General features: G+C 44.4%; 1 protein-coding gene across 1 annotated transcript; it reads right to left on the reverse strand.

The window, feature by feature from the left end:
• Positions 1–18339: 18339 nt before the first annotated feature.
• Positions 18340–116695, reverse strand: VIPR1 (vasoactive intestinal peptide receptor 1). Its single transcript, XM_033071699.1, has 13 exons — positions 116495–116695; positions 78681–78777; positions 64207–64314; positions 56376–56479; positions 52279–52379; positions 49015–49147; positions 36658–36811; positions 34422–34482; positions 31456–31525; positions 27536–27627; positions 21536–21665; positions 20875–20916; positions 18340–18957 (listed from the first exon to the last, which is right to left on the reverse strand). Exons 1-13 carry the CDS (start codon positions 116585–116587, stop codon positions 18766–18768), a joined length of 1377 nt encoding a protein of 458 aa, XP_032927590.1. The 5' UTR covers positions 116588–116695; the 3' UTR covers positions 18340–18765.
• Positions 116696–144179: the final 27484 nt, after the last annotated feature.

The raw sequence follows: 144179 nt of genomic DNA on the forward strand, positions 1-144179 counted from the left end.
GTGCATCCCCAGCCTGCAGGGAATGCAAAGCTGCAGCACACACAGCACACAGCAGAAAATGTGTTTGCTGCTTCTGCCTGGCAAGGAAATCCTCCAGGTGCCACTTCTGCAGCTGGAAAATGGCCCAGCCTGGTTCTTACCTGTGTCTCACCTGCCAGGGCTGCAGCACAGATGTGGCACCTGGGCTGGCACTGCAGGAGTTCAGGTCATGGTGCTTGGTAGATGAATACTTTAGGTAAAAGGCAAAGATTGTTTGAGGTTGTTTGCTAAATCAGAGGTTCCCTCCACTTGGGATTTATCTCCTTCTCTGATTCCAAAGTTCACTCTGGAAAAGCCATGGGCAGTTTGGCTGTGCAGTCTGTCCTTGTGCTAAACAAGATTAAGCTGAGCTCAACCAACAAGCAAATCCTCTCCTGTACCAGGGAATTTCATTTCAGGGTAGAACAGAGTCCTTCAGTCCCAAGGCACTCTCAGGATTGTGTGCAGTGACTCCAGCATCCCCAGATCCCACCTGACCATCCCAGACATGGATTCCAGAATGGCTGGGGTTGGAAAGGACCTTAAGGGTCACTCAGTTCCAGCCCCCTGCCCATGAAAGGGTTGGAATTAGATGATCTTTAAGGTCTTTTCCAACCCAAACCATTCTGTGACTCTATAGGAAACCACAATGACATTGATACATTGACCTGTGACCCTGCTGGTGTGAAATCAGGTTTGCAGATTGGATTTAACCCCCTGGACTGCCCTGTGAACAATTGAAATTATGTTCACAAAGTGCCAGGGAGCATTCCCACACACTCAAATTGATCACCCATGTAGTGAAATTGTTATAATAATTATTATTGGTGTTTCTTGGGTTTGTTTTTCTGCTGCTACTGCTGCCTGCATTAAAATGTGGTCACAAAAGTAAAATAAATGAGCCTGATCAGACCCCTGATCAGCCTGAGAAATTTCTCTCACTGCTACACCAAGTAAATCAAAGGAATTTTTGGACAAGAAAAATTCAGGAGTGAGTTTAAAGGCCTTTAGATAGCAGTGGCAATACTCTTACATGGTATGGACTGGGCATCTTTTCTCCTTAATTTCCCTGTTGGAATCCTTCCAAATGGCTTATCACTGATGATCTTTAATCAAAACAGACAGTTCACCGAGGTCAGCTGCAGGGGTGGCACTGACTGGAGCTCTGAGCTTGGCAGTGATGGCACTGGCAGCTCTAAAGAACATTTTGGCCAAGGGGAAGCTTGGAAGCTCTCAGCAGAATCCTCATTCTTGGTTTGGATCCAGGAAGGGTCACGGTGGGGAAGCTTGACAAAATATTAACCAGAGCCCTGTCTGGATGGAGAGGTGGCAGCAGGCAGAGAGATATCCCTGGTGGGACCCACACAGGGAGAGGTGGAGATCTCCATCCAAGGCCAAATTCCTCCTCTCCAACACACAGAAAACTGCCATCCCTGGCAGTGCCCAAGGCTTGGAGCAGCTGGGATGGTGGGAGCTCTCCCTGCCCATGGCAGGGGTGCAATGGATGATTTTTGGGGTCCCTTCCAACCCAAACCATTCTGGGATTCTGGGATTCTCAGAGTGAGTCTGTGTGGCCAACATCATCCTTCAGCATATTTTGGTGAATCTTTGTGGTGCTGCAAAGTCCTCCTCAGGCATTTTGTCTTGGCTGCACCCCTAATTCCAGCTCTCATCTTGCTCAATTAGCACAAGTCACTCCCTGGAAGATAATTCTGTGATTCTGTGGCAGGATTTCTTGCAACAGAGGTTCTCCTTTATTTGTCAAGCTCTTCTTTCTCCACTTTAATTCACCTTCTAGGCAGACAAAAAATTCACTGTTGAATGCTTTTATTTCAACAAAGCTTATCCATTTATCCCATTTTAGTGACTGTAAAAGGATGGCTTTGCCTTTTTCCATGTGCTGAGATCATCCCAGTGCCCATGGATCAGGAGGCTTCATTATTTAAAGATGTAAATGACTTAATAAAAAAGCCTTCAAATGGACATTTGTGACTGTTCCAGGGTAAGAGTGCAGCGTTTCCCAAAGTAAACCAGGTATGGCAGAGAACTCAGGAAAATTAAAAACATGCACACAAAACCAAACCTCCCCTAGGAAAAGCTGCCTGATATCTTTTCACATGAGGTCTTATTAACCAAGCTGCCATGATTTAGACAAATGGTCTTGAAACACTAATCTTAAAGAAATTAGGATTTTAGTTAAGAGTTAGAAGAAACTGGGCTTGAGATAGTTCCCTGAACCTTCAGTAATTGATTGCCTGTCAATTTGTGTTTGCTGAGCTGTGCTTGCAATGGGAAAGGATGAAACTGGTAGGTAGGTCCAAAGAACACAAACAATTGCAACCAGAAACTCATTCTTTGCAAAACTGGAGTTGTCCCAAAAGCCATTTGTATTGTCATTGATAGAAAAGGTCAGGTGAGGAAGACTCACCTTACTTCCTCCTTTTCAGACCCCTCCCCACAAAAACGACCCCAGACTTAATTCAAGAAGCCGACCACGCTGCTTAATTGCCATTCCAGCTAATTACCATGGGAAGCAGGGATGGGAGGGGCTGGTATTATGAATATGAATTTGTTTGAACCTTTTGTCAATAAATAGACTCTGTGCCCACCTGTGATTTTGCAGTGTGTATTAGGGGGCTACCCCACACTGCTGCCCAGCAGTGAATAAACATTCACTTTGTAACTTTAAATTGTTAGAGAGTCTTTTGTCCTCCACAGTTGAGTATCGGTGTTAGACCAATACTCATATTTTGGTAAATCAGTCTCACTTGTTCCGATTTTGTACAGAAAACAACCTTGGTCTGGCCTGTGAGCAGAAATGTTCCTCCATGCTGGGGTCTGGAACAGGGAAAATAAAAACAGCTTTTTCCTCAAACACAGACCCACTCATGGCTGTTTTGGGGGTGAATGGAGATCTGTGAATGCCTCTTCAACATCCTTGTTTCTCTGTGGATTTTGCTTGGCTGACAAATATCAAGCATTCCCAAAAGATGCTCCTCCTGGTTGAGGAGATATAATTGTAGCAAGAGAACAGGGTCAGGGGATGAGTGAGAACAGGGATAAAAAGAGGTGAAACATGTTTGGCCTTTTAAATTTTGATTGCAATTTTGCTCTGTGCCTGGAGTGTCTTTGTAATCCTTTTTTTACATTGGATTTCAAGCTTAGCTCTACCAGCAGCTGTGAGTCAGCCACTGCTTCCTACCCCTGGCTCAAGACTTTAACAGCACTCCTTGAATTTCTGCATGATCTAGAATCTGCTCTAAATCCCACCAGAAACTGAAATTTAGGAAAACTAAATCTCAGTAGCCTGACTTCCAGCAGGGTTTCATGGAGTGCTTGTGAAAACGCTTTTGGAAGCCAGTATGGAAAATGTGATGTTTTCCTCCAGAGTCACAAAGTTTATCTGTGAGGACACAAGCTGTCCTAAGCCACTTGTCCTAGGGCCAGGGAGAATGAGTCCTTCACCCTTCTAGTCAGAGCACTGCTGAGGTTGTTCAGTCAGCTTCTTCCTCAGCAAGACCCCCTTTTACTCCCCTCTTTGACATCCTACACCTTGCAGTTGCTGTGATGTATTTTTGGAGCCCAGAGCTAATTTGGAGAAGCATCATCAGCACCAACACAGGCTGCTGTGGGGAGAAGCAGCAGCAGGGAAAGGATTCCAGCCATTTTTATAAATCCAAAGACACTGAGGTGGATGACCCTTTTGCATATCATATTCCTAGATGGTATGAGGAGCTGAGCCAGGACAAAAACTCCCAGCAGCAAACCCTTCTTCCTGCAGGAAGTTCTTGGTGTTTGGATGACTCGTGTTTGCAAGGTCACCCTGTCTGGGAGCCAGTGACATAACGTGCAAAAGCGTTCACATCCTCCTGGAGAGCAAGAAACTGGAAATAAAACGTGGGAAAAATGCAATTCCTGAATTCCTGCTCGGCCACTGAAGTGCTTTGATAAAAATAAGCAAGGATATCAGATAAATGCATTCCTAAATTACCAGGCAGGGATGAGGCACTCTGAAAACCACATGGAAAATGCAAGTGGGCAGTGGATAAACATTCCCCATGATATCCAGTGCTTACCCTTTCCACTGATGCCAGCTGCCTTTTCCAGACTTTCAGAAAGTGCAGGGAAACAGTTTTGAACCTTTCTCCAGGAGCTGAAAGCAGGCTCTTCATGTCCAGGAAGGTGGAGGCAGTGGAGAAAGTGGAGGAACATCCTGAAAGTCAAAGATCTTGGCTCCATCTTCAGCTACAGCCCCGTTTCTCCCACAGTGGCAGCTTTTTCCAGAGTTTGATGCAATTTTTTTTTTTTTTCTGTTTGGGATCTTGGAAATCAGAATTTTGCCCTTGGACTCTACTGGCTTGTCCAAAACTGTCCCAAACAATAAATTAAAATTCAGATCAATAGATTTTGTACTCAAAGTAAAAAAAAAGCTCCTTGTTTTGTAGCACTTAAAGTAAAAAAGAAAAAAAAATTAAAATCACAATATGCAGCAGTGGGTGAATTGTCCTGGCCAGGCACCAGACACTGCCACTGCTGACATCTCCAGCTGGGACAGTCCCTGGAATCCTTTATCCAGGGAAAGAAATGGGCACTTTGGGTGAGGTTTTCAACTGCCCAAAACCAGGCTGGGAGAGTCAGAGCAGATGCTGTGGGACTTGAAAAGAGAGTAGGTCCAGGTTGGATGTCATGAATAAATCCTTCCCTGTGAGGGTGGGAACCTGGCACAGCTGTGGCTGCCCCTGGATCCCTGGAAATGTCCAAGGCCAGGTTGGATGGAGCTTGGATACCCCTGGGACAGTGGAAATGTCCCTACCATGGCAGGGATGGAATTGGATGAGCTTTGAGGTCCCTTCCAACCCAAACCATTCCATGATTCCCTGGTACTGACCAAGTCTCCCAAGATTATAAAGAGATGCACTGCAAAAACACAACATAGGAAATGAAAACATTTTTTCAACCTCAATAGATTTGTGACAAATTTGAAAACTGGGCCTGAGACTCTCCAGGCACAGAGCAAATTTGCAATCAGATTTTAAAAAGGCCAAACACGTTTCACCTCTTTTTATCCCTGTTCTCACTCATCCCCCTGACCTTGTTCTCTTGCTGCAATCACATCTCCTCTACCCCAGGATACCTTCTCACAGTATCTTTTGGGAATTCTTGATATTTGTCAGCATCTTTTGTGAATTCTTGATATTTTTCAGCCAAGCAAAAACCACAAACAAAGATGTTGAAGAGGAATTCACAGATCTCCTTTGGCACTGACCAACTCTGCCGTGATTTTAAAGAGATTCACTGTAAAAATGTCACTCTAAAAACGCAACCCAGGAAGTGAAAATATTTGTTCAACCTCAACAGATTCACACCAAAGTTGAAAACTGGGCCTGAGGAGTTTGTCTGAGCTGGTTTCATGGACGCTGAGCTGCTTTTTTCGCAGCCACAAAATCAACTTGTGGAAAAACTCGGCGATAAAACCGCGGGTTTGGGAAGAGCAGAGCGAGCAGAGAGCAGCACAACCTCCTGTCACTGAGGACAGATGGGACCAGCACAGGTCTGAGCTGTTCCTGCTCCCATCTGGAGGGTAAACCTGACATTTCTATCTGCCAGCAGCAGCTCCTTGTGAAGCAGAGCTGCGGGGAAGGTTTCCTCACGCTAAATCAGCGAGCAGAAGAAATGAACCTTGTGTTACAACCAAATGAGAGGCTTAATCACAGCCCACATGTCTGGCTGCATAAATAATTCAAATACATGCAGCTGCAATTTCAGTGTATTAAACCCAAACCTCCCAAACAGCCCTGTGAAAAACAAAAATTAATATTCCATTAGGAAAGAAACGGAATAAACTGAAGTTCAGGTTTGTTCTCATTTTGTCTTTGGGGAAGAAAAAAAAAACTTTTTACAACCCACAGGGAAAATAACTGTATTAATGATCATCTGGGGGTTGTTCTATGCCAGTTAATCCCTCTTTGCTGGATCCACAGTCAAATTCTCTCTGGTGAACCCACAGTGCCCCAGAAAAATTATTCCTGTCACTGATCCAAGGTCATGAGTTTTAGGTGCATTGCTGGAGGTAGAAAATGTTTTTTTCTACTTTTCTTGAAAACTCTGAATTTATATTTTTTTCTTACAAATGGGAGCATTCACTAAGTGCTAATGTAGCAAAGATAATTATGTTCTTAACAACAGCAGTGTCCTTTTGGTCACAAGTATTTTTAATACTGTCATATTCAAAGTTTCCATACGCATTGCTCACTCACCAAAAAATTCTTATTATAAGAATGTGATTTCAATATTAACATAGAGCAGAAGCAAACCCCAATTATTTCTATAAGGAGACAGCACTGGACACCCTGTGTGCAGTTATTTCAAGCAAAACTATAATTGTTGCCACTTTTCTGCCCCGGCTTTGGAGTGAAATGGGTTTGTTTAACATCTTCTTCATCACCTTTTTACTGGTGTTGTTTCCCATGATGCACACCTTGCTTCACAAGAATTTATCAATTTTTGTGTTCACTAATCTGAGAAGGTCAAGCACAGCTGTGGGTGGTGATCCATCCCTCCTGGTGTCCAGGTTCTCCTGTTCATCTCTGCAGTCATCACCTCAGACCTTTTCAGAGGAGATCACATCCCCCAGGACTCCCTAATTCTCCTTCACGGTTTCCATGCAATGCATTCAGCGAGAAGAGCACTTTGTGTGGTGCCCCTTTCAAAGAGAAAAACTGGGAATTTCAGTGTCTTCTCTCTCTTTTAGTTTCCAAAGTCCTAAATCAGACAACCTGGGCTTATTTAGGTATATTTAAGTTGAGTATAAATGTATCTGCTGCACCTGCACAGATGAATTTCCCCTAAACTGAATTAACTACATTGACAAGAACTCTCTAGGAAGGAGTTCCAGTGAGTGGCTCTGGCATTAACAGCTGCTTAATTGACACCTAAAACCAGGTGAGAGGATTTTCCCCTAGAGAGTCAATACTACAATAACAATTCTCTTCGTTTCTACAAAGCTGGCAATAGTTTTTCACACCCTGTCCCACCTAGCAGAGGGAAATCAGTGTTGCTTTGTGTGCTGTGAAAGGCAGTTTTTCAGCTTCTCTCTATAGAGACAATTTTGGGTTTTTGGGGGTTTTTTTTGTGTTTTTTTTTTTTTCTGTAAGGTTTGTGCACATTTTAAGGCTGAATTCGGCCTGTGGGATCTATTCCTGACTTGAGGAATTTGTACTCACCCTGTTAAGATTAGGTGAGGAAAACAAACCTATTCAGCTGAAGTGCTACCACCTGGAGAAGGTCAGAAGAGCTTAAAATCAGGGTTCAGAATTAACAGGAGCTCAGAATAAAGGGAATTCTCATTGTCCACCTCACCAAGCTGTGCTGTGTTCGTTTAATTTGGTCTTTTTTTGGTTCCTGAAATGTAAAAGCTTTGGTAATGAGTTTCTGCAGCCAGGTGACAACAGTGAGGGCTCTCATTTATCTTCATTGCTGAAGTGCCTCAAACCTGTGTGGCAGCCTGCACTTCTCCAGCCCTTGGCTTCCCAAGGACTTGTTCATCTCCTGACCAGAGGAGTGTGTGGGACCCCATCCCAAAATTCCCTGGACATTTCTCTCTTGCTGGAGCACTTGTCCTAGTTTGGAGGACAGGTGTCTGCTAAGAAAGGCAGGAGCTTCTCTTTGAAATGGAGAATGGAAACCCCCTCCCTCCAAATTATTATAATTTTGAAATCAAGGGGCTCTCAGGCAAAGATATGGGAATTAGGAATAACAGTTCTTTACTAGGGGAATTAAAATAGAAATACAGCACTACAAAGAACAAAGCCCAAACCCTGACACAGTCAGAGTACAACCTGACACCCGTCAGGCAGGGTGTTGGCAGCAGTCCCATTCCATGGTGGCTGCATCCTCCTGCAGTGACAGATGTGGCTCAGCTGGAGCAGTGCTCCTGTACAAGGTGCAGTTTCCCTCCGGAGCTCCAGTGGTGATGTGGAGAAATCCGGTTTTCCTCTGGAGTCCAGTGGAGAAAGGGGCTCCCTTAGTGTCCCAAACCCTCTGTTTTTATCTTGGTAAGAAATGTTGGGCTCTTCCCCCTGGCTGGAGCAACTCCCAATGGGATGCAGTAATTTTATCAGTCCCACAGTGGGACTCAATGGCCATGAGCAGAAAATGACTGGCTGGAGGAAGGATGGGTTGTGAAAAGATAAAGAACAATGCCCTGCCTGGTTTCAATGGATGGCCCATTAGCAGAATATCTCCCAGGGAGATCAGGATCACTGCCCCACCCTCAACAGATGGTGATAGAACAGATACCTTTTATCACACCCTGTATTGTAACCCAAGACAAGCAACTGCTGCTTTAAACTTTGCCTAAATAACACCTAAAATGCTTTTCCCATAGCACTTGGTGTTGAATCTGAAGAATTTCACTCTTGTTCAAGGGCAACTTCCAGAGCTGGCATATTACTATGGATGTGAGCAGCTCTGCAAAGAATGTTGCATTAATTTACATTTTGCACTGTAATTAGATTGGATTTGAATGATGAGAGTTGCTGGATTCTAGACATCTTTTGTTGGTGTTGGAAAAGGTGCTTGTTGACTCTTGGCACTCCTGAGCTCCACAGAACAACCCTGGTGTTTCTTATCTGCCACAAGAATGATGTGTATTATAACTACAGACAAATAAATCATCGTGGTCATAGAAGGAATGAACTGATGCAGTTGGATATTAAATCCCAGAATGGTTTGGGTTGGAAGAGGTCTTAAAAATCACCTTGTTCCACCCCCCTGTCATGGGCAGGGACACTTTCCACTAGAGCAGGTGTTCCAAAGCAAGGACTCAGTCTTGATGTGAATTGTTGCTCTCACTTTATTTAGTTGCTCTGACTAAGATGAGTCAGTGGGAGGGAGGCAGTGACGTCCTCCTCTTTTGCAAACCCTTCTGAGTTTACCTTGACTTTTTCTCTTTTCTTTTATTTCCTTTTTTTTTTTTTCTTTTTAAGTATTTTCAAATGGCTGAAGGGAAATGTTCAATTTCATGTCGCAGCAAAATCTTTTTTCAAATGATATTTTTATGACTCTCTTTTCAGGGGAAAAAATGCTCCATAGCATGTCTGTTTTAACATTTTGTTCAAAATAAAGCACAGTTGGTTATGTCTGGGTTTCTTTCCCTTTCCCTTTCCTTTTCCATCACACAAGCCCTAATCAACTGATGAATTCCAAATATTTCCTTGGAGATGGGGGAGCTGTTGAGAGCCCAGAATTGAGTTGTACTCTATAATTTTGATTCCAAGCTTTATCCTTGCCCAGTTCTGGCCAAAATTACAGCAATTGTCTCAGAAACTGAGGGTTCCTGGCCAGTAATGGAAGCAGGGGAGGATAAAACCATTCAGTGTTCTCCAAGTTAGGAAATTTGTAGAGAGATCCTTGGAAATGTGACCATGATGAGCTGGGAAAGGGCTGAACTCACTCAGCCAAAAGTGGACCAACATGTTTGGAATTTTCTCAAAAGCCAGAAAATTCCTGGAACCCCCTGTTTAGACTCCTACCTGTGAACTAAACAGGACAGGAGGAGAGCTGGAATTCAGTGCCCAACTCGATCAAACTTGATGGGATGGAATGAGAACCTGCATGCATTCCTACCCAAAAATTGCATTACACACATAAATCTATGACCTGTAATGAATTCCTTCAGCGCTGCCAGCTGAGGCCATATTTCTACCAGATCCCCATATTTTTTTTAGCTGGGAGCAGATAGGGCATAATGAAATATTATGGATTTTAATGGCTTTATGCCAAAGAGCTCAGAGTTAAGTGGCTGATAAGAAACAGCATTGAATTAGGTTTCCCAGAGCAATAAATCTGTAAGAGCTGGGGGAGGCAGATTCTTGGCAGCAGTGCCCAATTCAGTACTGGGGTCTTGCTGCTGGTGTTCTACTTCATTTGTAAAATAAGTCTCACAAGTGGATTCAGGTAAAAAATGACAATGGGCTGCAGACGTTTTTCAGGAGGGAAAGACAAATATGTGGGTGTTGTTCAAACCTAGTTTATTTAATATAAATATTGGCATCCTTGTGCTTTAAAAGCCACTTCCTTGGTTTGGAGCTGATATTAAATGACAGAACTCCTGTTTGTCACCCAGGACACCTAATCATCAAGGTATTGAAGTTCTGAGTTGAATTAATTGTCCCATTCCTGGAAATGTTCATGGCCAGGTTGGATGGGGCTTGGAGCAACTTGGTGCATGGGAAGTGTCCCTGCCCATTGCAGAGAGTGGAACAAAATGTGCTTTGGGGTCTCTTCCACCCCAAACCAGTCTGGGATTTTATGATTCCTCTTAAGGTCTGGACAACAAAATGTGATTTAGAATGTCCTGTCATCCCCAACAAGCATCACAGGCCTACAAGCCAAATGTTTTCCTTACTTTTTCTCCCTCTATCTCAGCCATTGTACAATAATTATGTAGATTTGCTCTCCAAACCAGAGGCAGGGGTGATACTGGCTGGTTTCAGCATTCCAAATTACTTCAGGGTGTTGATCTAGCCTGGTAGGAGTGGAGAGGTTCCCAAGGGGAGAGATTTAATTAGAATTGATGGGTGGGGATGGATCTAGGAGAGGGGTTCTCCTCAGAGCCATAGAAAGGGATTCGGTGCCATGTGCAGGAAATTTCTGCCTCTTTGTCTATGAATGCAAAGCCAGTTTAGTTCTGAGCTTTCCACACCTCTACCTGGTGGAGTGGCCACCCCTGGGGGTGTCCAAGGAAGGGCTGGGGACAAGGTGGGGATCAATCACTGAGAGCTCTGGGGGGGCTTTCCCAGCCTCAGGGATCCTGGGATTCTGTGACTGGGACATGGCAATTTTAGGGTGACACTGCCACTCCATAAGGGATCCATAAGGGGTTCTGCAGTAGGGATGATTTTTCTGTGGGCACTGTCAGGGTCAGAAGAGGTTTTTGGGCTTTCAGAAAGTGCAGTGTTCCAGCTGTGACACTGTGCCCAGGCTCTTTGTGCCACATGTCCTTGGGATCCTCGGACAGCCCAGTATCTCTCTGAGCTGAGGGCTGCCAAATTCTCTCTGAGGATTGCACTGAGTCACAGATCAGGCTTTATATCCTAATGTGAGGGTGTAGATTCAACCTATGGCAACCACTAGGATTGATCCACTACATGGGAAATTTCTTTAATGTCGTGGAGGTCACAAAATTCCTCATCCTGATATTTTGCCATGGAAACCACGGGGGATCAGAGGATGGCATTTACCATCTTTAAACATGATTCTTTCTAATACAGAAAGATGCTTTGCAGTCATGAAGACTGAACTTACACGGAGAAGCTCTAAAAGCCAAGCTCAAAACCTTCCAGAAGTTATGATTCCATGTTCCATCCAATCCAGAATGATGATGTATGCCTAAACAAAGCCATGGAAGGGCACAGAGGACACATAGCTGGGACCAAAGAGGGTTGGGCTGGTTTTGTGTTTTATTTTTGCAGACTTCTCAGGCAACCTGCATCAAACCACATTCACTTCTGAGCAGTGATTGGAGCTCCTCATGTGAAGATGTTTTTTGGTGGGATGGGATTATCCTCACCTCTGCAGACTCAGAATAAATGCAGTTAGCTGGTTTTCCCTTTCCCAGCCCTCACAACCTGTTTTCCTGATTTCTGGCTTAACCCACAGAGAGATTCAGTGGAAATCAGTACAAACAGAATGGCCCAGAGCATCAGACCCCTTGTTTTTAAATTAAAATGGTTAATCCATGCAAAAAGAGGGACAAATACAGCCAAAACCTGTCATTCCAAGCTGTAGGTTTGGCTTTTATCAGCAGTGTGAACACTGGGTGTAAATCAGTTTTAGAAGGGGTGAGTGGCCAGACTGGCCCTGTGGACATGGAAAAACTCACTGACCTCTTGTTGAGATCTATTTTCACTCCCTGATACCTTTGTTCATTAAATAATGTGTTTTTGAGATGAATAATTGTTCACTTGTGGTTGCCTGCCTGGTTTTTCTCCAGCACAGAGGAAGGCTCAATCTTTGTTCTGTGCTATGAAGACATTTTTTATAACGTCAGTAAGATATCTGTTGGACAATAAAGATGTTTTTGGAGGATATTCCAGTAGCAGTCAGCACATCTGTATTTGTGTGCTGGGTTGTAGGTTTCTGTAAAAGCAGGAATCACTCCACACTGGTGGATGGGGACAAAACAATGTGTTTGTGATTTCATTGTCACCTCCATTCACCAGTCCTGCCTCCAGAGGACTCCCACGCACCCAGCTGTGCAGTGGTGGAGATTTGGGGTCATTTATGTTGGATTTGGTAGTGGTTCTTCTGATGTTCTCAAAGAAGTTCTCAGAACTCCCACTGAAGATGTCCCTGCTCCCTGCAAGGAATAAATGACCTTTAAAGATCTCTTCCAACCCAAATCTTTCTGTGATTTTCTGGCTTTAAGAGTGATTTGGTCTATCTGGTTAACCTTTCAAAGTATGAGGTTGTTCTGCTTAACTCCAAGCAAGAACCTCCCCAGCTCACATCTTCCTTCTTATTTTTCCTTCTCTGTGTCTTCTCCAGGACTGTGAGGAATAAATTAAAATATCAGGTGCAGCACCTCAGACACAATGTCTTCACAATGGTTTTATTGCTTTTTTTCAGCAGTGTCAACCACAGAGAAGAACCCCCTCTGAAGCAAGGAGGTGAACCAAATACAAAGGGAAAAAAAAAAAAATAAAAATAGCCATTTCATTGCATATGTACAGTCAGACCAAAAATAAATAACATCAGGCAAAAGGCCATGAAACAAGGCAGAGATTTCACCTGTGCTGAGCAAGCAGGCCTGTTCTTGCTGGCATGGAGGATACATCACAAGCACCTGGAAGAGGGAAATGCACAGAGGCAGAGATTCTCTGCTCACAGCCAGTCCCCATCACCCTCTGCTGTGCAGGAGGGCAGGGCAGGGTGATAACAGGGTGAGAAGGGTCAGCTGGCACCAGCTGTGATCCACAGCTTGAGGTGTTGGAAACAGGCTCTGAAAAATGCACTTTTGTGTTCAAAAACACCTTTTCAAACTCGATTTATCATCATCATCATCATCATCATATCAAATTTTTTTTTTTTTAATTTTGAATTTGCTCTTCAGATTTCCTCTATGTACAAATGTACAATATCCAGAAAACTTGGGTAGAAAACACTGGTGCTGCCAATATGTGTGTGCCCCCAAAACACACGTGGGCATTATTTTCCTTACATGTAGCCTCCAGCCCCAAGGTTTGTTTTCTCCCCTGTGATTTCACAGAATTCTAAAAATAACCAGAATTTCAAACCCAGGGCTCTTCAGGATACAGCACAATTTAAAGCAGATCAGGACACTCAGGAAGAGGTGGAAAAGATGGTTTGTGCTCCCAAGAAGCTCCTGATTAAAATCCAGAGTTTAAATCTGCACAGATCTTCAGGAGAAATAACAAGGTCAGTCCCTAATTATTCCTGATATGCAAATAGTGGGATGGAAAGCTGAAAGAAAATGGATGAATTCCACATTTTGGGATATCTGACTCCACATGGCAGTCAGGGACTGGAATCTTTTCCTCATTAGAGCAGATTTGTGCTGGAGGGATGCCAGCAGAGTCATTCTGGGTGGGTGGGACCCCTGCCCTTCCAGGCTCCTCTGCAGTGAGGAACCTTTGTGGTGCTGGCCCCATCAGCATTGGGGTAGGAAAAGGGCAAATTCACATTGTGAGCCAGGGAATCCAGGGCTGCAATCCCTGTCCCCAGGAGTTTGGCACGTTCATGGGTGCAGAGATGCCATGGGAGGGAGCTGGGCTGTGCCAAACACCTGAAAGCAAGAGCTGGGAACAGCAGGAGCAATGTTCTACATGTTCCAGAGAAGGGACATTGCTTCTGACCCACCTGTGTTCCCACAGCCCATTTATGTGTGCCTGTGTGGTCAGAATAAAATAAACTTCATGAGACCCCCATTGATATTTCCCAGTTTTAGTCTGAAATGAATTTATATTTCTTTTCCCTGTGTTTACACCCTGGGGTGAAGCTGGAAGGAATGGACATGAAGGAATGCCACCAATCCCTGCCATGGAGCCAAGTGATGCTCATTCACTCCTGAGCTTTCTTTGGAACTTCATTTTGCTTTGGAAAAGCTGCCAGCAATCTTTCACTAGTGCATTTCTGTCTGAAAGCATTTCCAGCAGATTGGAGCAGAGATTTGGGGTTAATCCCTCTGCCCACAGAGCCCTGTGGCACAGACATGACCCTCACTGCTTTTGAGCTGAATGGGAACCCAGTGGGATAGAAAGAAAGAAATCTGATGATTAGTTCATGTATAAAATATCTTTTCTCCAGCAACACCTTCCTGGAGAAAAATATAACTTGTTTCCTAGCAAAAACACCCCAAACAAACAAAAAATAAACCAAAATGCTCAGATCTTTCATTTCCTGGCCTTTCCCCCTTTTCATTCCCTAACTGCAGGAATGCTGCTGCACACATAACTCTGATTTTAAAAACTTGTTTGATTTTAATGCCCCTAAAATTCTGCAACAGAATTTCTTTTCTGAACCCTAAACGTGGTCATGTTCTCACTTCTTGCTGTTTGTGAGAGGGACACAAAGCAACACAGGTCCCAGTTGAACAGGAATATCTGCAATCTAATGTAACACTGAACCTGCTGCCTCTAGACCTTGAGAAAATAATTTATTGTTTATATTCTAATTGTTCTATACTTATTAATATTTTTTAATAATTCAGTCACTGAAGTATAGAACAGGAGGGGCTTATTGTATCCCTGATGTAAAAAGGGAGTAAACAGCTCCAGAATGAAGAAAAAGGAATTATTTTGAAGGCAAATCCCAGTTTAATGCTGGTGTAATTCAGGAGTCACTGAACTGCAAGCAGGATCAGAATTGGTCTTTATTTCTGTAAAGACTTTTGGAGCCCAAATGCATGATCCTCAAACATCCCTGTGCCTTTTAACAGAGGCAGGAGTTGTTGTAATACATTTTAAGAGCCCCAGCTCTGCAAGTGGGTGCAGCTCCCTGCTGGGGTCAGTTCTGTGCTGCCTGGGGCAGGGGTCAGGCTGGAGCTGGGGGGCAGCAGCAGGGCTGAGCTCTGAGCTCAGAGTGGGGCCAGGACAGCTCTCTCCACGCTGTCATCTCCAGCAAAGCCTTCAATTCCATTTTATTGATGAGTTGGATGAAAAAATGAGCAGGCAAGGCCAAGACATGGAGCCAAATCCCTGCACTGAGGCAGTTAAACATAATCCCAATGTCATCACTCCATTGATTGCTCACATCCCCAGGGGAAAAAGCTCTGATTTCACCCCCAGCTCCTCTGCTTTCCTGGAACACGAGGCCAGGCAGCTGGGCTGGCAGCTCTGCAAGGCTGGCACTGCCATGCCTGTCACAGCAGGTACCTCCAGACCTTCATTTAATCCCTCAAACACCCCTGAGAGCAGAAAGGCAACGTGGCTGGATGTTCAGGAATGAAATAATGGTGGGTAGGGTGCACAGTTCTGGCATGCTGATGTGCTCCACACTTTTTGAAGGAGCCCCTCAGCCTAGGGAACATCTCATCTTCAGAATAGCCTGGTGGGGAATCTGACAGCCTGTGGTGAGGGTAAATAACCAGCTGGGTTTTTTCCCTGACACATTCTCCAAAAGGCAAACCTTTCCTGGCTGCCTTTGCCATATGGCTGGGACACCAGAGAAGCTGTAAACACCCAGCAGAAAGCCCTGCAAATGGAGAGGAGCAGGGAGGACAAAGGGGAGCTGAAGACCAGAGGGAAAATGCTCAGTGTGTCTCAGTGTGATGGCTCTTCCCCCAGCCAGGCTGCCTGGAACAGATGGGAAGGGATTCCCTGACATCCTGCTGGCAGTGGTGCTGCACTTCTGCTCTGCTCTGTGCTCCAGCTCCTCTGCTGCTTGTCTGGGACCTGAAATTCCAGTTCCCACCTCAGTGGATGCATCCTCAAAAATGGACACTGCCCATTGAAGCCCATCAGTTTTGTTAGGTGTAAATATTTACCATATTTACCATGACAGGAGAACAGGGGGGATGGCTTTGCAGCCTAATGAATCCAATCTTTCCCAGACTGGCATTGCTTCAAAACTCTGAACCAGTGAGACAGTTTTGCTCCAAGTGGAACAACTTGGAAGCTGAGACAGAATTTTTCCTTGCTTCTTCTGGGCTTCCTTGAAGTTAGTGATTCACCTGGAAAAATGCAGGTCAAGCCCTTGCTTTGAACCAGACCCAGGAGAAGAATTGGTGGCGCTGGTGGGATTTCTGCAATATTTCCTGGGTGAGTCCTAATCCAGGTCTGAAAATGCTCAGCAGAGCCACACAAGCACCAAACACAAAGAGAATCACAGAATATCCTGAGTTAGAAGGGAACCACAAGGATCATTGAGTTCAACTCCTGATCCTGCACAAGACAACCCCAAAAATCACACCAAGTGCCTGAGAGCATTGTCCAAACTCTCCTTGAACTCTGACCATGATTTAAAAGGTGCTTCCCTCTGAGAACCTTGTGGATTTAAATGGGATATTGTTTGAGGGTGTCAAGGCACATGGGGTTCAATGTAAGAAAAGTGGGAAATTTTGAGCATCCTCTTGTTTTCTCTGCATTTTGGGAATCAGGGAGCTGCATTTTGATGATCTCACAGCACATCAGAGCTGGATCCTCACTGTTAATGTGGGCTCAGTGTAAAAGCTGGCTCACACCTGGCCAGCCTGGGGTCACCAGCACTGTAATTCCAGGAATTTTCACATCTTCCTGTCCTCTACAGGCTGGGTCTACACTGTGACAGGATCTGAGCTGGCTCCCTGCAAACTCAAGTTTGCCCTTGGTGTATCAGAGTTTCTCAACCCCTTCACTGACCCCAGCCCCCCACGCTGTTCTCAGTCCCACACCTGGAGAAATATTTTGGGAGCATCCAGCTCAGCTGATAGCAGGCTGGGAATGGCTGTGGCATGGACTCAGAAAGGAGCTGGATCTGCAATTCTCCTGGGCTCAGTGTGGTTTGTTGGCATCCTGTGCTCGAGGCAAACAGCCCCCAGTGCCCCCAGGCTGCAGTGCAGAAATCAAAGTGGTGAGCTCAGATCTCTGAGCTCTTTAAAGAGGAACCCACCTCCCTCTGCAGGTGTTGGTGACCCAGACACTCCTTCACAAGGACATGATTTAGTGGGATGGCAGCAGCCCATCACTGAGGGTGCACATGGTCTGGGAAGGGATTTCCCACCCTCAGCATGAATCTTTTTCAACCCCACTCGATGCAGTTGAGTGGGACACAAACATGAGCGTCTGTATCTGTGCATTTTCTGTCTTCTGACTGAGTTTGGGACTCTGGGGTTGCCTCAAATGAGCAGGACTGGGCTTTATCATTTCTCCTTTGCCTCTCCACCATAAAAACAAGAATTAAAAAAACCCTACTGCCTTGGTTTTTATGGGATCCATGTGGATTCTTCAAGTGGAATTACCCCTGTGTGGAAGCTAACAAGGCATTCAGAAAAGAGGTAAAATGCACACAATGCACACACACATCTTAAACACCTAACAATGCCTTCAAATTGGATGAAATCTCCCCACAAAAGCTGAAGAAGAAATCCATTTAATAGCTCCTTCACTCCTTCCTCCCTCCTGGAGTGCCAGTTGTGTGCAGACACAACCTTGTTCTGATGAAAGCAATTTTACCTGCTGCTGTGGCACTAATTTTTTTTTTTTTTTTCATCTGGAGAGTGGCTCCTTATGGCAGCTCTGATTCAATTAAGGATTACAGGGCCCTATATTTCCCTTTCCTGACAGTGTGTGCTAAGCAAGTGCAAATGAATTACAGCCCAATTATTTTCCCCTGATCCCTAATGATCCTGGGTGCATCCATGCATCGAGATCTATGGGAGAACTTAAAGAGAATGAAAAAAACCAACAAAAAAACACAACAGTGCTCTGCTTTTGGCACCTGGCCCTGGTTTTTATACATGCAAATCGAGTTTCCTGTTCATGGAACACAACCAAGCAAAGCACCATGTCACCAACACGTGTCCTCAGGCTGACCCTTCTCAGGGATTGCTCTTCCAAGGGTGCCTGGAAATCTTCTGCTCCCAAGGAATTAGCAGAACACACTGGGGCATCCTCCAAGGGGCTTTCCTGGTGCTGCAGCTTCGTCTCCACCTGTGTAAAATGTGGGGGCCATGTGCTGGCCTCTACCTGCTGTCCCCAGCACTGTCTTTGGTGCTGCATCATCACCTCTTGTCCACAGGAATTTTGGCACATTCATATGTTTGGTTTTTTTTTTCCCCCCACTGTTTCCTGCCTCTGTCTCTCCTTTACTGGCTCATTAAAAAAAAAAAAAAAAAGAGAAAAAAGAGAAAAAAATTAAAAAGTGCAATTTGCCTGTTTCAGAGATGCCAGTTCTGGTAAAGCCACCGAGGACTGCGGCTCTCCCTCCCTTACCCCCAGCACATCATTTGTGACACATCAGCATCTCCCAGGCTGTCCTCAAGCAACTTGGACAATTCCTCAGAGTCACCAACCCCTGAGGGCTTGAAACTGAGGAGTGAAAGGCCTGAAAAGAGGGAGAGCAAGAGTGTCCCTCTGCCTCTTGGCTTGTCCCATCTCATCCTGGCTGCCAGCGGCTTTTCCAGTTGTGTGTCCTCTGTTGGCTCATGTGGAGCAGGTCATTTCACAGGGGTTTCTCATGGCACCACTGACTCCTGGGGCTCCTCATGTCTCAGTTTTGGATGCTCAGTGCCTGGGCAGCCTGTCCCCATCACACCAGAGAGAACTCAGCCTGGAAGCCGGAGCAGCGGCGCGTCTTGGGCGAGCACTTGGTCAGCATGGAGATCTGGGTGCTGAAGTTGGTGCCGTTGCTGCCCAGGGAAGGGTGGTGGTACTTCATGTCCGAGCCCAGGAACCTCTCCAGGTGCCACCTCCGCCACTTCCTCTTGAGCTCAGCTTGCACCTGGGCGTGGGGGAGACAGAAAAGGCATCAGGGCATCACTTGGTGTTGTTCTGTTTGTGTGACTCACCCACCACTAAATGTGGCTGTTGGGAAGGAGAAGGATTTGGCAGAAGGTCTCACAGATATGTGTGTGTAACAGAAAGATCTTGGAATGTAGAATCTGAAGAAGGGATAGAAATGATAGCCAGTTTTGCTGTAGAGGAACCTTTTCCTCTCTTTGCTGAGCCAGTCTTACTGGGTAGCTAAGAAAGCAAAGAGCAATGAGCTGGAAGGGGCTTTTGTGACTCTGAGCAAAGGATAAATCCACCTCAAACCAAAGATGTTTTTACCAAGCAAAACAATTTTCACAAACAAAAATGCCATGTTGCAAGTAGAGAAAAAAATCTCAGAATTTTCCACTGCAAGAAAACTGAAAAACAACTTCTAGCTTAAACTGTAACATACTAACCTTTTGTAATTAAAACATAGTAGCATCATTATGATAACATTAGTAGTTGTGATAAGCTATAAGTAACAGTAAAAGTATTGATTGGTTGTCATGCATTAAAATGATCTACAATCAAAAGTATATCATGTATTGTAACCAAAACTAAAGAAAGCTTTCAAGTGAACCCACAGCTGTGGATAACAAGGCTGTGGGCTGAACTCTTGTCACCCACAGCCCATGAATTGCTGCATCATTTGAATATAATAAACAGCATTTAAAAAAGCCTGTCTGGAGCTCTGCATCCCTTGTTTTGAGCTCTTACACTTGGCTTGGCCAGAACTTTTAACCACACAAAGGGGACACTCCAGTGGGTAAATCACTGGAGCAGAAATCCCTGGGCTCCATCAGACAAGAATTTATTATCAGTACAGTCAAGGTGCCAGACAACTTCAATGACAACACTTGGTGAGTGTAATTAAGATGCTTTCTTTTTCAGTGCCCTGTTTTTGGTCCAAATAGAAATGACTTAACTACAGCTTGTTTGTAGAGCTGTCAATACAGCTGTGCTTCTTTTTTTTTTTTTTTTACAGAAGCTGCTTGCTGCTGCTCAGAGAGTTTACAGAAATAACCTGGTTTGCACTGTCCCAGTTTAAATACTGAATCAACCTGGCCACTGTCCTTGTCCCCTCCTGCAGCCCTCCAGTGCAGATTTTTAGGTAACAGCATGCATTAGATAAAACAGCTGTGTCTGAAGGGCTCTGGGATAACCAAACATGGGAACAGCACAATGCCAGGATGAGAATGCCAGGACTAAAATGTGGGACAGTCAAGATTACAGTAATTTCATGATTATAAGCCGCACTGACTATAAGCCGCACTTCCAGGTGCCAGCAACTTTTCATTCTTTGTCCATATATAAGCCACACCTGATTATAAGCTGCACTTTGGGTTCGGACCAAAATTTTAGTCAAAATGGTGCGGCTTATAATTGTGAAATTACTGTATTCCTGCCAGGCAGAAACACGTTCACCTGCACTGCTCTGTGCTTAGCAAATCCCGCCAATGCCTGAGCTGGTTTGGCAGTGAGTGTGATCCTGGGGAGGATTCCTGGAGGCACCAGGCATGAACAGGGCTTAGATTGGATTTATCCTGCCCTGCTGAAGGTGGTCCCTTGGGATCAGGGATTGTGCAAGTTCGCACAAGAGTTCTCTTGATGCTGTTTAGTGAGGGAAGGATGGGCTCAGCAGCAATGCTGCAGTGCACACACAAGTCCTGATGTGTTTGTTGGTTGTTTTTTATTGTGTTGAAAAGTGTCAGGCAAATGGTTGAATTGTTTTCCTGGAGAGAGAGATGAGATTTGGATGCTTCCTTCCCCCCAATATTGTAACATCAGGATCAGGAATGGGACACCTCTCAATCCACTCTCCACATGCATCCATTTTTTCCTAGCTGCAAACATTAACCAAAACACACTGAGGGTCTGGTCTTACCTCTCCATTGAGAAAGCAGTACAGAACTGCCACCACAAATCCCTGGGGAAAGGAGAAAACAGGATTTTAGCACTGCAGACAAGGAGAGAGTGTAGATCCATTCAGCTCTCAAAGGAGAGATCACACAGTCACAGAATTGTTCAGGTTGGAAAAGACCTCAAAGGTGATGAAGCCCAACCTTTCCCCCAGCACAGCCAAGTCCACCACTAACCCATGTCCCCAAGTGCCACATCTGCACAGTTTCTGAGCACTTCCAGGTGCCAGATGTGCAGTGATGAAGGTGTAGACAGGGATGTTAATCATTCACCACTGAATGAAACTTGCTGCTCCAAGCCCCAACCACCCTGGCCTTGGACACATCAAAAATACAAAAACTGAACTGAGGTGCTTGTTTTTCTCCCTTAAGCATGAAAAAACCACAGATTCCAATGTACAGAGGAACATTTTCTTTTCATTTCTTAAAAGCAGGGAAGAGAATCTCATTCTGGAAGGCAAAATATAAATTTATCTTTCATCCTGGCCAGGCTGGAGTGAATAGATTTTCCACAAAGGTACAAGAGCAGGATTGGGCATGCCCAGGAAAAAACCCACGTCCAGCTTGTTCCACTTCTCCCTGGTGACAGACCTAGTGACAGACCTGGTGACACAAATTGTGGCTTACCTGGAATGACCCAACCACAAGCTCAAAGACCAGCTTCACTTCTGCTTTGAAATTGTCGGGGAAGAAAGCAAACATGATGTAGTGGATGCCAAAGAGAGGGATCAGCAGCAGAGTGGACTTGGCCAGCCTCCTGTTGGAAAGGCAAACATGAGCCATGAGGGGAGAGGGAACAGGGTAAGAGGCTGAGGAATCTGCAGCTGAGCCCTGTGCAAGCCCAAAAATTTATTATTTCTCCTTGTCCCACAGACTGCAGATGGCTGGTGATTTCAGACCTGGTGGCACCATAAAATGTGACATTTTTATTCCCAGTAGCTCCACTGGAGGTATTTCTTTCCTCCTCCTCTCTTCTTCCCCTCCCACCAGAGATCTTTTTTTTTTTCATCTCCACAAGCTAAATCATCATCTAGCAATGTCTTTGTTTGCCTGGGATTTCTGAAAATTACAGCTTCTGGGAGAGAAATGGTATGTTTAGCTTGGAATAATGACAGGCTACTGCAGAATGAATGTCTCCAAAGGAGGGGGATGAACAGTATTAGTGCTTAATGGCATCATGCTGGGTAATCAGGGGTCTAATTAGGAAGAGATGATAATGTATTAAATGTAATCATTATTAAAAAGTAGCTGGCAGAAAGAAAATGAAACCAAGGGTCTAAGGATGCTCGTGGGGGTTTTGTCTCCCTTGGTCACTCGTAAGCTGTGACATCTCCCCCTCTCTCAGAGCCTCTGGGGGAAATAAAGCTAAGGCTGGGATGTTGGAAATATTCATTTTTCCACCTGCAACCCCTCCACCTTCAAAGCATCATCAGGCTCAGACCTCTCAGACCTCTCAGACCTCTCAGACCATCTTCATTTATTTGCCACCTGCAGGAGCCCACAGGGAGGCTGATGTGGCAGCTCTGTGCAGAGGATGCTCATCCCTGTGTCTCCCCTGTAGCTCTCCCTGGGCCTGGCTTGGAGACAGCTCAGTTAAGGCTGTGATTGGAGGCTCATCCCAGGCAAAATGAGATCCCAACCACCCCAGGCAAAATGAGATCCCAACCATCCCAGGCAAAATGAGATCCCAATCACCCCAGGAAAAATGAGATCTTGCAGGAAGCTGAGGAGCTTCACAGCAGTTTGCCTTTCCCACATCCCTCACTAGCAGGCACATCCCTGCTCATAGGGATCCAAAATCGGAGTTCTCTTGGATGCCTTGCTCTGCCACAGGACTGTCACTGTCACTCTCACTGTCACTGCACTGTCACTGCATTGTCACTGTCACAGCTGTCACTGGTGCTGCATTGTCACTGTCACTGTCATTGTCACTGTCTCTGTCACTGCATTGTCACTGTCACTGTCACAGTCACTGTCACTGTCACTGGACTGTCACTGCACTGTCACTGCACTGTCACAGTCACAGTCACAGTCACTGTCACTGCACTGTCACTGTCATTGTCACAGCTGTCACTGTCACTGTCACTGTCACTGCCACTGGACTGTCACTGCACTGTCACTGTCACTGTCACTGCATTGTCACTGTCACTGTCACTGCATTGTCACTGTCACAGCTGTTACTGTCACTGTCACTGTCACTGCATTGTCACTGTCACTGCACTGTCACTGTCACTGTCACTGTCACTGTCACTGTCACAGCTGTCACTGCACTGTCACTGTCACTGCATTGTCACTGTCACTGTCACAGCTGTCACTGCACTGTCACTGTCACTGTCACTGTCACTGTCACTGTCACTGTCACAGCTGTCACTGCACTGTTACTGTCACAGCATTGTCACTGTCACTGCATTGTCACTGTCACAGTCACTGTCACTGTCTCTGGTGATCATCACTCCGTGCTCCCTGCTCCTCACTCCCAGAAGCAGCTCTGGCCAGTGGGACCCATGCTGGTGTCACCAAGCCCTAACCCCCCCAGGTCCTGGCAGATAAAAAAATCACTCATTTCCCCAGCAGTTCAGTGAATATCAACAGTGACTTTGCAGAGATTTCTCCTCTCTCCCCAGTCTCTGAGGAACATCAGCCTAGAGGAGATGTGCTGCTACCTCTGTGTACCACATTGGCAGAGATGCTGCTTGCAACCTCCAATGGGTTACAAAATTTTACCTTATTACAGACAACACTGGGGCCTTAAATACAACATTTCCCCTCCTGGCTGGACTGTGGTAATGAAAAGGACATAAATGACAAAGCTTGACTCTCCCTCCTCCAATCTGAACACCTCATACCAGTCTCTTGCTCCCAACACTGAGCTTCACCAGATACTGAGTTTTTGATTTTATTTTGGGTTCTGTGATTTTTAAAAGACTCCACCACCTAAACACTGCTCTCAGGAAAATCATCACCCAGTCACAGAGTAATTTCTCTCAAGCCTGAGGCAGAACTGCTCGGGGCATTGTCTAAAGCTGGTTAAATCCTCTGGACACCATGGATTCTCAAAGGCCTCATTACTCTCATTCCCAGCACATCCAGACCTCCCCTCTCTGACAGATACACCTGGTCACAGGTAATTTTGGGAAAACATGTGTCCATTAACCTGCATGGAACCCGCTCCTGCCCTTGGAGGTGGGCAAGAGTGAACCAACATTTCAATCACACTCTTGAAATCATAATGGAAAAGTTACTCAGAGGACTTTGATGACAATATTAATCCAGGGACATGGACACAATTGGAGAGATGAATTATGCTCCAGTTTTCTGTTGCAGAAGACAAATTCTATTTGCCTGAAATATTGCTGTCCCATTTTTGCACATGTTCCTGTCATTTCCAGAAAACTGCTTTGGGAGACTCGTTTTTAGAGCTTCCAACACATGAAAGCCCAGCTCCCTGTGTGCAGCATTAATGATGGAATCAGCAGCACACCTGAATTTCCAGCCTGCAGCTAAACTCAGACCTTTTGGAGCTGAACAATGCTGTCAGCATGTCAGCAGACTGTGTTTGTAGAAAATAAACAATACAAAATACACACGAGAAGGAGGGAGAAATGCAAATGAGATATCCAGGATGCTGTTAGTTTAAGAGAGATTTGTCTCAGATTTGGTAGAGTCATTTGGTCAGGAAAGCCCTCCAAGGTCACAGAGTCCAGGCTGTGCCCAATCCCCACCCTGTCCCCAGCCCAGAGCTCTGAGTGCCACCTCCAGCCCTTCCTGGGTCACCTCCAGGGATGGGGACTCCAAACCTCCCTGAGCACCCCCTTCCAATGTTTAACAACCCTTTAGGTGAAGAAATTCCTCCTGATGTCCAACCTGAAGCTCTGCAGGCACAACTTGAGGCCATTTCCTCTCATCCTGTCCCTGTTCCCTGGGAGCAGAACCCAATCCCCACCTGGCTCCAATCTCCCTTCAGGGAGTTGTGGAGAGCAGTAGGGTCACCCTGAAACTCCTCTTCCTCAGGCTAAACACCCCCAGCCCCCTCAACATTTCAGCATCAGTTTTTTGCTAAGAGCTGCTGGCCCCTGTAGTCACACCCCAGAGGGCTCCATAGATTGCTGTCTAAATGGAAAAATCTTGGGACCATGCTGAGAACTCGCCTTGGTGGGATCCAACCTTCAGTTTCACACATTTAATATTTGTTTCTACAGGAAAATGTTGACTGCAATGAATACAGAAAACAGATTTCCAGCTGCCCCAGCCAGATGTGGCTGGTGGCTGGGTGACAAGGGGACAAGTGTCCCATAGACCCTGTGTCCTGTGTGACAGGTCCATGCAAGTATTGGAAGTGTCCTAAAGCACCTTGTGTGGCTTGGAAACCTAAAACTATAAGGGCAGTTTGGAAGGAGCTCTGAGGAGCCTGGGGTAGAGGAAGGTGACCCTGCCCATGGCAGGGGGCTGAAGCTGGATGAGCTTTAAGGTCCCTTAAAACCCAAAACTTTGTGGGATTCTGTGATTCTGTCAAGTGAGCAACCCATTCATCCCCTAATGGAGCTGAGCTGTCTTTGGAGGTGGGTGAAACACTAATCTAACAAAATTAGGATTTTAGTTAAAAGTTAAAAGAAACTGGGCTTGAGATAGTTACCTGAAACTTCAATAATTGATTGCCTGTCAATTTATGTTTGCTTAGCTGTGCTTGCAATGGGAAAGGATGAAACTGGTAGGTAGGTCCAAAGAACACAAACAATTGCAACCAGAAACTCATTCTTTGCAAAACTGGAGTTGCCCCAAAAGCCATTTGTACTGTCATTGATAGAAAAGGTCAGGGTGAGGAAGACTCACCTTACTTCCTCCTTCTAAGACCCCTCCCCACAAAAACGACCCCAGACTTAATTCAAGAAGCCAACCACGCTGCTTAATTGCCATTCCAGCTAATTAAGGGATGGGAGGGGCTGGTATTATGAATATGTATTTGTTTGAACCTTTTGTCAATAAATAGACTCTGTGACCACCTGTAATTTTGCAGTGTGTATTGGGGGTTACCCCACGCTGCTGCCCAGCGCTGAATAAACATTCACTTTGTAACTTTAAATTGTTAGAGAGTCTTTTGTCTGTCACAGTTGAGTATGGGTATTAGACCAATACTCATATTTTGGTAAATCATGGGGAAGGAGGGTGAGGACGTGGAGGTGTCAGGATCAGCTGTCCTTCAGCAGAACCCCCTGTTGGGAGGTCAGTCAGGGGAAATCTGTGTTTTCCAACATCCCCTACGGTTGTTTACGAGGCAAAAAGAGCTTTCCTGGCAGCTCCCACCTCACTGGAAGATGAGTGCTGAACCCAAAGCCCAGCATGACCTCTGAGATAATCTGGGCATAACCCTTCAGATGCACTTGTGCCAAGGTGAACAGGAGTCAGCAGTGCCTGTACTAGAACGTATTTAAATATGCTGATTTAATCTGTGCACCTGCTGCAAACCTGGGGTGCAAAGATAAAATTCCAGTCCAGAAGGGGAGGTGGTAGAAAGTACAGGGTCTGCTAATGTTGGTGTGTTGTGATGACAGAAAAACAGGTAATTGGCTTTGGCTGCTGCCAGGAAAATTAAGGTCAAAAACTGGCATTTCCTTTCATCAATCTGAGAATCTTGAGGCAGATTAAATGAATAATTCAGCATCACCAGAAAGAAAGTTTCAGTGCCTTGGCTGGGCAGGATTTAAGGAACATATTGTTATTGTTTTCCATCCTGCAGGAAGATGAACTGAGATTTTTCAGGGTACCAAAAGCACAGCTCCCTCCGAAGACAAAGATTTACAAGCAGACACTGGACTTTTTTCATTTAATTCTTTTCTAGGAAATATTTGATAAATATCCAGGATAGCTGAAAAGTGGAGCCAGAACAGTGGGAAAAGTAAAAAAAAAAATCTTTTATTTTATTTGTGTTTAAGCCAGAATAAATCCATGGAGATAGACATTTCTTTCATTTCCAATACTGCAGCTGAGACCAGCCTTGGCCACTGAGAGATGTTGATCTCTCCTACAGGTTGTTCATTACATAAAGCCCCACTAAGGTCAACCTCATATCCCCAGAATAAAAGCATTAAATCAAACAAAACTTCTAAGACAGTGATCCTTCTCAATAGAGAAGAGAAATGTATTGAGTTAATCCAATCTTGTTTAGAGATCTCTTAGGATAAGGAAAATTTGTCATAGATCCTACTGAGTGGTAATTTTCTAGATCTCTCCTTCTGAAAGGTCAGGAAAAAATAAACCTGTACACTGTAGAAAGCAATTTTTTTGTTTTCCATCAGGCTCCTTCTGCCTTCAGAATCCAATAAACATTAAATATTCAAAGAAAAATCATATTTGGCTTCATGATCATTATTATTACTCTCATTTCTTCATCATTAATCCCAGGAGAAATCCCTCTCACCTGCCACAAACTGACATAAAACCTGCCCAGCTGTTTTAGCAAACGCTCCATTTCCTGATTCCTAATCTGCTTTAAGCAACTAAAATTAATTGACTTTGATCAGCGCAGACAGACGCAATCACAAACCAAGACCCAATCATGAACTATCAAGCAGCCAGGCAGGTTTCCCAAAAAAACCCCACAGGACAGGGCTGGAAAAGTCTGGGACTTACGAATATTGGCTGGTTTCGTTGTGCCCAACATCTGGGGAATGCAGCTTCTGGACCAGGATACGGATGATGCAGATGAAGAGGATGAAGTTCACCTGTCAAGATGGGAGGAGAGGGGTAAAACATCAGTGTTTTTCTCTGGGGAAAAGAGCCCATCACTAGGGGGAATTCCTCTCACTGGGATGTTTTTGCCATGGAACAAGCTGCCAAGGGAATTCATCTCACTGGGATGTTTTTGCCATGAATGAGCTGTCATTGAACAAGCTGTCTTGGGGTAACTTTGTGGTGTTTGTATTCCCAGTGTTGTGTTGGTGTTGGATATTGAGTGCTGCAGCTCTAAGACTGGTTCCAGGAGTGAAGGGGGAGAGAAGAGGTGCAGAGTTTGTTATCAGAGACTGCACTTGCTCCCTGCTTGAATCTGTTTCCTAAAGGAACCCCACTCATATTTTCTCCCAAATTTGCCCTAAACCAGGACACAAGCCATGAGCAGAGAGCCCCTCTCGGACACAGGATGGCATCTTGGGCCTGACATCAGCCTGCTTGGGACTTTGTGTCATACATCCCAAGTATGATGATGTCAAGCCCATCGAGCACAGCTCCGCACGACGTCCGGGGAGGAGCCTTGGGACCCGCGGGGACACGGGCTGGGCTGCTGAGCTGAGTGTGGAGAGCCAGGGAGAGCAGACAGAGCAAACCAGGCCAGACCAAATCAGACCAGACCAGACCAGGCAAAACCAGAGCAAACCAGAGCAAACCAGAGCAAACCAGAGCAAACCAGACCAGAGCAAACCAGGCAAAACCAAATCAGACCAGACAAACCAAACCAAAACAAACCAGACCAAACCAAACCAGACCAAACCAAACCAAATCAACCAAACCAAACCAAACCAAACTAGACCAAACCAAACCACACCAAACCAAACCAAACCAAACCAAATCACACCATACCACAACCAAACCAAACCAAACCAAACCACACCAAACCAAACCACACCAAATCAACCAAATCAAACCAAACCAGACCAAAGCAAAACACGAGGCAGGATCCAATCCATCAGCCTCTGCTCAATCCTATTTGATGCTGTAGGATTTAGCTTTTGTATTTTTCAGATCCTGTGCTGCTTTAGTGTGTAGCTCTAAAACTCCATAGCCTGTCAGCTCCTGTTCTCCCATTTTATTCAGATAAAACAATTCCTCTCTTGGCCTGAAACTCAAGGTTATCTTACTGTCTCAGGCTTCAAAAAATACAAACAAAAGTGAGTTAGTGGGGAGCAAACTGGAAGTATATGAAGCTGTAATTGGAGCATTAACTCAATATGTAAATGGGGTTAATAAAACTTATAATTGTATGAAAAACTCTTGACCATCATCCACCTTGGGTGGAGCCCCTTGGAGGCTTTTGACTGCTCAAGGTGCACCTATAACAAATACCCACTTTTATTCTCTTCATCTGGTCTATCCTCTGTTTCAAGCATCATGTTGGCCATGTCCTGTTGGAGACCTTGTGCAGCAAGGGACAGATGTCCCCAAGGCAGCAGGGAACATTCCCTGCTGGCATTGTTAGAGCAGAGCAGTCTGGCTGAAATCCAGATTTTAGGTGGTTCTTTCCACCCCAAAATCTCACAGCGCTCTGCCAATGAACTCAAGCAATGTGAACCTTATTTCATAGCAAAGGTGTAGAGCTGAGAATGGGAATGTCCTGATGGCATGAACTGAATAAAAATCTGCTTCTTTCCAGGTCCTCTCCATTGAGTCATCCTGTTACCCATGCAACACAGACAACAGAAAAGCAATGACAGATTTCTGGGGACTTAGTTCAGTTTTAGTTTGGCACACAACCCCTTTCTTTATCCTTTCATGGTCAGTGAATGTGCAAATGATTCTGATTTTTAGAGGCTCAGCAGCTGGAAGGGATTGTGTTAAACCAGCCAGTCTGATTCCTTGCAAGAATAGATTATAAGATTTCTTCCAGCAATTCCTCTACTTATCACAACAATAGATGAATAAAACAGATTGAAGCTCATCTCTCAAATAGACACTCTTTTTCCAAAGCCAATGAGTGATAGAATATTAATTGCATTTCTTGGTTATGATGCATTACTTAATCACTTCTCACCTATCCTGAGCCATTTATCATAGCTTCTGTTTGTATTTATTTCCTCAAATGAACAGTTTGTGTGTCTGATTTGGTGGCAAGTGAAATTTATTAGTCCAAACCAGTATTATCTAGATCAATTACACTAATGAGCATTGATAACACACAAGCTGCTGCAAGGAAGGCAAGAGTGCAGCAATTAAATTCTGACTGTGTTGGCTTGGAGCAGTCAAGAGCAAATATGGAATGGAGTGTGATATAAGGGCTTGGTACAACCTTGGAATTCCATGGCAGAACATACAGGAATCAGGATATTGGAGAAGTTGTTTAGATTATTTTTTATCCCCAGAGTATAATCAAAGGTAATCAATGTGCTCCCAGTGCTTAACACCTTGTACACGAGATATATCTCATGTATAAAGCTCTTACAGATCTTGGATATTTTCTTGTAGATCTTGTAGAATGTATTTTTTTATAGATCTTGTGTAATTTCTTCCTCACACAGGGATATCAGCTATATTCCCATGGATTTGGGGGAAATGCTGCATTACCCCCTGGAGAAACCTGCTGTTCATCAGCCAGTGGCTATCAGCCCTTCCTTTAGGACAGATTTATAGGATATCTGCTGAAGGAAAATCAGGAACTGCTGGGTAAATTCTGTTTGGCAGTGAGGAAAAGATTTATTGGCCAAAAGAAAATACAGGCCCATTGATCTGAGGAGAATAAAAGGGTGTGTTTTTTGACTGAAAGCTTATCTCAGGAAAGGGAAAATACTATCTATAGCTATCCAGGATGATATAAATATTTGGAGATGTGTCATCTAACTACTGTGTTTCTTTCCAGTCAGGTAAACAGAGCAAGATGTCATCATTGAAACCTTCAGTCTGGAATCCTTGCAAGATAAATGCCACAGGAAAAAAAAAAAAGTCTTCTTGTAAAGGTCATAATGTACATGGAATAAGAAGAATGTCTAAGGAAAGATTTCTGTTTCAAAGAGATATATTTGATTTGATTTGTTGCTTTTTTTGTTTGTTTGTTTGTTTTGTTTCCCTTCCCACATCCTTGACTTCATTTAAGAAATCTCAAAGCTAAGTTTAACTCCAGTCCATTTGATTTTAAGGTTTGGATCCATGCCCAACAGAGCAGTGTTCAACAAGCATGGAAGGACCCAGAATTCCTCAGAAGTGTTCTGGTTTGTGTGGTCAGGATTGATCATATCCAGAGGATAAAAATAAAACACCTCTGTTGATTTTTCTGGAAATTAGCCAAGCTCCTCTTGAATTAACTCCAAAAATACACAGCTGGAATGCAACCCTGTACTGGAGAGACAAATTCCTGAGGGAATTCACCCACTCCCTTTTTATCTAAGGGGAGATTGATGGTCGGACTCATCTCGTGTTAATTTGTAGTGTTGACATCTACAACTGAACGAGTCATCCTCAGAGAAACAAACCCACTCCTAGCCCAGCTCATCTGATGGAATTCAGGTTCCTCAGGCACAAGGAGTCTTTCCTGGATGTCCAAGCACATTCCTCAATCTCCCCTCCCATGGCCACTCCACCAAGGAGAGGGAGGTGGTCAAAGCTACACCAAGTGAGCTCCTGGTGGTCTGGTCACTCAAACTCCTCCCATGGTCAGTGCTGCAGGTGGGGGGGTTGATCTGGAGGAGAATTCCCTCATCTTGAAGCAAATGTTTGATGTACAGTGGGATTCCACCTGGCAGTGCATTGTCCAGGACATTTACAGGACACTTCTCTACATCCCTTCACCCCTCCCCACCTAGGACCAAAGGTGGCTTTGCAGCCAGCAGAATGTGCTGATACTTTACCAAAATAGACACCAAAATAGGAGTTTTAATGATCCACCAGAATGGGGATTCCACTATTTCCTCCCAGCACCTAAAAAAAAAAACAAAGCCAGACTTAAAACATCAATCACAGCAAGCAAGCAGGGCTGTAACCTTCTCAGCTTTCCCTAAAAGCCAAATTTTGCTAGGCTGGGTTGTGTGAAGAGGACTAAACTTCTTGTGCATGGACTGAGAATGGCCAAAACTTGCTTTGCAGTGGCTGTGAGCACTGATAGGTACCAGATATCCCAGCTGTGATGCCATGGAATGGGCTGGAGGATGTTAGCCAGGGTGAATGTGGGGGAGGATGGTGATTTTTAAAATTTCTCCTACAGTGAGTTCTGCTGCAGGGAAATTCTATAGAAACCATGAAAATCAATCAAAATCTATGAAAAGATTCATCAGGGCTCAGTGCTGTCCACCATCCTGTATGGAGGGGTGTTGGATCCCACAAATCTGGGATCCAAACCTTCTGGCACTGAGTCCCTGGAGAACACTGCTGTGACCTGAGGCCCTGGAGAAGGCTCCAAATTTGGGTGATGGAGTTAAAATCACAGGTGTGGAGTTAAATAGAAGTGTGTGATTTCACATGGTGAAGGGTTTGGAATTTAAGGTTTTTATAATAGAGTAATAGGTATGGGACAGGATGGAGGATTTTGGGTGATGTCTCTTTTAGTGTTCATCCTCCTCCTCCATGGTTTCAGGCAGTAATTTCTGGTTGGTCAGTCAGTGTCACACTGAGGGTCATGGGAATTTGGTTATTGGGTTAAAAGTATCAATAATATAGGTGTTAATTCTCTACTGGACTGTTTGGCTTTAAGAGACCTTGTAGCTGGATTCATCTCCATTTTGCTCACTTTTAGCTGGTGGCTAAAAGTGTTGTAGAACTCTCTGTACTTTAGATAAGATTTAATAAACAACCAAGCCCCAAACATGAGAAAATTCATCTCCTTCGTGTGTTTTTTTAATCCTGGCTCTGAGTGAAGACAGAAGAAACTCCAGACAAAGCACTAATTAAAAACTCCTCCTTGTTGCAGAGGGGGGTTGATAAGCACAGAGCATTTGGCACCAGTAGAAAAAAAAATAAAAAAATTACATCCTTCTAAAAAAAAAAATAGCAGCCAGTGGTGGAGTTAGTCCCACTAAATCCAGGGTGGGATTTATTTCCTCCTGAAGGCAGAGCTGTCTGCTCACACCACCACTCACCTGGGACTGCTCTAAAGCCATTGAGGACATGAGAGGAAAGGGCTGATGTGGAAATGACTGATACTGCTTGGGACACATTTACCTGCACAGTCAGGTGATAGAAGGGGCATTTTTAGGAAAGAATTCATGGGAATTGGGCTGCTGTCATGTAAGAATAGATCAGTGGAGCCCACTGTAGACAATTTCACCCAGATTCAGCTCCTCCAATTCCAAATGCTGGCAGTGAAGGCAGCAGGAGATGAAGAGAGGCACTTTTAGTTCCTGAAACCTATTTTAAGCACCAACTTTAGGAGATAAAAATTGCACTTTGTGGACTACACTGACTACAGAGACATGGAGCAAATTGCTCACATGCAGATGCTTCCTGCAAGGTGTGTGCTGCCCCTTCATTTAAAATTAAAGTGGCTCTAATTATATCTAGAGCACTTCATTTTTGATATAAATTGAGACAGTCTGAATGAAGGTCATTTTCATTTGGAGTTGGAATATTTAAATAGAAGCTTAGTGTTGTTTAACCAATTTAACCTAAATTAATCTGGATTAATTTCCTGTAATTTTTCTCTCTTCAGGTAATGAAAAAAAAAAAAAAAAAACCCACCTGTGTTAGGTATTAATATATTCTGTAAATTCTTGCTCTGTATTACTCAGCACAAAAATGTAGGGCTTTAAAGCCCCCAGAAAATGCAAAGAATTCTGTATTTTTATTAAGAATTATTGGAGCTGAATGGGAATATATAGTAAGAAAAACTGGTATCCAGAATGGTTCAATCCCCCTGTCTCTGTCTCATTTAGGGGTTATTTATTAACAGAGTAAATAAGGTCAGTTTTATGCAGATAGAGTGAAACCATAAAGGACGTAAGTAGCCCTCAGGAAATGTGCTGGCATGACTATAAATCAAAAATGCAGTGAGAAAACTGAGCTGCTTCTGGTACTGAAAAAAGGGCAAATCAGGACACATTTGGAGGGGAGAATGCAGGGGAGAAAATGGACTTAACTCCAGGATGGAAATGTGAGAAGTGAGGGAATGCACACTGAGGATGGAATAAGCTCTTGATTCTGAATCTCTCTGGGGTGTTTCCTACAAAACCCTGCAGTCTGACTGCCTGAATAAAGGCAAGAATGAGGATTTCAGGATCAAATCCTCTTTACTGGCACATATCCTTGGATAACTCTGGTATCTGCCTCATTTTCTTAGCTCCATTCTATCTGCTTCTCCTACAAAATATCAAAGGCTGCTGCTAGGTTAAAAAGGATGAAGAATAGATCCTAAAATCTGCTTGACAAAAAAAAAAAGAATTTTGAGAACTGGGAGAGAATTCTGTTTATTAACCAATTGGGTTTATTATTGGTGTTTATTAATTCCTGCTGCATTTTTAGTGTCCATTCTGCAGGGTGCAAATATTTGCTCTGAGCATGGGGCCAAATGCAGCCATCAATAATATAAATAAATACAAATAAAAATAATACATAATAATAATACAAATAATACAAATAAAAAAATAAAAATGCTCACAAATCCCCTGAAAATATACTGACCAAGGCACTGGGAAGCAAAGAGGGTGAGTGGTTGGCCTAAAATGACATTTCAGGGAGTCCTTGGAGCATTTCCTGGTGGCAGGGGAGAGGAGAGAGCAGGCACTGCTGCTGGGTTTTGGGTTGTTAAGACTTCAGGGCTTTCCCTGGCCATAAAGAAAAGCAGATTTATATTATAAAGGAAAGAGAACTGAGTGCACAGGCTTACCCAACATCGAAAAAGTAAATCCTGACAATAGTCCAGGCAGTGATGAACACAGAGGGGGCACCTGAGGAGAGAAGAGAAGGGGTTGCTGTCAGAAATCATGATCCAATGGTTACCTGATTTAATTAGATTATTTAAAATCTGCCTCCTTTCTCAGGGCTGTTCTCCCTCACTCCTGAGTGACTGAGGGGATGCCTTCCCTCAGGGGTGCCAAAATACTGCACATTTCCCACCCTCACATGCCAAACAGGCAAGGTTCCCTTTCCCTCCCTGTGGCCATGCAAGATCAGCTCTTTGGAATTGCTCTGAGCACGTTGATTTTCCTGCTGCAGTGCCTAGAAAAAAACTTCCAGGGGTGAAATGAAGGAATGGGATCACTTGGGGCACCTCCATCAGGAGGTCACCAGAATGATGTGTTTCTCACACACAAGCCATCCAACAGTTAAATGTTTGATTTAGAACAATAAATATGAAATATCCCTGGGCTCTTTTGCCCTGTAAGGGAGCCTGGAGTGCCAGGTGAAGCTGCCTCTGTCCCCTCTCCAGAATCTTCCAGGGTGTCTCTAGTGTTTGACTGGAATTTGGTTGGAAATACTCCAGGAAGGACACATCTCTTTGCTCTGTGTGACTCACAGATTATGTACACTTTATTGCCAGTGATTTCCAAGTGCAATCATACTACAGTCAGTAAAAACTGTAATTAGAGCATCCAAATTATTAATTCATGCACAGTCCATTCCAGACCCATCCCTGATGCTCTTGCAAATGATGGATGACTGAAAGGCCAAAAGTTCCCTCAAGCCTCAATTCTGGAATTGCTCTTCTGCACCCAAGCAAGCTCAGGACACATGAGGAGTGCAAGAAATTTCCTTTGATTTAAATCATTCCCTTTGTGCATTTTTTCAAAAACCTGCCAGCTCTGCAGTGCTGAAATAAAGAACATCTGGAGCACAAGGTGAGTTTGGAGAAGGTCTGACCTGAGTGACTGAACCAAGACCTGCTGCCATCATCCCTCCTCCTGCCCAGGGCACAGAGAATCATCTCTCCCTGCAGTGGGAGCCCCAGTGCAGCTCCTGCCACTTCCTATGGAAGTTACTCCTTGGAAAATTGATCCAGTCCTGAGCCCAGGCAAATCCCTGTACATGGCACAATTCTATTTTCAAGATTCTTCCCCACTCTAATAATTTCTCAGTTTCAGCTATTGAGAGCAGGCAGTAGAAAGTTATTTGCTTACTTAAATATGAATCTTCCACTAAATGGCGTGAAGGGGAAAAAAAAATCTGTTTCCTTTTTGGAGAAATAGAAGTTGATCTGGTAGGAGTAAATGGCATAAGTTAGCAATTCAGTTGTGAGTTGCTTTGTGACGAGCTTAATTCTCCCTTACCATTTTTCTTATTTTATTTTGTTTTGCTTATTTTATTTTATTTTATTTTATTTTATTTTATTTTATTTTATTTTATTTTCATAATATGGTTTTAATTTAATTTTTTTAATGCGTTTGAGACTGGATTTGCATCGAGGCTGGAGAAATCAGCAGTGCAGTGAACAGAAGGTTTCCAGCATGAGCACACAGGTGATGGGAGTCAGGCTGGCCTGAATTCAGGGTCTGGTTCAGCCCAGGAGCTCTGCTTTGCTGGGATCCATCCTTACAATTTAAGGTCAATGCATGATATCAAACTTGAGATCCTAGTCAGGATCAAAGAATTCCTTCCCAATATCCAACCTAAATCCACTCCCTGTCAGTTTGAAGCCATTCCCTGTGTCCTGTCCCTCCATCTCTTGTCCCCAGTCCCTCTCCAGCTCTCCTGGATCCCAGCTTCTCCTCTCCAGATGAACATTCCCAGCTCTCCCAGCCTGGCTCCAGCCTTGGAGCAGCTCTGGGGGCTCCTCTGGAGTTGCTCCAACCACTCCACATCCTTCTTATTTTGGGGACCCCATGGCTGGATGCTCCTGTGCAGGTGGAGTCTCAAATGAGGACAGCAGAGGGACAAAGTCACCTCCCTGACCTCTGCCCACGTTTCTTTTGATGCAGCCCAGGACACAGTTGGGTTTTTGGGCACATTCTGAACTCCTGCCCAACCTCTCATCCCACCAGCTGCCCCAAATCCTTCTCAGGACTCTGCAGGGCTGGGTGCTGTCTACAACATCCCTGCCCCATTTGAGTGCCCAGGTTTCTGTGCTAAATTCCTAAAAATGCCAGTGAGGATCCCCAGTGGCATCCCCCCGAGCAGATGCGTACCCCAGCCGATCAGGATGTACCACCAGAAGTATTTCCTCTCTGAGAAGAAGGAGATGACCAGCAGGGTGTGAAGGTACAACCCCTCCACCAGCAGCCAGAAGAAGTTGGCCATGACACAGTACTGGAAGAAAACCATCATAGCCTTGCAGCCCACCTGGAAGAGCAGAAATGGACAGTGGTGAACAGCAGCACATTGTCTTGGGTTACAATACAGAGTGTGATCAAAGGTTTCTGTTCTATCACCATCTGTTGAGGGTGGGGCAGTGATCCTGATCTCTGTGGGAGATATTCTGCTAATGGGCCATCCATTGAAACCAGGCAGGGCATTGTTCTTTATCTTTTCACAACCCATCCTTCCTCCAGCCAGTCATTTTCTGCTCATGGCCATTGAGTCCCACTGTGGCACTGATAAAATTACTGCATCCCATTGGGAGTTGCTCCAGCCAGGGGGAAGAGCTCAACATTTCTTACCAAGATAAAAACAGAGGTTTTGGGACACTAAGGGAGCCCCTTTCTCCACTGGACTCCAGAGGAAAACCGGATTTCTCCACATCCCCACTGGAGCTCCGGAGGGAAACTGCACCTTGTACAGGAGCACTGCTCCAACTGAGCCACATCTGTCACTGCAGGAGGATGCAGCCACCATGGAATGGGACTGCTGCCAACACCCTGCCTGACGGGTGTCAGGTTGTACTCTGACTGTGTCAGGGTTTGGGGTTTGTTCTTTGTAGTGCTGTATTTCTATTTTAATTTCCCTAGTAAAGAGCTGTTATTCCTAATTCCCATATCTTTGCCTGAGAGTCCCTTGATTTCAAAATTATAATAATTTGGAGGGAGGGGTTTACATTCTCCATTTTCAAATAAAGGCTCCTGCATTTCTCAGCAGACACCTGTCCTCCAAACTAAGACACACATTCCCACAAGAAAGAAATTCCCACCAAATTACCATTGACCCTTGCTCTGGGTGGATCTTTGGGATTGCTTTGTGCAGCACCTGAACTCCTCACGGAATGAATTCTATGCTGAAAACCCAAGTCTACAAAAAGTTGCTCCTCTTCAGGAGAAGAAGGACTGGGATATGTATTTTTAAAATAAAGGATAGGTGGGAGAAGCAGGGTAAGCACACAAAAGCATTCACAGCTTTTATTGCTCTGGAAGGGGAGACATTTCAAAAGAGAAGGGGAATTGTTTACCTTCAGTAAATGAATAATTAAACAGTAACTTGCTGTGTGGAGATTTCACTGCAGCACAGGTAATGGGAACAGTTCCCTTAGCAAAGGAATGGATATAAATGGAAATTTCTGACACTTAAGGGAAACTTTGCACCCACTGCATCACTACACATCCTCGAGGTGTTGACTCAGCAATTGTCCTGTTGCTTTCAGTGCCTCTGCCTGGCTCTCCCTGCACTTTCTGGGGCAAGTGTTTGCTCTCACTCCCTGCTTGGTGGCACTTCCCTGGTGTCCTGCATGTGCAGAATGTTTAATTTACAGCAATAATTTGCACCAGTGACAAGACCCCACTTCCCCCTGTACTCCTCTCCTGCTGAAAGCAGCTGCTGTGAAACACTGGTTAAAAGAATAAGTGTGGAAAGAGTTTAATCAATGCCATGTGTTTTGGGAGGGACTGTCCCCACCCTCAGCCCTCAACTCATCAGTGTGTGACACTGGGGACCCTGCTGGGCTCCTGATACCCAAATTCTGTGCACATCAGCTCCCTCCTGTGAGGCACAGCACAAACACAGACCTGCTGAGGGGTGCTGATGGGGAGGCACAGCAGGAATTGGACTCCCTTCCCTCTCAGAATATTCTGAGTGACTTCAGGGAGTGCCAGGAAGGGAAGGTGGCACAGGGGGATGCAGCAGCCTCACCCCCACGGCACCACCACACATCTGGTTTCCTTGATTTTGTGGGCACACAAAATGTGACAAGTTTGACATTGCCACCCCTCCTTCCTTCCCCCCAGACCTGAGTTCCTGCTGGGTGTGTGCAGGGAATTCCTTTGTGCTTTCACTCTGCTGGTGCTTGGCCCTAATTCAGCAGCTCCCAGGTGAGTTTTGGGGGGCAGGTTTGATGTATCCCAAGCATCAAATCCTGTAAAACAAGGATTTCCTTTGGGGATTGAACACCAGGGCATCACTTCTGATGGTTGCACAGAACTCATGGCAGAGGCAGGAGCACAGCACAAGGGACTGCAAGGCTTCACAGGACAAGGGAAGGCTGCTCACAAACAGTGCAATGATTTCTGCCCTGACTCTCAGGAAGGGATTTCCAGCCTGACCTATTGCTGCACAGAGAGAAAGCTGTGCTGAACTCAGGCTGTGGCAGCAGAAATTGCACATCCAAATCCATCCCCTCTCCTCCCAGAACTGGCAAACACCAATTTTGTGGCAGTCCTGGCCCTAATTCCTCCCTTAAAGTGGTGGTGGCTCGTCACAAAGCTGAGGTGGGTCATGGTTAGCAGCTGGATCTGATCATCTCCAAGGTCTTTCTTCTTCCATGTTTTTATTTCTCCATGCACATGGGCAGCAGCTGGGTTTCAGCAATTTCTTCTCTGCAGGACCTGTAGCAAATCAATTCCTTGCTGAGAGATATTTGCTTATTTGAGCAGTTCCTACCACTGGTGGAGTTTTTGGTTTTACCTGGAGAAAAGACCTTTTTGTGCACTGTTTTGGGAGCATGGCAGTAATGTCTTGCAGCCAGGGATCCCCCATGGCACAGAGATGTTGTTGGATGCACTATTCTGTCTTTAAAATTAAATAATGACATTTTTCCACTGTCTGGGCTTGCTACTATTGCCCAAAGTAGGTAAATTTAAAGCAGATATTTCTATTAGAGGGGTAGTTTTATTGTTGATTATTCCATTGATCCTCTTTGAGAGTGGCACTTTTGGAAAACAGCCCTTCCTGCCTTTGGGGAGACCTTATTCCATGCAGCACCTGGCCATGGGTCTCACCTTCCTGATTGATGAAATTCAGCCTCAGAGAGGCTGGTTTTATTCTGGGGAATAAAATCCCCTTTTATGTATGATTTCTTACCCTTTAGATGACAGACACAGGGCAGAGATGAGCCATTACAACTCTAGAATTTGTTTTTTTTCATAAAGAGCAGACCTCACGATGTGTCACTGTTGAAAGACTAACATGGGCTATTTTTAGAACAGGCATTTTCAAGAGGAAAAGCTGAATTACATCACTGATTTTTCTACTCTCTCTTCTCCCACAGGCTCATTTACAGATTATTTCCTTGTCTTTCCTCAGGGATCTTGCTCTGCTCATGCCCAAAGATGTGGCACTGAGATGTTTTTCCCCCTGATTTTGTGGGTGGCACATCTACTCAAGTGGCTCCTCTCCTGTTCCTCTCTTCAGAGCTGCATCAGGGATGTGCCATTTGCTTTTCCCATGAAAATCCCTCCCTCTCCAATTGGCTGAGCACTGGGAAGGACTCTGCCTCCAGCTAAGGGGGCACTGGGCTCTTGACCCCTCCTGACAAACCCCAACACATTTGTGCTTCTCTGCCAATTCCTCGTAGTCAATAAGAAAATTTAATCTTGATTTTTTGTACAAATCTGCTGGAGTCTGCTGTCTTAGACCTGCTCAAGGGCTTTCAAGAGGAAGAGGCAAAGAGAAAGGACACAAGGGTGAGAACAAGAAGACTGAGAAACAACCCTGCCAGGTTTTTTCCTTGTGCCCATTTTCCTTTTGAGCAATGCTAGCCCTGAGAAAAACACCTTTCTCTTCATTTTTTTAGCTGGGTCATCTGGTCACTACATCACCTATAAAAATACAGTTCAGATGCTGGAGGCAGGAATAGCTCAGAGCTGAGTGTGCACTGAATATACACATATCATTCTCCTCAGTGGCAGTAACTCTGCTCAGTCATAACTCCTCAAAGTTGTCAGTCTGGACCAGCTGATGAATTTCTCAAGCTCAATATGAGCAGCTTAGTTGGGCAGGAACTGGCCTGAATTTTTGAGGCACACACACACCCAGCACACATCCATGATCACCTTGTGAATGCAACAAAACTCTGTTAAAAAAGGCAATTAACTTCACAGAAATGCCAACACAAGCCTCCCTTGCCTTCTTTAGTAGGGATATGGTTTGTTACAGGTTTAGGATTTGGGTTCAGGGAGGATTTAGAACAAAGGAGCACAAAAATCCCCATCACAAGACCTGCCCTGTACAGAATCATGGAACAGTTTGGGTTTGAAGGGACTTTTTGGGTTCCTACCCCTGCATGGGCTGTGCTGGGTGTGGACACAACCCCTGTGCAGACCCCAATTCTACCCTTGTGCCAATAAACTCTGAGGCTTTCTGTGGTGTGGAAGGTTTGGGGCAGGGCACCAAGGCATATTTAAACCAGCTTAAACATCTACTGAAGACATCCCATGCAATTCTGGTCAGTGATGCAGCTCCTGCAATTATTTATGGAGTTGGGACAGTGCATGCAGCAAAAATGTGGGCTGAGATCTGCCTCAATCCATCAACCATGGAACCCTGAGACCTCAAATCCTCCCTGGAGCTCCTCTGGTGCTGTCACCTGGCTCCCTCTAGCACTGCAGCAGGAAGAGATTTACACTGAGATTCCTGCAGGTCTCTTCCATAAAGGACTGATAAAATCTCATTTTCCCAGTGACAGATTTATCCAGCACTCTTGGTTTGTGTTGCCCAGAAGACATGACCTGTGGGAAGGGCTGCTGAGTGATTTGCACTCAGCAAGAGCTGATCTCCTCCCCAGCCTGGTCAGAGAGGCTTCTCTGACCTTATTTCAAAGCTTTTCACAGATCCCACTCATGACCTGGAAGATGGGACAGCATTGGGCAGGTATTGCCTGATTTGGAGATGCTGAGATTAAGAATTTCCAGCACAGGGACTGGCCCAACCCTACAGCTCCATAAAGTTCCACTTTGGACACTCACAATCATAATTAAATTCAGGAATACATCACTTTTGAGCTGTTCCTCCCCCTTTTGTTGAGACATCCACTTTAACCAAAGCATAATGAAATCTGTAACAATGATCCAATAACCAAATAATTGCTCTGCTTGTAAGGTTACACAACATGATTAATTCCCCATCTCACTGGAATTCATGGAAGTGTCAAATTCCCACTAATTTTATAATCTAACTGCTCTGTCCATGGCTAAACATGGCCCATTAATTCCTGTGGCATGGAGATGTCAGGATGGATTTGGTTTCCAAACACTTTATTCCAATTTTCACTGGGGATTTTGCTCTGTTTTTAACTTAACTTTTAGTTCACAGAATCAGAGAATCATTTGGTTTGGAAAAGGCTTTTATTATCATTGAGTCCTACTGTAAATCCAGCACTGTCAAGGCCACCACTAAACTGTGTCCCTTGAAAGAGAAAGAGGAAAAAGAGAAAGAAAAAGAAAAAGAAAAAGAGAAAGATAAAGAAGGAAAAGTAAAAGAGAAAGGAAAAAAAAGAAAAAAAGAAAAAGAAGAAAAAGAAAAAGAAAAAGAAAAAGAAAAAGAAAAAGAAAAAGAGAAAAAGAGAAAAAGAAAAAGAAAAAGAAAAAGAAAAAGAAAAAGAAAAAGAAAAAGAAAAAGAAAAAAAAAAGAAAAAGAAAAAGAGAAAAAGAAAAAGGGAAAAGAAACTCATTTATGTTAACTTAGTCTTTTGTGTAACAACAGCAAAAAAATCAAATTATAAACAGAAGCCAGACTGCCTGGCAAAAAGCCATCACTTTCATTTCTTCCCTCACTTTAATTGCAGTTGTAGACCAGATTTAAACAGGTGAGCAATAAAACAGCCCTACCAAGTTTATGTTTGACAATGGACATGAATTGTCTTCAAATACTGAAATGAGAAAACTCCTAAATCAGTTGGGTGCCTTTGACTCCTTCCCTGCCTCCCCATCATGGGGTGTGACAAGCAGGGAATTTCAAACAATAAATTGCTGCTCTGGTGGGTGGCTCTGCAGATTTTCCTGGAAGATGCACAGAAATTCAGGATGTTAAGGACAATATCTGGGAATGAAGAAATGTGATTCAAGAAATTCTTGACAGGAGCAAAGTGGCTCATGGTGGAGGCACAGGGACTCCAGTTTGAAAGGGTCTGTTAAAGCAATTTATGAGCTCTCAACACTTATGAAAAATAAAAGACCTTCATGGGAAGAGTAATCTTATGTCTTGATGATGAACATTTCAGAGGGTTCAACTCTCAGCATAAAAATATATTATTAAGAGTACAGACAGATCAGTTTAACTGGATTCATGGTCACTGTCAGTGTCAGAGTTCCCAAACTCCCATTTTCCCTGTTAACTCCTGCTCTGCACTCGTGGTGCCCCAGAAACATTATGCAAGTTCACTCTAAAGCCTTGGCAGTGGCTAATTAATTCAATTTATCTGAACCTGTTTTCCTTCAGGTCACAACCATTGCATTTTCATGCACCCAGGAGCATGCCCTGGAGTACTTGGCTCATGCCAGCTGTCAGTAAGCAATTTATGAAGCCATTATAACCTGGATTTGTGTCTGTTGCCACTTCATAAAGCAGAAATGCCATTCCCAGATGGATGAGCTGGGCTGACCCAGGCACACCCCCCTGCCTCAGCCAGGTGAGGCTTTCCTGCTCTGTCAAAGCTGTGCAGCAATGGAGACAGCAGGAAAAGGCTTTTGGAACAATTTCTTTTTCTTTCCTGTGTCTCTTGCACCCACAAGGAGGTTGGGCCATGAATGAACCTGGATGGAGCATTGGGAATTATTTCTGCAGAAAGAGCTCGATCCAAAGCCACATGAAATCCAAAGTTCTAAGAGGTAAATTTGTTTTTTTCTCTGTGCTGTCACCTCCTGAAAGCCAGCTGAAAATGGCAAGGCATTTATAGAAACAGAATCTCTGGATGGTTTGGGTTGGAAGGGACCTTAAAGATCAACCAGTGCCGCCAACCAGTGCAGGGACAACTTCCACTGTCCCAGGGTGCTCCAAGCCCCATCCAGCCTGGCCTTGGACACTGCCAGGGATGAGGTGAGGATTTACAAGGAAGTTACATGAGACTGCCTCTATTTCATGCACAGATCAGGGACAGATCTTGCACTGCTTAAAACACTTAAACCAGTGAATTTTGTATTAAAATAAATGGAGTAGCAACAGTGAATTTTGTATTAAAATAAATGCAGTTGCACCAGTAAATTTTGTGCTAAAATAAATGGAATTGTACCAGTTTACATGGATTAAAAATGTGATGCACATGGCTGCACTTCATGCCTTGCCCACCTCCCATGCAGGTCTCCTCCAATCCAACACTGTTCTGGTGGATTCAGGAAGAAACTCTTATATCTGCTTTCCTTCAAATTTAAAGCAACTTTAAGCCCATGACTGCGATCCTCAAGGCTATGTAAGAATTTCTCTCTGCTGGTTTTAACAGGGGTTATGTGTTATGTAACTGCCAGCCTTGAAGGACTCAGCCTATTTTGTCTCTTAGGAATTCTTGTTTGATTTTTGGGAGCTGTCTTGTGAGTATTTCTGAGATGTTGATTAGCTCTGGCTGGTCTAACCTGGGTGTCAGTTGAGTTCAGATGTAAAAACAGAATTATCTTGGTGAGTGGGTTAACTGTGCCTGCTTTGTGCTCATCAATAATGGCACTCATGAGCACATCTTCAGTCATAAGCCAAGTCAACCACAAGGCAGCAGCTCAAAAGAGAAGGTGATGGGGGTTTTAATAAAGCCCTTCCTCACACTTTTCCCATTTTCCTCTTTTTTGGTGACTGTGGTGTGTGAAGATGCCAGCCCATGATGGTGGCACAGGATTATAAAGTCACTTAAGTAAAGAAAATTCTTCTCCAGATCTTCTGCCTCCATTCCTGATTATTTCCAGGATGCCTCCATCCCTTCCCTTTGCTTTCTTTCTGTTATTTTGCCTGATTTACAGGACCTTTCTCTAGGGCTTATTTGGGTTTTTTTGTTTTGTTTTGTTCTTTTTTTATCCCTTCCTCTCTGTTTTGCTGCAAACCTTAGATTGTAGCAGTGATCATCAGATATCACCCAAGGAAACAACTGACTCTAATATTTGTTTTTCTTTAACACAAGTGCATAAAAAAATCTTCCACTGTTGCATTTCTCCACCAGCCTGCATATCATGGATCTGAGCAGCCTCACTGCTGGGAATGAAAATGGATCTGTCTTCAGCTTCCATAAATAAAATTCATTTAGGGGCCTGTAGCTGTTATCAGTTTGTCCTGAGGGAATTAACATAAAAAACCCCACCAATTTTCCACTCTGAAAATATGAGATATGCATGTAAATTCTCAGCTGCTGAACTCTCCCTCTCCTTTGCAAAGAATAAATTTTGTGTTGGAATTTTTTTTTATTTTTCTGGAATAATACAAAAAGGAAAAGATGAATGATGTGATCTCCCTTGGCTGAATCTCCAGCAAGGGCAAATTTGCAGAGCTCAGAAGAAAAAGTCAGCCAGAATTTAATCTGAAGAACCTGATCTTTGTTTACAGCAAACTGTTGGCTTTGTCTTCAGCAAGGCTGGAAATGTAAGTGGTTCATCACTATTATGCCATCCAGATATGACAGCAATGAAACTATATCAAAACCTATCCCTAAACCCACAAAAAATTAAATAAAACCACAATTGAAGTGTTCAGTTCAATCCTTCCACCACATTTGTTGTTTTGACTGTTTGTTTTTTACAGTATGTTCTCCAGGGAGAGAAGGAAAGGGGAAGATAAATTGTGGGAATGCCAAGAGGGAAGAGCATTAACCAAAAACTAAAATTTCTAAGGAGGTTTCTTGTGTCTGGCAGGGAAAATAAAAAAAAAACAAACCAGAAATAATGAAGGCAAATCCAGACTGTAAAACAGTGCAGTTTTTCACACACTATGAACAATTTGCAGATGTAACAAAGCCACGTGTGGCGAGTTTTCCATCAGAAATGAGCAGTCAGTGAGACAGAACATCCCCTGAATGAGTCAAAACCAAAATTACTGAAGAAGTCAGAGTTGGTGCCTCCACTCTGAGCCTGATCATCTCCACATCCAAGTGCTCAAAGCCCCAGATGACAAACACTCCAGCAGGTGCCTGGTTTTAATCCACTTAAGCCAATGGGATGATTCAGTTATGTATAATTACAATTTAAAAGCTACACAAATGTTTTATGAGATAGGAAGGAAGTGGGTTTGGTCTCCTCATGATAACTTGAGCAAAACCTTGTGTCTGTGAATGCCCATCACACCCCTCTGCTGTTTGGACCCTTCTAGAAAATTCAAGGTCTGTGCAATGTTTTGTTTCTTGCTGGAAAATCCCATAAAAATTGGAAGAGGTCAGTCTAAGGATTCCCCATGAATGACCCACATTGTGCCTAGAAAAAAATCTAACAGATGTGGACACCTGGGGAGAGGAGAAGGAGTGAGGAATGTTTACTGGTGCTGAGTTTCTTTGGTGCGGGACCTTGTGCAGGTTCTGTGTTTAAAGATAATTTAATCCTGCCCCATTTAGTCACAAAAAACAAGCCCTGCTTGTCAGCTCAGGGTTCCTGCCCAATGAAAACAGGTTGATTTTTTCACCCAAGCAGCAAGACTTTTCTATCCCCCAGGAGGGAGTTTATCCATAAGTAGGACCAAGGAACTCGAGGAGGCTGTGGATGCCACACATCACTCTGCAAACATCACACCATGGCTCACACCATGGCTCAGTGATGCTCAGCACAGAAATTTTGCCACAAAAAAGGCCCTGAAATGCTTACAGCCACGCTCTCAGGCACTGTGGCCCAGAGAAATGCTCAATAAATTAATTTTTAGGGTGTTTGTTCATGTTGAACTCAGTGGCAATCCAAAACTCTTTGAGTTTAAAATGGTGGAGAGTTAACACCACACCTGAAGTGTCCCAAACCAGGTAAAATGAAGTGAAAAATGCAGTAAAGCCTATTAAAAGAGGTTTTGTTACATATATATCTTCCTGTGTTGGAATTCCTACTTGATTGAAGCATTGACACATTTGTTGGTGGAGAGCTTAATGTATTTTTATGTGCCTGGAGCACAAAACATAATTTAAAATCTTCTTACTGCAGCAGGTAATATCAAATTGAGGACTTTGGTGCTTTTGTCAGAAATGCTGGGAGAGGTTTCTATTTATTTGGATTTTATAGCCCTAAATCTGTTCTGGAAGGGAGGTGTCTTTACCCTTTCATTCCCTAAAGGAACTGAGTGTGGCACTTTCTCTTTTAATGAAACACTTTTATTGCTTTGGGTTTGCCCTGTTCTAAACCAGAGCAGCAGTGAGAGCATTCAGCAAATTGTTTGTTCAAATCTCTCCCCAGACTGAGCGAGCTCAAGGTCACATCCAGCCATTACACACAACCTTCAGTGAATTGGGTGTGAAATCCTGAGCATGTGAATCAGCACCAGGTGTCCCAAGCCAAGCTTTATCCTGCAAGTTCAAAGCACAAACTTAACTCAAGCCAGCCTAACCAAACCAATCCAACCCCACAGGAACACAGTGGTTTTTATAAGAATTTTTCCTAGCAGATGAAGGTTAGGAGAGGCATTTTGTGTCAGTGTTTTTAGACTGTGACCTAAAAAGTTGTCCAAAATGCTGGTTCAAGACTGGTGCAGATATTGCAAGGATTATGCTCAGCCTAATGTGGTGGGGACAGATTTGTCCCACATAATTTTATAACTGCAATGTATCATCCAGCCATTCACCTTGAGCTGGCAATTCACTCAAAAATCTTCTGATGGGGAGGAACAAAAGTGCTGTAGCCATGGGGCTACCTGCAAGCACAGGGATCCTGGATTCTGCAGGAAAATTCTGTATTTACTCCCAGAAATGTTTCTGGGTGGATGAAAAGCAAACCTTTCCCTCTCAGCTCTCTGCAATTGTGCCTCAGTCCTGGTCCAGCAAAATCCAAACTCCCACAGGGATGAGAGGTTGGTTCACACTCCTGATCTGGCTCCCCTGCTAATTGGCATTGACAATTAATCTGTGGCAATTTATTCCAGTTTCCATGCCTTTCTACCCATTCAGGGACCTTCACAAGAAAATCCCACTTCCAAGAAAATCCCATTCCAAGAACAGAGGTCCTGGTGAATCCCAGGGAGGAAGAAGCACACAGGGACATTCCAAAGGGAGCCAATCATGCTGCACACAGTTCTTGGGAAAAGCTGAGAGGAGGCTGCTCTGGGTTTCAGCTGGGAGATGCTCAAGCAGAAAGTTCATTATAGCAGCAGGGGCAGGACTCAGGGTAAGGATGCAGGAAAGCCAGCTAGCAAGGAAAAAATTGGGTAGATGGAAAAGAGAATATTTTTTTTCTGGTCTGTGTGACATAAAAAACAGGTCCAGAGGGATCTGCTGGAGTGCTGTGCCCAGTCCCTGCTATTATCAGCAAGCAGCTCATCTAATGCTGTGAATTTACTATGGAAGGTTCCTGGTTTTATTTTATTTTTTTTCCCCACTGGATAACTTCTGATCACATCTCTTCATATTGGTGATTTCAATTTCCTGCCTAAATTTACTCATGACTGGTTGCTCTTACGTCAGTGTGGCCTTTAGATAAACAGCCCTTCTCCCTCCTTAATGTTTGCTCCAGCTGATAACACTGAGTTTGAAAGGTAGAAAAAAAATAACCCAGTTCCTTTATTCCCCTTATTTATCATCCCAGTAGGGAAATCTCACCGTTGCAGTTGGGTTAGTGATTCAGGTACAAAATGGATGGTGACGTCTGCACACAGATTTCCTGCCTAAAGTCCTGCAGGGATGGGGTCACTGGAGGCCAGAGAATCACCCACGTGCAGGTGCCTCCTCCCAAAGGATTGAACAGCATTCCAGACTCCAGGGAACACATTAATTAGAGCTCAAAACCTGTGGATGCACTTCACACACATAGCTCATGTGTAGGTACTTACCCCATAGATAATCAAAATTAGTTATGTCAATTTGGGTCTCACTCCTGTCCTCTCTGAAGGAAAAGGTTTTATTGAATCCCTAAACACAAATCTCCTCTGACCAGGATATCCAAGAAATCAGCTTGTGGCTGGGAGATGGACACAGGACTGACAGGAGCCCCAAATCCTGTCCAGCCTCACTTGTGGGTTTGACCTGATAAAATCCTTAAGGTTCAAAAAGATCTCTAAAACCATCAAGCACAACTTCAGAGAGGACCAGATATAAAATATAAATACATGCATTTTGGACTCTGGTAATCAATTTATTCCTTCTCCATATAAGTCAAATGGCAATAATCAAAGGAAAAAAGGATTATTTTCACTTTTCAAAGGAAAGGATTTGAAATCTTCCTGAAGTACCACCTCACACGCATTTACAAGGTAATTTTTGATGCATTGCTTAAGAGGGGCAACAAAATGAGGTGAAAATTTCAAAGGCTACTTACTGAACTCACAAAGCAGTGCTCAGACTCCCCACTCTCAAACAGGATGACATCCTTTATGAAAACTGCAATGGCTCTCATGATGAAGGACATGAAGAGGTGCATGTGAATGTAATTTCGAGTACAGTGTAGTTTTCTGTTGGGAAGAAATGAAACATTTCTGAATAGTAAATCTTCTCAAAAACATTATTTTTATATTTACATGTTTCTTCCACCATGACATAGAGTCCCAATTAAACTTAGAAACCCTGAGACAGGCTCTGGTCTGATGAACATCACCACAAATCCACTTAAGCCTCTTTAATTCCACAGAATGTGGCAATCCACGTATCTGCAGCAGCACTGCTGCTTTTTCAATCCTCAGAAAAATAGGAAAAAATACAGGATGACAGAAAACAGGCCCACCCCACTGCTCTCCACTGGAAAAGAAATGATTTTGACTGAGCAGACTGTGCTCATGATAAACATTCTGTTTTCTACAGAATGTTTCTGCTGCAATAATTCTTTTCAAAGTGAAACGTCTCTTCAAGCAGGCAAATAAATTCTCAGCATCTGTTGCAAGAATTAACACATATCACAGACTTTCTGGAGCAATGTGAACTCTATTTTCACTTTAAAATTACTGGTTGTTAATGATACTGAGAACTACACCAGAGATTTTCTCTCCCTTGCCTGGTAATATTTGGAAGATGAATTCTGATCAATTAGGAGGTTTCTTCCAAGAGAGACTTTACATCAGCTAAAGTGAAAAGCCTAATAGTCTGGAAAAGGGTACTTTGTGCAGACACCAGAACCACCCCAGACCTCACTCAGCAGCACAATCAAATCACCACCTCTCAACCAGCACTGTGCACTGGCAGAACTTGTGCTCCTCATCTCCCATGATGGCAAAATGATCGGGCTGAGCTGAGTGCCCTGCCTGCAGGCAAAGGCAAGTCAGGTTTAGCTGTTTCCCACCAAGGAAAAACAGGATCCTCAAGGGTTTCACCAGCCTGGCTGGCACCTTGCAGCTCGTGGAGGTGATTTGTTGTGTCTGATTGACTCCTCCAGTGCAAGAGGAGAGCGTGTGGGAGGAGGAGAAGTGCAAAGTTCTGCAGGGTGAGGCCAGCCTTGGTGTGAGAGTTGTCCTAGAAAATATTCTCTGTCTTACATAAGGAGATGGGACCTCATCCAAAGGGCTCTTCCATCTCACACAGGTCTGCTTTTTGCTTATCTCCCTTCACATAAATTAATTTATAATAGGAGACTGCATATATGCAGACTTCTTCATTGGTGGCACCCAAATTCAGATGCCTGCATCTATTACAAACAACTGAGAGCAAGAACTAATCAATTTTCTGCAATCTGGAATTCTAATGCCACTTGGTGGGCTGCAGACTATCTGCCCATCCATCCATCCATGAGACCCTGGGTCTCCTGGAGCCACACTTGTGCATATCTCAGGGACACCAGCAAGCCCAAATGGCCCTGGGTGCCTCTGTCTTGCCATAGAGTGGCAGCAGGAAGTGTTTTTGGAAAAGATTTTGGGAGGAAACAGGTTGTCCAGAGAAAATGTGGATATTCCATCCCTGGAAGTGCCCAAGGCCAGGTTGGATGGAGCTTGGAGCAACCTGGGGTAGTGGAAGGTGTCCCTGCCAGGGCAGGGGCTGGGATGAGATGATCATTAAATTCCTTTCCAACCCAAACCATCCTGGGATTTTGTCATCCTGGATATTCTTGGATACTGTTTTGAACACCTACTTTAGGTAGAAATTCCATGGTATCCATATACAGCATTCTGACCAGTTACAAGGACTGTAATTCTCTAACAGAGATCCATCACAGAACAATCTGCCTTTGGTGGGATGAATCCATCTAAACAATTGGATTTGGGTTACAACTCTCACCCAAAGGTCACAAATCACACACCAAATCACAGTGACACTGAAAGATGGAGGAACCTTCCTTCCCAGTGTGGGAAATGGATTTTAGAGGGTTCTTAGAGCCTGCCAGAAGGCTCACACTGTGTGCAAACCTGGAGATAAAAAATGCTGACTTAAAAATGCCATGGAATAGGACAGAGGTTGTTGAGAGAGAAATGGAGCCAGGAAAGGTTTCAAAGGATGGCTTTCAAATCAGACTGGATACTTTGGAGAAATAGAACTATGAGAGATGCATTGCAGTAGAACCCATGAGGGGTGATTTTAGACGAGTGGTTTTAAGGGATTTTACAGCATGATGTGACAAAAACTGACAGGCCAAGAAATACTAATAGTGTACTGTAATTAGGAAATAGTTGGCTTCTGATTGTAATGGTGTGAATTACAACATCTGTATTGTCTCACCCTTCCCATGAGACTGAAAATGGAATTAAAGGTTTTTTTAAAACACCTCTCAATTACTCCGTCTCTAGGTCAGAAAAAGGCAAAACGTGACACCTTATTTCAGACTGACAGAAATCTTGGGCATCTTCCTGTGACACTCATAGCCTGTGCAGCCTGTAAGTGAGCAGCCTTTGGGTCCTCCCTTTCCCTGTGCCTTTTTGTGCCTTTTCTGGTGTCTTGGGTTGCAATACAGGATGTGACCAAAAGTATCTATTCTATCACCATCTGTTGAGACCAGGTGGGGCAGTGATCCTGATCTCCCTGGGAGATATTCTGCTAATGGGCCATCCATTGAAACCAGGCAGGGCATTGTTCTTTATCTTTTCACAACCCATCCTTCCTCCAGCCAGTCATTTTCTGCTCATGGCCATTGAGTCCCACTGTGGGACTGATAAAATTACTGCATCCCATTGGGAGTTGCTCCAGCCAGGGGGAAGAGCCCAACATTCCTTACCAAGATAAAAACAGAGGTTTTGGGACACTAAGGGAGCCCCTTTCTCCACTGGACTCCAGAGGAAAACCGGATTTCTCCACATCCCCACTGGAGCTCCGGAGGGAAACTGCACCTTGTACAGGAGCACTGCTCCAGCTGAGCCACATCTGTCACTGCAGGAGGATGCAGCCACCATGGGATGGGACTGCTGCCAACACCCTGCCTGACGGGTGTCAGGTTGTACTCTGACTGTGTCAGGGTTTGGGGTTTGTTCTTTGTAGTGCTGTATTTCTATTTTAATTTCCCTAGTAAAGAACTGTTATTCCTAATTCCCATATCTTTGCCTGAGAGCCACTTGATTTCAAAATTATATTAATTTGGAGAGAGGGGGTTTCCATTCTCCATTTCAAAGAGGGGCTCCTGCCTTTCTCAGCAGACACCTGTCCTCCAAACTGGGACATCTGGTCTTACCTGAAGAGGCACAGAATGATCATGGCAGCCGTGAGCGCGATGAGGGATAAGGTGTGCCCGATGGTGTAGCCGGTCTTGACCGTTCCGTAGAACGCCGTTTGCTGGTGTGAAAGAAAGAAAACAGGGCTTTCAAAGAGGTCCAAAATACACTCCTAAGTACAGCATCACTGGCTGCTGGGACAGGGAAATCATCCTTCTCCATTCTCTTGAAACACCTCTGGCTCCTTCACGCTTTGAAATCCCATCCCGTGGCGCGCGACGCAAACACCGCGGGTGTGAGTGAGGAGAACACATCTGGTTACATTTGGAGCACTCCAAATCCAGGGTAAAGTCACACAAGGGAAAGTTTCCTGCTGGGAGGAGGCTGGTTTGACACCTGCAGGGACAGCTACAGCCTAAAATCCCGTGGAACAGGAGTGACCAACATTCAGCTAAAGAGAGCGCGGCACTGGACATGGTGAGTGTGGTGAGACTGATTTTATTAAGGAGGTCTGAGGGCAGAAGTGGAAAATTGGTTTGCTTTTGGTGGAATTTACACTGTGTTTAAGCAAATAAAAACTTAAAACACTCTCACTGCTAACTCAGAAATGTGTGTTAAGTTGGAAATGGGTTCATGGTTTTTCTCTTTGACAGTGGAGAGGGAATCTCTGAGCATGGAGCACTGCAGGGCTTGGATCCAACAGGGGATCCCAGTCCAAATAAAATGGACAAATAAGCTCTCTAAAGCTCTCTAGCAACACTCTAAATCAATACATTTTGATTTTCAGCTTAAAAAAAAAAAAAGAAAAAAGAAGAAAGAATCAAGAGGTAAAATTATTTAGGCATTTAGCATTAAAAAAAATCTATGTTTTTATGAAACTCTAGCTGAGTTTACAGATTTTTTTTTTTCCCAGCTCTTGAGTGACCCTCCTTGCTCTCCCTGTCACTATCTTCTATAAACAACCCAAACAACCAAAACCACAAAGAGCAGGTTAGACAGAAAATCCAAACCCAACCTTGTTTGGAGAAATGCTCTTCCATAACACTGGGAGTTGACATTTTTATGTGCTATTTTCACAGGCTTTGACAACTATTTGGTACTTTACAGAACCACTGAGGCTGGGATGAGTTGCAATCCTTTAGCATTTGCACAAGCCAGCTTGGAGGGGTGTCAAAATGAGAGTTTTCAGAGAGAACATTGGTCATATCTTCAACCACAGATCTCAGAGGTGGTTAAAGCACCGTGTCCTCACAGAGCTTTGGGTCACTCTGAATGGATAATTCAAGGGTTCCAGGACAGTTTATCTGCCTGGTCTTGCCCAGATAAAGCTCTGCAGAATCCCCCCTTTCCCTGCTGCCCAGGCTGGGGGATCAGCCCTGGATAAAATTGGATTTCTGGTCAGCACATGTCCAGCCTCTCCTCCACCAGCACCCCCAAGATAAAGTCTTCATTCCAGCCTTCCTGGAGCTTGGGATCCTAAAGGCAGCTCTGACTTTTCTAATCAAAGCAGTTGACCTCCTTCCTTTTGATTTCATCTTTCTCTGTTATCTCTATTTTTGATGGCACCAGAGCAGAAATATTACAGGAAAGACTTGGCCAGCAGAGAGAAGGAGCTCATGGTAGGGCACTGGAGGAAGAAGAGGTTGTCCCACAAGTCTTTTAGGAGAGCAGAAAAAATTAGGCCTTCTGCTTCTAGAGTTATTCCCAGGAGTAAGTTATGCACAGAAAGTTCCTGGTTTTATTCAACAAGCAATTCTTTGCTTTCCCCCACCATATTTTGTGGTGACCAATCCTGGTGCAGCGAGGGATGGTTCTGCATTCAGCTTTAATGCAGGATGTGGGGTCATCTCTGCTCTGCAAACAGCACATCATGACTTCACTGCACTTGCTAATGACAACTGGTTCCTGTTTTAGAGATCTCAAAGCAGAGAATTTGACCCGAGATTATAAATTGAAATTTCACTCAGGGTCCAGATTATAAAATATTCGTATTAGAAAAGGAAGGGATGTAGATAAGTGGAGGCAATGCAAGGCAGGATGCCTGACTGATTTACAGAATGAAATCAGGCAGCTTCATCATTGCCACTTTGACTTCTAAAAGCTTCTGCTTAATTTCACAGGAATGTGATAATAACAATTATTTGAGGTAGCTGCTAAATTGAGATTAACTGAGGTTTATTTTCCGTGGTTTCTATTCAGTAACCTCAACATTTGTCCCTTGGTTGGCAATGGGAAACATTTACAATTTTGGGAGAAAAAGAAGAGAAGTACTGATATGAAGTCTTTCAGGAGTTAAGTGTTTTGGGGTTCATTTTATCCAGCCCAAAATCATCATCTGATACTTTAGTGACTGCCAGAATTCTCACCTAAGACCTTACACACTGCCCTTATTTATTTTTCATATTTTTTTCTTGTTGTTTCTGACCTGAGACCAAAAGTTCATGAAGTGTTTTACTCCTGGAAGCTTATCAGCCTTTCCTGGACCTCATGTTCTGTACAGTCTGCTGGATTTTTTCTACTCCTTTTAATTCTTGCTCCCCAAACTTGCCGCCAATTCAACAACAACAAAACAAAAATCTATTCTTCTTCACAGTCTGCTGCTGCATGTTCACCCCCCTCAGCCAACATTCACACAAACTGGACTTTAACAGCAGGAAAAAAAACTGTGGAAATCAAAGCAAAATAATTAAGAAAGAATTAAAAGAACACAATAGGGGTTCTCCTGGTAACGCTGCACTCTGGCAACGCTGCACTTTGGCAATGCTGCAATCCATTGGGTGGCCAGAGCCTGTCCCAGGAATTCCCAAACCCCCTGAGCAGCAGGCAGAGCTCTGCATGGGGGTCCCTGTCCTGGACAAGGACACCTCCCACCATCCCAGGTCACTCCAAGCCCTCTCCAGCCTGGCCTTGGACACTTCCCAGGATGGGGTAGCCACAGCTTCTCTGTGCTGGGGCCTCATCACCCTCACAGTGAGGAATTTCTTTCCAATATCTGATCTAAACCTGCCCTCCTGCAGCTTAGCACCATTCCCCCTTGTCCCATCACTCCACCCTCTTGGGAAAAATCCCCCTCCAGCCCCTTTAAATTCAGGAAACACATAATAATTATTTATTGAGATTCCTATGTCCAACATTCACTAACACTGACGTATGTCTAAAACAACAAAAAAAAAAGCATGGGCAGAGGTTTAATATAAACACATTAAACTATTCTATAAAAATATAAATACTGCAGCATATGATTGCAGTGAAACATAACTTTTCCTGCATAAGCTTTTTCTTGTTGACTATGGGACTGCTACAGGTGATTAGTTTAGATTAGATGCTGAACTTTGAGTTAGGTGAGGTGCATCTTGCTTCTGACATTTGTCATCCTCTTTAGACTTTACTCTTCATGTCTCAGCATGCAGCAAACCAGTAACAAACTCCTTCCTGTGGAATGACAACACTCTGTAAAGCCAATTATACCTAGGTCAGCAATTGCTCATTTATACACAAACAAATCCCAGAGAACTTTTGGATTTTCTATCAAAATTTAGTAAAATTTCATGAAAATGTGTGTTCCTTACAGTGATCTAGATATTTAACCAGTTGAGCTCAGCAGAGCAGCAAAACATAATTTTTACCCCTTAAAAGCTTCTGATGCTTATGCTGCCATGGAAAGGCTGGAATCACCACATCTACTTAAGCATCAATATAAACGTGGAGGGATTGTTTCAAAGTGCACTGTGGAAAATAAAACACCTGAAGTTATGTGTGGGCATCACACAGACAATGGGCTGATCTCAGATCCTGGATATTTTGGCTGTCCTGTCTGACATCCTGGAAATTTTGGATATCCCATCCCTGGAAGTGTTCAAGGCCAGGTTTGGAACAACCTGGTCTAGAGGAATGAGATGTTCCTGAAGTTCCCCTCTGTCCCAAGCCATCCATAATTCTATAAGTCTGTGGCATCAAAGGGAAGATAATTTCCTTGACCAAACCTTTCAACTCTGCTTCCAAGGATCCTCAAAAGGATCTTTCCCTCATGAGGGAAAATGGGAAAAATTTGGCATGGGAGGATGATACAATTCTGATATTGATCCCTGTTAAATCTTGATCATCCAGGTTTACAAACCTCTTCTCCTGGAGTGCTGTTGGAATCATATCCACAAGCCACAGCGTAGGGTGCAGGGTACACATCTGACCAGCCCTGGCTTGTACAATTCCTGGTCACATTCCCTGAAAGAAAAGAAAAAATCCTGATTTAAAAATTAACCTTCAGCTCACTGTTAAAACAACTTCTGCCTTTTGTGGTATAAATGCCAAAGCACAATTCTTGTAACACTTAGAGTAAAACTTTCATATTTTCTCCCTGTTATTGATTTTTCATGTTACACAGAACTCATAAATGGGAGGCATCCATTTTGTTTTAAAGCCCAGACCTCAGTAAAAAAGTAAATTTTGATACAGAGGTGCACACAAAACATCTCTTCTAGTGGTACCATACTGCCAGTTGTACCCAGACCTTTGCTGGCTGGCACTGCACCAGTATTGTTTGAATGTTTTATTGTCACATTGACTTTGTTCCTGGAAAATTGTTATCTAAACACAGCAGTGAAGTGTTTATGCCTTTCATTGTGGCTGTGAGCAGCCAGGACAGGGATAGATAAAGTGCTCATTTCACAGGGTGCAGATAAGGCTGGGGGTCTGGGAGCTAAATCCAGTCCTGCACACCCAGACCTGAGCCCTGAGCAAATGTGGGAAATGTACTGCACTCCTGTTTGTGAACAAAACACTTCAAAATTTGGCTGTGAAGGGAGAAAATCCACACACTGACAACCTTTAGTGCCTGTTTGGACTTGTATACTCCAGGGCAGGAGGATTTCCTGGACTGTCAAGCTCGCTGAGTGCCTGGGGCCTCTGACCAGCTAAAAAGAGCTTTAATTAACACAAGAACATCCCACTCCTTCAGCCAAGCTGTCTAAACTGAAGTTCACATGGCTCTTTGGCACTCAGAACTGCCTGATCCATCCAGGATTGGAAGTGCAAAGCACTTCTCACTTTGTAAAACATCTCTGCTGCCTGTCCCAGCTGGACCTCAAACCCACATCAGCTTAAAGGAGGAGAGAGCAGGGCTCAGCCTTACCCCAAGAGCTTTGTAGGCTAAAAGGTCAAGACATGGGCTTGTCAAAAAATAACAGAGCAGGAATACATCCAACAGCACAGTGAAAATTCCCCACCCTGCCCACCTCACACATCCCATTACTGGGGCATTCCACTGGTGCCATTCACCACACAGAGCTGGGAAAGTGGTCAATACACCACAGTGAACAAACAGAAGGCAAACCTTGCTTCTTAAAGGTGAAAAACGACACCAGTGAAGCTCAGAGAGCTCTGCAAACACTTTCAACAACAGAGTTCTTTGCACACAAGAGTAAGAAAACTGCAAATGGGAGCAAATCAGTTATGCAGCTGTGAGTCACAAAAATGTTTGAGTATCACCTCCAGCAATTTCTGACATTGAGTCATCTGAACATGGAATCAGCAGCAAATCCCCTGCCTGAAGACACTTCTCAAATCCCTGTGACAGGTGGATTTTGGCACTGAAACTTGCCCTTTAACCTGACTTTGCAGCAGATCTGAGTCTGGGAGCTCTGGAAGGTGCCTTGGTTCATTTTCTCAGCTCCAGGAGGAACAAGCTCAGCACAGCCCTTGGGCTGCTCTGCCCAGGCTCTCCCTGCTCTGATCTGTCTGCAGCTCTTTACCAGGCTCCACTTGGGGTCATAAAGGATCTTGTGCAAACAAATCAAGGACAGGACTGTTCAGTGCTTTCGGCTTTTCTTCAGGTGTTTTGCAATTTCTGGTGTTTCTTCTTCGTGACAATGGATCCCATTTTCTGAACTTCATTGCTTCCCATTTCCTGCTCACAACTCCTCCTCTCTGTTTGAGGGTGATTTAAGATTTCACAGTGGTTTAAAATCTTTGTTTCTTATTCTCAGTGAGCTAAGGTGTCCTTCTTTCTGCTTAATTTTCTCCATTTCTTCTTTTCAATTGCACTTCCCCACAATTTTATGATTATTTAAAAATTCTCACCTCTCTCAATACTTTCAAAAAAATATCAAAAAAGCCTCAATGCTTTAGTTGAGGAAACCAAGGTAGAGGGAAGAACAATGGCAAAGCATCAGTGGGATTAGAAAAATAATAATAAAAATTACTCTGATTTTAGGGAAACACTTCCCAGAGAAGTTTTTCTACCATGCTTTGCTGCTCACATCACTTTTAGATGTGGATATTCACACACATGAGACCTTTCTAAAACCTCTGATGTTCACCTGATGTCTGAGGGGTACAAAAAGGACAAGGTTAGAAAACAAAGATTTTTTTCACACCACAATTTGGTTCAAGTAATGGATGATGTCTCTCCTCAGACCAAATAACATTTCTATTTAAAATATCACTTTCTATACTGAAAATGAGCATAAAAATTGGGAAAGTGCCCCACCAGCTTATCTTTCCTCTGAGGTTTACAGGCTCAGGTAAAACTGAAGTATTACACAGATTTTTATGTTCCAAGGTCAAATCCCAGCTCTGCCACAGATCCCTGATAAAAATGAGCCAGTTCTTGTGGTCTCTCGGTTTTTCCAGACTTTGCTAATTAACTCTAATTATTTGTCAATGGAAAGGCAAATTTTTCAAAGCACCAGAAGCTGTATTTGCCATTTTCCAGAGCTGTTTCTCACTAATTTGTGGAACACAAGTTCTCCCTAAAATGAGCACCAGTGGAATACACAGAAAATCTGCAGTACATTGAAAATCTGAGCACATTGAAAATGAGAATATCAGAAAACACAAAGTTTCTGCACCTGGAATTTATCTCCAGCTTTCAAAGTCCATTAGATTTCCCAAATTTTCCCATTTCCTGTCAGACTGGAGCTAAAATTTTCAAACTGTACTCCTGGAGATTGAATGAGAAAGGAGGCCAGGGGTTTATAACTACATGTAATTAGCAATGCAGAGTGGAAGAGATTCAGTGAGAGTTGGGAAGAATCCCAGTGCCTGTAGCTTTGTGCTCCAGGCTCTCCTCTGTGTTCTGGAAAAAGAAGAGGCAAATCCCTGGTGAGAACAGAGTCCCCTCATTCTCATGGTATTAGTTAGAACCATGAATTAATCTGGGTTTTTTGTGGGATTTGTATTTAATTTTATCACTGTCAAACTGGTGCATCTGTTCCTAAAAACAATGAGGTGAGGTTTTCCATTTTTAAAAAAATTGAAAAAGCCACAATTAACTCTCATTTATTTTAATAAGAACCTCACAATGCCTTGCAAGAGCTCAGTGTCCTGCTCTCACAGCAGCCCAGAATGGCTTGCAGACATTGCTGCCACATGTCCAGTGCCTGAAACTTCCTCCCCGTTTTTGTGGAAAAACTCGATTTTCCTTTATTTTACTTTCCCCTTCCTGCACATTTCACTTCTAAGAGTGAAGATCCTGAACCTCAATAAATACAGATAATTCCCTCTCTCTTAACAATAACAATGTTCCCCTTGATTAGGCACCTCTTGTAAACCATTTGTTTTCTCATCCTAAAAACAGAGCTGTCAAAATTTAGGACAAAATTCTCATTTGATCTTTTGATACTGAAATTGCAGGATTCCAGGACACATTTATGTCTTGGGTTACAATACAGAGTGTGATAAAAGGTATCTGTTCTATCACCATCTGTTGAGGGTGGGGCAGTGATCCTGATCTCTGTGGGAGATATTCTGCTAATGGGCCATCCATTGAAACCAGGCAGGGCATTGTTCTTTATCTTTTCACAGCCCATCTTTCCTCCAGAAAAGTATCTTCTGCTAATAGCCCATTAAGTCCCACTGTGGGACTGATAAAATTACTTCAACCCATTAATAGCTGCTCCAGCTAAAAAAAAAAGGCCCAACATTTCTTACCAAAATAAAACAGAAGTTTTGAGACACTAAGGTAAACCCCGTCTTCACTAAATTCCAGAAGGAAGCTAAATTTTCTCCACATCACCGCTGAACCTCTGAAAGGAAACTGCACCTTCTACAAAACCACTGCTCCAACTGAGCCACATCTGTCACTGCAGGAGGATGCAGCCACCATGGAATGGGACTGCTGCCAACACCCTGCCTGACGGGTGTCAGGTTGTACTCTGACTGTGTCAGGGTTTGGGGTTTGTTCTTTGTAGTACTGTATTTCTATTTTAATTTCCCTAGTAAAGAACTGTTATTGCTAATTCCCATATCTTTGCCTGAGAGCTCTTGATTTCAAAATGATAATATTTTGGAGGAAAGGAGTTTACATTCTCCATTTTCAAAAAAAAAGCTCCTGCCTTTCTTAGCAAGCACCTGTCCTTCAAACTAAGACAATTTACTAGAAAAAAATGCACATTTTTGGGTAGAGGTGGAGGTGTAGCAGCAATCCTTCAGGGGAATGGGGCACAAGCATTGTGACACCTCAGGTGCAGATAAATCATGGGATCACAGAATGGTTGGAAAAGTCCTCTGGGATCATCAAACTCAAGCATTAACCCCACACTGCCAAGGCCACCAGCAGACCCTGTCCCCAAGTGCCACATCCACACATTTTTGAACACTTCCAGGGGTGGTGATGCCCTCTCTGAGCCTCCTTTCCTCCAGGTAATTTTGCATTTTTGATATGAAAGCACATGTGGACAGCAGAGCACCTGAGCAGGTCGAGGGCTCTCAGTGAACTCCACAAAAACCACACTCAGCTCCTTGGGTGTTTTAATGACCATTGTAGCAAATAAATTATGGGTATGGTTCATTTTGGAGAAGTGGGGATGTCTTCTTCTTATCTGCTCCCTATCCTCATTTTATTCAGTTTTTGTCCCAGTTTCAGAAGCAGTGCAGAATAAGAAGTGCTCACAAAGAAGGGAAAAGGAGAGGGGAAATAAATTTAGAGCACCCAAGGAAAAAAGGAGTTTGGCAAGCCTGAAACTGATGGATCTCACCTCCCTGAGTGGGATTCCAGAGCTTGGTTGTGCCCATCCCCACCCCCTTAGGTCAATTAATCTCAGAGCTGAAGCTTAAAAACTGTCAGTGCTAATTTAACTTGTGCATGGTGGACAATTTGCTTTTGGAGAATCTGTGAGACATAAATCCCTATCACAAATGTCATCTTCCACCAATCCAGAGAGAGCTGGAACACTCTGGTCAAGGGGTGGAAAGCAATGCACTTTAATAATGAAAGGTGCCAAAAATATTTTCATCTATCTCCCTCACATGGCACCGATGAACGTCATGAAATAATGAAAATTTTCTGGATCTGTGAATGCCATAAAAAATTAATGTCAAATGACATCAGGACAGTTTAAGGTTTTTAAATGCCACAAGATATTTTATCCTTTATTGACCATGAGATGGGATATTAGTCATTTGAAGAGCTTATTCTCCATAAGGCAGGAAAATCACATTAACTCTTTGTTTCCTGGTATTTCACTCTTTTTCCTGCTATAAATACATTAAAATTATTTTCTCTGGCTCACAACTTGATAAAAGCTTTCATGTTCCTGCAGAAGGGATCAAAGAGTAAGACACAAACATTACCCAGATGATTGAGTTCCTTGAAAGCTGCTCAGTGACGCTCAGTGCTACAAAGGAAGAGCTGCTTCACAACCTTTAATGGCATTAATTTTGCAACAAATCCTATAAAACAGGAAGCAATCTTGCCCTCCCTTTATTTAAGACCATCACAGCTTTCCCTGTTTGTTAATGGTTGTACAAAGTGTCTGACTCAGACAGAATCAAAGCTGCTGCTTCTGCTGTGGGAATGGCATCATTTGCTCTGTTGGTGCTCTGCTGGGGAGAAATTAAATCCTGTTGGAACACATTCCCATCTGCCAGAGCCACTCCAAAACCTTTTGATTGCAAATGGAGAGAGATATGTGGTTTATGGATGGTATCAAACTCATCCTGGGGAGGGAATTCAAAAAGCAGCCAGTCTGTACCTCTCAGGAAGTTGTTTGTGCCTCACCTCTGACTGCAGAACTAGCTCCCAGATAAACTGATTTATGGAAAACTCTACAATCAGTTGATGCAAATATCATTTCAGGCTGGAAATTTGGCTTCCTGAATACAGGTATCTTTAATCCTCGTGGATTTTAGATCTTTCAGCATTTATCCAACAGTACCAGTATTTATGGTTATAAACCTGAATGGAGCCCTCGGTGCTGTGGGTGCCTCTCTGTGAGCTCAGAGCATTCCCACTGCAGCCAAGGGAAAATTCATCCACACATCTGGAGCACCTCCAGAGCTGCTCAGGCACCTCCCCACTGTCTTTAGCCAGTGCTGACCAGGTTTTTGTGGACATTACAAACAGCAGAAATTAAGAGTCCTGACTCTGCTTTCTCCAAAGAAACTCACCCTGTGCTTTACCAAACAGATATTTTCATGCTGCTGTTCATCTGATCGCTGTAAATGGCTAATTCAAGTTCAGAAGAATCACTGACAAACTGTACAATCACAAAATCATAGAATGGATTGGGTTGGAAGGGAATTTAAAGAGCATTTTGATCCATGGGCAGGGACACCTTCTACTGTCCCAGGTTGACCCAAGCCCTGTCCAACCTGCCCTTGGACACTTCCAGGGATGCAGGGGCAGCCACAGCTGCTCTGAGCACTCTGTGCCAGGGTCTGCCCACCTTCAGAGGGAAGAATTTATTCCTAAAATCTATTCTAAGCCAGCCCTCAGTCAGTTTAAGGCCATTCCCTCTGTTCTATCACTCCATACCCTTGTACAAACCCGGCAGCTTTCCAGGGACTGGAAGCCCTGGGTGACAGGCAGCTGCAGAGAACCACATGAAGCCAGAGGAAACTCCTCCAAAACAATGTGGAATCAACCCAGAAGGCTGCTGACCTTGCCAGCTGCAAGGCTGGGTGACATTTGCTGAGGTCATGGCTCCCAGAAGAGCACAGGGCTGTGCAGGGAAGGGTCAGGTCTGAGGCTCTTTCTTGGCTGGGCACACGGAGATGAGGGCACAGAGAGCCCAGGTGATGCCCTGAGTGCTCTGAGGGAAGCCTGGGCTTCTCCCAGGATAGGAACCATTCCCTAGACAGAATCACAGAGTCACTCAGGGTGGAAACAACCTCCAAGGCTGTGCCTGATCCCCACCCTGTCCCCATCCCAGAGTACTGAGTGCCACCTCAGCCCTTCCTTGGACACCTCCAGGGATGGGGGCTCCAAGCCTCCCTGGGCAGCCCCTTCCAATCCCTGACCTTACAATACATTAACTTGTTGCATATTTATAGTTTTTTTTTGTATAGTTAAAAATTTTTGGGTACTATTTATCATGGCCACTTTTTGGGTTTGCTTTTTTAGAGCACGCTTGTTTTTTGGCTTGTGGTTTTAATTTTTTTTATTATTTTTTTGGAAAAATTTAAAAGGTTGAATAAAAAGATAATAGGAGACACACATAAAATAAAGGGTTAAACTGCCAAGTGCTTGGCTTCTGGAATTCTCTTTAAAATATATTTAACAATACATTAACTTGTTGCATATTTATAGATTTTTTTTTTTTGTATAGCTAAAAATTTTTAGGAACTATTTAGCATGGCTACTTTTGGGGTTTGCTTTTTTAGAGCGTGCGTGTTTTTCGGTTTGTGGTTTTAATTTTTTTCATTTTTTTTTTAATTTGGGTGGTGGTTTTGGCTTTTTGCAGCTGGTGAGTGTTGATAATTGTTGTGTTAGTTGTAGGATTTTTATTACATGTTTATGGGTTGTTATTTTAACTAAGTGGGTAGTTTAAGCATACTATTTAAAAAAAACAAAACTTATGTTTAACATTTTGCTATTAGAAGAAAAAAAACCATATTCATACACAAAAGTGATTTTAACACTATACATGTAGCATTTGTCAAAAAAAACCCAAAAAAACCCAACAACATGTGATGCACTTCTAACCCTGTGAGGTGTTTTGGGGTTTGCTTACCCAGGAAGGAGGTCAGGAACCTGAAGTACTTGGGGCACGGCCGCACCACGACTTCTCCCACCTCTGCTTCAGGCCAGCAGGTGATGTTGTCCCACTGCCTCCTGCAGCCTGGGGGAGAGAGAGAAGCAGGTGGAGGAGTGCTGGATGCAGCAGAGCTCTGCAGAGCCCCCCACCCCAGCACAGGCAGCTTTTGGAATGAAACCCTACAGAAATATTTCCTTTACACACACAGCTTTTAGCTCCCCCAGCCCCTAAAATCAGCACTGTGATCTTCCAGAATCAGGATGGAAAGAACAGCAGACAAGGGGAAAAAAAAGAGGCAAATCAGGCTTGATACAAGAAGTGTCTTCCCCTAGATTAAAAAGGCAGAAATTCCTTATTAAATATTTCTCTTCCTTGCCCTTGTCACTCCCTGTTGGATTAAAACACCTGATCTGAACCTGGGAGACATTCCTGCTCTGTTTCCTCCAAATGCCATCATCTTTTTCTCCCCATTGCCATGATTGTGCAGCAAGGGGACACAGATGACAAACAAGGGACTAAGGACCAAAATCCCTTCACCAGCAGCAGTTTTCTTCTTTTAAAAAAGGGAAAAGGCACAAAACAGTGCTGGAGGCTGAGCAGGGACAGTGCTGGGGCCAGGAGAGGATCCCTGTGGCACATCCTAGGAATGAAAAACCAACACAGGGTTTTGTCAAAAAGAGGCATTGCTGAAGATTTTCTGGGTGGAATAAAAGCTTTTGTGAAAAAAAAAAAAAAAAAAAAAAAAGAGCCATGTCCTTTCCACAGATTTATAATGTCCTGATTTTGCCCTTTTATTTCTCAAAATTAATTAATAATTAATTATTAATTATTAATAATACCCCATGCATTGTTGGATCATGTAACATTAATGCTGAAGCCAAAAGGAGTTGGCAAATCTGAAAATAAAAATTAAAAAAAAGGAATCAAACACATTTTTACATGGATATGTTTCCATTTTAGAGTTCTTAGCAGAATTTTGACATTTTCCCCCCTGCTTTATATTTCCAACATCCAGGTACTTCAGTTGCTGCCTGGGTGGGATGGATGGTGTAGTTTAGATTTGCTAATTTTAATATACTTATTTTCTGCTGTGAGATAGGATCTGCAGCAAAAGCAAGGCAGGCTTAAAAATTTAAAGGGAGTAAAGAAAATCTTTATAAACGACATAAAGAATAAATTCAGAATAAAACCTTCAGACCACCCCTCCTCCCCTCTCCCACACCTCCTTCTCTATCTTAACAACAACATACAGAAACACTTCAGTCAGTTATGAACTTAAATAATCTTTTTCAGATCATTCTAGGGAGAGAAGTGTCCCCTTGTCAGGCCACAGGGATTTTTTCACAAAAAGAAAAAACAGTTTTCTGGTGGTTTCACCTTCCCATCACAGCCCCTGCTGCCAGCAGAGCTCCCTTTGCCCAGCACCTCTGCTCTCAGTTATTTGTCACACCCAATTATACAGAAATGCTCCCCAAAAGTGATTCCCACACTGCTGAGGTCACAGCAGAGCCACTGGGATGTGAAGAACAAAGTGATGAGAAAATGTTGAGGAAATCCTTCTCCTGTGCCAGCAAAGGGAGCTGTGAAACCCCTGCCAGGCTGCACTTGTTGGTAATTACCCTGCTCTGAAATTCCTCCCTAAAATCATCTTTTACTCCTTGAGCTGAGCACAGGGCTGCTCTCATCTCAGCCTGTGCAGTGAGGCAGACCTGCCTCAGATCAATGGGGAGCACACAGAAATGCTTTGAAGCTGAAAAAGGAGCCCTTAGCTCGCTTTCAAAGTGATTTTACAGGTTTTTCCCCCCCTCTTCTTCCATGAACAAACTGAAGTTTTCAAATGAAGCCCTGAGCTGAGTTTATCAGAGCCTGGGAATTGGAATAACTGATGGAATCTCCTTCACTCAGCTCTCCTCCAGAGTCCATTAAAAGTCAGGTTTCCTTCTCTCCAGTGCCCAGCTCAGCTCTGCCAGCCTCACACTTATCTCCCACCAAGCAGCCAGCAGCTCCAAGAGTGTCAGGATATTAAAGATTCCAAGGAAAATGATTCCATGACGGAATATTTCACCTTCTACAATCTTTTCCTCCACCAGCTGCAATAAATTAGAGTGCAGCCATTACCTCATGATAGGTTATAACACAAAATAAAAGCTATGTGATAGCATCAGATGGCTTTTTAAGTGGCCTGAATTATGCACTCTGAGGGTTTAGGTGATCTGTATCTTTTTCTCTGTTGACATTTTTCAGCACCACCTGTGATGTGGGAAGAAAGCTTTTAGGTGCTCATTTTTGTATCAAAGCTATTTTTTTTTCTGATTAAAAGAAAGTGAAACTGGTCTGGCAAGACACATAAAGTGTATTTTTACAAATCATTGCTTCTGTAAACACACCTTGCACCTGCCCATTAGCTCTTACAACACCAATCTTCCTCATTGCTGCCCCAGACACGCTGAAAGTATTTCTGCAATAAATAAAGAAGGCAATGGAAACCAGAACTCTGCCTGGCAGCACAGGACCAGTGAATTTTGGAATGGTTTGGGTTGGAATGGGCCCTAAGGAACATCTCATTCCAACTCCCTGCCCTTATCCCAGGTGCTCCAAGCCCTGTCCAGCCTGGCCTTGGACATTTCCAGGGATCCAGGGGCAGCCACAGCTCCTCTGGGCCTAACTCTGTGTCTTTCTTCTGCTAATTATCTGCATTCAGGAAAATCAATAATTTTTAGTGAGTGGAAGAGAATAACTGGAGCTTAAAGAGCTGGAATAATTGGAGATTGATAGCTGCAAAATGCTTTATGTGCACAGTCCAGTGCTGAAATCATCCCAAATTCAGGTAAAACTTTGTGCCCTTTCATCTGACCCAGCACACAGCCAGCCTTTATCAAGGAGCCCTCCAGAAACTGCTTTTCTTCCTCCCAAACTGACAGACTTTATCCTGGAAAGCTGCTGGGACTGGGAAGATGGCAGGAAAAAAATAATCAGAGGGAAGAAAGAGCTGCACTGTGCCTTGAAAGAGAGAAATCCCTCTCTTCCCTCTGGCATCACCAGGATGTACAGGTGACAAGTTTGGCCTGATCACCTCATGTTTGGGGGTTGATAAGAGCTTCCCCATTCATTAATTATAAATGTTGTGCAAGGAGGGTGCAGGGGGGTTGGCACTCCTCACCCAGTGCCAGTGAGATAAAAACACATCTTTTCTCCATTCCATCACAAGGACTGCTCTGCTTTGTGCCTGTCCCCAAACCCCACGGGATACACACTGCCAAGGGCTGGGATTGCCTTGGGAAGGATCCCAGGTGAGTCTGGAGGAGCTCTATAAAAATAAATGTATGACTTTTCCAAGCCAGCAGCACTTACCACTTCTCTGCTCTCAGGTGCAGGCTTTAAACTCTTGTCATTATAAAAATAAACTTTCAAAAACCAAATAAATATTATTTAAAAGAAGAGGGGTTTTTTCTACTTTAATTATTTTGACTGTGACTCCCACACTCCCAGTTTTGCCCTGCCCTTCCTTGCCAGACCATGAAGTGCTCTCTGGAGCTGAATATCTTCTGCAGGGCTGCAGGGAGAAATCCCTGGCACCTCTACAGAAGGTGCAGCTCAGATCCCTCTATCCATCAGCTCAGCCTTCCTCTCTGCAAGCCAAACACCCCCCAAGCAAGCCAAGGGCTCACTCAGAGCCTCCTCTCAGAGGTTCTGGCTCAGAAGCAGCTGAGGAGCAGTGACACCAGTGAGCTCCTAAATAGCTGCTGATGGTTGGGGGTAAATGGATGCCAGCTGCTTTCCACAAAGGGAGGAACCTTAAAATCATCTCATTCCAATCCCCTGCCATGGCAGGGACATTTCCACTATCCCAGGGTGATCCAAACCCCATCCAGCCTGGCCTTGGACATTTCCAGAGATCCAGGGGCAGCCACAGCTTCTCTGGGCACATCTCTGGGTGCCAGGGCCTCAGCACCCTCACAGGGAAGAATTTCTTCCCAATATCTCATCTTAACCTGCTCTCTTTCAGTTTGAAGCCATTCCCCCTTGTCCTGTCACTCCAGTTCTGTCTGCATGGACAAAACCATTTCCCTGTGCCCAAAACTGCAATTTCTGAACCAGCCCAATTCATCAGTAGTGACTGGTGGAAATGCAGATTTATCCCAGCCCAATATTTCAGCATTAGGGGGGTATTAGGAGGCCCCAGCACACCTTTCCTTCTGTGTCTGCTAAAAGTGGGTCAGAGCTCCCATTTCCTCTCCCTTTAAAAGGTTAATAAACACAAAACAGGTCAATTCTCACGAGGCACACTGGTTTGCAGAACTGGCAGGCTGGAGCATAAAAACCCATTTATTGGAGTCATATCTGCACTTACAGCAATTCGTGGTCAAAGCTTATCTAGGAAGCAGCAGAGAAGAAATGTCCCTCATGAATAAACATGAATTCCAGAGCTTTGGCACAGCCCTGAGACGGGGCTTGGCTTGGCTGAGGAAAGAAATGAGCAGCAGCAGGCTGGTACCAGGCACTCTCTGAAGCCAGGTGAGCTCCCAGTTCAGGGGAAAACCCTTTCAGCACATCAATCTTTCACTGAGTCATGGAAACATTGGGGTTGGAAAAAACCTCCAACGGCATCAAGTCCAAGCTTTGACTAAACACCACCCCCCAAATTATCTCTAATGCATGGGGGGGGTCACTCCAGGTCCCTTCTGAAAGACTTCCCCCACACATTTTGCTCTTGGGATCCCTGTTCAGATGCAGAGATGCCCATTTGACAGCTGGGGTATCTCAGGAGCTCCCAGAACCCATAGGGATAACAGCAAGGCACAGCTCAGTTAAGCCAGGCTGAGCTATCCCAGGGCACCATCAAAGCCTGGTGTGCTGCAATAAAATCTCATTTTCATTCCCATTTCACACCAGCAGGCAGTTCCCAAGCTCTCAGGACTGCAAACAGCCATGGGGTGACATTTATTGTCCCCCTGACAAGCCCAGCCTTGCTGCTCACCCATTACCAGCATCTCATTACAACTAATTAGCACTGCATCAATCTCCCTGTCCCAGCTGAGCTGATCTTTTGCTGGATTGAAGGGAACAGACTCCAAAATGTGGTGCCTGCAACAATCGCTAACTCAGCACCACCCAGGCAGTTTGAATTTACAGTAATTTCACGATTATAAACTGCACCTGATTATAAGCTACACATTACAATACAGAGTGTGATCAAAGGTATCTATTCTATCACCATCTGTTGAGGGTGGGGGCAGTGATCCTGATCTCCATGGGAGATATTCTGCTAATGGGCATCCATTGAAACCAGGCAGGGCATTGTTCTTTATCTTTTCACAACCCATCCTTCCTCCAGCGAGACATTTTCTGCTAATTATTTAATTTCCTGCTGCCAACACCCTGCCTGACGGGTGTCAGGTTGTACTCTGACTGTGTCAGGGTTTGGGGTTTGTTCTTTGTAATGCTGTATTTCTATTTTAATTTCCCTAGTAAAGAACTGTTATTCCTAATTCCCATATCTTTGCCTGAGAGCCCCTTGATTTCAAAATTCTAATAATTTGGAGGGAGGGGGTTTACATTCTCCATTTCAAAGAGAAGCTCCTGCCTTTCTCAGCAGACACCTGTCCTCCAAACTAAAACAGCAACTTTTCATTCTTTGTCCAGATATAAGCCACACCTGATTATAAGCCGCACTTTGGGTTCGGACCAAAATTTTAGTCAAAATGGTGCGGCTTATAATGGTGAAATTACTGTAATTCCAGTGGAGGAAAACTCACCATCAGCCTTGGGTCACTACTTCCCCCACAGAGAGCAGAGGCCTCCCAAATGAGGGATAATTTCCTATCTAAAAATTGTATGAAATAATAAAAAATACCCTAGGTGGATTATTTTTCTCCCATAAATCTTGTAAGTTAAATGCAGTTTGATTTTGATTCTGAATCCAGGAAATTTTTAGAATTCACAACCTGCTGTGCCAAGGAATTGCATGGTTTAAGTGTCCACTAACAGAATAATTATATCCTTTTCTGAATTCCCTTTGAACCTGCTCATTGCTGGTTTCACTAGGAATTGCTCAGCTCTTTTACAAAGACAGAAATATTCACAGCCTAACCCCAATATCCCTTTCCCTGGGGAGAAAAGCCATAAAATCCTCTTTAATATCCCTCCTCAGGCATCTCTTGTTCAAGCTGCAGTGTCCCAGCATGGAAACAGCTCCCTGTCATTTCTCCCTTGTATCTTGGGTGGGTTTAATTCTGCCCCTTGCTGCAGAGGAGGGTTTTGCTCTATTTTTCTCTGACAGGTTGGGAAAAGTCACTGATAATCTTAAAGGTCTTTCCCAACCTCACCATGATTCTATAACAAGAACACCATTAATTACTGTAAAACCTGGTTTACACTTCTGCAAGTAGAAGCTCTCCAAGCACTCAACAGGAATATATTAAAAAAATAACTTTCTTCCAAAATATTTACAGAAAATTTGCTCAAAGACCTATGAAGGAAACCTCACTTTAAAGCCCCCACACTGAATCATTCTTATCATCATGAAGGAAATCACAGTGACTGTTGCTGGAGAGTGATTTTTAAGCATGAAAATCCTATGACATTTTCCATCAACAACATCTATTAGGAAACAATTTTGTTTAAAAAAAAAAAGAAGTTTGTAATCTTTCATCCTTTTTTAACCAACAAACTAAATAAACACTTGTCTTTTTTTAATCCCTCCTTTTCACAAATCAAATTTGTGAGCTGAGCCCTTCTGCCTAACTCCAGAACACATAAACTGAAAGAAAAGATCCAAGATTTAAGATGAAGGCTTGCACTGGATGTTGCCAAAAACATGAATTATCTCCTCAGCAGCCCTGCACAAGATCTCCAGAGCTCTGACACAGAGCATGCTTCGAGGATTATTCCAGGGTTTCCTCACTCAAATCTCTCTGCTCTTCCAGGATTTGGAGACATCTGGATTTATAGAGAATCAGACTTTGAATTTAGGTTCCTTCCTAGATGTTTTTTCCCATATTGGCATCTCCAGGAATGTTTTTTCCAACATCACTTGTGGTGTGTGCAATATTGCCCAGTGTATTTATCCCAGGGAAAAAGGGCAGATACCATCAAGAAAGTGCTCTGACACAGTCAATATTAACAGAAAAACAAAAAGTAAAGAGGAGGAAGGAGGGATTTTTGAGCCAAAAATCTCATGGGATGTGAGAGGGACAAACACAAGCTGCTGTCAGAAACAAAACCTCTGCATAGATGGATTAATCCGAGCTATTATCCAGAGCTTTGGAAATTCTTGGAATTCATTTCCCATTGTTCTGCAGCAATGGCACTTTCTCCTTATTTCTATAACCTTTGCACAGCTAAGGCTGCATGCATTTATCTATTATCCCATTTTTTTAAAAAAAAAAGGAACCAAAACCTCTGCTGGCATTTAAAAGTATGATACATTCTCCAAACTCTAATGCCTTTTCCAACACAAATTTATGCCCACTTAGTGCCTGCTGATCCTGACAAACCCTGGGACAGCTGTTCCCAAGTCAAACAAACCCTGCTGCTTGTCAGAGAGCTTCCAGCCAGGAGCCAGCAACAGGCAAGAGCAGAGCAAAGCCTCCACCCCTGGAGTGTTTGAAGGCAGAAAACTGATGGTGGAATGTCTGGGTATCTGTGGAAAGGTGAGGTCAAGGCAAAAATCAGCTCTTGGTTCACAGGGAGGAGTGATGAGGTGCTGTGGGTCTGTGCTGGGATTTCATCCTGATTTTGGTGGGTGTTTGGCACTTTAGGTGGGGGTGGGCTCAGACAAAGACCACGGCTGAAAACATGGAGTTGTTGATTGTGGGAACCCAGCACATAACTTTGGATACCCTGGATGGTTCGAGACCCTGGCAGGGTGCTCAAGAGCCTGGGCACAGAGCCCAAAACCCCTGTGCCTTTGATTTCTCTCCCTGGGAAAAACGACCACCCTTACATGAAGAATTACAAGTCACAAAAATAAGTAGAGTGTAAGTTAGATTATTATAAGGTGAAAAAGTAGGTTTTTGAGATTGTTTATAATAAGGGTCTGGGGTCAGGATGGAGGAACCTGGGCGTGTTCTGTCCTTCTTTCTCCTTCTTCCTGCATCCATCTTTTGGGTGATGTTGGCACTTTTAGATTGGTTTAGAGTAGAACCAGACTGTACAATATAAGTGATAGGTGTTGGGAGATAATTGTAAAAATTGGAAAAATATTTTAAAGACACTGAGGCCAAGAGTTAACCCAGAATCACTGTGTTCACCACTAAATCACATCCCCAAAACTCAACTGGGAATTAGCAGTGCTCACTGGAGAGATGGGACACAGAGCAAGGATGGACAGAAAAAGAACAATTTTTAGGGAGAATTTTGGTGATTACTGCTTCCTCAGAAAGAAACTCCTGACCTGGAAGAGCAGCACTGGCTTCAGGCTGGATCAGAGCAGCCAACACCAAAATCTGGGGCTGGTTCTCAGCACCCAGGCTGGGTTTGTCACTGACAACACCACTCCCTCCTCACGCTTCAGGGGCCAGCTTTCACTGCAGGGTCTGCAAAGATTTTCCTCTGAAAAACCCAGGGCAGATTGATTTATTTTGAGTTTCCAGGGAGTGGTGCCACCTCTGTAAGAGCTGCAGCACGAAGGTGTTTGGGAAGAGTCAGAGATGAGGGAATGGTGAAGGAAGGACCTGTCCTGTTGTGTGCCAAAGAACTGGGAGAAAAATTCCTGTTAAATAAAAGGGAGCTTGACTTTGGTACTGATCCTACAGGAGAGTCTGGGGCTGAAGGTCTTGATGTCCTAGAGCTGAATTTTCTACTGCCACCCTGTCAATGAATGGAGGGCACTGATGTCACATCTGGGAGTTGCCCAGTGCTGCTGCTCAGAGCAAGAATGGAACTTGTACCACCTAGGCTGGAGGAATAGGAAAAAAGCCAATTAAAAATCAATAAAAGAGAACATGGCAAAAAGTCCAGCAGGTCTTTTTACTTTAGAGAGACCATTAAGATCAAACATATTTTAGAGGTAAACTGGGGGGTTTTTTTTGAGTTTGTTGATAGAGGTTTGATTTAGGGTTTGATTTAGCAGACCAGCAGCTGCCATTTAATGCCATTCCTGTTATCCCAGGATTTTTTAAGAGGTTGATGAATATGGTACAAGATTTATGAGTTCTACACAACTCTGAAATGGCAGAATCACAGAATCTTTGAGGTTGGGACAGACCCATAAAGTCACTAAAATGAACCACCAACCCAGCCCCACCACATTGCCCACTGATGCACGTTCCCAAATGCCACATCCACATTTTTCCCCACCCTGCTTTGGGCAGTTTTTGGATTTTTTGAGCTGGATCAGCCACGTGGTGCCTGCTCCAACACCTGGAGATCTGCTGATAGCAGGATTGTCCCACAAATCCCACTGGCACCTCACCTGCCCCAGGAGGGCTTTTGCAACTGGGAGGTGAGAATTCACTTGAACTTTTCCAAGCAAGGAACTATTAATTATTTCTTGTCTTGCTGCACTATAAACAGATGGTGATGAATAAACAGGCTCCTAATTTAAACTTCATCAGTTTTTTTTTTTCCAGCTTGATTTTTAATTTCCATATGTTCACTGCTTCTCCTCCCATCAAACTTGCTTTGACTTCTTCAGGGGGAGCTGACAGAGACCCCCCAGGCTCCAAATTTGTTTTTTCAAGCTGTTGGAACAGCAGAAATACTATTCAGAGTTTAAATAGCATGTGCCATTTCCCACCTGGATTTTTTTTTATGTGACAATGGTGATGATGAGCTTGCAGGACTCATCTCTATCTCACAAGTGTGTGCAAGTTAAGCAGAACTGAACAAGCATTGGCAGGGGGATGGCATATTATTTTTTCCTGTGTTTTCCATTTTCCAGGCTTTTTTATTGGGTTTATTCTGTTTCCAAGCCATACAGGGCTAGAGGGCAAACAAAAAATTGCAATGTTGAAGGATTAGAGGTATCAGGCCAGGCTGGACAGGGCTTGGAGCAGCCTGGGACAGTGGGAGGTGTCCCTGCCATGGCAGGGGTGGCACTGGATGGGCTTTGAGCTCCCTTCCAACCCAAACCACTCCATGATTCTGTGATTCCACAAAGGCCATGCTTCCTGCACAGCCCTTGGTCCCCAGGGCTGTTATCTCAGTCATGGTTCCTTATTCAGCTGTTATCCCTAAACAACTCTCCTGCTTCTGATTGCAGAGCAAATTAATTAGCAATAATGGGATAAACAGATAATGAGCTGAGCCAGCTGACCTAGACCTGATTGATTTCCCTGCCCTTTTAACAAAGAGAGGGCTATCTTTTTTTTTTAATTTATTTATTATCATTTCATTTGTGTGCTCCAGTTTAAGCTGAACTCTTTGTACATTACAGCCATGGAGAAGAGAAGCTTTCTCAAAAACAAACCCAGAAATATTCCTCTGTGCTCTGGGACCATGACCATGAAAGAGGCAGGTGAAAAGCAGCAGTGCAGTGCTGATTCTTGCCTTGCAGCCTTCAGGAGCTCAGCCACAATTCACAGAGAGGGATTTGCCTGTGTCTGTGAGTCTGGGAAGCAAAGCCCTTCATCCCAGCCTTGGGAGAGCTTCCCCATATGTCCAAGCTGGAAAAGCATCTGGAGCTAAATCCCAATTTTCACTGGGGCTGGGGTTGCATTCCTCACTCCTGGAATACAGAATCATGGAATACAGAATCATGGAATAGTTTGGGTTGAAAGGGACCTTTAAAGGTCATCTTGCCCAACCCCCTGCCATGATTCCACCTCATCTGGCCAAAACCCCTCCAAACCAGGGAACACAGGAAATTATCTGTGAAATGTGTAGTTTTATTTTTTTTTCCTACAGACCTGAGCTGCTCACTAAGATTCCCCTCAATTTAAAGATTTTGACAACAGGTAAGACAATCTGAACAGGATTCTTCACATCCTGGAAGAGCTGCCTAGAGCTGGCCAGGACACACCAGAGACACCAAAAGCAGGTGAAAATCCCTTGCCAAAGTCATTCCCATGCCATGGCTGTTTGCCCATGTGTATCTGGTCTCTGCCTGCCTATTCCTGATTTTAATGGCAAAGAATCCACTCCTGTGTTGAGTCACATGTGCCATTTGAAGCCTTTGCTCGTTATTTCAGCACTGAGCTAAAGAACACCAGGGCAGGAGTGCAAATCCAGCCCTGTGCTGCCACACAGCTCCATCCCACTCGCCCTTCCAGGACCTGGGAGAGCTCTGCCACAAAGACCATCGACCTCTCCTCCCTGCAGAGAGGCTGCTGGGTGTCCTCTGATGGTTAAAAACTTCCTGAAAAGCCCAGACTTTGATCTTGCTGCCGTTTGGATCTGCTCTGTGCACACTGCCAGCTCCAACTGTTTTTCCCTGTGGGTTTTCCCCTCACTGAATCCTCTGCAGCTTTTCCTGTGCTGGAAAAACAAACTGAACAAACTTCTGAGGGCTGGACAATATTTAGTGAGCCCTGGGCTGTAGAATACCAGAATCATGAGGGTTGGAAGAGACCTTTAAAATGATCCAGTCCAATTGTCAAACCTCCTCAAATTTGGCTAAATTCAGATACTGAATCACACCCTTAGCAGGGAATGCACATGGATCATCTCCTTCCAACCCCTGGGACACCTTCCACTGTCCCAGGCTGCTCCAAGCCCCCTTCAACCTGGCCCTGGGCACTGCCAGGGTTGGAAAAAGTTTAATCTGAAAGGAAATCTGGATTTCATGGGTGTTGGAAGACAACAAAAAGAGGGTTAAGAAGGAATTATTGTTTAGCAGTGGAAATCTGCCTGTTTAACCTGAGCCAGTGATCAACCTCAGCACCACCAAGGGCTCTTAACAAGTGATTAATCTGTGTGACACATCAAATTACAGCTGTGATTAAGCCCCTCTGATCAATACAATTGATAATGGCTCCTAAACAAAGCTTTCCTTCCAGAATGTACTGAGACACTGCGTTTGTTTCCACTCATTTGATTAGAAAGGGTAAGGAATTGCTCATTAAACCTCCAGTGATTGTCCTGCTCCTGAAAAGGCAACACAACAACCTGGCCATAAATCCAGGTTTTCACTGCAGGTCACAGGGAGTCTCCACTGCTTTCCATCCTCCTGTTCTGGGGGATGGAACTGGGTTAAAATCATGATTTTCCTCAGAGTTTTACCAGGATTTCTCTTTCCAGCAGCACTCAGATCAAACAGCTATCACCTTCTTGTCATCACCTCCAGGAGATTTCTCTCCAACAAACTTCCCCCTCACCCCCAACCGTCACAGTTCAAAGTTTGGCTTTACAGCTCAGCACATTTATTGAGTCATGGAGCCCCACTCCAGAAAAACATCTCTGACCTACTTGTGCTCACATGCTGTGAACACTCTGAAAGGGAAACACATCCTGTGTCACTCACACATTTAAGAGACAACAATTCTGGTTTTTTGTGTTGCCTCCAAGGTAGTTGTGTCAGGACAATAAAGTCAGGTATTCAGCTCCTAAATAGCTGCTGATGTTTGGGGGTAAATGGATGCCAACTGCTTTCCACAATGGGAAGGACCTTAAAATCATCTCATTCCAGTCCCCTGCCATGGGCAGGGACACCTTCCACTACCCAAGGGTGATCCAAGCCCTGTCCAGCCTGGCCTTGGACACTTCCAGGGATCCAGGGGCACCCACAGCTTCTCTGGGCACATCTCTGGGTGCCAGGGCCTCAGCACCTTCACAGGGAAGAATTTCTTCCCAATATCTCATCTCAACCTGCTCTCTTTCAGTTTGAAGCCATTCCCCCTTGTCCTGTCACTCCAGTTCCAGTTCTGTCTGCATGGACAAAACCATTTCCCTGTGCCCAAAACTGCAATTTACATCAGTAGGGACTGGTGGAAATGCAGATTTATCCCAGCCCAATGTTTCAGCATTCCATCAGCAAAAAACCCTCCCAAGGATTTCTGCATGTCTGCTTTGGGCATTAATGACTTTGCAGCATGGCTGTGTCTTTACTTCAGAATTGGGAAAAATGCTTGCATTGGTTTAGTTCTGTTGTTACAGAAAAAAACAACAAAAAAGCTGTTTTGGATTAAATTTTCCAATGAGAAAAAATCATTTTGGAAAAGCAGAAAGAAATTATTATCACTTCAACTATTTATTCTTTCCTTTTAATGCACTCTATTTAATTTTAATTTCTTTAAATATCCATGAAAATGAAATGAAGCATTTAGCTGGCTTTTAGATGAAGGCTTTTTATCCACCCTGAGTTCTCCCTTTACTGGGAGAACACTTTCCAGAAGAACATTTTCTTCAAAAGGTTCCATTTAACTGTACAGGGACACTTGAAACAGCTTCCAAATCAAAGACAACCATCCCTTAATAGACAAAAGCAGGGGCCAAAATCCTTCCTGGCATCCAGGGAAGCTTCTCCTGGGATCAGCTTGTCTCAGGATTTTGTTCCATCAGAGCATCCTCCAGTCTGCAAACATTGCCAGTGGAGAGTTTCCACTTCCACTTTCAGCAGGAGGGATGCAAATCGATTTGAGATTCATCTTCCCAGCCCTTTTCCCAGCAAAATGATCCTTTCTTTTTGGATCCTGGGAGTCCAGCTTGGGTCCCTACACCTTTTACTGACAGACACGGGGCTGGTAACTTGGGAGAGGCATCTGGAGGGGGAGAGATCCAGCTGGATGCCTTAACCTGGGATTCTGACAGCTCTGCTGCAGGACAGGGTGGGGTGGGATAATGGGGTGGGTGGGGTGGGATAATGGGATGGGTTGGGATGGGATAATGGGTTGGGATGGGATAATGGGATAAGATAATGGGGTGGGATAATGGAATAATGAGATAATGGGGTGGGATGGGATGGGATGGGATGGGATGGGATGGGATGGGATGGGATGGGATGGGATAAGATAAGATAAGATAAGATAATGGGGTGGGATGGGGCAGCACTAGAACCTTCCTCCTTTCCTGATCATTGAAGCAGGAAGAGGGTTAAGGAACAAGGAGAGGATCTCAGCTGCCTGTCCCATCCCACTTCAGAGTCTTGGAGCACCCTCTGCCTCACCATGAGGCCAGAAGTTTTGGCATAGGGGAGGGAGGGCAGTTCAATCAAAGGAGAAGGTCACAATGACTTCTCTTGAACTAATCCAAGGCCTGGAAGAACTTCAGGCATTCAGTTCCCAAGGAAAAAATGGTAAAATTCCAGTTCAGAGAGCTGGACAACTGTGATTAAACCCCCTGAAACACCTCAGTTAGGCTTTCCCAGCCAGGAGGATGCAAGGGAACCTGCAGAGCTGCTGGAGCCATTGGCTGAGCTGTGCTTTGGATGCACCCATTTCTGTCCCTCCTGAAGAGCAGCTGGAGGAATCCTTGCTCCAGCAGCAGAAGGGCTGGGGAATGGCCTGGGGAAGGCACTGTGGGGCTGGGGATGTGGTTTTGCTGGCCAGGGAGGGGTGGGAGCGTGGCCATACCTGAGGTGTGGTTGTCCCAGGTGAGCTCTGCCAGGCACTGGCTGCGCTCCTCCTCGATCTCCTGCATGATGCTGCACTCTGGCCGGGTGCTGGACGCCTGCAGGGAGGGCACAGAGAGACATGAGCACAACTCATACCCTGGGAGGCTTTGTGGGCATTTCTGGACACCTGCAGAGAGGGCACAGACACTCCTGGACACCTGCAGGGAGGGCACAGAGAGACATGAGCACAGCTCATCCCCAGGGAGGCTTTATGGGCACTCCTGGACACCTGCAGGGAGGGCACAGAGAGACATGAGCACAACTCATCCCCTCAGAGGCTTTATGGGCACTCCTGGACACCTGCAGCAGGCTGGAACTCTCCAGGACCATTGCACACATGTGCACCCAGCCTTATTTTATCATTGCTTTAGAGCAGCCCAGAGCTGCTGAAAAATCAGCATTTCCCTCCATTTCCTTAGAAAACCCCACAACCTATTTTTTTTTTCTTTATCAGGAGCAATTCTGCTGCTTTATTCTCTGCAAACCCTGCCTGGCTAAGCAGCACCAGCAGCTATGTAGGGCAGGGAGAGAGCAGCTTTGATATTCATGCCAGCAGCAGTGGGATCTGTGCTTCATGGTTTATTCCCTGTCTCCTGGCTCTCACGATAATTCAAAGCACAACAAACCCCAAATCAAATAAGGATGGAATCTCTGATGCAGATTAGAAGATCAAGGAGCTGAAAAGCAGGGAATTCCCAGTGACCACACTTTTTTCCCTCAGGTGGTTTCTCCTCAGCCAGCCCTGATCAAGTTGTGTTTGTAATACAACAGTGGCAATAAATTCAGGTAATTAATTGTGGGTTCCTCATAATGTGTAATTAATGAGCTGCTCAATAATGAAATGTGGATATGATGATTTTTACTCCAACAAAAGGAACTGGGAGCTCACACATATCTCAGAGTCCCCTTGTCACCAGAACTCTCAGCTTGGAGGGGACACCAAGGCTGCTCCAAACCCCTCTTTAAAATTCATTTCCAAAGATTTCCCTTTGGAAAGGGCATTCAGCAGGCAGAAAACTTTTCAGAAATGCAGCTGCAAAGAGATGGAGAGAAGGGAAAGGTGTCAGGAGAGCCAAGCCTTGGCTTGAGTTTATCCTGTCACTGTTAAATGTAATGTGGGAAAAAACATCAGTGGGGTGAACTTGAGGAGCAGATCACAAGGACACAAGAGAAATCTCTGTCAGTAAGAAGTGACTGATTCAGTGTCCCCTCTTGAGGGTTTGGGGGATAATCATATATTTTCATCAGAAATAGGCAGAGAAAATAAATAAAAAATAAAAAAATGCTGTCTCGTTTCAAAATGTGTGAGTTATTGCTCTGTTTGTATATTTGCCAGTCAAGGCTTTAAGACAAAAAGTGCAGCAATCCTTTGAAGGAACAATTGTTTGATGTAAATTTGGGTTAAAATTATTTTATAATTTAACACATTAAATGAATCTCACCATTTCCCATTAACCTATCCTCTCTTCCCTACTTCATGCCATGCCTGCTTCAAATTTTCATTTCCTTTAGGTTAGGAATGGGCTTGATTAGTAGTGTATAAACAATTAATTATGTGGTTTTCTAGTTAAATGAAAAATAAATAAAAATACAAACACTAGAAGAAGGGGAATCATTTGGAGTTATCTTCATGTTCAAATATTTCTTTTCCCCAAAGGGAAACAGATCTTTGGAAATTTCATCTTGGCTCATCTGAAATACCATAGATTTATTTTGTTTTGATTTACAGTGCTTCTTGCCATTTCATTTTAACCTTAAAAAAGCACGAGGGGAAGCGTGAGAGATTTGCAGAACACTTGCTGGAAAAATAAAGATTGAAATGTTTTCAAAACATTCTGACTTTTTCAAAGGGAAGTTTTAACTCTCTGGACTTAAACGTTTGCCAAATTCATGTCACATCTATAAATACTTCTGGTTTTCACTTTATAAATTAATTCATACGACTCTAACTTTGATCAGGGCTGGCAAAGCACTCTGGAGTTCTACAATATATTGGAAATTTGTTTTAGCCAGGAGATTTTACACCAAGCCCATTAACAAGTACTTCACTGCCACTTCTTCCCTTCACCAAAAACTCATGTCTGAATTGGAAAATTGTATATTCACCTCAGTGGCCCAGCATTTATTTTTGAGTGACTGGTTTTACCACCTTTAAAAAACAAATGAGGCTCTGTTTTGAAAAGTGGGCTTGTGAATGACAAGCTCAGGTAAACTTGATTATAGAATCTTTAATTTTTTTTTTTGCCATGCAATCCAAAAGAGAATATATCTATTAAAGCACTGAAGAAAGAGTGTCCAGCAGCTAAAATACCAAAACACAGATCTTGGATTTTGCATTGCTGGTGCTGACTTCTTGTGAGCTTTTAGGAGTGCTGGGTGCTCACAGCAGCCCCAGGCAGAACTTCAGGCTGAGGACAGAGGGGCTGGAAAAGATCCTGGGGGTGCTGGTGGCAGCAGCTGAGCACGAGCCCAGATGTGCCCAGATGTGCCCAGGTGTGCCCAGATGTGCTCAGGTGTGTCCAAGTGAGCCCAGATGTGCCCAGGTGTGCCCAGGTGTGCCCAGATGTGCCCAGGTGAGCCCAGGTGTGCCCAGGTGGGCAGGAAGAGCAGTGGCATTTGGACAGGGTCAGGAATGGGGTGCCCAGCAGGACCAGGGCAGGGATTGTCCCCTGTGCTGAGGCCACACCTCAAATCCTGGGGTCACTTTTTGGCCCCTCATGACAAGAAGGACATTGAGGGGCTGGAGCAAGTCCAGAGAAGGGAACAGAGCTGGGGGAGGGTCTGGAGCTCCAGGAGAGGCTGAGGGAGCTGGAAAGGGGCTCAGCCTGGAGAAAAGGAGGCTGAGGGGGAACTTGTGGCTCTGCTCAACTCCCTGACAGGAGGGGACAACCAAGGGTGGCTCTGCTCCCAGTGACAAGAGGGAAAGGCCTCAAGGTGCACCAGGGGATGCTCAGTTTGGATATCAGGGAAAATTTCTTCACTGAAAGGTTTAACCCTGGCACAGGCTGCCCAGGGCAGTGGTTGAGCCCTCTGGAGACACCTAAAAGCCATGTGGATGTGGCACCTGGGGACACGGGTCAGTGGTGTCTGGGCTAATGACTCCTCTTGATGATCTTGGAGATCTCTCCAAACCTTAATGATTTTATGATTCTATAAACAAAGAGTGGGGTGTATCTCAGCTTCTCTGTCAGTGGGACACATCATCCTCAATTTTAGCTGAGTCAGAGCTCTCTGTTTGCTCTGACTTGATTTTTTTGCCATTCCTCCAAGTCCACAGAGAGCAAGCAAACAGCAGCTCTGAAGGCTTTCATCCCCCTCACTGCCCCTGCTTGGGTGGCTTCAAACTTCAACAGCCAGCACTTAGCTGGAAAAGGTCAGTGATGTGTGAATTTAATGTCCACAGACCTTTAACTCAATCAAGATCAACAAACAGATTCACTCTGGAGGACTGTGAGTTTATGGCTCATTTTGCACATTAACTGAAGAAGCAAATAAATAATTCTATCACAGCAACCCTCCTTCAAACTCCTCAGTGATAACAGCAATAACCCTCACATGTCACAGCTGTCACTGATATGGGCTGATAAAGGCAGATGGGATAAAAATAATCCAAAAATATCACAGTTTTGGGCATCATTAGGAAACAGAAAGTGTGGGGGTTTTTTTTGTTGGTGGGTCATCAGGGTATCTGGTGAGCAAGGGAACAAGTTGAGCTGCCTTAATCCCCCCCAGGTGACAAAATGCACAAAATCCCTGTCAAAGAGGATATTCCCTGGAGGAGGGGCTAAAAAATTATCTTTCTTTGGTCTATTCCTCCTGGAAAAGATGAATTTCACTTTACAGACAGCTTTGTACAAACCCACTTTACTAATTCTCCACTTCTAGGCTGTTTCTTGCTATGTTGTGTTGTTTTGTTTGGGTTTTTTTTTTTTTCCTATGGAAAAGACAGAGATTTTGGGCAACTGGCCACACGGACAAAGGGCTGGGGAGCACATGAATTCCTATTTACAAAAAAGTAAATGGGTGAACTGCAATGTGGTAAGAAATGGGGTGAGCACCCTCCTGGCATTCCCAAAACACCACACAGAGGTGTGCTGGGTTTGTCAGGGGTTTTCCCACTCACACTCTGACCCCTCAGCACAAAGATGAAGGGAATGCTTTTCTGGAAGTTTTTCTTGCAGCTCTGAGATGTGCAGCAGCTCTCACATAACAAGGAGCTGTAACCAAAATCTTTACTAATGAGAGTTTTCCTTCCCAAGAATTGTCAGAGGATTACTGTGCAGTCTGCTGCTGCAAATAAAGCCTTTGTGTGTACTCCTGAATGAAATACAATCCCAAGGAGCTGCAGAAATGTTCAGTCTCATGTGCAGGATCAGAATATCCAGGGGACACGAGGCAGCTCCTCAGAGCCAGGTGGGGTTGCCAGAAGGGCTCTGAGCCTCCAGGTGTCCCCTTCTCCTGAGCCCAGGCTGTGCCTGAGCTCACCTGGAGCTCACTGGGTGCAGAGCCCAGAGATGGGAACCAGGGTGACCACAGTGACAACAGGGTTTGGAGTCAAAGGAGAGCTGGAAAGTCTTGAGAGGGTGAAATCCCAGCCCTCACCCATTTCTGTTCAGCTCAGTGGAGTGGACACAGGTTCTCTTCTGGTTCTGAGTGACAATTTCTCCCCATTCCCACCTTCCCAGAACCTCTGTGAAAATAGGAATGCAATAAGACAAGAGCCAGTTGTGCCTTCCTAGAGTTCCTGTAACTTGACTTCAGGTGAAGTTTCTTTCTCATGTGAACCAAAAAAGAAATGGAAGATTTTAGCAGGCAGGTCTTATTAGAAGCATCAGAAATATAATCTCCCTCTGGCTTTCATCCACACTCATTATTTGTAGGAACACAGGACTGAAGGAACTTCTCTCAAAAACAATCCTGGCTTTGATTTCTTCTGTAACTTCATTCAGCTCTGTCTTAAAACTAGATTTTCAGATTTTTTTTGTTTTTTTTCCTTTTGAATAGCCTCAGGAAAATACAGCTTTATTCCTAAAAACCCTCTGAGTGAGACAAAAAAATACAGTGTGAAAGTGCAAGAATGAGAAAAAGAAGACACCAAGGATTTTTTTTTTTCTATAGTGATGGGTGACTCAACTTCCAACAATAAGGCTGTCAAAAGCTGCAAAAGCTCTGGTGGTCTGGGGAAAATAATTTTTTTTTAAAAGACAGTATTTGTGAAGATTTATTTGCTGTTCTGCAGGACCTTTGTGTAAGAATTCAAAACCATGACACAAATGTTGTGACAATGTGGGGAAGTAAATTTTAAACGTCAGCAATATAGACAGAATGAAAGATAAATCCGAGTTTAAAACACCTCAAACCTCCTCTGTGCCCTTTGCAGGATCACCCCAGGAGGATTTGCAAACCCAGTGATTTTTAAACACAGAAAATTTATTTTCTCCTGTGACCTCTCTTGTGTTGTGAATAAATTTCTCTGTGACCAACCCCAGTGAGGGACCATGGGTAGCAGCACATGTCCCTGGGAGACTTTTCCAAATAAAAGAGGTCCAGGCAAATGCCCAACTCTCCTGACTCCCACTTAGCTGTTCAAACCACTGCACTTTATCTTCCTGCCAAACATAATCCTGCCAATGACAGATCCAGCATTTGACAAGCAAAGCAGATGTCTTTTCCCAGCTCATCCCTGTCAAACAAAGGCAACTTGGCCAAATCAACCCAGCAGCTTGGAGGCTCAGAGCCTTCTTTTACTCTGATTGCCCCATTTCGGTGGGAGGGGTTGGAAGATCAAGGAAAATTGAGTGTTTTGCAAAGGGCTTGGAGAGCCACAGGGAGAGGGAAGCTGTGCAGCTGTGCTCCTTAACTCCTGAGGGACAAGTAAATGCCTCTGCTGGGGAAAAAAAAAAACAAAACCAAAAAGAGCTGGATTGGGGTTTTGAAGGAAGAAGTGACACCCTGTAATTTCAATTATGGCACACAACTAAGAGAGAGGCAGCACTTGAGTGAATTCAAACGAGCAGGAGAAGCTCTGATGGCTGGGACAGCACCTTCTGCTCGACTTTAAATTTTCAGCTGGAGTAGCCAAGGATGAGTTTCCTCTCCAGGAAGCTCACAGTGAGGATCTGAATCCAGGAACAGAGATCAGCAGTGCTTAGATCTGCAATTACAGGGTTACAGCACAAAACCTTTGCAAAACAGGACCCCTGCAAGGCTGGATATTGGGGATTATTTATTTATAGGTAGAGAGCTGGACAAAGAAAAGCTGCAGTGGTTTGGTTTGAGGAACAACAGTTTTGGCCACAAACACAGCAGTTCCTGTTAACTTTTAGGGAAGTGAAAGCCCTGAGAGTGTCTAGAAATCCAGTGTGAGCCCAGTGTGACCAGAGCATCAGGAAAGGGCTGCAGTGACAGACACAGGCTTGCTCTGCATTTGGAGTTTGGTTTTGTTTTTTTTTTTTTTTTTATGTACTGAGGTAAGGACAGCAAATGAAAGTGATACAGTACAGCTTGAAACTGAAAGAGAGTGGGTTTTGATTGGATATTAGGAAGGAAATTATTCACTGGTGAGGCCCAGGCACAGTTTGCCCAGGGAATTTGTGGCTGCCCCATCCCTGGAAGTGTTCAAGGCCAGGTTGGATGGGGCTTGGAGAAGCCTGGGGCAGTGGAAGGTTTAGTGTCAGCATCACATCCTGAACCAAGAAACAGAGAAAACAAGAAAAAGGGAATGCATAAAATAATCCTTCCTATGGGCTGTGTTATCCAGCAGTCACCACAGTCCCCTCTCATAACACACTTTGGGATAAGGTTTAACCTTCTTGGCTATCAGTGCCTTCCACATCTTTTATCAAACCAACCCCAGAGAAATTCCAGGATGATTTTGCTATTCATACATCACTTCCATTCTAAGCAAGTGGCCCAAAGAGGGCTCGTTTGTGCCACTCTTGAGAGCTTCCTATGAAAATCCAGGTGTGTTCCTGGAACTATCCATAAACATCTCATTTCAAGGAATTCACTCTCAAAGGGCTGCTTCCTTACAAAGGGAGCACAAAAAATACAAAGGTGTTGGCACAAGATGAGTTTGGTTTGTTCAGATATCAGGGAAAAAAGGAATGTTCCCTCTGTCACATGGAGCAGAAGTGGTTCAGTCAGGGCTCTGGATGAGTACATTACTCATGGGTTCATAAAGCATTTTTATCAAAATCCTCTAGTGAATGGCTCTTCACAGATGGCCTGAAGCATCCAGGTGTGCCTTCCAGGAGGAAGGACGTGCTGGGATGAGCTCCTGGCCCCAGGACAAAGGAAAAAGTCATTGTTCCTAAAAATGAGGGAAGCAAGAGTGCCCCAGTGGTTCGGAGCCACTCCAGGCTCAAGAGCTTCTCTGACAAAAACCAGGGCAGGACCACCTCTCCTGCTTTGGCTGAGGAGAGAGGGAACAAAAGGATAAGTCATTTGTGGAATGAGTGAAGCAGAGCAAGGCTGGGACAGCCACAGGGAGCAATGCTGCCATGGAGGAAAAGGAGTCACAAAAATGGGAAAAACCACACAGTGAGCAATGAAGGGATGCTGACCTAAACCAGAACAGGATGGACACATGGACAGAGGTGATTCAGAAGGACAGAACCTGATTGTCCAGGGGTCTCCTAGAGGAAAGCTTTTAATTACAGTAATTTTACGATTATAAGCCACACCATTTTGACTAAAATTTTGGTCTGAACCGCAGCTTATAATCAGGTGTGGCTTATATATGGACAAAGAGTGAAAAGTTGCTGTTTTAGTTTGGAGGACAGGTGTCTGCTGAGAAAGGCAGGAGTTCCTCTTTGAAATGGAGAATGTAAACCCCTCCCTCCAAATTATTGTAATTTTGAAATCAAGGGGCTCTCAGGCAAAGATATGGGAATTAGGAATAACAGTTCTTTACTAGGGAAATTAAAATAGAAATACAGCACTACAAAGAACAAACCCCAAACCCTGACCCAGTCAGAGTACAACCTGACACCCGTCAGGCAGGGTGTTGGCAGCAGTCCCATCCCATGGTGGCTGCATCCTCCTGCAGTGACAGATGTGGCTCAGCTGGAGCAGTGCTCCTGTACAAGGTGCAGTTTCCCTCCGGAGCTCCAGTGGTGATGTGGAGAAATCCGGTTTTCCTCTGGAGTCCAGTGGAGAAAGGGGCTCCCTTAGTGTCCCAAAACCTCTGTTTTTATCTTGGTAAGAAATGTTGGGCTCTTCCCCCTGGCTGGAGCAACTCCCAATGGGATGCAGTAATTTTATCAGTGCCACAGTGGGACTCAATGGCCATGAGCAGAAAATGACTGGCTGGAGGAAGGATGGGTTGTGAAAAGATAAAGAACAATGCCCTGCCTGGTTTCAATGGATGGCCCATTAGCAGAATATCTCCCACGGAGATCAGGATCACTGCCCCCACCCTCAACAGATGGTGATAGAACAGATACCTTTTATCACACTCTGTATTGTAATGTGTGGCTTATAATCAGGTGTGGCTTGTAATCGTGAAATTACTGTACATTGAAGTTTGCCAGCTTTGAGTTATTTTTGATAACCCTCCTGTGCCCAATGGCCAGTGCACACAGAGCACATCATGTGTCTGAGCAGCTGCTGAAGAGGGACACTCTCATCAGACTTAGCAGCCTGATTACAGATTTTAGGAGCAGTTTAAGTCCTGGAGGAGTGAACATTACTGGACTCAGTAAACAAAACCATCAGCACTCCCTGCACAGTGCTGTGTGCAGGGTCAGTGTGAAGACACAGGAATGATTCAAAATGTGGCTCCACTCAGGGTGGCTGAAAAGGGACGTGAAGCCACAGGCTGAGCAGGTTGTAACGTGAGCCTAAGAGCCTGGAACACAGAGGAAAAGATAACAAATAGGACATGACACACTCTCAGCCAGGCTGTCTAAAGCAGGCATGCAGGCAGCTCTTCCACCTGAGGAGAGCACTGACATATCCCCAGGAGCCTGAGGGGACACACTGAATTCTGGCAGCTCTTCCACCTGAGGAGAGCACTGACATGTCCCCAGGAGCCTGAGGGGACACACAGAATTCTGGCAGCTCCATCACCTGAGGAGAGCACTGACATGTCTCCAGGAGCCTGAGGGACACTGAATTCTGGCAACTGTCCCCACCTGAGGAGAGCACTGATGTGTCCCCAGGAGCCTGAGGGACACAGAATTCTGGCAGCCCCATCACCTGAGAAGAGCACTGATGTGTCCCCAGGAGCCTGAGGGGACACACTGAATTCTGGCAGCACTTCCACTTGAGGAGAGCACTGACATATCCCCAGGAGCCTGAGGGGACACACAGAATTCTGGCAGCTCCATCACCTGAGGAGAGCACTGATGTGTCCCCAGGAGCCTGAGGGGACACACTGAATTCTCCTGGCAGCTCCCCCCACCTTCCTCATCACCCTGCTCATGGAGGGATGCTGTGGCAGGGCTGCATCCCCACCCCTGGCACTGCTGAGCACAGAGCTGAGTGCCAGCCCAGAGGATCCCAGAGAAGTGCCAGGTGATGGGAATAAACATGTTCCAAACCCCAACAACCCACCAGAACCTCCATGTTTTAAACACAGACTCGTGGAATGGTTTGGGTTGGAAGGGACCTTGAAGATCAGCTCATGCCAACCCCTGCCATGGGCAGGGCACCTTCCACTACCCCAGGCTGCTCCAAATCTCATCCAACCTGGCCTTGGACATTTCCAGAGATGGGCCATGGTGAGGCTTGACCAGGAAAGTGTTTCCCAGCAGTTTTAAGGAAGCAAGGATCAAACTCTCTTGCATCCTGCAGGGATTCACCACCTTGGCTGCTGGGTCAGAGCTTTGCTTCCCATCCATCCCCAAAGTCAACTTCCAGCACCCTCAAACTGTGCACCAGCTTGTGGTGAACCTGATGTTCAGGAAGATAATTAATTCTGCTTTATTCCCTCAGGAATTTTCCTATTTCCCCCAGCAGAGATGGGGGAAAGAGATTAGAGGGAAGATGTTTCTGCTTTGTCTGGTTAAAAGGGAAAATATAAAAAGGCACAAATGACACAGAAACTGAGTGCTTTGATGGCAAAACCCAAATCTTAGTGGGACAGTATCACCAGATCTCTCTCAGGTGATGCCACTGGATGTAGATCTCAGAATGTTTCATAAAAGTAGTATTTCTAATATCTTTGGAAAGATGGAGAAACCAAAGCAGAAAACCCAAGGTAAAACCAAATTAAAACATAAAACCAACTCAAAAAAAGCCTCTCAAACTCAAAAGAACCTAAGGAAACCCCAACCCACAAAAACCCCACCAAAAAATCCACAACAAACTGTCAGGTTGGTCCCTTTGCCTCCAAAACCTCCTTCCTTATAGGAAAAAATAGACAAAGCAGTCACAAACCCCTTAAATACTTCAAACTGTTCCCAGTATTTGAGTGTCTCTAAAAGACCTTTCCATGTGCCAGTGTATGCCCACATCTATCAGAGATATGAAATACTGAAAATACACTGATCTGCCAGCAAAGAGCCAGCAGAAAAAGGGAGAATTTGTGTGGAAAAATGAGTGGGAAATAAAAGAGTTCAAAGAGAAAGAACTCAAATCTCAATTTAGGAATGTTGGATATAAGGAAAACAACAGGTTAGGCAATGAGGAAGGTAAAACCTGAGATGGGCATCAGTGATCAGGACACCTGGGATCTTGGAAAGAAAGCAATGTTTAGAGCAGCAGGAGGAGCAGAAAACCTCTGAGCATTGCTAGAAGCCTCAGCCTGGCTGTCAGGATCAACTCAGCTGAGCAGAAAATGCCTTTGAGCAACAGGGCTAAAAAGAGAACAACAGGAAAAGAAACCAAGTGAGATTACTATGCAAAGAGCTGAAATTCAAGAGAAAGTTTAAATATAGCACCAAAGAAAAGGAGAACTCACATGGAGCCCCACCCCAGTTTCTGTTCACTGGCTTTTCAAAGAACTGGAGGTGAAAATATGATTTTACTAATGCAAACTGGAGTAGTTACACATGAAAATTATTTAGATTGAATAATTCAGAACAACAGGGCTGGGTGTGAAGGGGCATGGAAAGTGATGTGAGGTGGAAGCCACTCAGACAGGAAAAACGTGCTCAGATGGGATGGTGGGAGTGGCACCATCTGCCTGAAAGTCAACAAAAGTAAAGGTTTTTTATATGTAGGAAGGAGATGGGAAAAAAGATCCAGGCAGCTCTCAGCAGGTTCATCTGAGTTAAATACACAGGACTTTTGAACAGGACTCAAAAAAAAAGTGATGGGAAGTGGCAGCAAATGGAGATGGGGACAAAATAGAAAATGTGGTTTATTGACAGTAAATCATGGCAGTGTAACTTATAGGGTGGTTTTATAAGGTAATAGTTTGGTTTGGGTTTTTTTTGGGGGGGTGGGGATGAAATCCAGTGGATTTAAACTTTTCAGACCTCGATAAAAATTCAGACTCTGTGCTAAAAGGAATGACTGCCATAATGATGGACACAAGGATTAATAAAACTGGAAGGAAAATAAGGGAGACGGCCCAGCAAAGCTGTGAATTCCCCATCCCTGGAAGCCCAAAGCCAGGCTGGATGGGGTTTGGAGCAAGCTGGGATGGAGGAAGGTGTTCCTGCCATGGCAGGGGCTGGAATGAGCTTTTTCTTAATCATTGTGTGCACACACCTGAAAATGGCCAATCCAGATCTGCCCACAACTAAAGATGGGGCAAACATCCTTACAGGGGGACAGAGAGGGATAATTGAAAGGATGCTGAGGGTTCCTTTAGAATAACCAGACCTTCATTGCCTTCCCTTGCTTTAGCAGCCCCTACCTGCCTGGCACCTTTCCATCAGGAGTTGGATCTTTCCTGGCTCTACCCCAGCATCCCTTGGTCACATCAAATCAGGACAGAAATAACCCTTGACAGCTCCCCCAGAAACTGCAGTCCTGCAGCATGGCTACAATTTCCTGACTGCAAAGAGAAGGGAAAAAATAAAAGAGAAAAAAAAGATAGCAACTTTGGTTCTGAGGAAGAAAGCATGGAGCTATGGCAAAAACTTTTCTGACTCTCCAAAACTCCTTCAAGTGTGTAAAATCAATTAGTTGAGAGACAAGCAGCAGGAAGAATATCAGTGAGGAGCACAGGGAACATCCTAGGAGGGTGAGAGAAGAAATCAGCCCCACCTATTTGTGCTTTTTCTGGTGTGCCTTTCAAACACTAACATGGCACAGCAGAGGAGGGGACTCTCAGGTGTCCCTGTGAGGTCACAGGATTTCAGTTCCCAAATGCCCTTCTGAGGCTGATTTCAGACTGACACTCAGCCCCTCTGTGGATGCTTAAAACAATCCCAGCCCTGCACAGAGTGAGTAAAGAAGAGTGCTCATTTTTGGTGATACAGCCTAGGAAACTCCTGATGCTCTCTCAGTGGTTCTGAGCTGTGATCTGTGCCTCTGACAACATAATTCTGAGACAGTCAGGTGCTCTGGGCACGAGGCTGAGCCTCCAAGAATGCTCAGTGCTCTGTTGGTGACAGTGCCATTGTCCCCCCACAAACACAAACACAACCTGATTAATCAATTCTCCCCACTGGAGAGCTGCTGGGAGCCCATCCAACACAGCAGCAAAGGTGTGAGTTATCCCTTCTCTTTGTTGTAACCTTTTGTCCCATCCTTCATCAGTGTCTCAGTGATGAAACTCCTCAGTGTCCCTATAGATCCCAACCCATTCCTGGGTTTCTCTCTACTGACCGTCAAAAAGATTTGATCTATGTTTCAAAACTCTAAATTTCTGTAGCTGCAACTTAAGGCTTAAATTTGAAGTTCTACCCTACCAATTTTGTGCTTCTAACCTGACCAGTTATGGAGATTTTTTTTTTCTCCTGCTTTTTATTTGCCCAAGTTTTATCAAATACTTAAGGACAAGTTGTGAGCTGTCCCTCAGTGTCTCATTTTCTAGAATAAACATCCCCACTTCTCCCATTTTTTCTTCTACACATTTTTCAGACCTTTTATCATTCTTCTGGCCCTGCCTGGACTCCAAGTGTTTTTACCCAGAACAGATACACGTGCTCCAGTTAAAAGTCAGTCAGGGATTATTTGCTTCTTTTCCCTTGACCAAAACAAAAGTTTGGTTCCAGTTTATTGTTTATCTTACTTGCAGCCTAACATAGCCAGCAGCCAAAAGTAAGAGGGGTTGTCGATGAGCTCAGCCCAACCTCTGTGGAAAATGAACTAAAATAGGCAAAAAAACCTCTGAGAAATTCTGGTTTTGTGAGTGCAAAAGTGCATAAAGCTGGGGAGGACAAAAGGTTCTGTCAGGAACAAAAACCTAGTGTGGTTTTTCCAGGTCCTTTATCTTAGTGACATAATCACCTTTCAGCAAATTAAAATATCAGTGCACCAGATGAACTTTGTGTTGCACAGCTGAACAGGGAAGATGAACTGCAAGGAATAACATCAACCCCAGGGAAAAGCAGGAAAAATCCCAGAAAAGCATCCCCCTCCCTCCCCTCCAGCTCCTGAAGTGGCACCACATATTCCAATAGCTTTTGGATATGTATTCATGGTGAAACAGAAGGGTCAAAATACAGCCTTGCCCAACAAAATCAATGCCAAATGATAAAAAAGGAATTCTTAAAAAAAAAAAATCAAACAAAACAAAACAAAACAAACCAGCATTTCCTCATTTTAGTTCCTCTCCATTCATGCAGCCCAGCAGCTCACACGCACACGGGTGAACCTCACTGAGGACCACCCAGTTTGACAAATTCCTGGGAATTCCCTTTTTAATAAAGACTGCATTGTCTTCACACAACAGGAAGTTTGGACACTGAAGGGATAAAAGGAAAATCAGGGAAATACACAATCAGTCTGCTGTGGCTTCACTTTTCTCTGAGGGTTTGTACAGCTGATAGGACCAGTCAAACAACAGACCCTGATATCACAGGATCATTTAGGTTGGAAAAGACCTTTAACACCATTGAGTCCAACCATTATTGAGTCTCTCATTAGAGAATTTGTGGATGGCACCAAGCTGGGAGTGTGTGTCCATCTGTTGGAAGGTAGGAGGGCTGTGCAGAGAATCCTGGAATGGTTGGATGGATGGGCAGAGTGCAGTGGGATGAAGTTTAATAAATCCAAGTGCCAAGTCCTGCATTTTGGCCACAATAACCCCCTGCAGTGTTATAGGCTTGGGACAGTGTGGCTGGGCACTGCCCAGGCAGAAAGGGACCTGGGGACACTGATGGTCAGCAGCAGGATGGACATGAGCCAGCAGTGTGCCCTGGTGGCCAAAAGGCCAATGGCCCCTGGCCTGGATCAGGAATGGTGTGGCCAGCAGGGGCAGGGAGGTCATTCTTGCCCTGGACTCAGCACTGGTGAGGCCACACCTTGAGTGCTGTGTCCAGTTCTGGGCCCTCATTTTGGGAGGACATTGAGATGCTTGAGCGTGTCCAGAGGAGGAACGAGGCTGGGGAGGGAACACAAATCCTGTGAGTGCTGGAACACAAACCTGTGAGGAAGGGCTGAGGGAGCTGGGGGTGTTCAGCCTGGAGAAAAGGAGACTCAGGGTGATCTTATCACTCTCTACATTCCCTGAAAGGTGGCTGGGTCAGGTGGGGTTGGTCTCTCACCAGGCAGCACTGACAGAACCAGAGGACACAGCCTTAAGGTGTGACAAGGGAAATTGAGGTTGGATATTAGGAAAAAGTTTTTACTGAAAGAGTGATCAAGTACTGGAATGATCTGCTCAAGGAGGTGTTGGAGTCACCATGCCTGGATGTGGCACTGGGTGCCATGGTTTAATTGAGGTGCCAGGGCTGGGTTGGACTCAATGATCTTGGAGGTCTCTTCCAACCCAGTCACTCTGTGATCCTGTGATTCTCTAATTCTGTGATTGTCTAATTCTCTAATTCTGTGAGCTCTGTGATTCTCTGATTCTGTAATTTTGTGATTCTCTAATTCTGAGATTCTGTGTGTGATTCTGTGTGATTAACCCAGCACTATGAAATCCACCACCAAACCATGTTCCCATGGCACCTGAAGAACAACCAGTGTAAGATCTCCACCTGTAATCCCCAGCCAGCAGCAATGTCCTGGCAGGATTTTAATAAGAAATAAGATGACACCTGCAGAGCCACATAATGGATGACTCACAGTGAATCCAGCCAAGTTTACCCAATAAAGCAGGATAAATCTCGTGGCTTCAAAATGCTCTGGACAGGGCCAATGCTGAGGGGTGGAGTTGGCAGGATTAAGGGTTGGGCTCAATGATCTTTGAGATCTTTTCCAATCTAAACATTTCTGTGATTCTGTGGATGCAGAGGTGAAATTGCACAAGCAGATTAAAACTCCTTTAAAACTCCTTCACCAATGGCTTGAGCTGCCATCAAAGTTTCTAATCCCAAAATGCCTTAGAGGAAAAACCACAAAACCCATCCTAAAGGATTAAGGTGCTTCATTAAAGAATAAAAATAATAACAATTAAGAAATCCAGCCCCTCTTCCCTGCAGAGTTTGACCTCGAGCAGAGTTTTCTCGGCCACATTACAGCCCCAGGAAATCCCAGATTTCCCACAGAAGGCATCCACCACAAGAACATTTCAAGCATGGACACATAACAAACATAGCCCAAGAATTCTCTAAAAACATTAACTGACAAAACCCAGCCAAGTTCTTAAGCTGCCATCCATGCCCCATGAAGAGAAAGAAATATGTTCTATAAACACAGAGCTATCTCCACAAACAGTGACACCCAACAGGAGATCCCCCTTTGCCTGTGTTCTACTCACTGAAAGCTGAGTTTAATACACAGCACATTCTTTTTTCTTCTCTGGTTTTATTAATTGTACCAAGTGTAAATCTGTTAATGACACAGCACTTAAATTTCTCATAATAACATTAAAGCTATCACCCTGTGAAATGAGTGAGGTTCCCCTCCCAGGTCCTCTCTGTGGACTGTGGGAAATTTCCCTGTGCTGATTAGAGTGTTTATTAAAGTTGGGTTTAGAGTAAACACTTGTTGTAGGGAACTGATCACTGCCATGCTCTGCTCTGCTGATCCTCTGCATCTTTCCAAGGAACCCCATCAAAACAACATTATTAAGGTGATATTATCCTATTCCCACTGCCAAATTGCCACCACTGTCTTCCACAAAGCAACACCAGAATATTGTGGGAGCCTGTTAAAATATCCCTGCTGTCCCCCAAATGAAGCTTCTGTAATAAACCCCATCTTCCTCTCGTGATCTCTGCATCCTGACAAAAAACCACCTCTTCCTCCTCCAAGACATCAGCTGGAGGATCCTTCAGCACCTCCTCTTGTTTATGAAATCGTGGAATGGTTTGGGTTGGAAGGGACCTTAAAGCTCCGCTCATCCCAGCCTCTGCCATTGGTGTCTGGGGTTACAATACAGAGTGTGATAAAAGGTATCTGTTCTATCACCGTCTGTTGAGGGTGGGGCAGTGATCCTGATCTCTGTGGGAGATATTCTGCTAATGGGCCATCCATTGAAACCAGGCAGGGCATTGTTCTTTATCTTTTCACAACCCATCCTTCCTCCAGCCAGTCATTTTCTGCTCATGGCCATTGAGTCCCACTGTGGGACTGATAAAATTACTGCATCCCATTGGGAGTTGCTCCAGCCAGGGGGAAGAGCCCAACATTTCTTACCAAGATAAAAACAGAGGTTTTGGGACACTAAGGGAGCCCCTTTCTCCACTGGACTCCAGAGGAAAACCGGATTTCTCCACATCCCCACTGGAGCTCCGGAGGGAAACTGCACCTTGTACAGGAGCACTGCTCCAACTGAGCCACATCTGTCACTGCAGGAGGATGCAGCCACCATGGGATGGGACTGCTGCCAACACCCTGCCTGACGGGTGTCAGGCTGTACTCTGACTGTGTCAGGGTTTGGGGTTTGTTCTTTGTAGTGCTGTATTTCTATTTTAATTTCCCTAGTAAAGAACTGTGATTCCTAATTCCCATATCTTTGCCTGAGAGCCCCTTGATTTCAAAATTATAATAATTTGGAGGGAGGGGGTTTACATTCTCCATTTCAAAGAGAGGCTCCTGCCTTTCTCAGCACACACCTGTCCTCCAAACCAGGACACATGTGCAGGGACATCTCCCACCAGACCAGCTCATTTTTGCACACAGGGCATGGTTCTCCTGGAAGGCCACCAAACACACAATGGTGATCCTAACCAGGCACATTTTCCCAATGGAAATTATTAACTTGGAGTAAAAATTTCATCCCAGCTCAACCATGAATTAAAAATGGGGGAATCGGAAGTGAAAATAAATAAGTGAACCAGTAACCCAGTGTTTACTAAAGTAAGGCAAATAGAGATGAGGAAATACAAACAAAGCATCGTGAAGTTTAGAAGCATTATATGAGAACCTGAAGATATCAGGAAAACTCTGCAGCTGCTAAAGATAAGGGATTAATAAGCTAATATTTTTAGTTGGTTCTATGTTCTTTTTTTTTTTTTTAATTTGTTTTGAGTTTGGTTTCCTTGGAGTTTTTTTGATTTGGAATATTTTATTTTTTTTAACAAAAACATTACAACAAACAAATTTTTACAGACTGTACACTCTAATAGAGGAAAGTTCAGCATGTAATAATTTTGATCAGTATTTGGAAGGCAGCAGGGCAACATGCATGGCTGTGATGATGATGGAGAAGCATTTTCCAGCTCATTAGTAACAAAGGCAGATGTTAAACAGCATCCAGGAGAGATAAACATTTAAAATTAGCAGGCCTGGATAACTTGCACCTAAGAGCATTTGTAAAAGCTGGCTGAGAAGATCTGTTTGAACGCAGCCAAATGCAAAACCTGGACTGGAGAAAGAACAGACTCAGCACAGACCTTCAGCACACCAGCCCAGATTTTGGGAAAGAAGTGATGTGGCACAGAATTTGGGGATTAAAAGAGGTAAATAATTCAATATGAACTCCCCTGTGTGCTGCTGGGAAAAGGCAAACACGAGTGTTTGCTGGATAAACTGAGCAGAGAGGAAGGACAAGAAGAAAATTCTCTTTTTTTTACACGGCACTGGGAAGATCTGTCCCATGACACCACGTCAAGAATTTTAAGAGGCCAATAAAAAGCAGAGGAGGGTGTGGAAAGGAAGCACAAAAGGAAGTGGAGGAGCTCTGCATCCTTCTGGATGCCCTCAGGTTATCTCAGTAGCCACTGGGATCATTCAGGCTCTTAACCAGGTGTTGAATGTGCTCAGGGGCCCTTTGCTATCAGAAAATTCCATCTAGCAGAGTAAACCCAATGGGACAGAAGCTGAAAATCCATAACCCTCTCCAGATTATCTCCAATAATAGCAAAGGAAATGTGTTGGGCTGCCCATCTCAGCCCCTTAAAAAGAAGAGTTCAGCAGAGCATGAGTCACATTTTATCACAAACAGGTAGCTGGACTCGATTTACTGGAGGTAACTGGTAAAAATGAGCTGCTTTGAATAACTTGCCAAATAAAATAATCTATCCTTCCCATCAGGGATTACTCTAATCTTAATATAGCTCCAACTGCACAGACTTCCTGGGTTTTGATGTCAGATTTTGGCCCAGGCACTGAGATGTTACATTTTCCTTGGACTTTCCCAAGTAGCTGCTGGATTCCACTCATGAAAGGCCACTTGCTCTCGCTTGGAAAAAAAATACATTTAAATAAGGAAGTCTCAATGATGTTCTCAACTGCAAGAGGAGGAAATGTCCTTGAAAACTCCACCTTAGGGACATTTCTCTTTAATTAACACCTTTGGGTTAGAAAAAAGCCAGGTCAGGGTCTAACTATCCATGTCATGGAGCAAGGAGAGGCAAAGAAAAATCATCTTGATCCTGCTGGAGCCACAGGTACTGTCAATCCCAAAGTTTCATCAGGAAACTTGCAGTATCTTTTTTTTTTTTTTTCCCCATGGTCAGTACATCCTGGTCTAATGGAAGGTTTGGATTGAGATGAACTTTAAGATCTCTTCCCACCAAAGCCATTCCATGATTCTGAGATCCCACCAAAGCAGCAGCAGCCTTCAGGTCACCTTGGTGGCACAGAGGAGATGCCAAACCTCTGTAATCCAGCAGATAAATTAATGAGAAATTCAACTTTTTTTCCTTTATTTTTCTGAATAATTTCGTGATTTTTGCTGCTGGTTTTGCTGTTTTTTGGGGTTGCCAAAAGTGACCAGGAGCTATTGGTGTTTCATCAGTGCAGACCAGTGACATCAAGCTGGTCCCTGGGCATTCAGGAATAGACAGAGATATTGCACCCCAGGGCAGAAATTCTTTGCCTGAAGTTTGCTGCCCAAGTCCCAGGTGAAATTCCCAATAAGCTGGGAGAGCCAACGTCCAAGAAAAGGTGACTGAGAGATCTGTCCCCTCTGCAGCCCTCAGCCTCCTGACCTGGCACATGGCCCTACCTGGGGGCAGATAAATCCAACCTCAACACTCCAGTGACCACAAAAACAGAGCTTGGCATCTTAATCTGCAACCCAGTCCCACCCTGGGGATGTTTTTACAGGATAAAAGGAGGATCTGATCCTATTCTTGCTAAAAAATGAAGGATGCCTGGGGTCTTCCTGTGCTCTGCATAACATCTCCCTCTGTTCCTTGTGAAAGAAATCCATCTTGAATGAAGATGTCCTGCAATTCCATGAAGAAACACCATTCCTACTCTTTTTTTTTTTGGTGGGGGGAGGCTGTTTTCTGTTTTTCAAAGCAAGAACATCCATGCCATCAGTTCTGGGCTTGCTGGACCCCACAAGCCCAGCCTGGGGCTGGGGACACAGTGAACTCTGGCTGCCTCTGCCCCTCAGGAACTATTTGGATGTTACAAAAGTGAATGGATTGTGCAATCCCTGTGCCTGCAGATGTGCTGTGGGATCCCACTGTAACCCGCTTGCTATCTGAGGTGCCCCATCACATAAAAGAGGATTGCACTGCTCGTGGTTTATCACTCATCTGGCTCTTAATTTGGGAGCAGGGACCTAAAAAGCATCTTCAGGGCTGGGATTTCACAACACAATTGTTTTACTCTTCTGGAAGAGTTCAGCCTTTTCCCTGAGGCTCCTCAGAGCTGAAAATGCCTCTCAGTGGCACAAGCTCACACTGCCATGGCACAGGTTGGTCCAGCAAGGGAAAATCTTCCAGAAAAAACGTCAGGTTATTGCAAACAGGAAAACCGTGTTTAAGGTCAGGAGTCCTTCAGAAATTCTTCCCAGCTCTACAGCCCACCAGCCAGACCAGTGAGAAATGAGGATTTTCTGTTGCACAGCCTGTGCAGTGAACATTGTGTTCACCATCATCTGGTTCCTACCACTGACCTCCCTGAACTGGGTCTGCTGCCCCCAGGGGCTGCTTCCTGCCCAGAACATCCCATTCCCAGCCCTGCCCACGTTACTGAGGACCAGTTTTTGTAGAGGAGAATTTATGGCATTTTTAAGTCATAACTGAACCAGCACCAGGATCCAGCTGTGCCTCGTGCATCCCTCACAGGTTTATCAGGCTTGGAGTGGCAGCTTTCCCCCTTAATTTCACTCCTAAATTCCCAGGTTTGGGCTTCAGGGAATCACACAGCAGCAGCAGAACAGGGTGAGGATGGAGAAGAAACAACAAAGGCTAAAATCAAAAGGCTGAAATCATGAGTGTCTTTTTGCAAGTCGTGTGTGCTAATGCAGAGGCTGTGATTGCTGTAATTACAGCTGTGCTCACTGTCACTGCTAATGGATGTGCCTGCCACGCTCCCAGGGCTGCAGGCAGGGCAGGAACATTCTCCTTGCACAGCTTTCCCAACCTGGGCATGGAGCCATCCATGAACTGAGCCTTGCAGAGAGCTTGAGGAAAATCAAACTCAGTGATCCTGCCCCACTGATTTACAGTGACACTCCAGACCACAGCTCTGGTTATACAGGAAATATTCTTGTGGGTGAATAAACAAAATAAGTGAATACTTTTTAAAATCTCTTTTTTAATCTGCAAGACCTTTCTGAGTTCTGGATTGAGTTTTTGCTGTATTTCTGCTCTTTTCAGCCTTTGGGGCAGGTTTGTGTCACTCATCATCAGTGACACAAGTTGATATCAGACAGTTGTTTCTGGAGGGTTTTGGCAGCAGCATCTCACACCACAGCTACACCTGGACCAGGTAAGACTGAGCAATATAAAGAGCAAAATAACATCTTTATTTTCTGCTAAGTGAACACACATTTTCCAGAAACCTCCTAGATTCAGCTGAGCACCAGCTCCAGGCTTTGCCCCACAAAATTAAGCACAGAATAAGAAACAGAGGGAAGTGCTTTCCTCAGCATCAAAATACAGCAAAATGTGCAGATCTTCTCTGGAAAACTTCATTTAAAAGCAAAAAAAAATCAAAGTTGGCTCCCCAGAGTGCAGCATCCCCCTGGGGTGGCACAATGAACTCCTTAACACATGGAGTCAGAGCAGGGATGTTTTAAAGATGGGAGAGAGAAAAAAAAAAAAAAATCATGTTACTTCTGAGAAACAGGGAAATTATCCCTGACCTGGGATCCAAGCCACTGTGGATTAAAACTCTTTGGAACAAGAAGACAATCACACTTTTTTTTTTTTTTTTCTCCTTATACACAAAGCAATTTGCCTCTCCAATGGCATAAGAATTAAATCCAGCTGGAATGGCTTTTTAATTAAAATCATACTTTGCTTATCAGAGTGAGAGCACTTAACTGATTACAGAGGGAACGTGGCAAACTCTGGCATCCCATTCCTCTGCCAGGCTGTGCCCCAAAGTCCCTGTGCCAAACCCTGTGTTAACCCTTTGCAGGCTGCCCCAATGAGCTCTGCTCACCCCACTCATGGATCAGGAAAAGTCATGCAGGACACAGAGTGTCTGTAGGGTGAGACAGGAGCTGGTTCCCTGAATCTGCTGGAGTTCAGTTTGCTGAATCCTGGGAATCTCCTAGGCTAAAAATCTCCATGCATTTAATTTCATCTCCTTGGCTGTGTTTTTATATCACAGACAACTGAAACATTTCTCCCTGTCCTGGCAGGGCCCTGAGGCCATTCCTGGCAGATTCCCCCCACTGCAATGGTTCAGGATCCTTTTCTTCCCAAACATCATCACCCACACTTGCTGTCAGAATCCTCTTTTAGCCAGATGGGGAGCACAGAATGCCCAGCTCAGGATAAGGACAAAGGTGTGTCACAGCCCTGAAGGACACCCCACATCCCTGGGATGTGCTGCCTGTGGCTCCCAGCCTCCCTGGGCTGTTCCTGTCACAACTTCCAGGAGCATTAATCCCACAGAGGGACCCTCACGTCAGAGCTAAGCTGATTTATCCTGCCCAGGGTGGTGGCTGCAGGGCAGGATTTTCCCAAGCACAGCCAGGACTTCAATTCCAAGGCCTCAATGAATTTGTGGCTGAATTCCTGAGCGTTTTTATCTCCCTGTGTCCTTTGCCAGCTCCTGTCAGGGGAAGGGATGCTGGGGAGATGCTGGAGCTGGGGTCTTGGACTTGGGCTGTCCTCAGGGATCCTTTGGGAATTCCCTTGAAATAGCATTGCCACAGGAACTCAGCAGCACTGTCCTCACAGAGAGGAGATCAGACACCACTCCCATCAGCAAAGACACGATTTTTAGCTCCAGTAAATTATTTCAGCCACAAGGTGCTGATTTAGGCTGAATTAACCATCTCCAGGTCAAAGCCAAGAGCACACGTGTTGCTCTTCGTGTGTCTCCCACAGAATGAAGAAAATTCAGCTTTTCCCTTGCACTCCTCCTGCCCTGTCCCTCCTGACACCCAGGAGTGCTGCTTTCCATCACACCACTTAAATCCTGCAGAGAAACACTGATAAACCCTGCAGGAGACATCCAGAATTTCTTAGATTCTTAAATACTTTTAAACTCAGCCCAATATTACATTTCTAAGTTCTTCCCCAACTCAGTGCTGCTGATGAAGGGAGTTAGAGAACCCCAGCCTCCAAGGCTGAATAGGTTTGAAACTGATAGTTGTGATAGAATCCTCAAAAATGAAACTCTTCCACCATCTCTCTGTGGCACAGGTCGTGATCCCTTCTCTGAGTGGGTCAGACTGACAGCCTGACAATCAGTGGCATTTCCCTCCTTCCCAGAAATGGCTCTGCTGGCAATTAAAGATGTGGGACACCCTGGCCATTTAAACTTTAAGAGAAAGTTTAAAAACAAAGTGTTTTTTCCTTTATTTATTCATCCTTCTGTTAAGGAAAATAATGTAGGACTTCTGAACATATCCAGTTTATTGATGGGAAGGAAAGGAGGAAAGGCTATTCTGTTTTTTTCTTCCTCATCAACTAAGAATTAAGATCCCCTTCACCTCCTCTCAGCTTTACAAAATAACCCATCTTGCTGAGATCAAGTGAAAGGTTAGAGTTTTTGTTAAGAGAAAATACCTTTGGAAGGCAAAGAGTCAGCAAGGTCTAATGTGAAGAGACCACTCACCAATCTTTATATCTTTAAGATCAATCAAATCTCATTCCCCAGTACCCATGTGTCTCAGAAGGCAGCTCCAGTCACTCACTGGTGAGCTCTGCAGAATTTTAATTTTTAATTATGCAGACCTCAGTATTGGGGTACAAAGCCAATTTTAGATTTCTCTGTGCATGTCCCTGTGCATGTGGGGCTGGAGGAGGTCACTGCATCTCTTCTGGTGTGAAGCACAAGTTTTAATTTTGCTGTAGTTATTTCAGCACAGTGTGTGAGTCTGGGTGAGAGCATTGCTCATAGGGGGACAATCAGAAATATGAATCCTCCTCTCCTTTCCAGTGATTTAACAGCAAACAGGCCACATCTGCTGGGTGAAACTCCATGCTGGGACTGTCACCAGCCCCTGTGTGACCCCTGAGCACAGTCCTGGTGGAAGCCATGCCCTGGCAAACGCTCCTTTCCCTCCATGGCCACAGTCCCCAGGACACTTGGCTGGCACAGGGAAGCCTGAGGCTGCTGTGGATGGATCCCTCAAAGCAAGGGTGATGTTGGGAGAGGGCAGTGAGCCCTGTCACACCTAGAGCAAAGCTGTCCAGTTAGCTTTGAGCTCCTGCCACACAGAGACATCCCCAGTGTGTCCCCACACACACAGATCCCAAAATAAACAGCTCAGAGGAAGATTGTCAGAAGAGGAATCATCAGTGGGACTCTTCCACCAGGAATCTGGCAAATCCACACCACTGGTGGGACTGGACTCTGAGGAGACACCACTGAAGTCTCCCAGTACTTACAGGAGGTTTATAAAAAGGAGAGAGAACAATTTTTCACTTGGGCAGATATATAGGACAAGAAAATGACTCTAAATAAAGAGGAGAGATTTATTGGATGTCAAGAAGAAATTCTCCACTGTGAGAATGGTGAAACACTGGCTCAGGTGCCCAGAGCAGCTGTGGCTGTCCCTGGATCCCTGGCAGTGTCCAAGGCCAGGCTGGATGGAGCTTGGATGACCCTGGGACAGTGGAAGGTGTCCCTGCCCACAGCAGGGGTGGAATTGGATGATTTTAAGATCCTTTCCAAGCCAAACCATTCCATAACTCTGTGATGGCTACACAAGATCCTGCTCACCTCTCAAGCACCCACACTGGATTTCTACACTGGATTTTAATTTCTAAACCAGAAGAAATGTTCCTCTTTCCAGGATGACCTGTTCCCATCTCCTACTCTCACCTGGCTGAAAGTCAAGCACAGACACAGCTCCAAGCTTCACCAAGCTCCCATTCCTGCCCTGCCAGGTACATCCACAACTGCACCAATGCTTTGCTCCTGGCTAAAGGTGGTGCTGCCTTGGTCAGATTTTCCTGGCAGGAGAGCAGGGGAGTGAGCCCAGCACTGGGAACAGGATCACTTCTCATTCCCTCACTGCTGCAAACCTTCCCACACCCAGCTAAATCCAATCCCATCGAGTATGCAACACTCCTGCACCAGCACTGCCCCTTTACTTTAGAATCATAAAATCCTTAAAGTTGGAAAAAGCCTCTGAAATCATTGAGTCCAATCATAAACCCAGCCCTGCCATGTCCACCACTAAACCACGTCCCCAGGCACCACCTTTACACATTTTTTAACATATTCAGGGTGATTCCACCACCACCAGGAGCAGCCTGTTCCAGAGCTTGACAACACGTTCAGAGAAGAAATTTTTCCTAGCACTTCCATGAAAAAAAAAAAAAATTCCATTCCCTGATGTCATCATGAGTCCACGTGTGTAGGGGGTAAGCACATCATTCCCATGACATCAATTAGCAATGCTAATCTAGCCAAACATTAATTACAACGCCTGCAGGATGTAGGCAGAAAAAAGTGAAAAGAAACAAGGCAAAAATAAGTCTCATTTTCAGGTTGGGTTTTAGGCATTCAGCCACAAGACCTCCCCAGCAGAAAGTTCATTTTCAGAGTCTGGAACTGAGCTGAGCTTCCCAGCTTTATCCTGAGCTCTCCATCTGTAGCTGAATTTATTGGTTCATCTCCTTCTCCTGCTGGTTGCCCCAGAGGATGCTGTTCCTTGGCTGTACTTTTCCCCAGGCTACTCTGCAAGGGAAATCAGCATTTATTTTTAGGTCCATTGCTCTCTGACTGGTTGGGCTCTCCTCCCAGGGCTGCAATATATATTTAATACTTGTTTTCAGAGCTGACAGCCCAGGAAGTTTGAGTGGTGAACTGGCACACGCAAGAAATCATTACAAAGGAGAGGGGCATCAACCTGCCAAGCGTTTTAACTCCCCTTCTGCAGAGAGAGACTTGACTCCTCAGCAGTCCCAGAGTGGGCAAGGAAGCAAGAACCAAAGACACAGCTGCTGTTTGGTGAGGATGATGATGGTGATGATGAGAGCTTCACAAATCCTGCCAGATCTGCAGCAGGGGAACAGGAGGGGGATGCACGACTGGAGAAATTTGCAGAGATAAAAAAGTCCATGCTAGAAAAAGGCAGGACAGGAGGGAGAAGTGCACTGGGCTGCTCAGCATTCCCAGCACAAGGAACACCCTGGGAGTGCTGCAGCTCTGAGGAGGGGTGATCCAGGTGGGATCAGCAGAGCCAGGGGGATTCAGCTCAGATTTGTGCTGTGGAAAACACATTTTATAGTCTTGGTAAAATTTTAAAGGAGACAAACATAAAGTAAAGGGTTAAAAAGGCCGGGTGTTTAAACACACTTTACAATACATTAACTTGTTGCATATTTATAGCCTTTTTTGCATAGTAAAAAGTTTTTGGGCACTATTTAGCATGGCTACTTTTTGGGTTTGCTTTTTTAGAGCGTGCGTGTTTCTTGGCTTGTGGTTTTAATCCTCTTTTTATTATTTTTTAATTTGGGTGGTGGTCCTGGCTTTTTGCAGCTGGTGAATGTTGATAATTGTCGTGTCAGCTGCAGGTCCCCATCACACATTTACGGGCTGTTATCTCAACTAGCCAGGTAGTTTCAGCAGACTATCTTTAAAAAACTTCTGTTTAACTTTTGCTATTAGAAGAAAAGAAAAAATCTATTGTCTTGGGTTACAATACAGAGTGTGATCAAAGGTATCTGTTCTATCACCATCTGTTGAGGGTGGGGCAGTGATCCTGATCTCTGTGGGAGATATTCTGCTAATGGGCCATCCATTGAAACCAGGCAGGGCATTGTTCTTTATCTTTTCACAACCCATCCTTCCTCCAGCCAGTCATTTTCTGCTCATGGCCATTGAGTCCCACTGTGGCACTGATAAAATTACTGCATCCCATTGGGAGTTGCTCCAGCCAGGGGGAAGAGCCCAACATTTCTTACCAAGATAAAAACAGAGGTTTTGGGACACTAAGGGAGCCCCTTTCTCCACTGGACTCCAGAGGAAAACCGGATTTCTCCACATCCCCACTGGAGCTCCGGAGGGAAACTGCACCTTGTACAGGAGCACTGCTCCAACTGAGCCCCATCTGTCACTGCAGGAGGATGCAGCCACCATGGAATGGGACTGCTGCCAACACCCTGCCTGACGGGTGTCAGGCTGTACTCTGACTGTGTCAGGGTTTGGGGTTTGTTCTTTGTAGTGCTGTATTTCTATTTTAATTTCCCTAGTAAAGAACTGTTATTCCTAATTCCCATATCTTTGCCTGAGAGCCCCTTGATTTCAAAATTATAATAATTTGGAGGGAGGGGGTTTACATTCTCCATTTCAAAGAGAAGCTCCTGCCTTTCTCAGCAGACACCTGTCCTCCAAACTAGGACACTCAGCCTTTATTTTGCTCTTCTTCCACAACTCAATTGAAGGTTTTTGGAAGATGCTCCCTGAGTAAATCCTGCCTTTGTTTCACCTCCCTGTAACAGCACTCAGCAAACAAATTTGCACAGACAAACAAAGCTTCAGCTTTATAGCTGGGTTTTAAAAATATTTCCAGATATTTTCTTGGTCCCTTAAGGCATTTCTGAGGCTCAGGTCAAGTAGATTGTAATTAGTGCATTGTTGACTTTCTGCAGCTATTAAAATAAATACTATACATATAATATTAAAATAACTTTTCTGTATAAGTTTTTTTTCTTCTAATAACAAAAGTTAAACAATTTTTTAAAAATAATATACTTAAACTACCCACTTAACTAAAATAACAACCATAAATGTATAATAAAAACCCTACAACTAACACAACAATTATCAACACTCACCAACTACAAAAGGCCAGGACCACCATCCAAATGTAAAAGTAATAAAAAAAAATTAAAACCACAAACCAAAAAGCACACATACTCTAAAAAAAAAAACAAAAAATAACCATACTAAATAATTCCCAAAAAAATTTTAACTATACATAAAAAACTATAAATATACAACAAACTAATATTTTATAAAATATATTTTAAAAAACATTCCCAGAACCACCATATACTCTTAACAACTTACCAAACACCCAGCCATTTTAACCCTTTACTTCAGATATATATCTCCTATTATCTTTTTATTAAACCTTTTAAATTTTACTAAAACAATAAAATATATTTTTCACATAGACCCAAGGCAGGGAGCTCCAATTCTAATTTCCTTTTCTGTCTACAAAACCATCAGGGCTTGGTTAAGACAGTTTAACCATCAGAGATGTCTGACTCTGGGAACAGCAAAAAGGTGGATTTTAAGAAAATGAAGGTAATTAACTGTATGGTTAAAATGGGAGCCTTGTGTTGGCAGACAATTTAAGGAGACAGAAAAGTTGTTCCTGCCTTATATCCCAAATTTGTGAGACCCAAATGAAAACAAGAGCTGAGGTGGAAGGCACAAATACACACACCAACACCAAGAGTCCCTTCCTCATGGTCTGTAAATTTAATTATAGTAGAACACACACTTCCAGAGCACCTCCAGCCTCTGGCACACACCAATGAACCATCTCCAAAAGGAGTAGGGACCAAGATGAATGGACGTCTAAAAGCAATATCTCAAACCAGAGTTTTATTAAGTGCTCTTATAGCCATGATTGACTGCTGATATATGACACATGATTTATATTTTTTTTTTATTAGACTGGCTAGCACAGCTAGAGGCAGAAAAAAGCTTTTAAGGCTCTTTACCCCCGGAACACAGGGAGCAAAGCTCCAGCCATGCATTTCAGGGTCTGAAAAAATCTGTTCTGAGTTCTGTCAAGTTGGTTAATTACAGAAATAAAAAGGAAAAAAGAGCAATTAGCACCTGCAGAGAGACAAAATCACCCAGGCAGGGAGGAGCTGGGGGGACCTCCAGCCCTTTGTGGGGATGAGTTCTCACCTCTGCAGCAGGTGGGAAGGAAACCGTGGCATGACATAAAAATCCATGGAATCTGAAGGGTTTAATGCCCAGGAGAGCCATGAATGTTAATTTGGGAGCTCAGCTGAAGGTCTGTGGCATGAAAGATGGGAGTGATGCTTTTGCCACAGGACACCCTCCACAACCAGCACTCTAATTTCTTATTATCCCAAATATTTTCAGGCTAAATCCACATCAATGGCTGCTAAGCTTTTCTTCCTCTCCTATCCCTCAGGAAGTATTGCTATACCTGAAAGCACACATTTTTATAAGCATAAATATATATATACATCAAAGGTGAAAAAAAAAGCTTTGCACAGAGAAACTCTGCAAAAACCAAACTGTCCAAGGAGAGCCAGGCAGCAGAGAAGAGCAGAAAGGGTGGAAAATTTCCTTGAGAGGGAATTAAGTGCATGGCTGTCTCTCATGGCTCTGCAGATGTGTTTAATGTAATATCCCCCCCAAAAAATGCACTTAGCCTTGCAGTTGACACTTGAGCACATCAGGAATTTCTCCTGTAGTGCTTGGCCTCCTCTTGGTGCCCTGGAAAGTTGGGAACTCTCTCAGCAGCGTTTTTCTCTGCCTCTGAGGATGTCCAGCAAAAAGACAACCTGTTTTTTATTGTGAAAATAGACTGGAAAAGCCTAATTATTCTTAAAAAGCAGGATGAAAATGGTAAAAAAAGCAAAAAGATGGATACAGATGTGGGAGGAAACAAATAAATTGACTCAGTGTTGGCTCTTTTGCCATTTGCATTTTGGTTTTGGAATGACCCCAGGGCAACAGGAAAACCCCATGAACTCTCAGGGAGGGAATCCCAAAGCTCCATCACAGAGCTCCCAGCACAGGGCAAGGCTTGGCAAGGGGAGCAAAGCAATCACATCATTCCTTGTTGAATTGTCCCAAATAACATGGGGGAAAAAACAGCCAAAAAATACCAGACACAGCTCAGGGCTGAGCCCAGCCACTGATGGTGAGGAGGATGAAGTGGTTTTAGTCACTTAAAACCAGGCACAGGTTTAATCTTCACTCAGGAAAAGCAGTGAAAGGTGACTTAAAATTAAAAAAAAAAAAAAAAAACAAGTACATGTGTCCCACATAGCCAAGTGCAGGATGAACAAGTTCCCCTCTCCCCTGACAAATGGATGGGATAGAAGTTATAACAATAATCACCACATTCACTTAAAATAAGAGGTGGATGTGGCTGTGGCTAAATAAAAGTGGCAGAGGTGTAATCCCCAGCAGGGTTTGGATCCTGGCCATTTCCAAGCTGAGGGTCAGCCTTGAGGCTGCTTTTCATTTTGGAGAAAATGTGCAGAGCTGTTATGGATCACTTTTTTGGGGTATGGTGGTCATCACAACCAGCACATTTAATTTGATTTCATTTCCTTCCTGCCTGGCAAGGGGATGTGTTCCTCAAAGTCTGAGCTGCCACTTGGGAGAGATGAAATAAAACCTGTTCTTGGGTAAGGAACAAAGCAGGCTGCAGGGAAGAGCTCTGCATGGAGGAAATTTCCTTCATTTCTTTTCACTCTTACACAATACAAGAAAGCAGTTTGAGGTTTAAGATCTCTAAAGAGAGGTGTCTGCCAAGGAACTGAAGTGCCACTGTGATGTGAGGGCTCAGGAAAGTGCAGAATGAGGTAACTTTAATTGTGGTGTTCACACAGTCCCAGAATCCTACAAAGGTTTGAGAGGGACCCTAAAGAGCATCTCCTTCCAACCCCACTGCTGGGGCTTCACTCCCTGCAAAGGGATGATGTGGGGAGATTTTTCTGTCCCTAAAGCGCTCAGCAGCACTGACCCTGCCTTCACTGCTGACCCCACAGGAGCTCAGACCACTCAGAAATGCCAAAATTGGGGTGTCCTGATCTGCCAGGAGAATCCCAGCTGAGCACCTGTGACAGCCAGTGACACTGGTGAGCGCCCTGGGGACACTGCTCTCATGCTGGTTGGGTGTTCCAGACCACCAGGGATTAAATTAAACATCTGTTAAACACAGAACCCAGGCTGGAGCCTCCAAGACACCCCATAGATTTCAGATTTCAAAAGGAGACACCAAGTATTGATATTTTGCCCTCCAGACAAGAATCGTATTTAAATTGATTTTTTTTTCCCTGTCCCTCTTGATAAGATGACAAGGATGAGGATGAAAAAAAAAAAAAAAAAAAACAAACAAAACTATGGAGCTCATACAGGAGGAGGAACACCCCTGCTGGAAAACAGAGCAGGATGGGGGTGATGGGATCTCTGTATTCAATTCTTTCAACCTCTTCTCTACTTTAAATCCATGCAAATCAGTGGAGCCAAGCCATGACTGCCAGCAGAGTTCATCAAAATTACATCATCCACATCATGAGTTAGTGAAACTCATTAGTGTAAAAAAACTAATCCTGGTTTGGTTCTGAATTAGAAAATTATCACGATTCTGTGCAAGCACTGGAATTTAAATGCCGAGCAGATTTACAGAAGTGTAAATCTCCAGCTCCCAGCAATGCAAACAGTGAAATGGAGAGTTAGGGACTGCCCTGGGGGGAGAAATCCACCTAATGCGACTAATAGAGGCATTTAAAGCTGCTAATATCCACTAATAATAATATCCACTATATGCACTGAAAAAGTGTTAATTTAAAATACATCAGGGTCTCTCAAATTCCTGTACAGGAACAAGCCTTTACATCCTGGAAATCCTATATATATATATATATAAAATATATAGATTAAAAATATATATATAAAAAGTGCTGGAGATAAGATCTGCCCCAATAAAGTGCCAGCAAAGCAGCACTAATGCGAGCCTTGAGCAACCCACAGCACACATCCCTGCTCCCAAAAACGTCCCTAAATTCACTTTTCAAACCAAATGAGGCAGCTGAGGGCTGCTGTCACCCACAGCACTGGGGGCACCTCAAAAAATAGCAGAGGCAAGGAAATCTCCCATCTGCTTGCTCCTCTTCACCTCACCTGCTCGCTCCCAGGGGCTATTTATATTTGTGCAGATTGGCAATTATTAAACATAAGTGCTTTGCTATTATAGCTCTTCCCTCGTTAGGGGTTATGCATGAGCTGCTTCAAAGGGATTTGTGGCAAAGCTGCAGCCAAGGGGATGCTCCTAATAAAGATGAAGTTTGGGGATGGAAAATATTTGTGCTGCATTGACATCCTCATCAGAAGGAAAGTTTAAATTTTTTTTTTTTTTTAACATCTTCAGGAGCTTTTCTAGCAGCGCTGAAGTGCCTCATTTAACAAATAAATGGGTTTTATAACTGGAGCATCCAATGGTTGTGGGCAGCTCATCCCCTCCTCAAAAATCTCCCCCTCCAAACCTTCCCAGGGCACTTCATGAATGAACTCTCCCTGCACCCAGGGAAAGGTGAAGGCTGTGCCCAGAGATGAATCAGCCCAAAGAAATCCCTGGTGCTCAGGCAGCCAGCCAGGCGTGCTGGGGGTTCTGCACAAGGGAATGGTGACAAAAAGTTGCTCAGGTGGGGACCAGCCTTCTCCAGCTGTGCTGGGGGCTCTGCACGAGGGAATGGTGACAAAAAGCTGCTCAGGTGGGGACCAGCCTTCTCCAGCTGTGCACAGCTCCTGGCAGCTGGTGTGGGTACCAGTGGTGTGGGTGCCAGTTTGAGGGCTGGCATCTCATCCCTGCCCCTCTCATAAACCAGAAGTTTGGGTTTTCTTCCACTGCAGCCCTCTGAGATCTCATTTCCAGAGAAAAAAGCATCTCCCCTCTTGGCTGAGGTCCCACCCAGCTGAAGCTGTGGGAGTTTGTGACTTCTGGAAAACATCTGGGCGGGTGGGAGGGAGGGAGCAGAGGAGCACCCGGAGAGGGGAACCAGCCTGGCTGAACCCGTGCCATGGCACAGCCCTGTCTGTCTGTCTGTCTGTCCATCCTGCTGGGGCACAACTCCTGCTCTGGGCTCTCCACTCACCTCCAGCTCATTTTATCTGTGCTTCTGGCCCCTGACCTGGGATTTTTTCTAGGCTGCGTTTCCTAGATTTTGATTCTCGCAAGGGACTTTGTTCTTCTTTCCAAGAGGAGAGAAAGCTGATGAGAGCAGGGAGTGGGGCTATATTTAATCCAAGCCTTTCCCAGGCATTGGAAAACCACAAATCCATGTCCCCCGAGGCAGGGTGATGCAGCAGGGACCCCATTTGTGGCAGAGAAGTGACACTGCCACGCTGGTGCTGACCTGCTCCGAGGGCAGGACATGACCTCCTGTGTTCTAAATCCCAACTAAATCCTGCTCCCCAACAAAGCCTGGCTTAAAGATTTCATTCTACACTCATAACCTGAGCCTATTGCTGAATTTCAGCCACTCAGGGTGTGACAAATCTCCTCCAAGTGCACTCAGGTCTGACTTTAAAAGAGATCATCAAATGTCAGGTCTCATTGATCTCACAGTGTCTGGTGTCCTTGCCCAGGCTGGTAATAAATGGGACACTTGGTGCTGGACAGGGGGCTCTCCCTCCTGCCCCTCTTCCCTCTGTTCCAAGAGATTTGTGCCCACATTCTAGCCCAAACACCAGAAAGCTCCCAGTCCTCCCAAACTATCAGCATATCATGTGGAAGATTGATTTTGACAAGTCACCAGTCTTTCCAGTTGTTTCTGCTGGAGACCATCTGGTAAAGGCAAAAAGCTCTCTATTTTTTTTTCTTTTTTTTTTTCTTCCTGAAAAATGAATATAAACTCTGCATGTTTGCCATTTCCAAGGCAGCCTTGCAGCTGAAACTTCTCTCCTGACACGGTTCCACCACTCACTCACTCACTCACTCACTTCTCAAATACTCAGAGCATCCCCCTGCTCTGCATCCCCCGACTGTCCTGATCCCTCCTTGGAAAGCCAAGTGTGAGGAGACAAAAAAATCCCACTCAACAAAGTCACTGAGAACACTGAGAACAAGAAGAAAATGTTTTGTCACCCTCAGGACAAAATGCAACCCATCTGAATTTGCATTTCTAGCTGGAGCAGCCCTCTAGCTCTCACACCTCTCACTGCTGCTACAACACAGAGGGGTTGGAAAATTAAAAAATATTTTAAAAACATTTTTTAAGTGCTGTAAAAATGGGGGAAATGCACCTCCACACCCCAAATTCACAACCCAGGTGCTTCCCCTGTCCATGGTCCCACCTGACACTGTCTGCTAAAAAATCCCTCTTTTTAAATAACACCCTGGTGACTCTGCTTTACAGCCCATCCCAATTCCTGGCAGCCTGTCCGGAGTTCCCTGCTGGAGACAGACCCAGGGTTGCAGGGAGGATGTGATAATGATGGTGTCAATGATGATGGCTGACCTGGAGTAAAACACAGCTTCAAACAGCTTTAAATATTTTCCCTAGCAGTTTTTTTCCCCTTCAGATACTGTTACTCCACCCCTATTTTACAATTTTGCCTCTTTATGCCCTAAATAAGAGTTCCCCCAATATTATTATTGCTGATTATGTGCCCCTCTCTGAAAACTTTCAGCTTTATAGAGAGGCTTTCAGAGCTACCCAGACACAGGGTTGGGCAACTGGTTCTCCTGAATAAAGTCAGTCATGCATTTATACAAGCAGAAATGGAATAAATCATACACACAGTGATATGCTCAGGATTTGTGGCAAGGCCTTTGTTAAACACATGTTATTGCTAAAGGGTCTTTGTGCTGGATGCAGGAACTGGGCTGGAGGATTCCAGTGAGTACCTTGTCTCTTGGCCAAATCCAGTGGTGGTTTTGTTTAAAGTATATTTATCTCACTTCACAGATTCTCAATCAATGACAGGAGGAAAGAGACACAGACACAGCTGAAGAGGTTGTCCCATGAGCTCAGATTTCACTGATTTTTTTTTCCACACTGCTCACATTTCCAGCACTTGGACTGATGGAGAATCAGATCTGAGTTGTTTCATTCAAGGCTGGAACAGAGCAAAGCTCTGAAGAAAAGCACAAATTGCACCAGCTGGGCAGATTTGGCTAATTCAAGGAGCTTGAAATCTGAAGGCACGTGGAATCCACCAACTGCTTCAAATTATCCACATCTCATGTTCTAGACACACACTGGAGGAAAAAAACAGCGTCTAATTTGTAGCTCTTCAGGCCAAATTATCTTAATTACATCCCTAAAGCCAACACAGAGGAACCTAAAAGGGAATGTGCATTTACAGCACGTCCACACCACCAACATTAACACTTTTATTCCAGCTTTTCAAAGCTGGCCCTGGCAGGAGGGCAGGACTTTGGTGAGCGTGGCCTGATGAACTGCAGCAAATGAGCTCTGCCCAATTCCCTCTTCTCCACAGCGTGCATGGTGAGAGGTGAAAGTTTATAACAGCAATTAGAAACCACATGGCTGCAACAGTTTTATGGCCTGAACTTGTTGATCAGCCACTTGTTCAGAAATTTTTTTTCCCAAGGACGTACCAATAAAAATTATCATAATAAATTAAACAAAAGAAACCCAAACCAACCAAGCTCTGCTGAACCACCACAGATCCCAGAGCCAGGTTATGACTGCAGAGCTACTTTTGCTTTAAAAATCAGCACCAAATACCAGGTTTAAGCTGAGATACAAACCAGGGATTTTCTCCAGCACTGAGGCAGTTCAGTATTAGTCACCTTGCAGATCAGTCTGATAAGGAGCATGTGAATCTTTTTAACCCACCAGCGTGAACCAGATCCCAGGAACATTAACAACAACAGAATAATAAAAGGGTTGGAAAGGAAGCAGTTGCAGGATTGCACCCAGCCTGTGCCTCGTGCTGCCCCAAAGCTCAGGGGTTTGTGGTTCTTGATGGTAACCTAAGAGCATCTCCCACAGCCTGATCCTGCCACCCCTGGCAGGGTGAACTCCAGCAGCTGTGTGACCTCACCCTCTGCAGGATCCAGCCCCAGAGGAGCTCCTCATGCCAGCAATCTCTAAAGAAATGGGAGTTTTGCCAAGGGCTTCAGTGGAAGCAAGAGTTGGAGCAGCTCCAGCAGCTGATGAGAATGCTGCCCCCTTCTCCTGTCCCCAGCACCAGCCCTGCACACATGGGCTATTTTGGATCTTCCCTAAAGCAAGCTCTGTAGAATTCCAATAACTGATGTCCTGGTCATTTTTTAAAAGAAGTTTAATCCATTTTCCCAACCTGTTCATCCTCTAAGAAAGTCCTTGGCCATGCAGATGGGTGGGTGACTCATGGTGACAGCCAAAAAAATATTGCAATTAAACCCATTTGTTTCATTTCTTGTGGGACAAGGGGAGAAGAAAGGGGAGAAGAAAAGGGAGACAAGTGATGCACTGACACATCTGGGTTAACTTCCACTCTGAGACTCAGCTTGGTTGTTCTGACTCTGCTCTAAGACCGGGCTGGATGATGCTCTGAGCAGCTGGTCTGCTGAAAGCTGTTCTGTCCACAGGGCTTTGGAATCAGATGATCTTTATTTCCAGCCATCCTACAATTCCATGATGGTTCTGTGACCACAGCCACTCTCACCAGCCCAGCAGAGCAAACACAGGTGGCTTGTAACCAAGAACTGACAGTACCAGTTTTGGTACCAGGACCCAGTTCTGGTGGGCAACCTCACCCAGCCCTACAGGATGCTGGGGAGGCAGCCTCACCTTCCAGAGAGAAAACTGCTCTGGGAGAAGGTTACAAGTGAGAGGGAAACTCAGCCACAGCCAGCATCAAATCTCACCCCAATTTCTAAATTAAAACAAGCTTGTTATAAATCAAACACTGCAAAGAAAGAGCTGCGAGGACAAAGCTTTGGCCAAGTCAGAGAATTGCAGACTCCCTGAATGGTCTGGGCTGGAAGGGACCTTAAAGCTCCTCCAGGGACAGGGACACCTTTCTGGGGAGCTCGGATAAGCTCAGAGCCCTGTGCTGCTGGCAGGAGGATCAGCTCTGCTCGCACGTGTGAGTGCACAGCTCCAGGAGAAACAAACCCCGTGTGCTCAGCCTGCCCCAGCCATCCTGCACTGTCCCCATCACGGACCCGACCGCGGGGAGATCACATCCAGGAGGGGCACGGCAGCCGGGACACATCCATCCCCTGCTCCCGGTAAATCACACCCAGGGGGGGCACGGCAGCCGGGACACATCCCCTGCTCCAGACTATGGGGAATTCACATCCAGGAGAGCTCAGCAACCCGGACACATCCCCTGCTCCCGGTAAATCACATCCAGGACGGGCACAGTAGCCAGGACACATCCATGTCCCGCTCCCGGTAAATCGCACCCAGGGCATCTCCTGCTCCAGACTGTGAAGAATTCACATCCAGGAGGGGCACGGCAGCCTGGACACATCCATCCCCTGCTCCAGACCGTGAGGAATTCACATCCAAGAGGGGCACAGCAACCCGGACACATCCATCCCCTGCTCCCGGTAAATCACACCCAGGGCATCTCCTGCTCCAGAGTATGGGGAATTCACATCCAGGAGAGGCACGGCAGCCCGGACACATCCATGCTCCAGACTATGGGGAATTCACATCCAGGAGGGGCACGGCAGCCGGGACACATCCATGCCCTGCTCCCGGTAAATCACATCCAGGAGGGGGACAGCAGTCCGGACACATCCGTGCTCCAGACTATAGGGAATTTACATCCAGTAGGGGCACGGCAGCCCGGACACATCCATGCCCTGCTCCAGTCTATAAGAATTCACACTCAGTCGCACCCAGGAGGAGCACGGCAGCCCGGACACATCCATGCCCTGCTCCCGGCAGGCTCGGGAGTGTCGGAGAGCAGCGCTGTGCCCAGGTTCTGGTGGGCAGCCGCAGGGGGATGATCCTGCCCGGATCCCCCTGCCCACATCCCCCTGCCCACATCCCACCAGGGTATCCCCAGCTTCGGGGCGAGCCTTGCGAGGAGCTCCCGAGCAGGAACCAGAGCAAACCGAAACCCAGCGAGCCTGAATGACAGCGAAACCGGGCTGGGAAACCAAACGCTGAAACCGCGAAGGGAATTCCTGCAGCTCACAGTGACCCTCCCACCCGCACCCCGAACCTAAAGGCGAACCACGGCTGTCTCCCAGATTAACCGGGGCAGATCCACCTGCCGAAGTTGCCCGAAGTTTTGTCGCTCACTCACCGCGGCCAGCAGGCAGCCGAGCAGCGGCACCAGCACCCGCAGCGCCGAGCCCCGCATCCTCATCCTCATCCTGCCCGGGCCCCGCAGCCGCATCCTGCCCCGGCTCCGGCGGCATCCAGCACACGGCACTGGGAGCAGGAGCTGCAGGAGTGCAGGAGGAGGAGGAGGAGGAAGAGGAGGAGGAGGAGGCAGAGCTCGCAGCCCGCTCCGCCGAGCGCCCGCACCGCCCCCGGCACCGCCCCCGCCCGGCCCAGGTGAGCCGGAGCCGCTGCCCCGCTCCTTCCTGCTCCTTCTCACCTTTATTCGTTTTCCCTTCCTCCTCTTTTGGTTTTTTCCCCCCTCTTTTTTCCTTTCTCCTTTATTTCCTGTTTCTCTTCTCGCTCCCCTCTTCATTTATCCCTTTTTCTTTTTCCATTTTCTCCTATATTTTTATTTCCTATTTCTTCTTTTTCCCCTTCTTTCTTCTCTTTTCCCCTTTCCTCTCCTATTTCCTACATTTCCTTTTCACGATTTCCCCCTTTCCTCTCTTCCCTTTTTACTTTGTCTCCCTTTTAATCTCTTTTTCTTTTTCCTTCTCTTCTCTTCTCTTCTCTTCTCTTCTCTTCTCTTCTCTTCTCTTCTCTTCTCTTCTCTTCTCTTCTCTTCTCTTCTCTTCTCTTCTCTTCTCTTCTCTTCTCTTCTCTTCTCTTCTCTTCTCTTCTCTTCTCTTCTCTTCTCTTCTCTTCTCTTCTCTTCTCTTCTCTTCTCTTCTCTTCTCTTCTCTTCTCTTCTCTTCTCTTCTCTTCTCTTCTCTTCTCTTCTCTTCTCTTCTCTTCTCTTCTCTTCTCTTCTCTTCTCTTCTCTTCTCTTCTCTTCTCTTCTCTTCTCTTCCAGCACTGCTGGAAAGGAAATGAATGATTTATTGGGGTGTTTGTCTTTCTCTCAAATAACTGCTTGCTAAGAAGTGTTAAATGGGCCAAAAATCCCAACCCAATTAGGTGATCTGTATGTACATTTCCCCCAGAAAAAGGCAGAACAATTCCAAGTTGTAGACCACTGACATGGAATTTCTCAGTTTGCAAGAACAGCTCAAGACCAGGTTGAATTCATTTTTTAAATAAAAATGTGGAAATCTTTCCCCTTTCCAGCACACTGGGCAGCATTTAATTTCATATTAAGGGCAATGCTCCTTTCAACTCAAGACAAGCCTCAGGTCTAAGCTTGTTTTAGTGTAGAAAACCAAATAAACCCTATCAATAAAGGTAAAAATAAGAAAAATTATACCCTCCTCACTGTTCCTTTCTCCCAAGCCCCACTAGGTTTCCAAGTTGCAACAGATGGACAGATTTGTTGTCTTGTAAACCACCTGCCAAAGAAAGAAAACAAAATCCTCGAGGAAAGAAAAGAAAATCCTCATACTTGGGAGGCCCTGGAGGCAGCTCCCTAATCCCAGGCTCTTCAGTTTACTGACACAACCAACAAAATGCCATTTTAGGGAAAAGGCTTAATGGTTAAAAATCTAAAGTTATATCCAGTCTTTAGTTCTTGTTAGCAGATCACTAAACCATCCACTTTTTCAGGATGAGCTGCAAAGGATGACAAAAAAAAAACAGTTTAGTGTCTTTTTTCACCACTTTTGTGGAAGGATGTGAATTTATGGCATCAAAAATATTTTTCACTCTTTTTTTGCATTTGGTGTGAAAAATCCCAATCCTCCCCCTGGTTTCTCATCAGAGGCCTCATGGTGGCCTTTAATTGCCAGTGGAAAAAGAGGGACAAGATGTTAATTACCTCAATTAGTTGTCCAGAGGTTTGGACACCCAGCAAAGCTATATAAAGCTCAGTTTGGATCCTAAAATGACAGGGGCAGAGCTGATTAGCTGGTCACTGCATTCCCTCATTAATTACAGCCACTCTGGACATCCTCATTTAATTTATGAGTGCAGCCTGAATGCTTTCAAGGAGCCTGTTAAGGAAAAATTTGGGAGGGAAGGAGGAGGGGAGCGAGGTGATGCTTTTTGGGTTCTTTGCAGAGAGCAAATCTGAAGGATTGATGATTTTACAGGACAAGTCTGAAGCACATTTTGCCCTGTGGACTGGGTTGAGGTCCAGCTCGTTGAGTGTCCTGTGGATTTGCTGTGTTGAGGGTATGGAAATTTGGCAGAAAAAAAACCTTCTTGTGATGCTGCTGGTCCTCAGGGATCAGAAGGGCTGGGTGCAGCTGGGTTTAAATCTTGATTAAAAACCAATTCAGCTCTCAAGTCTGGTCCTGTTCAACAAGAACTTCCACAGATTCACTAATAATTTATTTTCAACCCCATAAATCTGCTTGCATTCAATGAAGGAGGAGAGACACAGTCCATTGACTTGTTCTGAGCAAACAGAGCTGTTTTCCCCTTCTCTTTTTTTCTTTCTTCTCCATATTTATTTTTATCCAGACTCCTTCTATCCTATAATTTTTGGCCTTCCTAAAGGGGTGGAACAATCACGTTACAGGTGGGGTTTTGTTGTCTGCAGTCTTCATGTTGTGTCTTCATTTGCATCCTCAGGGGTGTGGATTAATATGCAAATGAGCATTAATGAGGGGGGTGGCTACTTTCAGTTAGAATTTACAGTGAACACAACTGTTGTTTCTCCTTGCTCAGGCCAGGGCCAAGCTCACGTTTTTATCATCAGTTCTTCACCAGATGCAGATAATTCTCTAAAAAATCTAAATGATCATTTCTTACAAGGCAACCAGTGAATTCCACAACGTTGGGAGGATATTTGTTTGCTTTGAGCCCACCTCCTGCTCATTTCATCCCATGCCCCCAAATCCTGCACTGCCTGTATCAGTGAAATCACATTCCCCTCTCCAGTGGTTAAAGGCTTTGTGTCAGTGCAGGCTGAAAAGCCCCAAACTCTGGAGCCCCATGTGCCATATCTTTAACATTTCTTTGCTCTCTTCTTATCCTTGTGTATCCTTTTTAAAACAACAGTAGGAGCCTGAAGAATTCAAAATTTTGGTGCACTGTACTTTTATGGCGTGGCCTAGAGCTGGTTTAAACACTCATTTTTGCACTGGGTGGGTGGGAACAGGAGAATTCCCAGGTATTAAGCTGAATTACTCAGGTATTGCCATTCCAAGATGTATTTCCCCCAAACCATGGTTCTGTTCTGAGCTGCTGCAGCTCAGCTTCCATTTCTCCCTTCTTGCTCACTGAGATTCCATCCAACACTCCCTGTAAAAGTCATTGCTAAGCTTGGGGCTGTGAAGGGAGGCTGGGAGGTGGCAGCTGCTTGGTGCTGAACAGGCTCTCAGCTAATAAATTGATATTGCAGCCTAGAAGGTGATCTTTTTCCCCCCTAATCTCAGCTGTGAGCAATTTGAGAAAGCCTTGATCTAATTCCTCTTCACATCAGTAGCAGCACTGTTACCTCAGTGATCACTGTCCTGGGCTGGTGCATCTTCTTCATCACCATTATTTAACCCTCTTCCTCTCAGATAATCAACGTTTGTGCTGTGGCATCCTTCACAAAACGCCTTATCTCTCTGAGAACTGCTTGGGGAAATGTCATACAAATGTAAGAAATGTTGGTGGACACTAATGGCCGAGGTAAATAAAAGCAGCCACATTGTTTCCTGGCCGTGTTGTTTTTTCCTCTGTGCCTCTGGCAATCCGAAATACAAAGACCAGCAGCAGTGGTGTCTAGGACAATATTTGAGGGCTGATTCATGCAGCAGTTTGCTGAAGGCTGGATTTGCTGTTCTGTGCCCTTGGGGTTATGTTCCCCATTTAGTTTCCTCTCCAAAGCCAACACAATGCATCTGTTCTGCTTTCCACCCTGTGACTTTTCTTTGAACACAGCACCAGCATCACATCCCATAAACAAGCTGCAAAATCAATTCCTGTGCATTATTTGCATTGGGGATTAGAGCAGGCAAACACTGGCTGGGGTGTTTTGCAAACAGGACCATTCCATCCACCTACAGGACTTCATTATTTGGAAAATGAAGCACAAACAATTGGTGCTTTCCTGTGGTTTAAGTGCCCTTATTCTGCATGGGGTGGAAACACCGGAGTGGCCCCAGGGAAAATCTAAAGTGAGTTGACCACAACCCAGCAGGGCTGGAAGCTCAGACTTTCTTCTCTTTCTGTCCCCAGCTGTCCCCAGAAGTTTTCCAGTGAAGTTCTCCTGGAATTCTCCACCTGCATGATGACTAAAAGCTGTGAGGGCAGCAGAGGTGGATATGGCAGCTCAGAACATGAAACACCTGCAGAGCAGGAGTGGGATATTTCAATGAAAAGGATCTACCTGATACAAGCGGGCTAAAATCTTGTCCTTGATCTCTGGGGCAAGGGCAAATGATCCAGTTCCTGATGCTCACCTCACTCTGTAAGCTAAAGATAGCAATAATTACCTACCCAGCTCCCAGGAGAGCTGAGGATTAATTGCTTCAGAGTACTCAACATTTATTTTCACACAATCAAAGCCACTGGGAGCAGAAAAAAGTAAGCTTTGCAATTACTGTTACATATCCACAGGGGACTATCCACTCACAAAATGCTTGGATAAGACAGTTTTCTTAAAAATAATTTAAAATAAATAATAATCTTATTTGAAAAAAAAATGCACTCAGGAAGAACAAACCAAACTTAAAAAAAAAAAAAGTGCAGAAATAAGCTAACAGGCAAGGACTTTCTCCAAACTCGGGATGGCAGGGATGGAATGAATTCAGGTGAGTAGAAAGCCATGCATTATTAAAGCAGAACTGTTTACACTGACAACATTGCAGAACTGCTCCAGGGCACGCAGGGGATCAGGGCACCTCTCCTTCCTTTCTCCTTGGGGCTCTGCAGAGCCAAGGAGGGCACAGGAGGAGGCCAGGGCAGAAACCTGCTCAGCACAGCCCTCACCATGGCTGCAAACACAGCTCTTCAAATAAAACTGCCCAGCAGAGGTAGCTTCTGTCCCACCACAAAGAAACATTTCACTCTCATTAACGAGAGATTTTGGTTCTCTAACATTCCCTTCGAGTCCTTTGGCAGCAGAAGGCACAAGAAGCAGGGAACCAACACGGTGATTGACACCAGAGATTGCACAAAAAATAAAACTTGGGCTAAAGCATGCTCTGGAGAGGGAGATAAAGCCTCCACCTTATCGTGAGAGGATGTGGCACAGCTGATGCTTTGTGGAGGAGGCAGGAAATGGAACATTTGACACAGCCTGGCCAAACGCAGCACGGAGCTGCTCTGCGCACAGAGGGTTGGGTGTCCACAGAACGAGCCCCAGTTCTTCTGACTGGGCGGTGAGAATCTCTCTTGTTAAAATAATGAAATGTTTATAAGAACTCAGCAGCTGGAAAGAGGAATTTCTAGAATCTCACTAATTTTTGTGATAAATGTTGTGAGGCTTGGTATAAAGTGAAATGTGCAATAAGCAGTGAATAAAAAGTTCAGGGCTCTTCCCAAGGTGTCTGCTGGTGGCACTCAGGTCTGTTGAGGGTGGGGGCAGTGATTCTTATCTCTGTGGGAGATATTCTGCTAATGGGCCATCCATTGAAACCTCCAGAACCCCTGAGACTGGATGTGCCTGTATTTAGTGAAACCAGTTTTGAGAAGGTTGAGCTGCCACATTCGTTTGAGGAAGGATTAAAAGGAAAGCCCACGTTCCACAAGTCAGCATGCTCATTGAATTCCTGCTGTTAATGGGGATGTGCCTGATCCATCCAGCTGGTTTGTGCTCTGTGGGTGCTGAGGGATGCAAGGAGCCCTGGGGTTGGCTCTGATCTGTGGAGAGCCAGATGCTGGGACAAGTGAAATAATGGAGAAAATGCCCAGCAAAGCATTTTTGGCCACACTGTGGAGCATGATCCCGTTTTTCACACCTGCTGGGCTGGGTTGCTGCTTTCTCTTTTCTGAGCTAAATGAAAGCTGTAGCTGAGATCCAAAGCACTGGGCAGACACCAGGACACTCCTTGGGATTTCTCAGTCACAAGAAAGAGCTCCTGTGACTTTTTCTCTTTTATTTTCCACTCCTCTTCTGAAACGAGCAGCGAGCTCAGGCTGCTCCTTTCCTCTCTTGCCTGCAGAGGAGATCTCTCATCTCAGCACACAGCAGCCTCTGGTCTGTTCAGCTCTGCCCAAGCCAGTTGCTCTCACACAGGGCTGGGCAGCCCTGCCCCATGCCTGGACCATGCCAGATTATCCCAGCAGTGCTGAGCTGCCTGCATTGATCAGTCAGGAGCACAGCACAAAAATCACAAGGCTGGGGCTCAGACACAGTGATGGAGAAGAGGGAGAAGGGAATAAAACCTCTCTTCCCCTCAAACTGAGAGACTTTTTTTTTTTTTGCAGCTTGGTAGGAAAGAACCTGAACCTGAAACTTGCTGATTGTTTATCATACATCTCTGAAATCTGGTTGTTTCCACAGGAAAAAGATTAGGTGAGAGGCTCTGTGTGTGGTTAGTGGGAAGGTATCTGCCTGTTTGAGGGCTCCCCTGTGAGCTCATTCTCTCACACCCCAAAAAAACCAAAGTCACTGTAAGGAATTAATTTCTGCCTCTGCCTGGTTCTGCTCTTGGCAGTCAGTGAACACTCCTTGTAAGATTATTGATTTTCCTCCCGTTTGTTTAGCTGGGATATCCCTTGTTTCCAGTTCAGACCTGCTCTTCAAAATCCTCCTTGCACAAAGCAATGAGAGCAGCCCTGCTTTTCCCTTTCCACCCAGCTATAATCTCCCAGAGAGAAAGAATCCAACGAGGTATTAGGGTTGGGAGTTCCTCCTGCAGCCCTCCTCATTATGAATCAGATTTAAAGCAAGCCTTTCTGGCTGCTGCAGTGCATTTCTCTTGGTTGAGCTGATGAATATCCCAGGGTTTGTGCTGCTCATTTATTCCCTTGCCTGATGCATTCCTTACATATCTGCTGCCTCCAGGACAGATTTGTGCAAGCAAATTAAGCATCCTCACTATATGTCAGCAAAACATTACATCCACTAATGGAGGGAAGTGTTATGTTCTAAGTCCTTTCAACACACATGAAAAATAAAACTCTGTTTCTTGGGGGGAATAAGAAATGACAGCACATTCTCCTGAATTAATGCTGTCTGGGAAGAATTTGTCTCACATAAACGTAATTTTCCAGATAATTTTGATGTGTGTGTTGGTTTTTTTTGTTTTTTTTTTTTTTCTCTGATAACTCTTCTTGCTTTGCAAGCAAAAGACAGTTTCATGCCCACAGTCTGCCAGGCTGACTGTAAAAACAGGGAAACCCTCTCCTAATCCAGACTAAACCGTGTTAGATTTAACCAGCTTGACAAAGACTGATTTTCTGTGCTTGCCATCAACTTCTGACAGTGCAAATGGCAATGACAGAATGATATCCCAAAAGGTCCCATTCTCCTTTTCTGTACCAAGAGGTGGATGAGTGAAGGAGCTGATGTGTGTGGCATTACTCTGATACCTGTGAATTGTGAGCCTCTCTGGGAAGTTTGGGGCTGAATTTTTTTGAGGAAAAAAGAGATTTTTAAACTGTGGATGCTGCTGTAGTCATCTAGAAAAAATCAGGCATATAAAGACACGCTTCCCATAGAGCTCTAAACATTATCCAGGGGGATGACATAACATAGGGAATAACTGAGGGAAGTGAAGCATCAGGCTCCTGTGCTTTTAAGTTAAGATAATTGAATTTATTGAGCTTTCCTGAGGTGCAGGCTGTGTGCTGGTGCTTCCTGTGCTACCTGGTGCCTCTGACAGGGATTTCACAGAGAGGTGAGTGACCTTTCTGAAGGGCACGAGAGCCTGGGACTGGATTTTGCCTCCGAGGTGCTGCCTTGAACTCGCTGCTCACGTATCAAAGGCTTGGCACAGCCCCAGCCGAGTTCACCGGGGCTCAGCGGAGCTTTATTTGTTTTAACAGAAAATATGACCCTTGGCATTTGTAACATGAATCTTCTCCCTGAATGCTGCCTAATCTCTCTATTTACACTCAGCTCTGTGTTTTTACAGCATTTTGTCCCCTGTGCTCACCCCTTGCCTCTGGAGCAGGGCAGATTTTGGCGTTTGTGCCGCTGCCCTCGCGCACTTTTTGGGTCAGCAAACAAGAACTTTGGCTGGGGATGGCAAAGAGCAACCACTCCTGCTGCTCAGCTCCACGCAGGGTGGGAGTGGCATCCGTGCCCTGGGTTATCTCCAGTTAGAGATAGCTTGGGATCTGGGCTGGTAAAAGGGAAAATATTCCACTGTGGGCAGCACCAAGCATTCGTGGATGTGCTCATGGGGATTTTTTGGAGGAATGTGAGACCTTTTTAAATTGTGGCCCCACAAAGGTCTTGTCAACATCATTCCCAGGAGAAAGTGGAGGTGATGGAGGTGTTTTCACTGTAAAACATTGCTAAGAGCAGCTGGGCTGGAAAACTTACAGTGCCTGTCCCCTGTTTAATGGGAATAGTTCTCTGAGGGGGAATTTAGGCAGCTGTGCCACATCTCCCTCTGTCTGGGGAGATGAGTGGGCTGGGCTCTGCAGTGAGTCATCCCCATCTCCTTTCACTGCAGCTTCACCAATTTTCATTTGTTTGTTTGTGTGTTCCAGGCGTATCTGATCCATGATGCAGCCCTGGAGTCTCACTGCACCAAGGCTCCACACTTCCCATCCAAGTTTTCCAGCAGAAAGGGTGGAAACCACAGGACAAAGCATCAGACAAGCAGATATGATTTGCAAAACCAGAGATGTTCTGCTTTTACCATTTATCCATGCTCAGGTTGAACCAAAGCTTTCTGTTCTTGTGGATATCAAGGATGACTACAAAATATAAGCCTGTGATAAAGTCCAAGATGAAATTCAGTCTTTGTGCTCAAGTGAGGAAAATAACAGTAATAATAACTTTAAACAATGCCAAGATAACAAGGAAGCTCTGAAATGGGAGTTATAATCAGCTAAGGCTTCACTTTAAGAAAATAACCACAATCAAGGGAAAAATCACTACAGACGTGCTCTAGAATTCAGTTTACTCAAATCCCCTTGAGGTTGGGGAGGTTACAGTGTCTAAAATTCAGTTCACTGAAATCTGACTGAAGTTGGGGAGGTTACAGTGTCTAAATTTCAATTTACTCAAATCTATTAAAGTTGGGGAGGTTACAGTGTCTAAATTTCAGTTCACTGAAATCTTGTTGCAGTTGGGGAGTTACAGTGTCTAAATTTCAATTTACTCAAATCTATTGAAGTTGGGGAGGTTACAGTGTCTAAATTTCAGTTCACTGAAATCCTGTTGCAGTTGGGGAGTTACAGTGTCTAAATTTCAATTTACTCAAATCTATTGAAGTTGGGGAGGTTACAGTGTCTAAATTTCAGTTCACTGAAATCTTGTTGAAGGTGGGGTAGTTACAATGTCTAAATTTCAATTTACACAAATCTGTTGAAGTTGGGGAGGTTACAGTGTCTAAATTTCAGTTCACTGAAATCTTGTTGAAGGTGGGGAAATTACAATGTCTAAATTTCAATTGACACAAATTATTGATGTTGGGGAGGTTACAGTGTCTAAATTTCAATTTACACAGATCTATTGAAGTTGGGGAAGTTATAGTTAGTGCTGAAAGCTAAATATCTGTTGAAACTATTTCCTCTCTGGGGACATATTAAGGGTTTTCCTGAGCTGGGTCAAAAGTGTTCCAGAGCACATAATTAGGATTATGTGTTAGAGCAGCAATTTGGACCCAGAGCCAAGCATGACATCAAGAATAAGCAGGATGAGTTTTACTGCAAGATAGTCTCAGTGCCCTCACCACATTGATTTCCAGGGAAATTAATCTCAGTGAAGATCTTCTGGGGTGATCAAGATAACCAAACTCGGCACCTGTGGCTTTCATGCTCTTCAAGGCTTGCTCTATTCCTGGACAGCAAAAGAGCCCTGCAATAAAAACCAGTATTTACATGTATTTCTTCAGCTGTGGCCCCAAAAGCAAACACACTCCCTGTGGAGAGCCAGCCTGTAAATAGTGAAGTGTTATCACAGTGCACCCCAGTCTGCATCTTCAGATAATCTGATTTTACTGGAGCCTTCTGCACATAAATGAGAGCAACTGCTCCCTTATACAACCTCTCTGTTGGGCTTTCTGGGTGGGATTTGTTTGCTGAAGCACAGGCCAAAGACAATGTTGTTTGAGATTCTCCCTGGCAGCCCTGTGAGCGTGGCAAACACGGGGCAGGATCTGCCAGATCTGCAGCACATCTGTGCTTTACAGGGTGGGAAATGAGGTTGGGCAAGATGTGGGTGCTGTGTCAAAAGTGCTCCTTCAAATGGTGGCTGTGGTTTTGAGCTCTGGAGCACCACCTTGCAGGTGTTAATTTGTCTCCTCAGGTTTTTATCTATCATGGGGAGTTTGATAATTTCCAGCCATGGAAAGTTGGAGATGATCCTGATGAAAAGATCTGAAATAAGTCAGGCAAACCCCCTCCCAAAGTACCTTGTTTCTGTCCTTCAGCAGCAGCAGAGCTCAGGGCTGACAGCTCAGACTGTAAATACCTGGGTGACAGATTTCACTGGGCTCAGGGTTTTGCTGTGTCCAGCTGGGGTCAGATCAGCAGAAAACCCTCGTGGGACCCCCTTGTCCTGGCCCCTTTCCCCTGGCAATGCTCTGGTCTAGGAGAGCTCACTCAGGGCTGCTGATGTCTCCTCAGATGTGCTCTGGCTTTGGTCAGGTACCAGCTCACCCCAGGCACTCAAATCACGGAATGAGTGGAAATCTTGATGCTGGAATGCTCCCAGACATTTGAGAATTTCAGGACAACTTGAGAACTGAATTCAGAAGGGCTCTGAATTCAAAGCTGGTGCAGTTCTTCAGCTCTGATTTCAGAGATTGACACTTGTGTTTTCCCTTCACTTTGGTTCGGTTTTGGGTTATTTGTCTAAGCTGTAAAACCTTTTAAAGTGCAAAGTTATGCAAACAATAACAACCTGAGCTGAAGTTATTTGCTTGGACTGAATTCTGTTTTGAGTTGGAAACGGGAGCAGTGACCTGTCGGCTCCTGCAAAGAATGGTTATCAGTGAGGATCCAATGCTACTTGGATTTTGGTACATAATTAAAAATTATAAACTATCCTAAATGTTTAACCCTTTCTATTCCATTCATCTCCAAAGCTCATTAAGACTTCTCTGTTCATCTACTGTTTAAAAAGTGGGGGAAGTAAAACCAGATGGCTTTAAAAATCCGTAATTTCCATTAGAAGGATTTTAAAAATTTGTTTTTTTCCTAGTCAGGGTTCTGTTAACAAACACATTATGAAGACAACCTGATGAATATTTACAGAGGCTAAACCATAAAACCTGGACATGCTCTGTACTCATGATCCCCTTTCACATATCTTATATCTTATAACATTTGCATAGATATGCTGTGGGGACCTTGAGGCAGCATTTCAGGCACGTCCTCTGTGCATGTTTTAATGAGTTCTATGTGACAAAATATTTTAATATCCCTGAGTGACTTCCAGATCTGTTGCTCAACATGGTCACAATGCTCAGGGCTTGATTTCTGGCTAAAAAAAAAAATATTCATGTGGCACATCTGGGAGCACCAGGAGCCTGCTGGCCGGTGAATCCTCCAGCACTGCAGGAAAACTTCAAATGCTTTGGGTTGGCACAGAAGGTGGTGTGAGGAAGGCACTGTGTGGAGCTGAAGGGAAGCTAAGCCAGGGTGGAGGCACTGCCAGCATTCCAGTGCTGGCTCTGATCAGCTCAGTGTTTATATCCTGGGTGATTATCCACAGGGTGTCACATCAGGAGCTGCATCAGCAGACTGAAAAGATTGATTGCAGCAGAGGTACCAGGGAAACCTCCCAGCAGCAGCATGAGGAAGGGATCCAGAGCAGAGCCCAGCCTCAGACAAGGATGGATTTCACACACTGAGCTGAACCAGCTCCTGGAGGATGAGCCTGTTTGGATCTGAGCAAGTGAGGCCATCATCTTCCTCAGCTGCCAAACACCTCCAAGTTTTGTCTGTGCCCTGAAATGAGGTGTTGTGTAGTGTGTCCAGAGATAATTTGGGAGGTTTTGAGTAGATCAGGCCTCTAGAATGGCAGGAAAACATGAGGGAAGCATGCAATTAGATAATTAATGAGCTATTGCCTGATTAACTTGGGCACACCACCACTGTGATGTGATGAATTTTCTTCTTGTACCATATCTTGTCTGCCAATGTTTTAGATATCTCTGCTTTGGTTTGAGGTGTATTTTTTTTTTTTTTTGTCATTTCAAACCAGCTGTGATCACAGAATCCTGGAATCGTTTGGGATGAAGGAGACCTTAAAGCTCATCTCATTCCAACCCTTCATGGGCAGGAACATTTCCACCATCCCAGGCTGCTCCAAGCCCTGTCCAACCTGGCCTGGGACACTTCCAGGGATCCTGGGGCTCATTTTCTTCCTAATACCCAGTGCTGGATGCAGGAGAGAAATGGGGAGAATCTCCTCCTTGAAACTTTTTACTGCAGCCCAGAATTCAATCTGTGAATACACATTTCTGAGCCATGTCATCAACACTCACAATTTATTTTCTTCAGGGCTGCTCTCAGAACATTCTGATAAATACCTTGTGCTTGTGTGGCCACCTTGAGATCCCCATTGCCATGGTGTGTTCTCTAACAGTGAATCTCAGCCTGCAACATCTCTGGATGTCGATAAATCCAAACCCACGTGTCCTGTAAGTGTGTGGAACCTCTTACTACACGGGTAACTGGAAATTTATGAGGCACCACTGATCATATTTAATTCCCATCAATCCCCAGAGAAGCCACTGGAATCATAAGGGAGATGAATCTCGTTCAGATGTAGTCCAGAAATTGAATGAATTTCAAAAATATAGCCACTTTTTCATCAAAACCCCTATAAAATCAATCTTCCACTTCAGAATATAGCCCTAAGGCTTGAAGCTGACTGAAATTACTAAAATGCAAAAAGAATCTTTAATTACATGCTCATTTGAGAGGAGGAATATAAGACTCTGTCCCTGGCTTCATTTTTCAGACTAATTTAGTAGTCTTTGTGTTGAACATTCTCCTCTGATGGTGGACTTGAAAAATGCATCCAACATGGAAATTTGCCTTGTGAAGAGACTCCATTTCAATCACAGCTGCCTGAGTAAAATTGAAATAATATGTTACTGTGCTGGATGAAATCATGATCTATGTGGCCCTGTGAGTTGCCTGTGACAATGACAAACCTGTGACAATGACAAGCCTGTGACAGACCTTTCCTGTCAGGAAAGACTGATGGAAGAGACCCACTGGGGTGGGTGTTCCCCCTCCATGTCATGGACACGGTCTCAAGTCAGATTTTCAATGTCACAGAAAATTTTAGAGCCATGTTTTATGATTCCAGCATAAAATGGGACAGGTCTGGTTTGGCTGTCAGCAGAAGGAGTCCTGAAGCTGTCAGCTCTGGGATAATTTAATCACATGGGTACTTTCTTCCTAATCCCCAGTTTTTGGTTGTTTTATCTCTGGAGCAGAGAATGTAAACCCTTCCTTTGCCCCAAAACCTTTCAGGATTTTTAAACCATAATATTTAATTCTGCATGTGCTTTTTAAATCTTGGCTGGCTTCAGTTTTTTTTGCAGGAATTGGTTACACTGGCTGTGTGGGAAAGGAGTCCCTGGAATCAGCTCATATTTCAGTGATTTTCACAGGTTTAAGGGCCAGATGGGATCATTAACTCACTCACCTTGATCTCTTACACAGCGTGTGGGATGGGATTCACCTCAGTGATTTAAGGAATGAAGTTAGAGACAGAATACCTGTGCCAAAACGAGCTGGCTTCCCTCTGCTCCTTCTGCAGTCAGTGGAGAAGGATTATTTCTTCCACAGGGTAATTCATTGTTCCCTGTGATGGATCTGGGTATAGCATGTACAAATTGCTGGGGCTGTGGCTTTCTCACAGTGAATTCAGCATCCAGCCTTTGGCTGAGAAATGTCAGCAGTTTGTGCCTGAAAGTGTCAAGAAAAGGAGAATCCACTTATTTTCTTTCTTGTGCTGCTGATTTATGACCCTTGGTATGAGGAACCAAACTCCAAAGGTGTGCCTGGCTGGATTGATATTGGTTATAGGGGAATCTTGTGTAAGTGGCTCAGGGGAAGACACACAGCTTGCACTGTGATGAATCCATCTCCATTCCCTGCCACTGGCTGCCTCACATCCCAAAAGACTGAGCAAAGAGCAAAATCTCCAGGATTAGGGGATAGCAGTGACTGCTGACAGGGAAAGGTTTCTGCAAGGGGCAGAGGGAGGGAGGAGATGGATCTGGAGGGATGTGACAGATGAGGAGAAAATGAGTGTTGAGAAAAGGTTTGTGTGCAGAAATCAGGCTGTGTGAGCTGAGCTCAGCTAGACACCAGGCTCCCACCAAAGCCACTCCATCATTCCCCTCCTCAGCTGGACAGGAGAGACAAAATACAAGGAAAGGTTTTTGGGTCCATGTAGGGACAGGGAGAGATCTCTCAGCAGCTGCTGTCACAGGCAAAGCAGGCTTGACTTAGGAAAAGAGAATAATTTCATGTAATACTTATAAAATCAGAGCAGGATAATGAGAAATGAAAACCAAATCATAAAACACCTTCCTCCTACCCCTCCCTTCTTCCCAGGCTCGATCTCACTCCTGAATTCTCTGCAGCTGGCTGGAATTGCCTCCCTTGGACATGGGGGAAGCTTCTCTCAGAAGCCACCCCTGAAATCCCCTGATACCAAAACCCCCCAAACCCAGTACACAGAAACACTCTGGTGTTAAAACTGATAGAAGTGAATGATGACTAATTTAAAATCAGTAAAATCAAGCTTGTTTAATTACAGACCCAATAAATAACCTGAATAATTAATTCTGATGAGATAAACTCAAAGCCAAAAGTATGTTTTAGAGGGATATCAGATATATTTTCTGAGGCATTTGGGGATGGCCATGTTCCACTGAAAATCAGTGGATAATTGTTGGATCCCAGAAACTTGGGATTTTTGACAATTGGAGACATCTGCAGCAGTGTCACACAGATAAAACAACTCCTGCTTCAGAGTAAAACTGATGACAGTGACAGGGTACAGACCAACCAAAGGTGGAAGGATCTGTTCTTTCTCTGGCAGCTTCTTGTGAAAAATGCAAAATTACACCTTACAGTGCCAATGAAGGTATTTTTATGACACTTTTTTTGACTAGAAAATAATTACATGAAGAGGGACTAGCCAGGGAAAAGGTAAAGATTATACTTTCATGTCCTGATATACATTAACTCAGACACCATGGGTTTAGACATTGACTGTTAAATGGAAATAGAAACCCTAAACTCTGAGTCATGGGCTTTTCTCTCTTGATCAAAAAATCTGTGGGATTTGTAACTCAGATGTTGAGTACCTACAAGGATGTTGAATACCTACAAGAGATGGTCTGGTTAGATCCTGTAAGGATTTCTCTGAAATAATCTAGATATTTTGTAAAGGATTGTCTAGCTAAATCTTGGTCCTTTGCCTGGTCCAAGCTGATTTTTTGGATATGGAATGAGATGTAATCAACATTCATGAGGGTCAGGGTGGCCTGCAGATAAATCAAGCTGGTATCCTTCCCCTGCCCAGCACTGCTGGGGTCATTCCTGACACCCTGAAGACATTCCTGCTCTCCCCACCCCTTTTGCCCAAGAGGGATGTGAAGAAAATAAAAGTGATTGAGAAAAGAGCTACCAAAATTATCAGGGGCACAGCACAGCAAGGCAGCTGGAGTCAGGAAATTCCCAGTTTGTACTGATCCCTGGGATTTTCCCACATCCACCTGCACAGCTTTGTACTTTGTCATAGGGACACACCCTCAGGGAATATAAATAAAAAAGAAAGCAAGAGGTTGGGGTTATATTCCAAATGGTTGTGTGGTTGTGCTGAGTGAAGTGAGTCATCTCCAGCACCCTGGGAGCGTGGAGTGATGAGCTCTGCCCAGCTTAGAGCAATGTTTCTCAGGCCTGGGCTTGGCTGGCATGGAGAAGGAACAGATAAATCACATTTTGGGGTTCCTTCCAGGCTTGCTGCTGCATCCTGAGCACTTGCTTTGATTTAGCCTGGGTGCAGAGCAGCGATGCTCCCGCTGTCACAGCGTGCACTATCGATTCACCACGCTCAAGTGAGTACAAGTGAAACATGGAGATTCATTAAGAGAGACCATTCACGCCTCTGGACTCGATATGTTTTCCAAATGATCCTCTACAACCTCATTAGTGTCTTGTTCTCATTCATGGGTTCACCTGTCGAGCGGCAAGAAAAGAAACAACGAGAGCAGAAAATTGATCCTCAGCACTGATGGCTGATTCCTTGGGAATTCAGCGTTTGCCTCAGCATTCTGGGATGCCAGCTGGATTCAATAAGTGTAGTGAAGCTCTAAAGTAGAAGTATTGATGCCTCAAACACTGAGGATAGAGGTTAAAAGGCACAGGATTACTTTAGTCCCTTCCTTAAAAGTACAGCAGCAGTCTTTGTGTCACTCCTCATACGCTCTGACTCAGATAAAAAAGAATTTATTCTAAATATTTGTAACAGTGTTTTGGTCTCTTATGATCCCTTGAATAACTCCCCATGAATTTTCCAAAAGGTAGTCACAAAGTGATTTTTTACTCCTTTTTCTTCAGGACACATGAGTAATCCTCTCTGATGTTGTCTGCCTTAGATCTCTTTTAGCACTGGAAACTACAAAAAGGTAAATTAAATGTATCCATTTAGATGCTTTTAATTGGCAGCCAACGTCAATGGAGAACTTTGGACTGGATTTACCCAAAGGGAATTGCTAAAAGATTTATGGAGAGAAGTGAGATTTTTATTGAATTGCCTCTTTTTATTATTTTTCCTGGACAGTGTTTGCATGAAGTTGATAATTCCCATGTCCACAGCTGAATCTCTCTCTTCCCTGCTTCATGATCTCCCTGGAATGTGCTCTAGGCACATTCTCCCCAAGACTGAGGTTTTTGAGCTTTGGAAGAATGTTCAGATGGGATTCAAGGTGTTGGGAGCACAAAAATCTGTGGGGGTTCTGCTCCCAAACCACCAGGAGCTGACACCCCTGCGGAGCTGGGATGCACAAACTCCCTGGGTGTGAACAGGGATTCTCCTGGGAGGGGTGGTGAAGATAAATTTGGAACATGAGATGAGATTTATCCCTAGCTCCAGACACCAGTGTCTGACTTGGCCTCCCCTGGGACCCTTAGGCTGTGGCTGGATTCATCCTGGAATATTCCAGCTGAGTCACACCCGGGTAATGTCACCTCTCCTCTGGCAGCAGGGATTCATCCTGTGCTGGTTTGGGGGAAGAATGATGTAGTTAAACAATTCAGGAGTGAGAGATTTCCCTTGGAAGGAGCCTGGGGCTCTCAGCAGAGTTTTGGAAGGTGGGCAGTGCAGGGCTGTGTCTGCAGGGTGAAGAACTGAGAGCTGCAGGGCACGTCCAGGATAAAACCGATGCAATAATCGCAGGATAGATGGAATAGCTGCAGGATAGATGCAACAATTGCAGGATAGATGCAATGATTGCAGAATAGATGCAATAATTGCAGGATAGATGCAACAATTGCAGGATAGATGCAATAATTGCAGGATAGATGCAATAATTGCAGGATGTCTCCTTGCAGGGTCCCTGTGGTTTTCCAGCTGTGGAAGGAGCCAGCAGCAGCCCTTCCATCTGTCCTGTCCGCTGCAGATCCAGGGCCAGCTCTGTCCCTGATGCCTTGGGGGCACTTTTGGGTGGACAGAAGGCTCTGTGTGCACATACCCAAGGTTTTCAGTAGAAAAGCTGGAGATCAGCTCCTGACCTTCACCCTGAAGTGATTTACGAGGGCTCAGCTCCCGAACTTCACCCTGCGGTGATTTGTGAGAGCTCAGCTCCTGAACTTCACCCTGGAGTGATTTATGGAGCACACACACTCACTGCCCCCAGCTCTGCAAGGAGGAAAATCCCAGAGGAGTGACAGAGCTGGGAGTCTGGCTGGCAGCTGCCTGAGCCTCAGGGCAGAGTTTGGATGAACTCAGCTTTTCCCACCTGCAGGATGGTGCTGGTAATCCTCTTACCTGCAGAGAATTTTGTGCTCTGCTCCAGAGGAAAGCCCAAGGTGGGAGCTTTTGGTGCTGAGTGTTTTTCAGACACATTTTTGTTTGAAACCAAGCTGCCCTCTTGGGAAGAAGGAAGCCAATGCACATCAGTGTCATCTTCAGAGAGAAAAGACTCCAAAAAGGGTGGAAGGAGGCACTGCCAGCAGAAGAAATTCACATTCCCAAGTAGTAGAAAAAGAAAACAATGTGCTTAACAACTATTGGAAGAAATACAGATAATACAGCAACAAACAGAACCAGAATATCCAGCAGGGAGTCACTTTTTTATTAACTCCAAGATGTTCTCATCTGGAAGGGGAATGGAACCACCTCCAAAAAACCCAGGCAATGTAATTGCAGGGACACAAGATCAGTGGGTTTTAATAAGTGAGCTCAAGGCTGAGCTGAAGATATTTAGGAGCTGGGTAGGGTTATTCTAGTCCTTACCCCAAACAGCAAATATTTCTGCTCTAACCAAAGCAGAATCCCAAGTAGAGTGGCCAGCCCGGAGGTGTAAATGGAAGGAATATTATGTTAATGGAAGAGAGGAGAGGTGAGAAAAGCTTGAGAACTGCTGGGTTAGAGGTTCTGCGTGACAGGAGATAATTATTTTTTTATTTACTGAGAAACCTGAACCCCCTGAGGCTCACCCTGGTGGATCAATCTTCCAGACAGCAAACCACAGGATAGAGTCCTGGAATTGTTTGGGTTGAAAGGGATCTATTTCCATCCCCCTGCCATGGCAGGGACACCTTTTACCATCCCAGGGACACCTTTTACCATCCCAGGGACACCTTTAACCATCCCAGGCTGCCCCAAGCCCTGTCCAACCTGACCCTGAACATTTCCAGGGATCCAGGGGCAGCCTCAGCTTCTCTGGGCACCTGTGCTGGGACCTCACCACTCTCCCAGGGAACAATTCCTTCCCAAAATCCCATCTAACCCTGCATCTTTCTTGGGATTATTATGGGGCTCTGTGAGAAGTCAACTGGCTTGACTCATAAAATCTAAAGATGATCTGTGGGCTGGTCCCAAAGGGCTATAAGGAACACCATTACCATCAACATTAACCACTTAATGCTGAAAACTTTAATGTTTAACTTCTGGGATGAGATCCTTTGTTTTTAGGAAGCCAGAGAATCCCCAGTTAAAGTCAATGGAATTAATAGAGGATGTTGAGGACATGGGGCAAGAAACCTCATGTTTGTACTCAGTCCTCTCATTTTAGAGCTGTAGCTTTTGGCTAGGCTGGTTATTCAAGCTGTACATGTCATTAACCACTTCAGCTTTAATATTTTGAAATGTAGTAATACTGGACACAAGCCACTTGCATATTTTTTTACCTAACCCACAGCAGACCTTATTACCAGTCAGTAGAAGGCTGGAATCAAATTTAGAGGTAGAGGGAATTTCTTAATTACCCCCTGAAACCACTTGGGTGAAAGAAATCATCTGCTGAGGAGCCATGAAAGCTCAAAGGGCATTTGGACACTGTGGGGGAAGATTTGTCATCTCTCTCCAGCTCACTCTGGTGTTCTTAGTCCAAGCTCAGCCATGGTCATTAACATGCAAAACACACGTGCTCCTTCTTTATGAAGAGATATTTTTGGATTATCATGCCCAGCAAGGAAAACTCTGCATTTGCTGCAAAGAAATTTGTGGAGGGCATCAGCCCCATGGGGGGAGAAAACGGAACATTGTGGAAGCTTTGCTTCATCACAGCTGCTTTTCCCATCTCATTTGACTTTTTTGAGAAAGTTTACAATCCCAAAATATACAGGGCAGGGAGGAATCGTGTAAACACAAATCTGGGCTAGCAGGAAAAGCATGGCTTGGTGCTCTGAGGGCAGAAAACCTGGAAAATGGAGCACTGGTTAATGGTTATCTTGTGTGGAGGGATCACTGGGGAGGTGGAAAGGCTGAAGGTTTGATCGTGATTTTAATGATCTCTGCAGTGTGACATCCACGGTTCTGGATTGGTCTCAAGTCTGAAATGAATAAATGACTTTGGAAAGTGAGCTGTGAAATCTCAGCTTATTCACAAAGTGGCTTCTCTCAGCCGCAAAAACCTTAACCTGTGTCAGGATCCAGCCCATGGAGGAGGTCAAAATCCTCTGCTGTGTTTAGTCCAACCCACCTTCATTTTTTCCATTTTCTGTATTTTCTGGGGCTGGCACCAGCTGTTGGGACAAGCAGACAAGATGGGCAGGTTTGAGTTATTTTCATCCCCACAGCTGTTCAATCAGACTCTCATTTAGCAGCTCAGTTCTGTGGCTAATCTCAGTGTAATTAGAAGGTTTAGGTAAAATTCGGAAATGTACTTAAAATTTTGGTAATTGTTATTCTGGAATCAGCGCCGGTTACAAGCACATAATTATTCTTGGTGTAGTACAAACTCATTATGGGATATAATTCTGGCCTATGCTGTTTGCAATAGAGCTAAAAATTTTCTTTTTGCACAAAGCCTGCTTCACAAAGAATATTATTTTTGAAATCTGAAATCTGTCAGTTAAAGGACTGAGGATGCTCCTGTGCAGTTCACAATTTAAAAAAATAAGAGGCTGATACTTTTGAATAGTCTTATAATGTTGCATTGCTGATTTTGAACAGGGTGTTGTTAAAAATGGTTCTCCATGAAAGGGAAAAATTAAGATGAGGGTTAATTAGGTTGAATGAATTGGTTGCCACAAAATCTTTGTTCCCTTTTTTAGTTCATAAAGAAATTAAAGTTTTGGGGCTGACCCAAATAACTTCTCCATACCTCTGGCGAGAATTTTTTGGCACTGCAAAGAAAACAAGATTTAATTATTAAGTTGTGAAAAGAAGAGATTGAACAGACAAGGGACCTGTCAGGAAAAATCCCAGTAGCTTGAGGGAGAAAACAGAATTCCACTGGTCTCCATTCCTGTGTTCCACCACTGGCTCATCCTCCCTCCTTAAGACCTCTTGCACTCTCTAGCCATTAAATCTGTGGCTCGAAAAACAGATATCTTTCAATTAATATAATTCATTTTTTTATTAATTCCCCCCTAGCATTATTTATTTAGAATGATACAGTTCTTAGGTGCTTCTCTCACAAACTATTTATGATCTGCCAGCACATCCTCAGCCAAGGAATACTGATAAGTTGTTTTCTCCACACTTCATCTTCTTTATTTCACCTACCAGACATGTTCGTGTACTCACTTCCTACTCTTGTGCTGCTCTGTGCAGAAAACCCCAAATAAATTAAAAATATGTTCAGTGAGGGGGTAAAACCTATGAAAAATCATTATGGATCAATCCCCAGATGAGTATCCTGTCCTCAATAAATCCAAAGCTCCTTCCCAGGGACAGGTATTGGAATATCAGAGTTTTCATCCATAAAGTCTCTTAAATTCCCCCAGGATGGGACTTGGATGTGGATGGAGGTTTGGAGAACACCCTGAGATGTGTTTATGGATTTTCCTTTCCTGAATATCTTCTATTGTTTTTTGAACTTGTCTGACCTTTTGCTCCAAGCTGCTTCAGAGAGTTCCACAGTCCCACATCCCTTTTCCTGGCACCTCCTTTGTTTGTTTTGAGCTGGCCACTCACTACTTTGATTTGTTGTGGAATAATTACTGCACAAGAACAGCTCTGGCTGCCTTTTCACCTTCTCACATCCCTCTGGACCCTACAGGTGTCCATCATCCCTTCCTCAGTCATCCCACTGCCAGGCTGGATTCCAACCTGTCCTTTTGCTCCTTATTCCAACACCTCCAATCCATGATGGATCATCCCTTCAGTGATGGATTTTCCATGAAGTTTTTACAGAATTACAATTTTCAAGATGTGAGGATATTACCCACAGAGACAGAAAAATGCCTTCCATTTCCTTCTTTATTTCCCTAGAATATCTCAAATTTCATTTGCTTTTTTGACTGATACTTCTGCTGAATTGACATTTCCCTATGAGAAATGCTAGCCCAAGATCTCATTTTTCAGTTCTAGCAGCTGTGCCAGAGCTTGCCATCATTCAATCCCTCACCAGCCCTCCTGAACCCCCTTCAAGGGGCTCTCAGGTGTCCTTGGAGCCTTCTCTTCTCCAGGATGAATAAACCCTTACATCCATAGGAGAGCTGGATGCTGTGAATGGATTTGTTTGAATGCAGGTCCTCTGAGCCCCTGAATTTACATCAGGACCTGCTCTCTTATGACTTTGCTAAACATTTATCACAGCACTGGGCAAGGCGAGGGTGGAAAAGGGCTGCCATGGGTTTTAGTGGGAAAAAGTCATCATTTAAATTAACAGCAGAATGCATAGACCTTCAGCATAAAAATTATACATCTCACCCACTCACCTATAAAAATACAAAACTAGTATTCAGTAGAGTCAATAAAAGTTAAATTTTCTTATGTTGGCTGAAGAACATTAGTATTTCAAATAAATTTGCTCATTAAAATGAAAAGATCTTTTGATAAAATACCCTGATTTCCTGGGATGTCAATTCATACACTGAGAAATGAAAAGAGGTAAGGGCAGAATTCAGTGGAAATCTCCTTCCCTTCCCTTCCCTTCCCTTCCCTTCCCTTCCCTTCCCTTCCCTTCCCTTCCCTTCCCTTCCCTTCCCTTCCCTTCCCTTCCCTTCCCTTCCCTTCCCTTCCCTTCCCTTCCCTTCCCTTCCCTTCCCTTCCCTTCCCTTCCCTTCCCTTCCCTTCCCTTCCCTTCCCTTCCCTTCCCTTCCCTTCCCTTCCCTTCCCTTCCCTTCCCTTCCCTTCCCTTCCCTTCCCTTCCCTTCCCTTCCCTTCCCTTCCCTTCCCTTCCCTTCCCTTCCCTTCCCTTCCCTTCCCTCAGGTTTGATATTTCAGCAGAGCTGTGCAGATATTGAGGATGGTGGCCAAGGACTGATGGTCCTTGGTGCCAGAGTTTTTACCAAATTCCTGGGATGGGTGAGGACTCAGAAATTTCCCAGTTTCTGATTAATTCAGTCACGTTTGTAAAACCAGCTGTGGGGCACCAATGCAGAATGAAGAGTTCACACTGAGAAATCCCATCAGTAAAAAAACTCAGATTTTTAATCCAAGAGTCATGTGTTTAATCCCCAATTCTGGAAAGTCAGTGTTTTAAATTCCATAAACTAAACACATATCCTAATTGAAACACCAAACTAAACCCAAAGAATCCTGGCAAATGCTGAAAACACAACCCTGAGCCTCGTGCAGTGCGGTTGTTCTATCTCTGTCAGTGCAATCAGCGTTGTTTATATCCCTAAATCCCATAAAGAGCTGCCCAGCAGTAAAGACCAGGCCAAACCCAAATCATGGGCGTGCTGGCAAGAGGCTGGAATGTTGGACACACAGGCTCCTGGGGTGGAAAAAACCGAACCCAAACCAGATTTGGGGCTGCAGGACCGAACTGAGCACCACACACACCGTGCTCCACAGAGGGAATGTTGCAGGGGGAATTCTTTTCCTCCTGTGGACCACTGATTTAATCACCACTGAGCTGATGGTCAGTTCATACCCTTAAATCATCACCAAAGGCAATGGGGGATGCTGATTGCTTCCAGTCATGCCTGCCCTCAGCACTTTTCCCTCCAGATCCATTATTTTTTTGTTAAACAGATGGATGGTGCCATGGTCTGTGGGATTTAGGGGGTTGCCCTCATGGACAGGCTTCAAAAGCTCCAGTAGATGATGGGGAATGTGATCTGAAGCCCAGCCCATGGTGGTGCAGATTCTCACTGTGGTGCAGCCTCTGAATCCTGCACAGAAATGGTGATTTAACTCCTTTATTCATTAATCTGATCGAAGGGAAGCAGTGCTAAAGACTTCAGCTCACACACAGGAGAGGAAAGAAATTAGCTGAGGGTGGCTGAGCACTGGCAGAGCTGCTGGGCACCTGGTGATGGAGCAAAAGAGGGACTGAAGTTCACAATTCCAGGGAATTCGCTGTCTGGTTTAGAAACTCATTCCTCATTCTGTTCAGATTTCAGGACTAAGATTTCCATGGCTCAGTCAGTAGGCAGGAGAAGGAGAGGAAAAATATTGATTTTAATGATGCCAGGATCAATTTCATCCAATATCAATGATGTTAGCAACAGTCTGTCTTTATCCCAGCAAAGCCATCAAATCTGAGATTACGTTGCAGTTATTAAATCCATTCTTTAATCTGATTCATTTAGTGTGAGGACATTACCAGCATACTCATGACCTCTCTTTATCTCCCCACTGTTGGTACCTGTAGTGTTGAGTCTGAGATAGAATAAATGAGATTTGAAAAGCAAGATCAATAGTTTTGAGCAGCAATATCTGTCTGCCAGCTTCAGAGATGGGAGAAGGAAGAAATATGAGTTGAAGTTCCAAGGAAATCAGAAACATTTCCCACTGTAGCTTAAATCAGGTGGATTAGCTGGACTAAGATGATTTAATAATTGGATTTTTGTTGTGGTGGTTAATTCTGTCATACTGATAATATCCACCCAGTGTTGCAGATTCTCTCCCTTCATGGCTCCTAATGAATGGAAAATGGGTGTAGGGGATTATTAGTGGGATTTAACCTGTACAGATACATCCCAAAATGTTGTTACCCCTCTGTGAGCTGAGTCCCACCCAAATATGTTCTTTGTAGAGGCCCCAGCCTGGCTGGGAGAAAAACAACATTATTTTAGGTGCTTTGGAGAAAACCAATGGAACTGGCAAGTGGAAATTCTTGGCTTCCCAAATCTGGGATTGCAAAGGTGAACCTGCTCCAACTCCTCATTTCACAACAAACTCCCTGTTCTGGGGAATCTGTACTGAGCACAGCACTGCAGGTGTTTAAATTCCTCTGACATCCTCAGAACCTCCACTTAGACACTCCCTCTTCATCCCAAAGTCCTGCTCTGTCAGGAAACTCCTAATTCACCTGGAAATGCATTCACAGAATGGGTGAACATAGAAAATCCTGGGGGAAAAATTGATGAAGTCCAGATAATTTATCTTAGACTGTTTCCAGATTAATCAGTATGTCTTACAGGTTAAAAAAAAAAAATATTGATACTAATACTGATACTAATACTAATAAATACTGATACTAATACTAATACTAATACTAATACTAATACTAATACTAATACTAATACTAATACTAATACTAATACTAAAAAATGTATTCCCCTGGTCATTTCATAGTTGAGACAGTGACTGGAATGAGGTGACACCAACCTTCAGCTGCATCAAAATCTCTGTGAAAGCTTCTGCCATGACAGGGCATAGTGATAAGCAGGGAAAAATGGAGAAGGAAAATCAGCATTATCAATTTGGAGTATTAAGCTGGAAATGACTGTAAGAGGGGTTATGCAGACCTTATATTCACAGGACTCTTTATGATCTGTCAGGCCAAGATTAAAGTGTCAGCCCTGTTTTGAGGGCTGCTGAATATCCACAGTGCCCCAACTATATTATTCTGAAACTCATAAATCATACTAAAGAGTGTATTAAGGGAAAAAAAAAGGGATTTTCAAGGTTTTCATTGCTGTGAGAGTAAATGTGGTCATTTTTTTTCTTTGTTCTATTTTTTTGTTTGAAGTTAATTTCTAATTTTTTTTTTTTCATATGATAAAGAGATTTTACAACAGATTGATATACAACATTTGAGTGTAAATCAACTGGAAAAAATTAAATAACCTGTATTATTGACATGAAACTCAAGGATAAAAAAAATAATAAAAAATTGAAAGGATTGAGAGCAAGTCTAATGCACATCCTTGGGTTTTTTTAGCAGAAAAGAAGAAGGCAGTGCTGTCACCATTGACAGATATGAGGTGTCTGAGCAGAATCCATCAGCTGCTGAGGTGGAGCAGAACACTGAAGAATTTGTGACACCCAAAAGCTGCAAGGTTTTCTCTCACAAAGGTGATGCATTCAGGAAATTAGAATAATTCCTAAAATTCTGAATGAGCATTGGTGCTATTGCTGATTCTGGAATATATTAATAATTAATGATTCTGAGTATAAAAATCTACAAGGAAATCAAGCCATGAGTATGAGCCTGAGCTCAGCTCAAGGTGGGAAACCCACAAATGATGTGGAATTGTTTTCAGGAATTATGGCAGATCTATATCCAGGAGAATCCAATTAACTGAACCCCAAAAGACAGAAAGCAAAACATTCCCATTCTAAAATTTTCAGAGTAATTTTCAGAGTGAAGGCTCATAGGATTAATGAGAAATGAACAGAAAGTTAGCAAGAAAAAAAAAAGGAATTGTAAGAACATCACCAAGTTCAGGGTAAAATAAGGATGGACAAGGTTTGAAATAACATTTTGGGATACAAGACAATTTCTGGAATACAGTTTCAACCTCTAGTCCAATAAATAAACACAGTGCATAAATAGTTGCATAAAAATAGTTTGGAGAAAAATAAAGTATCATTCCAGCCAAAGCTGGGTTCATTAGGGGTGAAATGTGAGACATCACTGAAGACCACGAGACAAATGTTTGTAAATCTCCAAAGGAACAAACCCAAATCCTTTTATCAGAGCACCTCTTGAAAGTATCCCTCCATGGCCAGCTGAATCCATTTTACTAATGGATTTCATTTGTACCCTCAAAGTTAATGGGGTGTCCTAAAATAACCCCAAAATTGGGGTTGTTTCCTCAAGGGTTGAGAATAATGTGCTGTAACACACAAGCCTTGTAAACTTGTTACTAAGGAGCCTTCAATTATTTTGACAGGAAAATGTGTTCCTTTTTAAAAGAGATTAAATCAAAAGGGGAAAAAAATATGCAGAATCCTGCTTTTTTTAAACAAATCCACATGTATCCCATAACCAGAGGCAGCTCCTTGTCACTCTCAGGCAAGGTTCCAGCTTGAACTTTTTGACCATTTTAAATCCTAGTGCTTGAAACAGGAAAAATCAGGAAGTTAAACTGAGAGAATTGTGTGAAAATGGTTAGGTTTATTTGGCTGATGGTGAAGTAGTAGCTGATTTATAGCTGCAGTTTTTAATTAAAAAGATAAATTTAAATTGCACACAAAAATAGATAAATGTGAGATGAAACAGAATGCTCTGCTGTGGTTTGTTCAAAACAATTTGAAGTGACCAAGAACCGTGTGAAAGGATGAGATTTTTCTCCCCTCCCTATAGTCTTTATTTAAACAATCCCTAATTTTATTCTCTCATTCTTTTCCTTTTGTGTGTGAGGAGAGGGGTTGGTTAAGAAACGTAATTTAAAAAACCCAAAAAACTGTGTTTATCTTGAATTGTAGTAATTCCATTAGTAACTAGCACAGCACTTTTTAGGTACAAATCAAAATGTCATTGCAAAAAGTAAGCAAATAATCTGATTCCCCTAAAATATCATTATGTGGTAATGAGGGAATTTTTGATTTGTGTTTTACCCTTCATTCTTTACAAGGTCTGCCATGAACCCACCCTACCCTTTATGCACTTGGTTATTTTGGAGCTGACTCCCACCTGCCAGACTCACCAGGATAAATTTAACATAAGAATTAATTATTTGGGACTAAAACATCACCACACAAGCTTCTCCACCAAGAACTGAGATGGAGCCTTTCCCAGAACTGCTATTTGCTGCTTTTAGAGAGGCAGGAGCTAAAATAACCAGGCAGAAATTTATTTACTACAGGAGTTTCAGAAACCAGGCATTGCTTTCATCATAAT

The sequence above is a fragment of the Catharus ustulatus genome, chromosome 1 (genome assembly GCF_009819885.2).
Source record: "Catharus ustulatus isolate bCatUst1 chromosome 1, bCatUst1.pri.v2, whole genome shotgun sequence".
NCBI lineage: Eukaryota > Metazoa > Chordata > Aves > Passeriformes > Turdidae > Catharus > Catharus ustulatus.

Excerpts from the sequence above, each read along its gene's own strand:
- VIPR1 (XM_033071699.1), bottom strand. The coding sequence starts at position 116,587 with ATGCGGCTGCGGGGCCCGGGCAGGATGAGGATGAGGATGCGGGGCTCG. Across the intron at positions 78,778-116,494 it reads TCGGCTGCCTGCTGGCCGCG|GCGTCCAGCACCCGGCCAGA; the intron begins GTGAGTGAGCGA and ends CCCTCCCTGCAG. Across the intron at positions 36,812-49,014 it reads AGCACTGCTTTGTGAGTTCA|GTGGGCTGCAAGGCTATGAT; the intron begins GTAAGTAGCCTT and ends CTGCTCTTCCAG.